This window comes from Ciconia boyciana, chromosome 2 (genome assembly GCF_034638445.1).
Source record: "Ciconia boyciana chromosome 2, ASM3463844v1, whole genome shotgun sequence".
Taxonomy (NCBI): Eukaryota; Metazoa; Chordata; class Aves; order Ciconiiformes; family Ciconiidae; genus Ciconia; species Ciconia boyciana.
This window is the reverse complement of record NC_132935.1, coordinates 126315337-126448858: the sequence shown is the minus strand read 5'-3', so window position 1 is coordinate 126448858 and position 133522 is coordinate 126315337. Positions and strand designations below refer to the sequence as shown.

Sequence of the window (133522 nt, the reverse complement as noted above, 5' to 3'; positions counted from 1 at the left end):
GAGGGAGGAGGGTCAGGTTAGGCTCTGGATAACTCAGCAAGGGATGGGATTAAATGGCATGGGCGGAGGTGCAGGGAGCAGGACCACAGCGATGAGCTGCCAGATTTCTGAGCTCCTGTCTGAACCTCACGGTCCCACCCTGCCTCAACTGAGCACTTCCACCCCTTGCTTTACACCGGCTCTCGGGTGCATCTGACCTGGTGATGAGTCACTCCAGCATGATAAATTGGTAGAAACGGACGGGTTTTGGGGTGTCGAGGGTGTGTGCCTGGCTTGCGTTCCCAAACGGCTCGGAGCAGGGTTAGGCGAGAGCTGGCGTAAGGACAGAGACAGGGAATGTGCAACCCGGGCCGGGAAGGCGGGTGGGATTGCAGCAGACAGCAATTAAATTGGTTTAAGCTGTTGTTTTGTGGCAGCCTGAGCCAATTTTAGGAGCGGCTTAAGCCCAAGTGTAAGGATACTCTACCAAATGAAAGCATTTTCCTCAGTAAGTCTAAATATGAGCATTGTGTAGCTGTTTTTCTCCATTTCACAAGTACTCACGTGAAGAATTTTTAAATGTTGTATCTATTTATAGCCAAGGAGGCAGCTCTTTAAGAACTGTATCCCATTATCTGCTAGTCACTCCTGTGACTGCGGGAGCAGTGCCTCTTGCGCAGCAGTTCCTGCTAAAAGCCCTTTGATTGCCTCCCCCTTTGGAGCAGGGTAATGCCAGAAAGGAGACCCTGTCTTCTGGAGAGCTGGCAACGGAAGCAGAGTTTTCTCTTACAAATGTGTCTCGGTAATATTTTTGGGCGCTAGCCTTGCTCTGTGTGCTGCTTTGTATGGTCACGGTTGCTGGAGAAAGGAGGGGTGGCTCCCTAACCGCATCTGGGCGCTGGGTCCATCAGCTCTGCAGAGCCTGGAGCAGGTCGACTGTGATAGCGTTTCTGGGCTGCCTGTATCAGGGGATGCTCAAAGATACAGCACCTTGCTGTGCCTCTGCACTGGCCCTCAGAGCATGCCTGGCTGCTGTAATCTCTGAAGCCCAGCATCAGGGTCCCCTCTTATCTCTCATGCCAGCGTGGATTGATCTCTGGGCAGATCTGCAAATGAATGGCCGCAGATGGGAAAAGCGACGGGGGATAAGGGCTTCTTTTGTGCCTGTAACTACCACAAGTGCCATTAAGGAACATGCCAAGACCTTAATGAAATAGTGCTGGGTACTTTCTCCCTGTCACTGAGGCAAGCCAAAGAGGATGGGAGCATGATGCCTTGTCTTGTTTCACCCAGGGTCTCCATCCAAATAACAGCCATTCTGTCCTTACACGGCGCTCCAAAACCAGTGGAAATGGCCTCAGCAGCCTGCCAGGTCATTTTGCCTAGGAATCTGCTGGCCCACAAAAGCCGCTAAACATAATTATGAAGTCCCCAAACCAAACATTGATAAAGGAAGCAGCAGTATCTGAGGCACTGCATTTAGGGGCCGATTAAAAATCAAAATCCAAAAATGTCATTGGGAATGGTTTACGGCTTTCGGTATGCTTTGCATCAGGCCATGGGCCCAGGTGTTGCCACGTGTTGTGGAAACGATGCCCGTGACTTCAGAGCTGCATGCAGCAGTAGTGCACAGGGAAGTCTGGAGTATTTGGGGCTCTTGTTACAGCAGGAGGAGAGCAGTGTTGCAGGAATGAAAGCAATCCTTTTTCTGACTACTCACAAATATATGCACATTTCTCCATTTGGTACCCTATAGCTGATCACATCAAGCTATAATGAGGAACCGAATGGACAGCCAGGTGAGTAGTGCAGTCGCATGAAATCTCACCCCGCAGCTCATTATACGGAGCTTGTGCAGAATGTGATGTGTTGGCACCACAGGGACACTTGGGTCTGGATTCACTCTTCACCCTGTCTTCCCCATGGCAGCTGCAGATAGGCTATTGATCTTTCTCCTCATTAATCAGAATAATTTTGAAGAAAAAATAAGGGGCTCATTTCCTATCCATTCTTCCCCTTAGTTCTTTAATTTATAAACAGCTTTATTTTGAGCTTTTCCTGTTTCCTGCCTCCTTTATGAGGCACCATTCAATGACTGCTACTTATTTGGTAGTGATATGTGACTCACAAAGTGTCTGGAGTTTTGCTTTGTAAAGCGTTAAGATGGGAGTAAAAAGGGAGAGAGGAGGGCCCTGTTTTTAAACAGGGCTTGCTGTGCTGTAACTTCATCAAACTCCAGGTAAATGGATTCAGTTTGGGGTGGAGGAGGGAAAAATGTACTGTTACAGTCATCTTTGGAGTTTGCATTTTTAAATGAAAATAAATGCATCTACCTAGGGAACATATACATCTCCCTTTACTCTAACCTCAGAATCTTTAATTACTTTCGCAGCCCTGCTGTGCAGCAATAAAATGCTATTATCCTCACTTCATTTCTTATCCTCAGATAAGGAAAGAAGGCAAGGGAGGCAAAGGACTAGCAGAACCCAGACCCAAGGCAAGAGGTTTATGACCCTGACAGAGCAGATGGAGGCTCGGTGTCTAAGCAAACTGCAGCAAATCGGCATGCTGAGTGGAGAATTTTCTACTTTGCCAGCAAAAAATGTGAAACAGAGAGGCCTGCCTTCTACTTAGGATTTCACTGCCTGAATCAAAGACACATGGAAGAATCCCCGTCCTCTTTGCATCAAGAGTTTGTATTTATTTCGTAAGGAGAGGAGTCATATCCAGTTATTCAACAAAATTATTTGGGCTCACGGTGACCCTGCAAAGGACCTCCACGTAGGTGGAGGAATGACTGAAGCACAGGAAGGGGTTTGGGTGTAAGGAAGACGCTGAGCCACCTGGCATAGCGAGCACTGAGGGGTTTTTAGGGGCCTGTGGAACTCTGATGTTTAAATAACTGTTTAAAGCAATTGAAATAGCAGTTAAACCCAAAGGGCTTAAAGCTCCTTTTGATTTTAAACTCGCCTAGAGCTGACACTTGAACACGTGTGCTGTGGCTTAGGCGCTGAGACCCTGGTTCTGAATACGGACTTGCATTTCAAGTCCACCACCCAAGGCTGGTGACTTCCCACTTGGGTTGGCATTATTTGGCTTGGTTTCATTTTTTCCTTACATTCTCTTTTTTTTATCCTCCCCCTCTTAATGAACCTTTATGAACTAAAAATAATTGCTTCCTTTTAATGCAAATCAAGCAAGAGATTTGAATAGATTGCTGCTTTTGATGCTGCAGTAGGCGAGGTATATGCAAGGACCAGTTACTAAACTCCATAATGTGATAGAGTGGTTTTTTTGGTTTGTTTCTTTTTTAATACACACAGCACAAAGGGAAGAGCAGTTGTACCCATTTCAGGTTTGTTTGGAGCCTTCTCTGGGTTGTTTCTTTATTAAGCAGTGACTCACAAGGTGCTAGGAGTAAGCAACCTGCACTTTGATCCTTGATGAGCAAAACATTTATCTTATTACTACATGCTTTCAACTAGATTCCCAGTATTTCTAAAATATCCAGTATGGTATTAAATGCAGAGCACAAAGCAGAGTGGGAGTGTGTTATTTATGAGGAAGTGGTTGAGCTATTTGCTGCTGTAATATCGATGAGGCTTCTTGGACAGGTTGCGTTAGGATAGCATGATAGGAAACGAAAACTCTCTTACGGCTCTGAAGCCGGCACTTGGGGAACATGATTTGAAATTGCTAAGCACCTATCCAGAGGAAAACAAAAGGCTGCTGCCAGGAAGCAGGCGTTGCATCTAGTTCTCAAACTATGTAGCAGATTTGTAAGGCACCATTGAGGTCATGGGCATTAGTAGGAGGTGGTGGGGAGCTGTGTGCTTTTGATTCCCCTTATCAAAAGGGATTTGGGTTTATTGCAGAAGTTCTGACAGCTCAGCAGTGTTCGCTGCCTTATTGTGCCTACTGCAAAAGGTCAGTCCTTTCTGGCTCAGCCAAGCGCTTTTCAGCCAGAGTCCTCCTGACAATAAACTATAAATGTTTTGTCTATCAGAAGGTGATGATAGCTTGGTATTGCACAGTTTTCCTGTGCTACTGGAAATCTTTTTGTTTATATAGACTCCTCTGTCTCCAGGATTTATCAGCCTGGCAGCAATTATAAGCAAAACCCCATGGGTTTGGGACTTTCTCCCAATGTTTTCAGAGAAATGTTAAAATGCATTGGTTTTCTTGCTGAAGAGTCACAGCTTATTATTCTGAGCTCGTGAGGAAAAAGCAGCCAGGGAATTAAAACTGAAATCTCCCTCTACCATTAAAATTGAAGGGTGTTCCCCCAGGGGTGATCCCGTGGGACGGGCGCCCGTCTCGGCAGGGCTGCTGTGTGGAGCTCTCGAGCAGGGAGGTGCCCGCGGTCCCCCCCGGAGCGGAGCCCGGGGTGACGCAGAGGGGACCGTCACACCCAGCACTTCTGCCTAGCCAACTTCTTCATCGATTTCTCCTTGGCAGCGACAGGGAGGGAGGAATATTCTATTCCCAGAGCCTTAGCCTATTTATATATGCAAGACTGAAGACTGTAAATATGGGGTCTGTTAACTGATCTAGCACTGGAGCCTTGTTAGACACTGTCGCCAGCATATCCAGTAGCTCTAGTATCTAATAAAAGGATATTTGCATTGCGTGGGAGTGAGACATTTCAGCTGTTAATATCCTGGAGCCTGTGCAAAATACTTATACCATACTGTTCAAAAAGCAGTCTCCAAGGGGCTTGAGGAGAGAGTGGTAAGTGTGCAGAGTTGCCACCTGAGGAGATGGTGTCATGGAACCAGAGTACCGTAATGATGATTTCATTGTGCAACAGGCTTGAAGTACTCTAACAAAGCCATTACTAGGTGAAATCATGCCAGTGTTAAGTGCTTTGCTAGCACCGAAGTGCTAAATGCGTGAAATCTGCGATACTCTGAAGAGGTGAGCAGATCCAGGTTTTGATCTTGGTTGTAGAAAAGAGCTGTCCTAACCAGTGACCTAGGACAGGAGAGGGGGATTAATGCTCACTTCTGCTTACTTCCAACCCTGCGAGTATTGCATTAATTGCCACACATCACTAGACTATCAAGAGGAGGATTCCCTGTCCTCGCTCCCGTCTATTCCTTAAATTTCTGGGAGGCATGGGTCTAACTCCTTTCTCAATTAGAAGGGAGCTGAGGCCAAGTCTCCACATGTCTCGAATCAATGTCTTAAATGGAAGGCTACCATGCTAAAGGCTGCAGGAGGGTTTCTATGTGCTTCAGGAGTCGGCTTGGGGGTGTGAAACTCAAACAAGCAGAATTGAACCTTCCTGCAGCCCTTGTCCACTGCTAAAGTTTGGGAGTGGGGAAGGATTGTGGAGATCACCTCTGTTGTTCATATTTTCTGTGGGATGATTCTGGCAGCTCCATGGTGTACTGGCAGGCGGCCTGGATTTCTTGAGCGGTGTTTTGGATCACATTTTAGACATGTGGCCTCCTGTTACACCTATGTAGGCTGCTGCTGGAAGAGGTGATCCAGCCCTACCCTCTATCTTGGCCATGGATTCCAGTTCATCTCTTTTTGCCTCAAACCTCACTCTTGTACAACCGCAGGCAACCTGACACAGCTTGCTAACGTGATGTCGAGGGGATTCTGAGGCATCTGTGGAAAGGGAAGTTTTCTCAGAAATTAACCTGGGCAGACTTGAAATGGAGCAGCGCTGGTTGCAGGGTCACAAAATCCAAAATGAAGTGGTGGGGACACCTCGCTGCAGACAGACAGGGTTAAAGTAGAGAGGGACTGGGGACTGACCCTTCTGGCAGTGGCCTACAGCGATGCTGGCCAGCCTCAGCAGTGCCTTTTACCCACTAGTTTCAGGCAATTCCAAAGATGGAGCATGGAAGGCTATACCTGCAAGCACAGTCTCATCATAGCCATGTAGTTCCTGACCCCATAAAGTGCAAATTATCCCATGTGTGATTCAATTCATCTTGTAGGCAGTGAAGTATTTTCAAGATCTGGCCCTGATATATTGGAGGGGTTTTGCTGCATTTTAAGTGCATTATTTCAATGAACTGGATGTTGGTGAGTGTGTTTTATGTGTTTCTAACAATTCCTTTCGTGTGCTTGTGGAGAATGATTATTCTCCTCCGTCTACTTAAATTCCAATTCTCTTTCCGTCTGTTTCTGTTTCTAGTTAAGACAAAATGATACAATTTTTTTTCCTTAACACTTTTCTCAAAAGGTAGAAAATAAAATGCTCCAGTCCTTCATAAATGCTTTGTTTCTGCCCTCCTCCCCCCAGCTCACTCAGTTGCGAGTAGAATGGCATATGTTGTCAGATACCCAGCAAAAGGAGAAGTACATAACCCAGAACCTAATAAAACAACAAATCTAGTGTGCCCTCCTGGTCTGCAATCCTTCAACAGGCTCCCTTCATTAAACATAAAGCCATGTGTTTCTTAAAACAGATCACATCCCTAGTGCCACGGTGTGGTATGTGTTGCTCTCACTGTACTTCATGAGGTTTTTTAATTTATAACAACACAGTTTTTATTCTTACAAGGATTCTTGAAAAAGCACAAAAAAACCCAACAAAAAAAATATGGGCAATACTGATATCTGTGAGAGCTGTAAACTACCTAAAATTGATCTGAGCAGCAGTACTTGCAACTAACCTTGACCGCTCAGCTTTATTCCTGGCACTGTCTGCAACAGCCCAGCTATGCCTCACTTCTTCAGCCATTTTAGTTGCCCAGGTGAAAACCCCAATTAAGTCCGGTGGCTCCGGTGGTGGTGTTCTGGATTTACACCGGGGTACCCAGGAGCAGAATCGAACCGTGGGCTTCCTGCGTGCTCCTGCTGCCTGGGCTGCGTTTCCATGGCACAAGCAGCGATGGAGGACCCAGGAGGACTGACAAGTCGCAGAAATCTTCTATTTGTATTCTGCCAGCTCGCCCCAGCTCCGGTGTTTCTATTTCACTACTCTTTTAAAGCAAAGGCTAACGAGGTTACGGCCATAAGCCTCTAGCTGGTATTCAGGCTGCTTTGGGTAACTAACAGCGCTGGCGAGTAGAGGATGCCGATGGAGTTTCTTTATATTTGATTAAAGAATGAATTGTTGCAAGCAGGGGGAGAAAACTGAGCTCTCTTGTAGAACAGGTTCGTACCTTGCCGTTTGGATATTTTTAACAATAAAAACAGCTCTTTAGAAACGAGTGTCGTGGATTGTACCTACTAAAATTGCTTTTTTTATTTTAAGGCGAAAACACCATATAAAGCCACACATGTAATTCGGGGAGGGGTGGGAGGTAAAATACATTGCACTTCGTTAGAAATGTTGCTTTTCATTTACAAGCACATGAGAATGTTTTTTCACTAGCTGAACTCTGTCTGGTTTTCTATGCACAGCTCTCCTAATAGTATCTCAGTGGGACAAAATTTCTGCTGAATTAAATGATCGCAGTCAGATTGACTCAAATGGTGTCTTGGTCTTTTACACAAATGGAACATTTGCCCTGCTGCTATAAAAATATCTACAGTGTTTATTAATCTAATATATTTTTTAATAAAGAAAGAGCCATAAACTAAAAGGGTTGCTAATTAACCACAGAGCTGAAAAGTTAAAGTAGTTACTGCAGACCAAGTCTCTGTTATGCTGACACGAGCATGAAGTAATTTTACTGAAGTCTGTGCTGTTACCTCAGACTTTCCCCGCTCTATCCACAACCAGAATTTGGTTCAGTCTGCCTAATTATCTTTTATCTGGGCTTAGTTTCAGCTCAGTGACACATCTCCACCTTGCAACCAGTCCTTTGGCTTTTGTGAAATTCTTTTTTGTGGAGAACAGTGCCATTTTGGTTTCCATTTAAAAAGAATTAAAGATCCAATTATGCAAATTAATTTTAAAAGCTTTATCGGCAACCTTCTGGGAGAAAGGTTTGTGCTTTGCAAGCACAAAGCTTGCAACAGACTTAAAACAAGGGTTCTTTGGCTTTGATATGCATCCCGGTGTGACACCCACCTCTGCCTCCCATCACGTGGCTGGCAGCTGGGCGGGAGATTTTGGGCAGTTCAGGGGCCTGACCCAGAGGAGCTCTGTGCAGCTGCCAGCCCCAGGCAGGGGACTCCTATTCTCCAGGAAAAGAGCCGGGCTTGACACAGGACAGTGGAGCAGACAGGGATGGAGGAAGGAAGGGGGATGGATTGGGGTGCGATACAGGAGCCCCCGGAGCCCCCAGACACATGGAGGTGAACATTGGACTCTGTGGTCTGGCTGCAAGACTCAGAGGTTGAACCTCTGTCCTGTTCTCCTGAGGATTTAACAAGGGGCACTGAGAGGAAGCAATTACTTTGGAACAAGGTGGAGTTTAGCTCAGGAAAAGCATGTTCAATCACAAGCTTATGTTATTTAGGCTTTAGAAATTATCCACTGCAAATATTAGGCCAAGACAGGCAAGAGCAGGGACATGCTAAAATAATATTTGCAAGTAGCGTGTGCTCTCTGTGATGAGCAGGGCTATCTACCCTTCCACTCATTTCTGTCTGACGGGGAAAAATGTTCACACGGTGATGCAAAGCTCAGAAACTGGCTAGAAGAAAGCTCAGTGGCTGTGAAAGCAGTCCCCATCCTTCCTTGTGCCCTCTCTTCCCTGTATCCAGCCTCTTCCTAACAGTATGTGAAAGCCACTCAAATGGCAGAAGAGTTGCTTCTCACTTGTTCTAGCAGGGGGTGGAAAATCATAGGTCACAGAAGACAAACGGATGTTGACAATAAGCATCTATATCATGGAAACTACAAAAATATCTCCATGTTGCTGCTGAAGCAAGGAAACCAGAGATGAGCAGACCCGGAGGTGGATTGCACACTGGGGATGTGCAGCCCCTTGCAGAGCCCCAGAGGAGTCAGTGGGGATCCCTCTGGGCAGAGCACACAGATGAGATTGCTTAGCGAGAGCTGTGCTGCGAAACTCGGAGTGGGAATTAAACTTCTGGGAGTTCAAGTGTCTTCTATACTTAGCCCGGGAGAGAGGGGGTGAGGGCAGCGATGCCTCTGTGGTGCCAGGAGCAGGAGTGGCTTCAAGCAAAATCTGGTCTCAGTATGTGCAGAAAACCTTCGCTGCACTTCGGCTCGCTGTGATCTCGGCAGTCATAAAAGGGCTTGCTTTCCTGCGTGGCATTTGGTGTCCCTGTCACACACTCGTCAGGAAACTATTCATCAGCTTTTGGACATGAACCTGAGCTGCTCAGGGCAATGGCTATCTGCAGCAGCTCAATAAAGGACTAACGTGCTGAGCTACGCGAGCGCGGAGAGGATGGTCCTGGCTGGTGTGATGAGGACCACGCTGGTAGCACCTTCACTGACTTCCTATGCCCACATGTTAACAAGCCAGTGGTCAGCAAGCGCTAGAGGAAGACGAGCTTACAGAGAGGACTGGAAAAAATTACTTGTGGGCTTGTTCTGTTCACAGAAATCTTCCCTTGTAGCTATATATATTAAAGGGTGAAAAAAGCAGCAGGATTTGGCAAATGTGCTGCTGTTGAGAACACTGCAGGGGAAATGCTTCTCAAAAATGGGCTGGCTCTTACCCTTCCCTCTCTGGATGTTGAGTGGGGTAAACCTGTGGAGTTGCTCTGGCTATTTTATGCAGATGTAAGTGAGAAGTTGTTGAGGTCACTACACCAATGTGTGCGTTTGAAGTAAGCTGAGGATTTTAGAATGGGAAGTTCCTCCCCTTGCGTTTTACCTTTTTAATTCTGTCATTTGCTATAAAGGGACTGCAAAGAAAAGAAGAAAAAGATCTATTTACATGGACCTGTAACGCTCAAGCAGAAAAGATTTAGCAGCATTTTCAGAAAGAATGACTCTGAACATCCTTTCAGTACGTTGCTTTATATACACTAGCATGCTCTGCAGAACACTGTTGCAATAGACAACTACAACTTCAACTGTTGTAATAGCCCTCAAGACCCTACAGCATCAGATAATGTCATAGTGTTTGAACAAGAGGGGTCTTAGGAGCACCTTTTGCTGGGACCACTGAATGCACTACTCCAAGGGAAAATCCATCTGGCCATGGTGGAGCAGGAAGGTTTGGGGTAGAGGCAGTATAAATATTTTGGACTTGATTCCCTTCCTTTTGGAAAGGAAAAGAGGAGTTTGCAGTAAGTGAGGGATGTTGTGGGGAGAACGGGAAGCTTTACATGACAAATTTTACTCCATCAGTCTAGTAGCAATGCCACAGGCGCTGCTGCCTCAATAAGCATCCCCACTGGATCCCTGACAAAGCTGTTTAATATACCCAGTATTCTGCTTAGCTGACTGAAGACGGGGGGGTAGGGTCTGATGGGCTGCAGCATCTCTGACAGGCAGCAGCTCTGCCGGGGTCTGGAGGTGGCACAGTCGTGCCCCCAGAGGCCTGACTGCAAAGGCAGCATTGCTTGGGCTCCTCTGTGACTTGTGTTATTTACACTCCTGAAGATGTTGTTAAATGTCTTTCCTGTTGTTCATTCAGAGATCTCAAAAATTGCCCAGATTATAATTAAATATATTCCAGCATGAATTAAGAATCAAGATTTAAGAATTTACAGTGTTATAAGGCATATGAGAAAGTCTCTTATTTGCAAATCCCTGCTCCTGTTGGTCGAGTTCATGTAGAACCCCCATTACAGTTGGTGGCAGGTAGCTCCCAGTGCAGTTCCAGTTCCATGCAGAAGTCATCCATCTGATGCCCGTACACTAGCCGCTCCCTTGGGACAGCTTGCTAAATATTTCTTACTGTGAAACAACCAAATTACCTAAAGCAGGAAGACGAACATCAACACTCTGTAAATATTGGCCTGTGCAGAGCTGGCAGCAGAGAAAAGAGACCATCCAAGACACCGCATAGGGATCTGGGCTTTCTCAGAGTTGATGGAGTCCAGAGACTGAAGTTGAAGAATTGAGAAGAAGCCTGAAAGACCTGATGCTCCTTGCTCTTGTCCTTGTTCTGACTTTGCTGAAGTTGATGCTACATTGTAATAGCCGGAGCCCTAGGGTGAGTCAGGATCCACTTTGTTCAACACAAAAGGAATAAGCAGAGAGGGTGTCTGGGCAAGCCGAAGTGGGACACCAGAAGTCCAGAAAATGAAGAGCAGGTCCAGCACAGAGGGAGTCAAGTTTCTTCCTAACATTGTTGGCTCAAGACAGTAAGGGCTTCAAACAGATGAGAGCTTTCATTTTATTGCTTTCCTTTCAGGATGAACTGTAGATGAGCAAATCAGTCTTTCACCAGTGCTTCCACTCCTGGTGTTGATGGGTTTTGTTGATCTTTTTGGGTGTTGGGTTTTGTTTTTCTTTTTTTTTTTTTTTTGCATTTGTGCCCAAACAACCCAACCACTAAAACAAACTCCATCACAGCATGTTTGGAAGTGGTTTGAATATGCTGAAGATCAAAGGGAGATGCTGCCCAGTGTTTGATGTACACTTGGTTTTAATTCAAGGTTAAAGAAACAGTGAAAACAAGGATGTACAGAATGGCCCCTATTGAGAATGCATCTGGGAGGTGAAGGGAGAGACATTCCTCCCTAGAACTCCATAAAACTATGCACATATGCTTCTGCCTATTGTTAATCCCTTTTGCTGATGGGATATGGAGGAGATTTTATACAGTGGTGCAAAATGGAAATCTATTGCAGGAGGAAAGAGTGCTGCAATCCCAGAGGGACTCTTATGTTCAAAACAAAATACAACAATGGAGTTAATTAGCATTGCATGGTTCACAAAATCCCCTCGAGGGGATCTTTCTCTGTTCTAAATCATCACTTGTATGTGAGATGGAAAAGCTCCCACTGAGCAGGCCCCTTCCACAAACTTTTAATAGATATTACCACGGTTTTTCATCATTTGCCATTGGCTTTGAGAAAGGTAACAGCTGAGCCAGGGCTATTCAGCTGCATTAACCAGCTGCATGTTAATACAGAAATACTCTCCTGCTCCTCCCTTCTGCCTGCAAACCTCCCCCGCCCCCCCAACAAATTAACCCTTTCCTGTCACACTGTCCTCTGCCACTGTGACACAGCTACACAGGCAGAGGGTTCAGTAAAGGCAGACAATTAAGCAAGGGAGGACCTCACTATGATTATTTGACCTTTACTTGTGTGCAGATGAAGGTACCCAAACCAGATCTTCGACCCACTGTGTCCACGCTCATTTGAAGGGACAGCCCCTGCTCCAAAGGACTCACCACTTCCCAGTGCCAGGGAGGAGGGCAAAAGGCCAAGAGGAAGGACCTTGCCCCAGGAACCCCACAGAAATTAAACCCATGCCTCCCAACTCCCACGCCTGCTATTAGTCTCAGAGCCTGTTGGCACAAGACTCCCAGCAAGCCCAGCTATAGTGTCACTGAAACGCCCTGCACCCACACAGCGCAATTTCCAGTGGGTATTAACGCTGGAGACAATCTGTGCTCTGCTCACTCATAGCACACACTGAGAGAACATTAACACTTCTCTGCTGGTTTGATTGGCCTCCAGTCGCCCTCCCACTCTGTTTTGTGTCATGCCAAAGCTGATCAGTACCTGCACGTCCTCCACCCATTTGCAATATGTTGGCCAGATGGCCAAGTCTGTGTTTCAGTGCAGGCTTGCACTCAAGTACAGCTCGCTCACGACTGGAAACTGCTGGAATCAGCAGCAAAGCTCCACTGTGGACATGACTGCACTGCCTGATGCACCCCCCTGCCACTGATCCTGCATCTCCTTGTCTCCTGGGGAGAGCCAGGAAGCCTTGAAGAAATACTGCAATACGGCAATCATTGCAAAAAGCCACAGCTAACGAATTGTTGGAGCAGGAACATGTCAGGGCACCTTGTAGCTCTAAATCAAAAGCTTGGAGCTGAAGTGCTTTGTAAGGAAAGAAGTCACACTCTGGCAGGGTTTGTGCTACCTGCCAAATTCTGATGGGTGAAAGGGGATTTTGTCATGGGGCATTCCTACTAAACTATGTTTTATTATGATTGCCTTAGGTTAGTCAAGACCGCTGAATACTTTGGGACTGGCGGGGTATCTGGTAAGGAAGCCCTAACCATAGAATTCTAGTATGCCAGGGGGAAGCTAGGAGGTAAGCCCCTTTCTTCTTCCGTTTCAGCACTGGATGTATTTACTGCTTTCTATCTTAGCTGAGTATATTGCACCCCTCCCCTCACCCAGCCAGGCTCCCAGGGAGCTGCCACAGTGGCTGGGCCCCAAGAGCATCTCTGCTTGTAAGCAAGGATCCCTCTGTAACACGGGAGGAAAAGACGCATGGAGAGGACAGGCTGTGCGTGAGCACGGATGCGCAGACTGCCAGTCCAGGGCAAGGGACCTCAGTAGAAAGTATCTGTCCTTCTTTACATTATGTTAGCATTTTAATTTAAATGGTGCTGAGGCAGATGTGAAAGGGACAGTGAAGGGTGGTGATCAGTTCAAACAAGCCATAGGCTAACACAAACCATCTTGCTCCAGCTGTGGCTAAACTATCACCCACCCCCAGACCCCTCTCTCCCCCCTTCCTGACTCACCTGGCACACCACAGTGGCACATCACCGTCTTCCCCTTTCACACGCTGAAAGCGAGCGACCAACCCAGGGCAAGAGGAAATGGTTAAGCACATCACTGCCTTGGGAGCCTTCTGTTGGCTTCCCACCGCCCTGCCACCACTGCTCTGACCTGCTTTTTCACCCTTTCCTTCCTTTGCACCCATTACGTTACTCCCTCACTTCTCCCACTGCACTAACCTGCACATTTTGGCCAACCACCTCCTTACTGCCCTTGGCACACTGGGTTGAAAAGTACCACCATCTAATGGTGACACAGCCCTTGAATGCTGGGTGCCGTTTAGATTCGTTACTTTCCTACTTTGGCCAATTGACTGCTCTGAGATTACAACCTTGCAGCACTCGTAGCACAGATGACATAACATTTCATGACTTTGCAGATGTACTCATAGCTCTATATAGTATGTCCCCAAGCATTTTATCACAGCACGTGAGGAGATATTTCACAGTATTCTATCTAGGCACTGCTCCTGGCCCACAGCCTAAGCGTTTGAACAGTAAACTCCTTTTAGGACTCATGTGAATGTGCACAGAGATAGGGAGGCAAGAAACAGAGGATATAATTAACCACTGAAGTCCCTCGCAATCATTGTAAAATGCCAACAGACTCTGTTCATCTCTACGGAGAATATAAAGTGGAATTTAAGCACAAGCAGGTCTCTGTTCTTGCTCTAGCAGCCTTACTCTCAGACGTTAGGGGCAGAAGCGGTTTCCTCAATCTTTCTGTGTGCCCTTTCTTTCTTACATCTTCTTTGGGAATCTGTTGTGGAGTAGCTGCTGATGCACAGCCTGCCCTAGTACAAACCAGCAGAGCCATTTGAAGATGTGATCTGCTTTGTTGGAACTCAGCCTAGTTTCTAGGAGCAATTTGTGGAAGTGGCTCAAATCTTAGGGACCTGACTGCGCAGAGGACATTCTGCTGTACGGTAGAGTGTAACTGCAACACGCTGCAGCTATCCCACAACAACGCTGCATGCAGGCTTCCTTCTTCCATGATTTTAATGCATTTTCCCCGTTCAGTGTAGCCCAGACCCGGGTTGTCCACCCAGGGAGCTTTTCACAGCTACTCTTCTTGTTGACTTGGTTTCCCTGGGGAAACCCACAGTGTAGGCAAGCCTGAAGTGACTATCTCCATTTCTGGATTTGCTTCATTATAGAATAAGCCTGGAATAAACAGCAAAGAGAAATCTGAATGTAATGACCTGCAGCAAGACCTGCCAGGAACCTGCATAGGGTCAGTCCCATGAAACGCACTGAGATGCTGAAATGTTCAGGTAGGTGCCTAACCACCTTGAATTGCTTCCAGAGGAAAGTTAAAGCCCTATTGTTTGAAATTCTTAAAACTGTCAACTGGGAAATTCCCTGTAGAAAACAGGCCTGCATTGACTAGTCCTCCAGTGGCCTTTCCCATCTTCAGCTCCTATGATTTATGTGCTCATAAATTCCTTTGTGTTCTGTGCTTACCTGGAAGACTTGCCTGTGGCTGGCATCCAAGAACACCATAGTGGAGTTGCGTTACGCTGTTCTTTCTGGTTTCCCATTGTCTCTTCCCTGCCTGAGTTTGGATCCAAGAGCAGATACAGACCAGATGCAACTTGTCCTCTTCAGACTGGAAGGCCATCTTTTCCTGTAGGGACATCCATCCAGTTCGATTCTGCCAGGTGATGATCAAGAAGTGAAATGCCCTGTCCTTGCCAGCTGCTACCAGAGTGTCTTCCCTTGCTGCACCTTGCTCCAGCTCCTTGGCTTCAATCCTGCTCTATTTTATTTAAGGTGACTGTATTGGGAGAAACAGAACTAGCCTGGGGCAGAACTGGTCTGAATTCAGAACCAGTCCCCTACCAGCACAGGCTTTTTGGAATATTTACTTCACATAATTTTTCAGGACGAAGTTTTATTTCAAAATAGCATATAAGGGAGTTGTTTGTTAACGCAACTCTGTTTCATGTAAGCGTGCCCAAAGCTCTTCTTTGCCATGTATACAGCAGTATATTTGCATATCAGAGGATTTCACATAGCTTCTCAAGTTACTGTACATGCCTAACTGCTTCCAATTGCCACAGTAACATTGCAGGGAAAAAAGCTTTTACAAATGCTTCACCAGACAAATCACATTTTTAGCAGGAGCAGAACAATTCCTTTCTCTTAGAAAGATGTTTTCAATGAGGGCAGAATCAGTACAGTACTTCGTTACAATACTGGAGTGTCAGATGTTTATTGAGTCAGCAAAGGAGATATAAAAAGAACTGGCAGGGCTCTGCAAATCACTTTGATTTTTAGTAGTGACTCTACTACGGTAAACAGTAAATAATGTAAATAGCAAAGGTGTTCTCATTCACAGAGAAATGAAATGGGAAGTCAAAATCCTTTTTTTCCTTGTGATAAGAAATCTTTTGAAACCCTCTGATGCCATTTCTTATTCCATCAGTATTGCATTAACTTGATATGTTGCTGTTAAACAGCCGCACTTAAATACATCAAATGGATTAATGCTGGCACTTTATCAGGTATAGTTTCTGTTTCTGTAAGACATCTCTAGACATATAGAAACTACTTAAAATGAGAAAGGAAGTTTCTCCTCTTCACCGATTCAGAGGACTGTGTGTAACTGGCTGATATTTCTTGAACATCCTGGTTAGTGCCAGGCTGGTCACAGCTATGACAGGGCAGATAAGTTAAGTGGGCTTTGAAAATCGCTCTAAGTGACATGACTTAGTGCAGCTTCGAAGTGCTCTCAGCTGTGCAGGGAAAAGCAAGCAGAGGCACAGTGAAGAGCCTACAGACACATTCAAGCTAGCTGCAGCCTTGCCAGGCATAACTCAACCGAAGCTGAGGTATGAACTCAGTGAGCTGTCTTGCACTGTCTTCGCTGATCTGGTATCGCTGTATGTAAATCCTCAGGCTGAAGGAAAAGGAAGGAAAGAAGCTGCTCACAAGAGAGAGTAATTTCATCACTGATAAAGGAAAGCACTAAAAGGAGTGAGTCACTGGGCACCGTTTACAGAGCAGTAAACAAATACAGTGTAGTCACTTGTTACTTATATTTTTAGTAGCAAAAGTAAGAATGAAAGCTGCTCTCTGTCCCAGGCTCGTTGCTGGTTTCTCCCTTGAGCATCCAGCAGTTCACCTCCGCAGGACCAGCTACCGCGCAGGCAGGCAGGCAGGCAGGCTCCCCTTCCCTTCCTACCGCTCTCACATGGGACTCACATGATTGCTGCCTGAATATATGACTCTGCACAAATAACCTTCAGCTCGTGGGCCAGGGCCTGCCTCCCCCTGCTCTCTAGGAACGTCACTAAATCACCGCAAGCCCTGGCGTGAAGCCTGGCTCCGATTGTGTCATCTTGGTCTTGTGTCACGAGCCGCTGGGGCCGCGGTGAGGTCGGGGACTTTCTGATGAAACAGGAAAGGTTTTTCCAAAAGGAAAACTGAACCCAAGAAAAGGAGATCCATCCTCCTCCAGCCGGATTTTCAGTGCTCTGCCTCCTTGCGCGGGACAGTTAGCAATTTCCTCCCCTTCCAGCTGCTGCTGACACATGGCTGGGTGGTTTCCAGCCTCCTCTGTGCACATTGTTCTGCAAGTGTTTGTCTTAGCAAAGTGCAGAGCCAGCCGCACCTTGCAATTAATAAATATGTGTCAACACTCGGTGCAAGCCTGATTATTATCATTACCCCAGAATTAGAGGGCTGGCACAGCCATTGAGCCGCCTGAGGGCCTGATCCTGCCAGGTGCTCCGTGCTCTGCATTTCCATTGGCAGCAAGGAGAGTAGAGGCCAGGAGGGAATTATGGGATTCAGCTATCCAAGGTGATTTTTTATTTAGTCTCAAATTCTAAAAGAGATTATTCCTGTCAAGAGAGAGGAGCAAAGCAAAATTAATAGCTAGGGGCCATCCCCTCAACTGCTGTAAAATAATTCCACTCACTTAACAGCAATGGAGCACTGCTGATTTACATCAGCTGAGAATCTGGTGCTGTGTTGGTAAACATGAAATGGAGATTATAAAACGAAATTAATAACAGTGAAAGCTAACCTAAAAGCTGAACACGTATGCAGGGATTCCTCTGTCGGTTACAGTGCAGCTATGCGGGGCTTGAGTTGAATTTCTAATCCATCTTGACCCTGACAGGTCAGAGAACTCCCCATTTTATGCTTGGAGCAGTGTCCCCCTGGAGTCAGGGTCACACTGACGTACCTGGAGGGAGGATTTGATTCCTCAGGCCTGATTATGATTTGCACTAATGCGTCTTTTCACTGGAAATGCTGCAAACATTTACCTAACGCCATGAACACTGCTAGAAGGATAAAGAAACCATGGACGCAGATCTTGAAAGGTGGTTAGTTTCCTGAAAATGCAGACAGGACATATTTTTAAGATACTCTAAAAATAGCTCTTCAGGCTAGGTCCTCAGCTCTCCTTGATTTCATCAAGAGTTCAGCATTGCTCCTGCACCGATACTTTGCAGAATTTGTAGAAGTGCCTAACTTGTCTTCAGTTACCTTCATAACTTGAGAAATCCTGCCTCCCCGGCAAGCAGGGGATCGGGCCGTCCAGCAGGATTTGGCTGCATCCTAAGGAATAGGTGGTTCTTCTCAAAGCTGCTGCGTCAGGAGGGTTGAGGATTGAGCTACTAGGATGGAAATGAGCAGGTCCTTGACAGAGAGTGGTAGCCTGGAGTACCATCAGGTGTAGTGGTGCTTCCACAAGAGCGCAGGAAAAGGTGCTCACTGACATTTATTCTTTTCCATCTCTGTTGGTCTGAGCATCTTTGCATCATTTAGAGCAAGAGAAGAGCTGGAGTGGATACTGGTGCGCTGACTTGAATGGAGAGCAATCTAAGAAATCTGCAAGCATTTCTGAAACAGCTGCCTTGAAGGAAGCCTGCTGCTGAAACCCAGTACAGCCCTAGGCCTGGGGACTGCTACTTGAATAAAACAGAAATGGCAGCTCCTCCAGGAACTACCATTAGTAGAGCAGTTGTTACCCCAACTCCCTCTGCCCCTTTCTAATCTACACTGCAGACACTGCTGTAATATCAAGGCCCATTGCTACGAGATAAACACCAAAACAGATGAACTGTGCCCCATAGTGAGTTAAAGTGAAGTGTGTTCAGGTGCAGCAGGCAATGCTGAAGGGTCATACTGTGGTTAGAAGATGGACTCTCTCTTGCATCATGTAATGCTGCAGTCCTTATCCAAACAGTTTATACAGTCCAGACCGGTCTGAGGAGCATGGAGAAGCACCAGACCTCTCTGCCAGCTGTGGACCTGACTCTTTGCCTCCATTCATATCTCCAGCTTGTTGGACATTGCTTTGGGAAAGTTAATCCGTGAGTTTGACTCACCATGGCTAACTATTACTATCATCTAAGTCCTCTGTGTCTACTGTCTTTCTTGATTATTGTGGAAATCAACTCCTGCATTAGTCATTGTTAATCCGTCTCTTCATTTTCCAAGCTCACACACATAATTTAGTATCAGTGGTCCCTTCTATGTAATAATATCAAGAAATGGCTTTTCCTAGCTGACCCCACAGTGAAAATTGTCATCATGGTCCAGGACTTTTTAAAGGCATGGACCCATGGTTTCCTAGCCCTACACCACTGTTAAAAAAAGTTCCTGAGATCCATCAGGTGGTGGATCCAATCCAGAGGTGGTGAAATAATCTGAATAATATAAAATTTCCATTTCTGATATGATCAAAGCCCACATCCTCTGTGAAAGGCATAGAGGACTACCTCATATTTTTATAACACCTCTTTGCATTTCAACACAGCAACCCAAGAACAAATCATGTGTGTACGGTTGTGTCAGACATGAGCAAGCTAGCAGATAGGTGACTTCCTGGAGAGGCTGGGTGCTGCCATGCATGGTTGTGTCCTTGTGTTCAGCTGCTATCTGCTCAGGACAGCAGAGCCCTCACTGAGCTTTGGGGCTGGCACAATTCATAGCATAGCACTGTTTAGCCCTCATCATCTACATCTTCTTATCCGTGAGCTGCCCATAAACTACTGAAAAAGCAATCTTGTTATTTTCCTCCTAAAACTTCTCCCTGAAAGGTCTCTTCTCATGACACTTTCCCAAAAACCACAGCCCAAACTCATTTATGGTTGAGCTGCTGCAGCACCGATACTGCTCCTTGCTGCTTACGACACCATCTATTCTTCTTTTAAACTTCTCCAGCCAAAAGGCACCCTTTTATTCTTCTTTTTTCTTTTGTTTTCTGTTCATATGTTACCTAGCAGAGTTATATTTTGTAGCAGAGTGGGATTGATGCGCAAGCTCTGTGGTAATGAGAATAGTGTTGTTATTTTTTAGAGGGAGCTTCTTTTTCAAGACCAGCCACAGCTATGAGTTCCTTCATATCTCTATCTTAAGTTGCTTGTGACTGAAGTTAGGTGATTTGTTGCTTGTGCCCTTTAATGGGAAGAATTATTCTCCCCAAAACTGTGTTGGCATAGCTGAAATTCTCCACGGTGCCTTCTTGCTTCTGGATCACCCGGCCTTCAGGGAGAAATCAGGTTCCTTCAGAAAATGGGAGCAGGAGGGACTGTCTTACAGGGAATGCAGAAAGCAGGTCTGCTGCAAATACTGCATGGCTCTTTTTTGATCACTACTACATCACCGGGTGCAGACACAGCGTTGGTGCCTGGGGAGCGTTGATACCTGTCTCCAGCTCAGCACTCCTTTCTGGGACTTTTCCTGACCCTTTGCCTTGGTGCCTGCATTTGTAAGGCCTGTTCTGCACTGGATCTCCGAGCCACTGGCTTTAAGACCTTGTTTGTGCATTTTAACTATAGGAGCTCATTAAATGAGCTGATTAAAGCTTAGATCCTCAAAGGTATTTAGGCACCTAAATCTGGTTAAGCCTATTTGATCCCAGTGGGGTTAGGTACCCCCATGTTTTTAAGGAGCTGGGTGTAGTGTCTTGGTTGTAGGGGAGGAGGAAGAGGAGGCAAGGAACAAGAGGCATTTTTCTGCAAAATGTGCATAAAAGGACTGAATACTGGAAATGAAGGATGTTAGACCCTAAATATCTGAAGGCTATAGAACTAATAAATAGTGGAAAGAAAATTGATGTTTCCCACATTTCTTCCAGCTTCTCAAAAAACACTGGGGCAAACCACACACTTTCCAACACTCACATGCCTTTTTCTTCTGTCTTATTTGTTCCTTTTCCTCACTGCTAGTCTGCCACTGACCATCAGCCCCTGCAGGCAAGGACTGTGCTCTCCTTCGTGTCCAGAAAGTGTTTGGCAGACCCTGGGCAATAAGAACGTGCCTTTCAAAACCGGCCAGGCAGTGCAAGGATTTACGCTGCCCTGAAGCCCCGCACAATAGGAAGAGCACAGTATGTTGACTCCTTGGTATTTGTTATTGTTGGTCTTATGTGCTGGTAAGCTGGTCTCAGCTCCTTTTCCTGACGACTGCTATGGAATAATCCAGCTTCAGTTGTGACAGGCCCTGATGAATATCTGAATTTCAGGGGGACTGCTGTGGCTGTGCCTGGGCATGACTCCTACCCCAAAGTTAATTTCTTCATGTGTGAACCAGGCTACTTCCCAGGCACAATCACATGTTAGAAAACCACTTCTCCTGTCAGGAAGGAGCTGAGCTGCTAATGGTGGCGGTTTGTCCCGGGGACCCCTTCGCTGCAGTTCGGAGGGCTGCCGGCGTGGGCTGTTGAGGGACACGGCGCCGTGCGGGATTGTGCTGGGAGCCCTCTCCCACCTGCGTGGCTGGGTACCCACACAGCCTCCCCGTGCAACCGCTCTGACAAAGCTCAGCGGTTAAGATGGTGCATATTATACCTCTGGCAGACATAAATTTGTGCTGGTGCTTATCTTTTGTGAAAACAAATGAACAGAGATATCTGTTGCTGCAGCCTCTGACTGTGCATGGAGGTGAAGTCTGCAGGCAGAAACAGCAGCTCCCAGCAGGCACGTTTCCTCCCTTTGCCAGGCCATGTCTGACCGAAAACAACCTCTCCCCCTCTGCTAGAAGGAAGGCAGTGCCCACGGAGCCCGTTGAAGAGGAGCCGGAGGAAGGACTGATTAAGACGTGAGCGAGGAAGCTCTGCTCACGAGGCATTCCCGGCAGGGGTGCCGGCGGGACGTCTGCCTGCGAACCCCGCAGCAGCAGCCGCCTTCCCTGGACCTCTGGAGACACCGGGAGAATTTCCTCTTCAGCTATTTTCAGGCGGCATCTGCGTCTCTCACCAGCCATGGATGCCACGAGGCACGGTGCCAAAAAATCAGCAGCTTGGCAGCTTCTCTACATGGACTCAAGAAATATATTCTGGATTATCTGTACCATCTGCCTCTCACAGGTGTTCATCTGGGAGGAGGGGGGGAGGAGAAGGGCACCTGAGGGCACCAGAATCGAACAGAAAGTGTTTTATAGGGCAATATGCATTGTAGCAGCTGGTGCTGACGGAGGAGGAAGAAGGAGGAGGAAGGGATACTAATTCCTACCTTGAAAACATTAATAGAGTTTACTGCGCAGTTTCACTGAAACTGGGCAAATCTCTGAGTCCTTACCCCTTGGTCTGCTGGGGTGACAGGGGAGGTTCAGGGTAAGAATCCCCAGGGTTATGTACTGGGGGGGAGGCAATTTTCTGAGTAAGTTTAGAGAGGAACTGTGTGGTGTGTGCCTTGTTTGGGGGTAAGTGGAAGTTTGGAGTAACCATCCGCAGGCCGTGGGCTTGGGTTTTTTGTCAGCTATGGCAAAATACTGCTCTCTCTCAGCAGACACCACAAAGGTCTCATCCTCCTTTACTAATTCATGTTAATCATTAATATTTTCCTGAAAGTGGAACTCTACCGGTTCTCACAGAACTACAAAGCCACATTTATAAACAAAGATCTTATTTGTGAGGAGATGAAACCCTGACGGCAGTGAATGGTTTGCTTTCCACTGCGCTACAGAAATGCCGTTTCCTGCCCCTCCCATGAAAAGAATTTGCTGCGGCAGTCCCGGCACAGACTGCACACCTACAGAAACCACGGGCTGCCCACGCCGGCAGCGCCAGCACCCGCCACCCACCTCACCTCCGGGGACCGCCGCAGGTCAGCAGAAGCTGGAGCTGCTACACCTGCATACATACCGCCTGCTGAAGGAGGGTGACTGACGTGCGTTGCATCTTTTTTTTAATCTGTCTCAAGGAATTGGCTTGTCTCCACATTGAAGCAGGGAAACTGAGGCAGGAGGGTATTTCTGCTGTTTCGAGACAACCTTGGACCAACATGAGGTAGATCTGGCCAACATCTTGCCTGGTGGGTGCTCCTGCTGTCATCCTTGCTGTGGGTCTTGGAGGAGTCATGAAAGAACTGGGGAAGACCACCACCGCTCCTTTCTCTGCCCCCTACATAACCATTGATCCAACATCTCCTTTAAGGCCTGCAGAAGGTGCAGGGATGGCTGGGCTTCCAGCAGCAACATCTCCACTCCCATTGCCTTCAGAAGTGTTCATGGGAATGGACCAACTTTGCAGCTACTTTTCAAGACATAAGGCTGTGCAAGCGATGAAAGAGTTGCACGGAGGGGAAGAAAAATAAAACCACTCTTAGCTCCTCATCTGCAAGCTGCTGGTACACAAGAAGGCAGTGCAGAGCTGCTGTGAGGAAAGAGATTGTTGTTTCATGTGGTTTCCAGATAACCACCGATAACATGTATGATTGCAGCTGACCTTGTGATACCATATTGCTACTTGTATTTTCTTTAAAAGTACAAAAAGCTGTGTTGCCTAATGCAAATGAGACTGGTGGTGGAGAAACAAGATCACCGCACCTCTGGTAGCAGGGCTGATGACTAGAGTATCACCTTTCAGCCACAGCCCTCCTTTTGTCTTCCTGTTGTGTCCATCATTGTCTGGAGCACACACTCTCTATGCCATTTGACTGTAAAATATGGCCTTTCATAATTAGCCACACAGTTTTCTAATCTCCTGGCCTGAACCACTGGGCTTTCATTTGCTTCATCTGTGGAGCTCCATACAGTACTTTGCAACACTCCTGCTACCACACAGGCTCTCGGGAGGTGTATGATGCCCACCTTTTTGCTGGTTCCCTGCCACCATGCTTCAGACCTAATTGCAAGCTAGAGCTTCTCCATCAGTGGCACTGCAAACAAAGCAGAGTCCTGATCCAAGCAATTTTAATTGGATATGCATGGTAATAAAGATAAGTAATAAGAAAAAAGGAAGCTTTGCTCTTTGAAACTAGACCAGGAAAACTCTGAGTGAGCTCAGGAAGGCTCACAATGTACTCTTGGTAGATCAGCTGTCCATATTGTATAGGGCTCCAGAGAGTTCTGGTTTTATTCAATATACTAAATGACATCAGTGTTTATTTCCTAGTGTGGATTTTCTATTTTTATCATGTGGTGGGTTGACCCAGGCTGGACGCCAGGTGCCCACCAAGCTGCTCTATCACTCCCCTCCTCAGCTGGACAGGGGAGAGAAAATACAACAAAAGGCTCGTGGGTCGAGATAAGGACAGGGAGATCACTCACCAATTACCGACACAGGCAAAACAGACTTGACTTGTGGAAAAATTAATTTAATCTATTACCAATCAAATCAGGGTAAGGTAATGAGAAAATAAAAACAAACCATAAAACACCTTCCCCCCCACCCCTCCCTTCTTCCTGGGCTTAACTCCACTCCCGAATTCTCTACCTCCTCCCCAGCAGCGCAGGGGGATGGGGAATGGGGGCCGCGGTCACTTCATCACACGTTGTTTCTGCCGCTCCTTCCTCCTCAGGGGGAGGACTCCTCACACTCTTCCCCTGCTCCAGCGTGGGGTTCTCCATGGGCTGCAGGTGGATATCTGCTCCACCGTGGACCTCCACGGGCTGCAGGTGGATATCTGCTCCACCGTGGACCTCCATGGGTTGCAGGTGGATATCTGCTTCACCGTGGACCTCCATGGGCTGCAGGGGGACAGCCTGCCTCACCGTGATCTTCACCATGGGCTGCAGGGGAATCTCTGCTCTGGCGCCTGGAGCACCTCCTCCCCTCCTTCTTCACTGACCTTGGTGTCCGCAGGGCTGTTCCTCTCACATATCTCACTCCTCTCTCCAGCTGCAGTTGCGCAGGGTTTTTTTCCCCCTTCTTAAATATGTTATCCCAGAGGCACTACCACCATTGCTGATGGGCTCAGCCTTGGCCAGCGGCAGGTCCGTCTTGGAGCTGGCTGGCATTGGCTCTGTTGGACATAGGGGAAGCTTCTAGCAGCTTCTCACAGAAGCCACCCCTGTAGCCCCCCCGCTACCAAACCCTGCCACGCAAACCCAATACATATCACTACATTTTTGCTCTCAAGCACAGAATAAAAATACCCCAGATGCTAATGGCTGTTTATTGGGAATGTAGAAAGTGGGGAAATTGAGACTCAGAAATAAAATTGCAATCATTTATAGATAGGACAGGGCAAAAGATAGTGTCAGTTGCCTATGACTACTGCTCGTATGTGTTATGTGTATAAAGTTATATAAAGGCATTAATGTCTTTGGGCACCTTGTCATTTTTAATGCTAACTTTTTGTGTCACTTGTTTTGGGGATGAAGGAGAGAGAACAAGCATCATATTCGTCCTTGTGAAAAAGTGCCAAATTGACAGCCTTGAAAACAAGTACTTAATACATCTCTCTGTCAAGCAGTACAGAGGCAGAAATACCCACCCAAGGTGTACTGAGAGGAGCTGCACAAGATTTCTTGCCTATGGGAAGAGAGAGCTACCTGAATGGTGCCCTGGTCTTGCCAGCTTCAGATGCTGGAGAGGGTCTTAGTGTAACGTAGAGGAGTCTATCTCAGTTGCAGCATGGGCCTGTGCTAGCTACTGCAAGCATCCCAAGACCATAAAAGCCACAGTCCTGCTGACTCCCCAGAGGTTTGTACCAATTCCTTGTGTCCTCAGGTATTTTATGGTTAGCTGTGCCTGATGTTCAGGAGCACCTGTAAGTTCAATTGCTACAGAGCTGAATTTTACAGAAGTTTTATGAATACATTTTAGAAAAGAGATTTGCCCTGTATTATGTTTGCACATATATCAGACAATAAATTGCATAGCTGCTGTGCTGGTCATTAGCAGATGTCTCCCCAAGGTTCCAGGGTCACCACATGATGTACCGACTGGTTGGACTGATTTCAATCCCAGGGGAAAAAGGTAGAAGAGAAAAAGAAAGTGATGACACAAGGCTCAATTAATAATGAATTGGAGGACCAAAATATAATTATTGCCAGTCAACAGATGTTGTAAAAAACAGGTCAAACAAACTGAATGTATTACATCTATGTAGTTATTTTTACCAGCTGATATGTTTGACATCATAGTACTTCATGCCGTTTTGTTTAAAAGTCAGCACTATACAATTTCCACAAAGTCTGCCTATGGTGGATTGGCAAACACACTACTAAGCTTTCAAAAAGTAGTAGTAACTGTATGACATAGTGTTGCGGAGCTTCTATCAGGGTTTTGTAAGTATCAACGTTAGGATCAAGGGCATTCAACATCTCAAATGAATGCCCTGGAAATGAATATAAAATCACTGCTAATAAAATTTGCAGACGACATAAAGACGATGATGAGGACAGAGCACTTGTACAAACTGACCAGGAGCTTAGCAATCCCGGATCATTCCAACCAAATGTGGTTTTATGCAGTGAAATGTAAAGTAATTCATTTAGCAGCATGGAATCAAGCCAAAGTTATAGACTTCATCCTGTTGAAGAATGGATCTGAAAAAGATTATAGCAGAAAAGCAATTCAATGTGGACTCCAAAGGTGATTCTGTGATAAAACATGAGCAGTCCTACATGAGCAGTCTTACCCTGGGACTTCTAAACTGATGATTAGTGCGTAGGACTAAGGAAGTGATTTTACTGGGTAGAACACTGGGGCAAGTTATGTTGGAATACAACATCTGGTTTTGGTGTCCACATGTTTAAAGGATATTTGAAACAGGAAAGAGCCTCCAAAAGGAGAGAAATCTTTGCAGCAAGAGATGCAAGAGCTTACTGCTTTAGCTTATTGAAAAGCATATTGAAGAAACTGAATTATAGCACAGAAGTACCTGTGTTGTAGGCAGATAATAGAAGGGTTCCCCAGCCTAGTGGAGAAAACTGTAATGACTAATGGCTGGAAACTAAGGCCAGGCAAATTCAAATCAGGAAATTGAGGATTTTTTTTTTTTTTTTGTGAAGGTCATCAACCAATGGAACACATGACCAAAGGAACAAGTCATTCTCCATCTCATGACATCTTCAAATCAGGCTGTGCCTTAGCCAAATGTAAATGATTGGCTTCATTACAGACATAACTGCAAGGAATTTAATGGCCTGTGATGTATGGGAGGCTATACCAGATGATCTAACAATCCCTTTTCCACTTAATCTCTGTGCATCAATGAGTAAAAGGAATGAATTATGGTGCTACAGAGAGATATTGCCAACTGGGAAAGGACAAACCGGTGCTTTTGGCATCCAGAGAGGAGTGGAGGGTGCTTCTAACAGCCAGAAGCTTGTTACTTTAGTGATAACTTTACTCTCTAGTAATAATGTTAGAGGGCAAGAAATGAATTTATTTTTGTGGGGATTCCCATTGTTAAATTATTCCCTACCAGCAGGCTTGGAAAACAAAATTTCTTTATTTTCTTCCCTCTAAATTTATGTTTTCAATACATTCATTTAAGCAAATGAATGTCTTCATTTGCTAAGCAAATGAAGCAAATCATCTGGAGGTTCCTATTATTATCTGTGATAAATAGTTAATACTAAGCCCAGCCCAAAGACAGTTGAAATTAAAGGGAGTCTCCACAAAGTTTTTCCAGTGGAACTTTTATCATGTTCATTGACATTCAGACAGTCATTATGCAGTTTTCTGGTATCCACATCCAGTCAGTAGAACAGACTTCAGCTACATTGGCGTAGATCTGGACGCACACCTGGGGAGCTCGTCTGCATTGGTTCAAACTCTGTGCTCTGTAGGCTTTTTTTTTTTTTTTTCCATAAACCACCCAGAAGCTTCTTAAGATGACATAAAAGATTCTGTTACCCATTTCTGGAGCAAATTATATTTTGCCAAGATTGAGGTTATTCTGTAGATATAGTATCTTTTCCACAACTAGGAGAGTGTTGACTTCCACCATAAGGTTCAGTTTCACAATATCAGTACCAAATAATTTGGTTTTTGAACTTCCCTGTTTCCCCCAAAAGCAAGGGACCTGCTAGAAGAACTGAAAGGGATTCATACCAATAGTTTTCATTTAGCTCCTACAATAAAAACGCCCTTTTCTGAAATGCTCATTTTTGTCTATCATACCTGCCTCTCTGCTTCATCAAACCTCCTTGAAAACTTGGCCTTTAGGTGTTATTCAAAAAAATGTGTTTAAGCAAAGTAAAGATCTTGGATGTGGAATGTTAGAGCCAGCTCTACTTCTGCTGATTTCACTGGGAACTGCAAGTCAAATTTTCCCACTATTAATAGCAGTAAGAATTTTTTTGATGTAAGTAGCAGCAATACTGAATACTATATATTAAATGAGTTAGAAAACATATAATAAGGCCCCTGTTCTTCAGCAGTGGTCTTCTATTACCTGGCTGGTTTTATTATAATGTTCTTGCCTATAGCTGATATGTAAAAAGACGTATCTACTGTTCTACGTACATTACTCCAGCATAGTGCTGGTTCATATTTACCTCTCCTAGCCAGCACAGCATCAGAAATAATAATAATAACAACAACAACGACAACAACAATAATAGTAGTAATAATAACAACAACAATAATAATAATATCACATTAATAATAATACTTGATATACTCCACAGGCAGAAGAATATGTACTAGTATTAAGATGAAGAAGGGATTTACCTAACAGGAGGTTAACTGGGTGACAAGACAAGAGAATAAGTTGGGAACAGGTGGATCCAGGGCACTTGGAGACTGTATATTATAATAAAGTCTCTAGATAAAAATGTTTTATTTATTTAACTGGTTTATCAAATAATGCATACCTATATATATATTTAATACACATGGAAACTTTGCCCATTCAGAAAGCCTGACATTACTTATTTTATTCCGCGATTAAGAAAACCCTGTAATATTGCTATGTTCAGGTCCATTCTAAGTAGACCAGCTATGCTTTTGTTCTCTCTCTCTCTCTCTCTCTCAAAAAGAAAGACCTATAGAAATGCATCACTGATGCACTAACTCCTACTGGGAATATTTTCTTAGGTGGGAATCACAGACTGTCAGTAGAGAGTAGATACCTTTTTTTTGGGTGGGGGAGATGCAGCAGGAAGAAGGAGAGCCACAAAGTGGGAAGCTCATCATGAATTAGAAAACCTGTGATGAGTTCCCTGTCCTGCCACTGATACCTCTATGCCCTGAGGCCACGCAGAGGATGTGTCTGTAGTGTCTCTGGTCCCTCTCCAGTAGTTCTTCACCACACAGCCATGTTGTGAGTCTCTCAGATCTGATTGTAATGAGGAACCATATCGAGAGCGAGCTGAGTTAGATATGAGAGACAGCAGGGTAATATCTGCCTTTATTAGGGGACAGACACTGCCTTGAAAAGCCAGGACATGGATCCCTGCCGTTAGGATATGAACACAAGGATTATTAAATGAATGGGTGTCATAATAGAAATAATAACACCGACCTCTAGTTTTCATCAGTCTTAATGTTGTTCCCTCATTATAACAAGCTATTTACCCTTTGGCCTCATTTTATGCACATGGGAATCAGATTATTGCCTCATAAAACAAAGGAGCAGTGAGATTATCACTTAAGTAATGGCCCCAAACATACTGTTAGCACAGTGTCACGGGCTGTTGCTATACAGCAGAGTAGTATAACTCCTTTCGTAAGGGCACAGTCCCAGCAACACGGGCAGTGGAGCAGGTAGAAACGTCACGGGGCGAGCGAGCACAACTTCCCATTCACCCTCGGAGCAGTCAATCCCCGAATTTTATCCCTGCAACTTGTTAAACCTCAGAAAGCTCATACCCATTTAGAAGTGATAGCTGCCACCTCCGAGCCAAATTGCTTTATCAGTTTTAGATAGCCGATTCTTTCCCCCCCTCCCCCAGTATTTGCTGATAAAATGTTTGCACACTGTTACATGGGGAAATACAGAGCACTCAGGGGAAAAAAAAAAGAAAAAAAAGAGGCCTTGATAATTTAAGAGCTGGCATTTCAGAATGAGAAGGTCAAGCAGTTTAGGTCTTGTTGACGTTGAACCCTGGGGCTCTTCCTCCCTCCTTTTTCTTCATGTTTAAAGCAGACAGAGTGATCCTATGTTAAGGGTGTGTAGTCAGATACCTCTGCTGGGGATTCTTCTGACCAGCTTCAAGCACACAGCAGTGACTGAAGTCTGGGGAGACAAGGATCTGTGCATATAATGCCGGCATTATCTATACTTTCATTTCTGCCATACGCTGGCCCCTTTCCTCCTCTGCGTTTATTGTGGCTGTTACATTTATCTTGGGAGAGAGGCCATTGCAGGCTGCATATTTATTAATCATTCTTACCTGCTTCTCTCTTTGTTCTTCGCTCCCGTTCTTTTCAGTATAGGGAGACAGAAAGGCAGCAGCATATCATAGCAGAAGTACTTACACAGCACTTTTTTATCCACAGATCTCAAAGTGCTCTACAAATGTAAGTAAGTGCTAATATAACAACTATCTTCCCTGTTTGTCAAATCAGAGAAGTGAGGCTAGGAGAGAAACCCAAGGGCATGCAACAGGCCAGCGATACAGTGTGGAAGAGATCTCACATCTTCCATACAGCATGTTGGGTTTTCTGCTATGTGCTTCTTAAGCCAAGTAGCTTGGTGGAAAGGCCTCTCTTGTCCTTAATCAGAGATATTTTGACCAGCAGAAGGCATCCTTTTAAACAGCAATTCTGAGAGCTGCAGCACTGCATGTTTTAGTGGACAAGCCAGTTCAGTGTAATATTATCTGCACTGTAGCAATAGAGTTACTTTTGTCTCAGGACTCTGCAAAACTCCTTCCCAACCACTGCTTTTCACAGAGATTACTGGCTGGCTGGGTAAGCAGGCTGCAAAGGGTGTGTAGGGATCAGGAAATTAATATATGCATCAGGAGATTTAGAAGACGTGACTAAATCCCTGATTATTAGCAACTACCTCTAAACACCCCTCCCTCCCAGATCCAGGGTCCGACCACCTGGGGTAGGCAGAGCTTTCCCCAATTACACAGACACAGCAGCAAAATTTTTATTTCCCTGAAAGCAGTGGTGTCTGCATAGTATCACACTGCTGATTTTTATATCTCGATTTTAGCTTTGTTTATCTTCTGAGAACAGTTATAAAAATAAAATCCAGATTTATTTTTTTTAAGTGCTGATGAGGATGGGAGTCTGGATGTCTCAGGGATTAGGTAATGGGAGAGAGAGTCTTTGGCTTGAAGTCACCCATTCAACTGTGGTCAGGTCAGCAGTGTGTTAGCATTTATATTGTCCACTATCCCATGTACTGAGAAGTTGGTGGTCTTATTCTGATGTGTAGCTCAAAAGGAACATTTTACTTGCAGTGTGAAGAGGATTTATTAGCAACAAGGCTGAGGAGTACATGAGCATGGAAAATTAAGCAGACCTGAAACTTCTGGACTGTGCCAGGATTTCAGTACACTGGAAGATGCTGTGGATAATGCTGACCATGCTGCACATCTCTTGCAGGTAATGGATCTAGGGAGAAGCCTTCAGTGCAATCAGTCCAGCACCTTCTTAAAGGTGGTATCATTACTTTAAAAGAGGATGAACTTTACTATTGTTTTCCTTTGATAATTGAAAGTTTCAGTAGATTCAAGATTTAACCGACCCCTTTTTGGCTCATACCAGCATATGAACTCCAGGTAATTTTGCATATTATTATCTCCACTGAAAATATTCTGTGGTTTCTTTTTCTCTCCTGGTGTAAGAACAATATCTATAACGCAGTACTTGCAGCTACTGCCCAGGCCTTGGACAGTTGTGGGAGGAAATGTGAATTAAAAGTGGATTTGGAAAAAAAACCACAAACCTTCCTTAATGGTACCTTTGTAACTGATTAGATTTGGTAATGGACTTGCAAATGAAGTTTAAACATTAATCTAAGAGCTCAATTAGGTAAGGTATTATGGTGCAGCAGAGATTTCCTCCATTCCCCAAGCAAGTGAAAAAAACCTTGGAAATTAAGACAAAATCAGCTTCTCTTCTTTCTTGTCTTTTAAGAGGTTTAGCAGAGGTTGTTACTGAATTAATGGAATACTATTGATTCATATATCCTTTCTAATAAGTGAAATGGAAGGGGATATTGCTTACGTTCCCTGCAGCAGTTTCATACTGCAACTGGCAACACCATTGAACCTGCCATAGGCCTGAAAATCCCCAAGCAAATCAGACCTCTCTGGAGGTCACCTGCTGACTGGAGGTACATTAGCAAGCCATCTGACTTTTTTGAATAAACTCTTAAGATTTCACTTTGCATTGGGAGTCATAAAGTACACTTTTTAGTATGACCAAGTTACTGGACCCCATAGTGTTTGCTCACAAAGGTTCAAACTCAAAGTCGCACTTAACCGCATGTTTAAATGGGAATTAAGCATATTATTAAAGTTAAGTGTGTGCTTAAGTACTGCTCTAAATAGAAATGCTTTCCTGAATCCGGAATAGCAGCGAAGTAATTCCTTCCACTGCAGGCCTTGCAGGGTGGAATGCCATAACCTACATTATGCAGGAGGTCAGACGGGATGGTTGGCTGTAGTCATCCGGTTTGGACCTCCAGCCTGTGAACAGGACACATCATTGATCAAATACCAACTTTCCAGCTGGACTGTGTCCAGCACAAGTGAACAGTGTTTAGAATTATAAGAAGGAAATAAAGACAGGCTGGGGTAATTAAACACAGGGGAGATTTTTTCCATTCACAAGCTCCTGCCATCAATGTTTTGGATAACTTGTTCTATTAAAAAGCTATCTTGCTACAATGTATTTGAACAGTTCTTTATTCTGCTCATTCTATTAAGGTTGCTCTAAAATTATTCCACTGAGTATTGCCAGCAGCCTTGAGACCTTTAGCACACAGCATTAAGTAGAAATGAATAAAGACTTGGCTAAAATAACACATGGCGATTCACTTAAAAGGCACTGTCAAGACATTTTATACACCTTTCCTTTTACTCTGCTTTGTTTATAATATTCCTCTGAGAAGCCTGAAAATACTTGATTCTTCCCACTAGCATTTGGTCCCTTACGCTGTGCAAATAGAGGTTGTCTTCAATGGCAATGTGAGTGAGTCTGGCTCTTTCCTCTTAAGCATCTCAGCTTGCATAGTCCACTGCTGTGCTGGACCATCTTCATTGTGCATCAGCAGCAGAGGTGTCCCAATAGTCGCTCCTATGCAGCCATGTGATGAAGGGACCATCTGAAATGCAGAATCGGTAGTCCATATAAAATAATGACTCAGAGACTTTTAAATGTAAGCTCTTGGTAAGTAATACATAATATTCACATTCGACATCACACAAACACAGGAGATGCTGAGTTGGTTAAAGAACACAGCTGTCCACTGCGGTTTCCCACCACAAGAGCCATGTTCAGTGAGAGACACTTGCCCCACATGTACCTAGTGATGCCTTACAACAAAGGACGTCCTTCAGCTACTGCAGGGAGGACAACCTGAGCGGGAGGACCATTTTGCTGGCTGTGACTTTTTGTCAGTGGGATGACAGCAGTGATGATGCCTCAGGTACACAAGCCTCACAGTGTTAGCTGGGCACATGTAGTGGGGAGAGTACTGAGCAACTCAGCATAGCCATCCAAACCGTCTCCTTCAGATGTGGGCTGACAGCCTCAGCTGCACCACTTTGTGGGAGCTAGAAGTCTTCCCTGGGTCGTGCTTTGAAGCAGGGAATTGCTTGCCTCATCCCCCATCTTCTTGCACTCTGGTGCTTTTGCAACACATTCATCACAGCTCCTCCTTCCTCCTCTCACTGTCATTTGGCTGCCTCAGGAGAAGCAGGAATGTGGAGCCAAGTGACTACGTTGCTGATTCAGTTCTCTCTGAGGTAGCACCAGGGCTCTGGCAGCTTTAATTACATGAAAAAATTTGTTTAGAAATGTGGGAGCTTTTTATAAGCCCTAAGGTCAGATCCTCTTCTCATCTATGCTGGTGTCAATCAGGAGGATGTCAACAAGAGCCCATGAGATCTGGTTTAAAGTACAGCCTTAATTCCTTTCCAAGTCTCCTAACAGAGTGCAAATGCCACTGCAGAACAGTTGCCTGTCAGTAGCCAGACAAAACCGTGCTGGAAGTTGTTGCTAGGACCAGCTATTAAAAAACTGCTTCCATTAGTCCAAAGGCTATCTCTTCTCCCACCATCCTCTTTCCTGTTTCTCCACTGCCTCCTCTCCAAGACCTGGAACCATCCAAAGTGACAGTTGTTAGTGATGGCACACATCTCTGGGAGAAAAATATTAAAATCCAGCCCAGGAACATCCCAGAGAACAAAACTGGATTTTCTTGAATTCAGGAAGAAAAAACATGCAGGGCAACTAAGATTTCACAGTATTGTGAGGTGCAGGTTAGGGGAATTTCCATCACACTTCACAGATCTACTGAGAGCCAGGCTCTCTACCAGCATTACTTCATCCATCTTTAAGGAGAAAGGCAACAGCTGTTTAATAGCACAGTGTAACACTTCCTGACAGCTTATGACAAAATGGGAAGTGGAAACCGGACTTTTTTTTCGAAGATCATTGCCACTACCTTACCCACCAGTTCTCTTTAATGAATTGTGTGATACAGCCCCAAGAGACCTTGCTTGAAGAACAGTTATCCCAAAGTAAGCTACTGTGAAAGCCCATTTTGACAGTTTTTTCCAGATTTGACAATTTCCTTGGCGCGAGACCCCTCCCCAACCCTCTCACAAACCAGGCATGAGTATTGCTCACTCTCTACTTTCCTTTCACCTGCTTTCCATGGGAAGGACTACATTCATCTATGAAAAGACCTCTCTGGAAGTTTTCTACCTCAAAGTAAGTCGCACTAAGATGAACATTCAAGGCAAGCCTTTGCTTGAAGTACTTATGCAATCTTTGTCCCTCAGTTGCATTTTGACGTGCTCATTGAATCTGACCTGTAATAGGTAACAGATATTTAAAGAGAAAAGACCTTGTATTTTGCTAAGGACTTGGGTTCTCAAAGTACATTGGCCCTCATCTTGAGCTAATGCAAATCCGTGTATTTCCACCAGCTTTGACACACTTACAGTGATTTAGCCCCACCAGGGTTTCATCCTTTATGTTTCCTTTGAATTAGCCTCGCGCCAGCTCTTTCCCTCAGAAATAGAGCTCAGACTCCTGCCTGCATTATGGGGACCAACAAATAGCCACCCATGAGATGGGAGGTTATACCCATCCCTTGGGCCATTGTAAAAGGGAGGTAGCATGACTGATGAGTCAGATACTTTAAGTGAGGTATTACAGAGCAGCTGCTGCATGGTAGCTTGCTAGCGGGGTCAAACTTGTCTGAGCACTTTTCTATTTATGGGGCACTTTTGAGACAATGTAGTTGAGATTTATTTTAGCGTATTTGATTCAGGGCATACTTACGGAGCTGAATTTTGTCTCCATACCTGTATTGTTTATGTGCGTGTGCACGTGTGTATTTTTATACGCGTATATATCTTGTAGGCACATTGCTTTGGTTGGCTGCTCTTCAGATTCAGGACACAAAAAATCAACAGTTTCATAATTCACTATTAACATTCACAGACCTTTCCAGCCTACCCTAAACCATAACTGCTCTCTCTGTTTTGTAAGATCAGACAACAAGGACCGCTGCCTCATAACGGTGCCTCATAACAGTGAGTATTGAAGTTGGACATCGCATTAGACTGCAAAATTGCAGCCAATAATCACGGCTCAGAGCGTATCTCTGACATAAGCATAAATATTGCTCATTAAATATTATGGGAGAGGAATATAAAAATCTTACTTGGTCTCTCATTGAAGCAGTAAACAGCACAACCAAAGCACCTGCTGCAAACAGCTCTGTAAATCTTTCTATAAGGTATGGCATCCAGCATTGAAGAATTAGTTTGTCATCACGTTCATCTACATTTTGAGGAAAGAAAGAGGTTCCTGGGGAACCAAGTCTAAACTTTTCCGGAGGTGCTCAGCCATGGGAACCTCAGCACCCTGTCTGAGACCTCAGTAATTCTCCATATGACTGCAAAGCACAGCTGCTTCCAGCAGCCAATGCAGTGATATAAAACATGACACCTCCATCCTTTCCAAGGCAGATCCCCTGATAAAGTCAATGAGAATTTGGCATCTGTATCAGCAGCCAGTTTGGCCCTTCAAAATAAGGTATTGGTATGCGGTTTTCAAGTCAGTTGCCAGCAGGGATTTGTTTCTGTGGGAGATGTCCCTGAATTAAGAAAAAAAAATCATGCTAGCACTTTTGTTAGTTACATCAGTACAAATCTGTGTATAGACCAAGCCAGAGGTTTGGGATTCAAAATATTCCTATTGGATGGTGTTAGTTCGCTGGAAGCAAATGAATATATTCAAAACTCTAGTCCAGGCAAGATAAACCATACTTCAGCACTCACTAAGCTGATGAAACTGAAGCCTTGCAGGCACAGCCAGGCTTCAGTTCAGTGTTCATCTCCATGAAAGAGGGCAGACAGTCATGTGCGGCTCTGCCTGCACTCCAAGCTAGCCAGATGTGAGGCAGCCAAGAAGTCCTAGTGAAGCATGTGTATTGGATCCAGTGTGTCATATGTACTCTTGATTAGTTTTCCATTTCTAGTCTTGGAAGACGTCCTTATCCATATGTGGATTAATTATGCGTCACATGCTCCTTTTGCAATCAAGAAGTAATATCAGCATTTTCCTGCAGCTACAGAAACACCTTTACATTGAAACAGTCTTGTAGGTTGGCATCTTTTCCTACAGCTAAGTTGGAAATGTGAGGGGAAGGGAGAGGAGAAATAAACTTACTAGAAATGTTTCTTAGATTTCATTTTCTTACTGTGAGCTATGGACTTATATTTAAAATAATTAAACCAAAAATATCACATAGGTAGCTCACATAGGGCTCCTAAATTTATACTGACCAGATATAAATGACCAGGTAGTAAGAAATGCTAAGTATCTACTAGAGCTTCAGTACTCAGCACTTTTGAAAATCAGGCCACTTGGTTTAGGCAGCTAAACAGGCACATTGGAAATGGTTTGCTTTAATTAGTTCCCCAAAGTTACACAGATTATTAGAAAAATAACTAAAGAAGCATTTTTATTCAGGAGGCAAAACATAATGCAGTGTTAAACTATTAAGTGTAATTTGCATGAAACATGGTGTGCACACACAACTGCCTCTGTTTGAACTTTACAGCCTTTCTATATAATATACTAGTAATAATTTCCCCCTTGTAATACTCAGTAGGTTTCTCTTGCTTTGGGGGATATTAGGTGAACTCCTTTGTAGGTAAAATGACAACTGCAAATGAATGGTAAGATTGTGTAGCTGAGTGGATAAAATACTTTAAATTATGGCACTATGATAAAGACACAACTGCAAAGGTTGCAAATCATTTTTCATTTTAAGGTCAGTGTTCATGATTCCACTAACATTTTTAGATAGGTTTAAGAACGAGGTTCATTCTGTTTAAATGTATCACAGGGCTGTATCTGTAGAAAGCTTTCTGTGCCTGCAGAGAGCCCTGCTCCTATTCCATAGCAAGGGAAGATACAGCCTTCTACCTGGGAGAGCTCCTTGGGAAATTCTTTAATTTGGCACTAAATATTTTGAATCCAATCTAGATTCTTTCTTCTCCAGCTTAGGTGGTAGGCTCTTTTTTTCTAATCATAGGCCCAGCTTGCACTAATAATGAGGCTCACAAACTTACACAGAAGGAGGAGGATATTTTACCTTAGAAAGCTATCTCGTGTGAGATTGCTGGATTTCAAATTTGGGAATTTTCATGGAATTTATACAGGAGAATTATGCAAGCACTTAGGGGACTGTAAAATAAATATCTCTCAAATGGATCACTACAGTATTAGTAGATTAGTTTTCTACAGGGCTGTCTGCACTAGGAAAAATAATGCCCATTCTAAAGACTAGCTCAACTGCAGTACTGCACCGGTAGGCTGTGCGCAAGGGTAGACAGGACTTGGTCTTATCATTCTGTCATGAAAACCTGCTCTCACTACTGCTGTGAAACCAATACAAGTTTTCCTTGTGGCTTAGCTCCATGAAACCTGATGTTAGTTTGGTCTTGACGAATGCAATCGGAAAGCTGTGATTTCCCTCTGCATCCTTAGGGAGAAATGACTTCAGGAAGGTGCTTTGACAGGTTGGGAATTTTTCCCAGATTCTGCCCTCAGCTGAATTCTCAGAGAAAAGAGTAAAAAACAGCAAAAACAAAAAGAAGCATGGTGCCTCCAAGTTCAAGAGGAATTTTTCAGGAAAGCATCCTAACTTCTGATTGTTGATGTTAACTTGGGCTGAGCCTTGCATCAGGCCTAAAGGTGTGGCAGAAAGTTTGTGCACAAGGCCAAATTCTGCCCCTACTGCTCCATGTCATTGTGATCTCAATTCTAAAGGGAGTACTTGAGGTTGTACTGGAATGAAGTTTGATCTCCTATGAGGAAATTGAGAGCAGCCCTGCAGAGAAGGACTTGGGGGTACTGGTGGATGAAAAGCCGGACGTGCGCCGGCAATGTGCGCTCCCAGCCCGGAAGGCCAACCGTATCCTGGGCTGCATCAAAAGAAGCGTGGCCAGCGGGTCAAGGGAGGTGATTCTGCCCCTCTACTCTGCTCTGGTGAGACCCCACCTGCAGTACTGCATCCAGCTCTGGGGTCCTCAGCACAGGAAAGACATAAACCTGTTGGAGCCAGTCCAGAGGAGGGCCACAAAAATGATCAGAGGGATGGAACACCTCTCCTATGAGGAAAGGCTGAGAGAGTTGGGGTTGTTTAGCCTGGAGAAGAGAAAGCTTCGGGGACACCTTATTGTGGCCTTTCAATACTTAAAGGGGGCTTATAAGAAAGATGGGGACAGACTTTTTAATAGGGCCTATAGCAATAGGACAAGGGGTAATGATTTCAAACTAAAAGAGGGTAGATTTAGACTAGATACAAGGAATAAATTTTTTACAATGGCTGTGGTGCAACACTGGCACAGGTTGCCCAGAGAGGTGGTAGATGCCCCATTCCTGGAAACATTCAAGGTCAGGTTGGATGGGGCTCTGAGCATCCTGATGTAGCTGAAGATGTGCCTCCTCATTGCAGAGGAGTTGGACTAGATGACCTTTAAAGGTCCCTTCCAACCCAAACTATTCTATGATTCTATGATTCTATGTCACAGCACAGACTTGAATATCCTTCTTCTGAATTTATACTAAAGAAGAGAGCTCGATCCTTTGGTATTGTGATTTTATGATGAGACTGGTGGGTGATGCTTTTCTGTCTCACTTTTGGAAACAAAGACTTTTCCTCTGGCATGGCATTGCTCCCTCCACGGGTCTCCTAGCAGATACACAGCTAAATTCAGTGCTGGTGTAAGCAGGCACAACCCTTTATACCTTATACCCTATATAAATATACCCTTTATACCCTATATGAATTGAGGAGCCTACACCAGCAGTGAACCTGCCCCGGTCTATCACAGCAAAGGTGTTATTTTACTGGAAGCATCTTATTCATCGTTGCTAGCGCCGTAAATACATATTAAGATCCACTTGCTCCATCACTTCCCCGGAGCCGCATCGCCTCTCAGCTCCCCTTTAATTTAGTTTAATTCTCCGCCCTAACCTCAACCCTAAAATAAAACCTCCCTTTTGCCTTTGAGGGGCGACTTGAGAAGGGCCTTATGGACACCTCAGCCGCAGTGGGGGATTTTTTGCAGCGTTGCTAAATTAAGTCCCCGATTAAAGCCGGCGCGTTGCGAGCTCCCCCTCCTGTCGCCGAGCCGGAGCCGAGCCGCGCCGAGCCGAGCCTACGGCTCGGCTCGGCGCGGCTCGGCTCCGGCTCGGCACCGGTGGTACCTGCATTAGAGCAGAAGGATGCTGGAAGAGGGCTAAATTTGAAGGAAGAAAACTCCGGAGAGGAATAAGGCACTGCCAAGGGAGGTCTGGCATTGAAAAACTGGCATGTCGGAAAGCAAAGCAGCTTTATGTTGTACACTAGAGCCTTCATGGGTTGGGATGATAAAATTGTCTGGCACGGTATAACACCAGGCTTTGCCAGGACATCACTTATTTTAAACAATTGCATCTTTAAGAAGGAAATAAATGCTAAAATTACAAGAAAATCCCTTGTTCCTTTGCTATCTCTATATCTTCCCTTGTAATGGTTTAACTCAAAGGGCTTGGGATCTAAGAAGGAGAAAACAGAATTTTTCAGAGAATGTAAGCCTGCCCCTGAGGCAGAGAGGAAAAGTGAATACCGAGTAGTGTTGAGAGAGGGCACCACATGCATCGTAGTTAGAACAATTTTGTTCAGGCTCTCCCCATCTATGTTTTATAGACCCAGCGTGTATTCATACAGCAGGAGGATGGGCAGACCCTTGCATAGTACATGCCAGGCATGAGGGATGGGAGAGCCAGACCCAGAACTGCATTTGCTGTGGATGCTACTGAAGCTTATCTTCACGCACAGCGTCTTGAGAGCATTTTAAGAAGGAATGAGGTTTTCCAGGTGAAAGCTCTGCTGAGAAATCATCACCAGCCAGTGTTGCCAGACAACATTCACGGTAGGTATACCCTTGGGTCAGACGTGGTTTAGAGCCCAATCACATGGTGAAGCTGAGCAGAACAAGTCCAGGAGTTTCCCCTCATTCTTTCTCAGAGGCAGGGTGTACTCTGTAGCAACTGTGAACCAGCAGCTCGAGGTACGTAGCTGTTCCCCTGTTTACAAACCAGAGCCAACACTCATTTGGAGGGAGGGGGAAAAAGGGGTAGTTGAATGTGGGCTGAGAGCTGCCACTAAAATGGAACAAGAGGAGCATCATTTGGAGTGTAAGTGAACCCCGGTACAGGACAATTTCGCTTGTGTCCTTCCGCCACTTCCCACCGCTGGCAGGCCCTGGAAGTGCCTGGAGGATGGTGGATGGGGAGGAGACAGGAGTGTTGACAAACAAGGAAGGAGGCTGGGGAGCGAGGCTAACCCCTGGAGATGAGATCATCCATTAAAGCTGTGCATAGGGTACAACGAGTCAAGAAGCTATTCCTTTAAGACTGGAGGTGGGAGTAAAGAATTTAGTACATTACTTGTGGGCTTTCACCAAAGCCTAAGCAAAAGTCTGAGGGAGAGCAATGTGTGTTTGCACAGTTTGCAGCCCAGCCAGGGAAATCTGGCACAGCTCAGGTACCACAGGGTAGAAGTTTTCCAAAAAATCCTACTTCCGTCCTCCCCCTCCCATCTCTAAAATCCATCAAGGCCATTCATAGGGCCCTATAGACTGTGGAGCACAATTAGACCATAGGACAAAACACATTTGTTCTTCTGAGCAGAGACTATGTATGTGTGTCTGGATGCACAGCATTGTGGCCTGGAGCTGTGAGCTGAGAGATGCGTATATGAAGCAGGGCAGGAGACCACCATACAGGCAGAGAGGAATAGAGCTTTACACCTGGTGTAAAGGCTTTAATCCTTCCCAGATCAGGGGAGTGGGTGGCACAGTTTAGAACAGCCATAACCTCCATCGGGCAGTTGTTGTGGGTGGAGGTGCTTGTGAGTATCCCATACACCTTCTCCTCCCCAGTCTTTCCACGCATGCTGCAAGCACACCCCATATGCCAGGGGCCAGGAGGGAGTGACAGATTAAAATCTCACCCTTGTGAGCTGCTTCAAAACACCTTTATGCCACAAGGCCATTGAGAAGTATTCATAGAGAGAGCCCGACCCTTCCTCTTAGTCAGAACTCTACACGAGGTAAGTTTGTTGGTTTCAGTCGGACGATCATGTTACTTATTATGGTTTCTAAAAGTAAATCGGAGTTTTAATCTTAGAAATAAGTGATGGGGAAACCTTCCAGCCGTCAAAGCGAGGTTTGACTCAAAAGGGAAGAAAGAACCTGGTTGTTCATAGGCAGCCTCAGAAATCAAAGAAGTCAGAATCTCCACTTCCCCAGTCACCACCTTCGCCAGTGCTGCCTTGGCACCAGGCTGCTCTCCTGAAAATGTGAGTGGGTGGAGTTGTATTCACAGGCTGGAGGGAGTTCCTGAGCTGACATGCTGCCAGATTTGGGCTTTGTTAACTGTTGCTCTCGCTGTCAGCTGCTGAGATTATAACGGGAGCCTTTTTAATAACAGGGGGAGCAAAAATTAAAAAAAGGCCATTAGATTAAGCAGCAACCCTGGGACGATTTGTAAGTCACAGTTAAGAGAGAGATATCTGGAAGATTTGCCAAGTTCAAAGGTCTTCATTATTAATGTTCCAGTAGCTGACTTGATGGATTGTCTCTAGTCTGTGTTCCCTTATTCCTTCCACCTTCTCTCCTAAAGACAAATGCTTAAGACAAATCTCTAGATGGAGGGATAGACTCTGTAATAGATTATTTCTTATTACTTAGAAATTGGTTAATAATTTACTAATTCAATTTCAGTGTTTCATCCCCCACTTCAATTAATCTTTAGAATATAAAGTAAATGCTGTTCTTTGTTCTTCCAATGCTAATGAAGAAAGAAACTAATGAGGAGACCTGGCCTTGATACCTTGCTAAAGATGATTTAGCTGCATAGGAGTTAATTTTCTTTTTTTCCCTCTTCTTTTATTTACTTCTACTTCTTAAACACAAAATCTACCCATAAAACTGAAAGCTGTACAAGCTGGTTATGAGCCCAGTTTCAAGCATGTTACACACATCTTACTCTAGTAAAATTCCATTTCTTGGCAGAGTGTTACAAAAATCGTGTATACCTATATTCTTCTATTCTGTAGATAAATATTTTATACAGATACTTTATACATACTCAAAAACCCCAAGATATAGGAACTTTTGTACAGCGATTCAAACTGCTGTCTACCACTCTGGAATGGTGCTTTAAGATTTAGCAGATGTAGAGAGTGATTTGTTTCTAAGAAATTGTATCTGTGGCTCTGTGTCCATAACGTGTTTCGAAGAGATGGGTTTTTTAATCACATCTGTCAGGAATTACACAAGTATAGTCAATCCAGCCTCCTGACATCCCTTCCAGCCCTGTTTCCTGTAATTCTATTACCTTTCATTTCTTACTTTTCTTCTATTGTTTTTTCTTACCCTATCCCTCCCATCAGCACTCTGAGAAATCTTTTCAGCCCAGCCTATAGCACCGTACGGGGGATGCACGGGAACCTGTGACTGATGGCTGCTTGTCTGCCAAAGCACAGGTGCAAATTAGGAAACCAGTTCAGATTCCAGCCAACAGACTTTTGCTCTTGCAGCATGTTGTGTCATCAATGGCAGGGGTTTGGACGTGAACGCTTAGGGCACTAAATGACATGTTCTAGTGTTCAGATGCTTTTTGCAAAGTGTGTTTTCACACCTTGGGGAGCACAAAAAAAATGTCAACAAACCTCCAAACAGCAACATTTCTCTATTTTTACTTACCACAAGGTCTTTTTTCTCAAAAGAAAAATTATGGTAGTAGTGTGTGGTCAAATTTGATAAGCCTACTTCATGTAATTGCCGCTGATACAGGAAGAACACAGCCTTGTTCCCCACACCAAGCTTGCTTAAGCCTGTCTTATTACAGAACAAGGGTAGTACATTAAGCCATTTAACAGCAGGACCAGAATCCTGTCCATGCAATGAAGGGGAACAAAGGTGCTGTTCAGTGTGGGCTCTGCTATGAGACATCCTATCAGTCAGGACAGGACTCCTCACAGCAGGCTGTTGGCATCCTTTTCCCCGTGAACGAGAGCACTCAGATCTGTATCTAGCTAGAGTTTGCTTTTGAGGGCTACATAAGCGATCGCCGGCTGGAAGATTATATCCAGGTGTGTGACAGGCCAGCACTCATGAGCTTTTTGTCTTTGTACAGGAGCAGGAAATTCCCTGTGCGTCTTATTCTCTACTTTGCCCTCAAGCACAAGAGAGGGTAGGGCTTGCTGTATAAGGTTTACTTTACAGATTCCTAATTCTATTAAGCAAACACATCTACGCACCACAGAGCAGACCCCCAAATATATTAGAATTGTGAATTGTCACAGATCTTTGGCAGTAGGGGAGTAAGATTTTCCAAGTGACTGAGTAAATTGATGCCTCCAAAAGCACTGTAAACTGATCCATTGGGCTTGACTCTGAACTCCCTTTATTCCAGCGTAAATCTGGAGTAAGCCTGCTGAACTCAACAGAGTTATGGCAAGGCAAAATCAGAATCCCTCTCTTTGCTTTTTTTCTTTTACTGTGTTAGTTAATCCCATAGCTGCAACAAAACTGAAAAATCTATATATACAAACTCCATTGGCCAGGCTATCTTATTGTGAAACCTACAGTATATCCCAACCTTATAAAAAATCATTCAAGTGTGACACTGTCCTCTCTCTTGCTTTTCTGATAAGCAGAGAGGAAGGGCTGCCAATAGCACAGAAACTAGAAGACGGGAAAATAATATTTCACAGCAGGGGAAAAAACATAACTGAATGGAGATCAAGGCAGCTAAATTAAAGAAACCCACAATATCTGGGTAACATGGCTACGACACAACACACGGATGCAGCAGAGACATTAAGGCAACTAAAGGATTCTCCCGATGGCAGTCTTGGAGTTGCAGAAAGCAGCAGCATCTCCACTACTGAGTTCCTTCCAAAAATCTGCTCCTATCCAATGGCTTGGTTTGAAATAGATTAAACTAGTGAAAAGAATCTTATTGACTTCATCAGTCAGTGCATGAGGCCTGATGAGTTTAAATAGAAGGTAAACTGGTGAAATACTGTTGTGATAAATGAACCCACAGTTTCCCAGCCTGCAGATGATTGTACTGCATTGTTTGTCCTGTGTGACACTGTATATTTAGAATGGTGAGTGTCATCTTTCTATGACATCAACAAAAAAATAAATGGGCATCTTTTGAGGTTAGCAGATGTTTAAAACAAAAATAATGGCAGAATTTAGAAGTGGCATTGGAAAGGTGTTAGTCCTGTCTCTGCTATTTGTAAAATCTCCAATTTCCTTGCCAACAAATTCCTAGAAAAAATGGCAATATTCCATTTCATTATTAGCTGTTTTTAAAAAATCATATTAATATACCTTTCCTATCAGCCCACCCTGTAAAGACTACCTGTAGTTTGTAGTTTCAATACATAAATTCTGAGATTTGAAATGCAAATCTCATTTTTGAGGACACAGCAATTTGTGTGCAAATCTTCAAAGAGCAAGTGAAAAGGTTTTTCTCTGTCCTCTTGACTATACCTGGTGGAGGAACATCTTCTTGACATCTGTTGTTCAGTGTCTTTTTTTTTCAACCTCAGTTTTGCAAACAAACCCTTCCAGGGTGTGATACAATTGCCACCCGAAGTGCCACAGACCTGTGCAGTTTTACTGACAGCTTGAACATCATATTCTGTATAGGAGGCATGTCCTTCTGATTTGCTTTAAGCATACGCACAACTGGATTCTTACCAGCCATGTGTCTCTAGGCTTGTAGATGTCTTATTAAATCAGGTTCTACAAAAATATTTTTTGACTTGGGGTATTGTTCAAAAAAAAGAAGTTAAAACTCTCAAAACAGGAATTAGATTTCTGATGTTATGTTATCGTGTCCTGTTCATATTGTGGTAATGCCTAAAGCTCAGTTATGCTGTAAGAAGAAAAAGTTCATGTCCAGAAAGCTCCTGTTTTTATCATGCCAACTGATGCAATAGGTAGTGGCTCTCAAACTACAGGCTGCAGACCAGTGAGGCTGTAGAGCATTTGCTATGTCACTGGTTTGTTGAGAGAAAGCTGCTTTCACGGCCATTTGCAAGGCACTTCAAGGAGCAGCCTGTAAGCCTGGAAGAAGCAGGAAATAAGGGGAAGGAACTAATGTAGTAGCATTTGCTAGAGAAGTAGGCACCATACCACCTGGAAGGAAGGGGAAGAAGGAACGAATTGTCCATTTTGTACGCTTGGAGAAGATGGGAGGAAAAAACTTGGCTGACTGGACACATGGGCCAAAATTCAGGGAATCACTTGCAGGGAGTTAAGAAAAGCCAGAAGCAAGGAGGCGTGTAAAGAAGAAAAAGTGGAGAAGGTAAAAAAGAAGCAGAGAATCATGGCCAGACAAATATGGAGAAAGACAGTGCTTCAGGCTATGGGGAGAGGGAAAGAAAAGAAAAAGCCAAAGGGGAGAAAAGGTGCAATGAATTCTTTGAGAAAGGATCACAAATGCAGTATCAAAGCAAGGTCCTCCCGTTTCAGTTCTAACTTAACGGAAATGTTGAATGAAAAGATTGGCAGAGCAACTTCGTTACGCCATGGATAAAGTTTCCCAAAGCATGTCTGTGCAACAAAAGAGGTTATTAATTATGTAATATTATATAATTATAGTGGTATAGTTCCTCGTGTGAACACTCTAGAAGTGAGTCTTTTTCCAATTTTGACTTCTATTGCTCTGGAAAGGGTTTTTGTTGAACTGAAGACAGTATTTTTATGTTGGGACAGGAGTTCACAGGTAGGGTTATGCTTGTTTAACTATATCTGTATAGTCGTATTGATGTGAAGGGTGAAATGTGCCCGTGTGGACAAAGCCTGAAATATCTAGCTGTCCTTCAGGCCATAGACATGACATTCTTTAGCTTAGCAAGAAGCCACATTTCAAAGACACCTTTTATGATTGTATGGGAACGGAGCAGAACAACACCAGGTTATTTAACAAATAAAAGTCTTTTACAGGTATTCAGAAATGTTTAGGTTTCCTAAGCTTATACTTCCATGTAAGCAATTGCTGAAGATGCTACATGGAAGTTTTGTGATCATGAATGTGAGAAGGGATAATGAGAAAATATTATGTGTGAAGTTTTAGTCCATGCTGTGAACATTTCTATAACCTTTGGCATAATCTGAGAGTTACCATGGCCTATATCAGGAAGAAAAAAATAGACGATGGTGTTTAAGAAGTCTTGAAATTATGGGCTCTCTAATGCTGGAGGTTTTAATACCATACACCTTTTTGTTTTAACTATGGACTTTAAGTGGGAAAGGAAGAATGCTTTATCCCTCAATAAATATGAAAAATATATGATTCAAGTGTTAAATATAAGCAATGGTTAACAATCAGACGCATGTTCTATTCTTTGCTTCCACGTGCTGGTCAGACAAAAAGAAGAAAAGAAGTGCTATACAGTGGTTTCTCAAGAATGCAGCATCAGGGATCTGTAAAAGTCTGAGTGATTCTATTGCTTCCTTTTGAAGGGCTCTAATAATAAGGAGGCCTAGGGAGAAAAATTGCAGTTGAAGACCATTGAAGTCTTGAACTGTAGTCAAGCCACAGAGTGAAATTACTGAGCCCTGAACACCTCTCCTGATCCTACTCTGTTGAGAAGAACCTTTGTTAGATGAGGAGGCAGAGGTTGAAAGACTCAATTGAAATCCTCACTAAATACATTTTCTGAGAAGTTAGGACATGTGGATTTTTTCCCCACGTGGATTTACAAATCCACAGAATTGAGGCAGATGGAGAATCACTCATTTTTTTTAGTAGAAAGAATAAACTAGAATAAGAATATTACCAATTCAGTGTATGAGCAAGCAAAGGAGATTTTCTTGTACTAACCCATCTGAGCCAGAGTGACACATACTGTCACACTGAGAAATATGTGAAAGGGCAGAAAGAAAGGACTGTAGGTTTTAGTATTATTTATATGGTGAGAAACCCCTTTGTTTCGGATACTAGGAAAATTACTTTGTCCATTTATTGCTGAGTTCTTAAATAGTCCATTCAGTGCAATTGACTGGCATTTCGTATGTCTTATTGTGGATCTGCATCTCCACAATGAGTGATTTTCCAGGGTATGTCTTCGGAGTCTATGGTCAACCCGTAACATTCTGGTGACCATATGAAAAATACTGTCCTTTTCATCCGAATTTATCAAAGGACCCTACAAAGGCAGAGGCATAAACTGTGAGCATACACTATTAATAAGCCATCCCCAGTGGTTCTCCTTTCTGGCTGTTCTGTTGCAAGACAGAGGCACTCTGAGGTTAAGCTTACACCAGAAAAAGATCTCTTGGGATAGCTGTGCAGGCAAGACAGTTGTACAGGCAAAACGTAACATGAGGAGGTGCCGTTTTGTGCTGGCAGAACAGTCTTTTAGACTGGCTTTTCCTGGGCTACACCTGGCATTATGCCAGCATAGGAATGTCACAACCTAGCCATTTATTACTGTAGTGGAGAGCTTCAGCTACAGATTTGGTCCAGCAGTGGCCATTACCATTGGCCGTTTAGTGGTGACAAATAAAAAGCAAACACAAGTTTAAATGTCAAGTTGGAATTTCCTGCAAGTTCACAGGAGAAGAGTGGCAAAAATAGTGCATTTGCTGCTGTTTGACCCATTGCCTCCAGGAGTCCTTTTGTCTGGGTCATGTTGGCCAACGCCTTTCACCTCTCCCAGGGCTGTTGCCAACAGGAATGCCATTGCCCTGGGAGCTCTCCTAGAGCAGGATTGATTGATGATAGTCCATCTACGGCTTAATGTAGTATAATGACTCCACTTTCTGAGTTTCTTCAGGATCTGGGTACTGCTGCCAAGAAAAAGTGGTATGTAGAAATGGAGATCTGATGACAATCAATAAAGCAACAGTTTCTGTAAACTGGAAAAGAGGCAGAAACAGGAAAAACATCTGAACTAGGGGAGCATGCAGTGGCAGGAGAGAAAAAGTCAAGGAGTCTGGAATACAGCAATGCAGGGAGCCTGCGTGCTGCAGAAACAGAAGAAAAGCAGAACCAGCTACTGCAAAGCCCAAAGGAAGCACAGAGACCACTGGGGAGACAGCATTCTGCAGAAAAGCAGATCCATCAGGCACAAAAAGGAAGCAACAGGAAAGTCTAATGAGTGGCTAGGGGTGAAGTCTGTATGTGCACCTCTGTTTATATTTTCAGTCTAACTCCTGATTAACATCATTCTCTTCTTTTACAGAAGGGAAGATGAGGATCAGAAATATGGAGTGACTGCTAGAGACACAGACAGGGAAAGCATCATGTATCTCTGAGTCCTGATCGCTACGTACTAGCTATAGACAGGGCAAACTGAGAAAGTGGTGAATCATTGTATCTTCGAGGTAAAGCAATTTTAAGGCTCAATCTCATCACCTGGAAGCAAGGCAGAAAACCCTGGAAATAAGTCTCAGGAAACTTCTTATGACGCTGTGAAACTGAATTGATCTAAGCATCTTCAGGGTTTTGGTTACAAAAATGAACCAGACCATATACCAGGAGAGGCATAAAAGAAGCACGGTAGGGGTAGAAGATACTTATAGTTATATGCAGCTATACTTCCCTGCTTAAGCTTTTGGAATTAATTGCCAGCCACTCTTCAAGTCTGTGGGAGTTCAGCCAGGACTTTAAAAAGGCCAAGACGTGTAACAGGTCTCAAGTCTTTCTGCCCACACGACAATCTCTCGGCAAGGTCTTCAGAGACCTCCAAGGACTAGTCTCAAACAAAACCAAAACCAAGTAGCAAATAGCAAGGGTCTGACAATGAGACCTAAACTTTTCCTTCCACAACTAAGTCCTCTTTGGCACTGGAATAAAAGGAGAGGAAACAAGTCTTTTTCTGTTTGTGGACCCTTTCATTCTTCTATGAGGACCTGAAAATGATGTAATTCTAAGGACTAAGAGCTGTGTTGTGTGAGAACATTACAGCAAGGGAAGTTGGACTGCATCATCAAGTTATGGCAAGATAGTTGTGAGCAGGAAACTGAAGGGTGAGCCTGTAAATTCACTACCCTTATATCACGTAAATGAGCCACTTGTGTTTTCTCTGTTACATTTTCTCTCATTTGAATGCAGTTCCTTCCTCTTTTGGCCCAATTCAGAGTTTCTGCCTAGCTTTATTCAAATAGCTGTGTCATAAATCCTGAGCTTATCGTAGCTTTTCCTTGCTACCTCACCTTGTACCACAGGGCACACGAAAAGGACAAAGTGTATCATCGCAGGACGGTGTGAGACATCAGCATGTTTCGGGCTTTCCCGCTGTCACTTGCAAGCGTGACATTAGCAGCGAGCTGACATTAGGAGAGCCAAACAGATGATCATTTCTTTTCTGCTCCCCACAAAAGGCCTGATGCAAACCTCACTGGAATCAGTGGAAATATAAGGGGCTTTGGCTCAGGCCCAAACAGACCAGCCAGGAATAATGCTGAAAATGTATCTGGAGCTGAGATGGTACAAAGGGACTAATCCTAGTCACCTTCCTTTAGCGGGAGGCTCAGAGTGATTTGAATTGGCTAGCTTCTGTTGTGAATTAAGCTCAAAGCCCCAAAGGCAACTCGGTTCTAGTCATCTAGCTTTGCAGCCTCCTCCAAACTCAATCCAGAGGGAAAAGTGACTAATCCTATTCAGTTGCTACACTGAGCTAGTGCCATCGATTAAAAAAGCTTGGGGCACAGTGAAAATGAATAAACTGGGTCAGTTTTCCTCTGAAAGTCCTTTGCACAACTTGGCCAAAAAAAAAAAAGAGAGAGAAAAAAAAGTAAGGAGACAGAGAGAGGAAGCACTGATAAGAAAGAAAGCTCGCCTGATAAAATACACACACTTCACAGAAAAGAAATAGAAGCAGATCAGTGAGGTTTTGTCAAAATTCCCAAGATGGGAAGAGATTGGATTAGAGGAGCTAGTTCTCCTGTTTGCTGGAAAAAGGATCATGTTCTGCACTCTTTTCCAGTTCTTCGGTGTCCATGCAGGGCTCAGAGGACAATCATGGGTGGGAGCAAGGCAAGCTGCAAAAATGTTTCTGGGCATAGAAGTCGGCTTCTTGGCTCCCTCTCTCTCCAGGGCTATGGGTACAGCATGGCTAGCACAGGAAAACAGCCCGATGCCTTATCCTAACCATGACCTAGGAGGTAAGTCATAAAATGGGAGTTGCCACTGTAACAGCCACTCAAGCAATGACATTAGTACGTGCTTTCAGCAAATGCATTTCTGGGCAGGCTTCAAAGTAAATAACTGCTGCTGCTGGTTATCGTATTCTTACTTTGAACAGGGTTACCAAGGATTGTGTGCTGCAGAAAAGGTTAGTCTACAGATAACCCCCTACCAAGGTTATTAACATAATAAAGGAAAAGTGCGTGTGTGATTTTGTAACAATCTTTACGTTTTCCCTGCCCCCTAGTACAGAAGTGGAGGGCTTTCATTATTAATATCCGTTGTCTCATTTGACTTTGGTGCAGGTTTCCTGTGATGACAGGAAAGGGCTGGAGGTTTGTTTGTGGTGAAAGTGAAGATTTTTTGTTTTTAAAAAGTTGATCCATAAGCAGTGAAATTTGTGAAGCCTGGTCACCTTCCTCTGTGTCCTCTCATCTCCTGTATTTGTCGCCTGGCACGTAGCACCATACTGTCAGCCCCATCCTCCACAGCCCCCCAGGTTAGTTTGGAGAATGCTGACAGAGCAGCTGGGTTGATGTTAAGTATATGGGAGGTGAATTCTGCCCCCCTTTTGTCAATGAGGGACACTAAGTGATCAGATCACCCGCCTTTATCTGGATGCCAGTTTTCATGAAATTTATTATGTGCCTTCGAGGCCGTTGTCAATGGTGGAGATGCCAAAGCTCCACAGTTGCTGGAGGGAAGGATGAACATGACTTCTCAAGTGTCATTCCCATAGGTCAAACTAGACAGGTTGGCTATGCCAGCAAGCTGCTTTTGGAGGACAATTCACCAAGGCCTAATTCACCTACCTAAGGTACACGTAGTACCACAGGTAATAAAGACTGAAGACGAAGGTTAGAAAAAACCACCCAAAGACCAGGAAGCGTGACACTGCAGTGGAATTCCTTCTTTTGCCAGGGTGACTCTCGCGATGCTGCTGGTGTACCTAATCTAACACCCTGCACTGCTCAACCACACGGAGATTGGGCAGCAAGCCTGTGGGGAGTGTAGGTAGTTTTGGGATCAATCCAGATGAAATGAGGTGCTGCTGAGATGTGGGCAGAAAACTGGGGAGATGGGAGGGGAGGATGAGGAGGCAGAAGCAGCAGATGCAGAGGTCCAAGGAAACAGAGGGAAGGGTGACAAAGGGAAACACTGTCCCTGCTTGGGTGTCCCTCCAGGGGTTCCTCTGGCTCAAGGATTACTGGATATAGATGGTGAAAGATCAGTGCCATGACAAGATCCTTGCGGTGAGTCACGAAAGTGTGAAGCTGCTGTCCCACAGAGGCTCGGCTCAGCATCCCCAGGCAGTCCTGCTGCCACCTGGCCCACACACCCCTTTTCGTCAGGTCCCAAGTGTCCCCGAAAGAAGCCACAGGCATCCATTACCCGACCCAACCTTTAGGTTTTTGTCCCCACCCAAGTCTGCGCCCCTGCTAAGGGACAGGGTCCTCCCGGAGAGGCTCGCCTCGGGGGCCAGCTTCACACCACCCGTCCCACGCGTGGGCAGAGAGCCGGGTCCCGCAGGAGCCCGAATGCAGCACCTGGGCAAGGCCGCTCGCTGCGGGAGCTCGGCAAGTCTTGCCCCGCCTGGACCCGGGCCCTCCGCCCGCCTCGCCCCTCAGCGCGCCCAAGAGCCGCCGGGGAGGCCCCGCCGCCCGCCCAGCCGCCAACCGCCGCCCGCTGGGGCCATCTTTGGCCTGCGGGGCCGGACCGGGCCCCGCCGCGGCTCCCGGGAGCGGGCAGCGCCTGGCAGCGTGGGACTGGAAGCCCGGACTTCAGGAGGAGCCAGCCTCGGCTGCCCCCCGCCCCGTCCCCAGTCGCTATGGAGCGCAGATGTCCAGCCCCGGGATGTCCCCCCGGGAGCGGGGCCGTGTCGCCCCTCCGTCCCCCGCCGCTCCGGCGGCCTCGGTTTTGTCATGGGACCCCCCGGGACTCCCAAGGCCTCCTGTCGTAGCAGCGGTCTGTCCAGGCAGCAGCCGTGTGTGCCTGCGGATCACCTCGGGGTCCTCCCGCGGGAGGAACGGTGAAAATACGAACTCCTGTTCATTGTCGTGATACGCGGTGGTGACAGTCATTGTATTTTCGGCCACTGGAGATGCCAAGTAATTCGATAGGCGATCCCTCGATAGGCTGTGGAAACTGGCGGCACCGAGCCAAATTTGCCCCGGGTGAGGTCGGTGGGAATGCTGGTCCCTATTGTCCCTTCACGAGTGGGTCCGGCACCTCCAGGCAGAGCCGCGGCAGCCCACCGGGGCGGCCCGCGGGGGCGGCGGGCTGCTCCCTGCGCCCACGCGTGGGCTGGGGGCGGCGGGTCGCTCCAGCCAAATTACTTTTCTCCGTTGGGTGGACAAGGGAGCGAGAGATCGACAGGACAGATTTCGGGGAGATGAGTACAACGCCTCGCAAATACCACACGCTAGCAGCCCGGCCGGCGGAATGCCGCTGCGCCTTTCCCGCAGACGGGCTCCCCATCAGGGGACTCGGGGGAAAGAAGGGGGAAAAAAAAAAAATCATCCCTAATACTTTTACCTTTGGAAAATTGAAGGGGGGAGTTCGTGCTGTCGCTGCCAAGCCCCGACCCCAGGATTTTGTTTTCTCCCCCAGCATGCGTTGATGACATCACGAAGTACCCCTTCTTTGTGTGTCAGTGATGTCACCAAGTGCAGTGTGGGGGACAATGGAATCCTGAACTCCGGGCGAGGGCGAGTGGGAAGCGGCTGCTCCTGCTGCTGGTTCGGGGCTGAGCCGGGGGAGGGAAGGGAAGACACAGCTGCTGCTTTAGGGCTGAAACAGGTGAGAGACGGGAAAGCTGCCGGGGATTCCGTTTGGCTTGCTTGAGGGGGGGGCCTTTGGGCTGGGCTCTTTTTTCCCTTTTTTTTTTCCCCCCCTTATTGCTTTCCAACTGAGACAGGTGAGAAGTTGCTGCTGCCGCCGGAGGGACAAAGCAGGTGAGGCAGGGGAGAAGCTTTGGGGCTTAAACAGTTGTAAGAAGAGGAGGAAAGCAAGCAGCTCCGCCGCCAAGCCTAATAACCCCTCTCAGCCTTAAAAAAGCAGCCCCGGGAGCTTGCCCCCTCTCCCAGCCACCTGCCTCGACCGCGTCCCTGTGGGGCTCCGGCACGGAAGCAGAAGCGGAGCCGGGGAGGGCGTTTATCCCACGGGTGCCCCTTGGCACCCCTGCAGATCACTTTCCAGAGGGTCTCCGTTAAAAACTCACGTCCCCCTCCGAGCGCCCCTTTCTTCCTTCCCCAGCACCCGCCGGAGCGGGGGGGCACGGGGGGACCGTGGCTGCCGGGATCCCCCCTCCAGCCCCGGAGCGGGGGCTCCGCCGCCTGCCCCCCTCCCCGGCACCCGCTCCGCGCCAGGCGGCGGCGGGGGGCGCCCCGGCCCCGGCCCCGCCGCCCCCCAGCCCCGCTCGGCGGTGCGGGCGGCAGCCAGGGAAGCCATTGCCTGTTTAATAGTTGCTGTTGCAGCACTTCCGCTTCTCTCCCAGCGAGAGAGACACGAGTGGCCAGGCCCAGCCGCACCGAGGAGGAGCAGCCAGACACAAAGGGAGAGGTAGGGGGACGGGGCACCCCCCCGCCGCCCTCCCCGCCGGCCCCGGGGGCAGGGGCGAGGGGCAGGGCCGGCCGCGGCCCGGCGATGGGGCGGGAGGCGGCGGAGCCGGCGGGGCAGGGGGATCGCGCCCGGGGCTGTCAGGTACCGCTGTCCCCCCGGCCCCTCGCCGCCCGGCCCTGCGGGCCCGCGGCCGGGGGAGCTCGGCCGGGCTCCCCTGCCCCCGGCTCTCGCCCGGCGGAGGGGCGGCAGCGGGGGCGGCCCGGCGGAGGCAGGGGAGCTCCCCCGGGGCCGGTGGCCCTGGGAGGGAGGCGGCCGTGTGCCGGCCCCCTCGGCCCGCTGCGGCCCCGCCGCCGCTCGCCCCGGGCCCGCGGCTGTCCCCCTCGCTCCCACCCTAACTCTCCCGGGGTGCCCTGCCTGCCCCCCCATCCCTCCCGACGGCTTCTCGCCCCTCTCGGGTGCGAACCTGCCCTCGGTAGCCCACCGTGCTCGCCCTCCGTCCCTATGCCCCCGAGGTGCCCGCATGAAACCGGGCTGCCTCCCCCCGGCACCCCGCTGCCCCCCTCCCTGCCAGCGGCCTCCCCGGGCCCTCCGCTCTCACCCCTTGTAGGCCCTGGCTCTTCTTTTCCTCTCGCCCCCCCCGCGCAGACCCTCTGTTCCCTTCCCTTTTTGCGGGCATGCCCCTCGGTGCAGTGGGCCTCGGTGGGTCCCCTCCATGCACCCCACTCCCTGCTTAGCTGTTCCCCTTCAGTCTCCCCCTCCCTGCCCCCCCCCCCCTCCCAGCACCCGATCCAGCAGGCAGGGGTTATCCAGCAGGCAGGGGTTTCCCCGCCGCAGGTCACAGATCCTCCTTTGGGCTCTCCCCCCTGTTGCCAGTGATGCCCCACTTCCATTTTAGTGCTGGCGACGGTCACCCCCCCAGCCCCGTCCCTTCCCGCCTCCCCCACGTGCCTCCCGGGAACCCAAGGGACCGGAGCTGTTCCATTTTTATCTCCTACACCCCTAGGCTGGATAGTGGTGGGTGGTGATGGCTCCTCTTGTATGTGCAGTTTGGGGGAGATTAGAAGGAATTGCTTTGAGCTTCCCTGATCCTTGCAGTCGTCCTCGTTCCAGTCTCCTCTCATTTCACACTGGGTTTCTGAGAGGAAGCCTTAAAAGTCCCTTTCCCCCTGCTCCTTGGTGTTACTAGTGCAGGGGAGGCTACTGCTCTTCCTGCTTTGACTCTAGGACCTGAAGAGGAGAGGGAGACACGAGGACCCTTTAAAAGGAGCATGACCCGAACACAGAGCGAGATTGTCAGCGGCCTTTCTCTGTGTGTGTTTGTGTTCACTGTTTGTTCCCCACGCCCCATGGTGTCTCCTCTCCAGGTTGGGGTGTGTGGTGGGGGGGTCGCTATGTCGGATGACGATTCGAGGGCCAGCACCAGCTCCTCCTCATCTTCATCCTCCAACCAACAGACAGAAAAAGAGACAAGCACGCCTAAGAAGAAGGAAAGCAAAGTCAGCATGAGTAAAAACTCTAAGCTGCTATCTACCAGTGCCAAGAGGTGAGGCTACAGTCAGTTTTCTCACTGATTCGCTGCATCTTCTCTCCTTCCCCATTTTAGTTTGCTCCATTCCCCCACTGCTCCCATGCTGCTCCCAGTCCTCATCTCTAGCCCTTATGCTCAGCCTTTCCACACGAAGCTGTCATTGTCTCACTTTTTTCAGTGTCTCGGTACAGCGAGTGTCTGCCCAACTTCGCTGCTCTCTGGTCTCTCTTCCTGCTTCTTCCTCTGTTCCATCCCAAATATTTTCCTGTCTTTTCTTCCTCCAGGCTGTTATTCTGTCCCTCAGTTATTTCCACTGTCTTTTCCTTTTTCCTTATTAGCATCAGTTATAGGGATGGTGTAGGATTGGCATGTAGGACCTTAATTCCTTCTCTGCTACTGGAAGCTGTATGGTCCTGAGTAAGGCATTGCATTTCAGCGTCAGTTTCCCTCTCTGTAGGTTGGGCTTGATCTAGAGTGACTTTTTTCTTTCCGGGGCTGCTTTGGGGATTGATTAATGTTTGTGGAGAGTTTAGAGTTTGCTTGTACTGGGGGAGTGCACTCCAATGCAAGTGGTTTAATACAGCCCCAAATCTTTTCTACCAAATATATGTTACTGTTGTTCTGTCTGCTCATCACTTATATTGAATTTTCTGTGTACGGTTGAATGTTGACTAGAATGAATAGTCCACAGCAGGTCCACTTGTGGACATTCTGCTCTAAAATAGTCTTTTCTTACAGCACAGAGTGGGTTGGGGTTTTTTTGAGAATTTTATTCCAGAATAATGTCTACATGGGAGAGAGATGCCTGCATAGAATAGTAATTCCAGAACAGCTACGTCAATCAGTTTTATTCACCTGGACAGACTCTTGGAGCCACTCAGTTTTTTAAAAAAATTAATTGTTACCCTTTCTTATTTATTCTGTGTTTCACCTGAATTCAGCACCATCCTGTTCCAGGGAGCTAAGCTGACAAATGGAAGTTTTCAAGCAAACTTGCAGTACTTTAGTAAGAATAATAAAACATCTCACTGAACAGCTTTGCCAAGCAGCACAGAGAGGTTGTATCTGTAGGTGTCAAAAGTGACTGGGGTTTTATGCAAATGCCCTGTTGTTGCAACTGGATTCTCTGTGGCTTTGTAGAATTTAGGCAGTTTGGTTATTCCAGACCTCCACTCAGCAGGTTTCCATGGCAAACTGACATAGATAGTGGCAAGCGGTGTTTACGTGTCGTGCCCTTAACTATTTTAAAAAGAAGATTGTAAACTGCCTAATATGAAAAGGCTGTGGTTCTCATGTATGACAAGTGGAAGAGAGGCAGAAGATGCTGGCTGAGTTTAAAGGAGAAGGGAGGCAGACTGAGTGCTGGGTGGGGAAATCTGGAGGGGAAGCCTGAGTGACAGTAATGGGACTCCAGGGAAGGGGATGATGGCTGCTTGGGCATTTTGTGGCAAAAGCAGTGAGCCCAGAATAGTCTGGGCAGGGAGGACAGGGTGTTGTCTGAATGTGGTGAAGAGAGGGGATGTGGGGATGTTGTGTGGCTCTTGAGGGTGACAAGAGGGGAGAATTGAAGGTGGCAGGAATGCGCAGGAGCCTTGGAAAGAGATAGCTTCCTTTAAGTGTCCTTGGGAATGGCGCAGTTATTCTCTCCCTTGGGGCTGGTGTTTTTTCTTAGGATGGTGATGGGAAGCTGGGGGGGAGAGGGGGAGAGCCAGTTTGGCAATGACTGTTTCTCTCAGTCCAGCAAGACAAAATTCCTTTTCAGACTGCAGTTTCCTCCTAGCACTTGCTGCATCACATTTGCAGAGGGTCTCCCTCATTTACAGGCTGGTTGGCAGAGTAACGTGGACAGTCTTTTCCACTGCCCCTGTGTGGTTGGCATCTTTATGAGAGCATACACCAGTGCACCTGTCTGGGTTCAGTGCACGGTGCCTGTCTGCTTTTCTGACCATCTCTGTAACAGGGTGCCTGTCCTGCTTAGTGTGTTTGGACTGGTGGGAGGCCGCAGCTGAGCATGCCTCTCTCTTATGTAGTGTTGCAAACTCGCGGTGACAGTATGTCTGTAAAGTGTATGTGTTAACTGCTGTCCCACACGGTGACTTACCTTTGTTCCTTCTCGCTTTTATTGCCACAGGATTCAGAAGGAATTGGCTGACATCACCTTAGATCCACCTCCCAACTGCAGGTTGGTGTCGATTCTTTCCCTGAGGAGGGTGGGGGAAGGTGAGGGGCTGAAGTGTGCCTGTGTGTGTTGTAACTGTCCACAGAGGCTCTGGATAGAGCAGAGGAATGGCTGTTTAGGTGACTGACAGTACTTTTGTGAATGCTTGAAAGACATTAAATAGTTTCCAGGTGGGGGGGCCTCTATATGTGTTTTGATACGAGTTTTCTGTTTGTTTTGGGGGTTGTTTTGGTTGTTTTTTTTTTTTTTTAACAATTGCATTTCAATCTGTTATACTGCTTTGTATGTATGTTTCCAAAACTAGCCTGTAAAGAAGAGCATGAAAACTTTCTCCTTGTTTGTTTTTTTCTGGTTTATAAATCTAATGCCTGACTGCACTAATCTTATTTATATAAGAGTCCTGCCAAAGAAGCAGAGAATAGTAAAATGATATGAGATTTTTAGCTCAGAGAGTTCTGTTGTGAACAGTAACTTAGAGTGGAAGAGAAGCGCGAATTCGTCGCTCAGTGGGCGCCCGACAGGAGCACACATGTTGGCTGATGAAATAACAAGCAGGGATATTCTGTTGCCCTTTATAGAGCAGCTTGTTTTTAAGTATGTTTTAGAAACTTGTACTGTTTGTTTAAAACATCTAGCAGGTTGACTTGGTTCATTGCATCGTGGCCTAAGCCTCTTTGCATTTGGAGAGGAGACAGGAGTGGTGTAACATCTTTGGTTGTGCTTGTTCATTTGAGAGGGAAGTGGCTTTCGGTCTGGTCAGTGTTCGCTGTCATTGCCAAAGCACAACTCTGTTCCTATTATCTTGCTGTGGCTGAGGTTTGAGGCCTTTTGACGTTGGTAATAGCAGAAATCAGAGAAAATTCTGTTTATAAATAACTATTTAAGTTGGTCTTTTTAGTATTGAGTTGCCACCCACATATGCACATGAACCATTAAAGCTTTTTCCTGCTGTTAGTCTGCAGGGAGGCATTAGCACAAGAGTTAGCCTGACAGGTCCAGAGCCACTCTTTTGGTACCAGTCCCAAGGATCATAATTAATGAAAGGAGGGGTGGGATGAGGCATGTGAGTAAAGGTCTAGGCTGATACTAAGATTTTTGTGCTGTTTGGAAGATAACCAATGAACTCTGAAATCTTTAGCTGTGACAATATTGTTTAGTGACCATAATGACTACCTGAATATTACAGGAGCTTCCAGGTCTTGGGCTGGAGGTGTCTGTCCTGTCTGCATCCTGGCTCTGTGTCAGGATGAAGTCCACATGCTTTCCCCTCCTCCTCCCACCATAACCTGATTTTCATGGGAAAGAAACCCAGAAGCACAGCTCAGAAAGGCACTGTGGCTTGCTCTCTAGATAACTGAGTCTGGATGATCAAGGTGCTGGGACTGCAGTCTGAACTTTGCAAATCTATCCAAAAGTTGTGATAGTATATGAGTATGTCAGATTGTGGGTTTCATCTGAAGGTTTGTGTAAATAATATTAGAACCCTAATTTGTCCTTGTTTCAATTGGTATCATTGACAGGTAAAGATGAGCTAGCAGACTGTCAAAATAGAGTATGGTTTTGATTTTTCTTTTTTTAATTACATAGACCACTGAGGATAATGCACTTCAAGGCCCACATAGTAAGTTTGTGTTGTTTCAGCCTTTATAAATATTTCTAATGGTAAAAATTAGTTCATAGTACAAGTAGTGATGATTAATCTTCACCCATAATGCAATTACAAGTATTCTGCATTCCTTCCAACCTTCAAATGAGTGACAGTGAAGGCTGGCAACTCTTGCAAATAATACATGAAACTGGTGTAATTGTTACTGTCTCTTAATATGTTGATAGGTAGGAGAACATGAATGGAGGGGTTTGTGTGTGTGTATGTGACCAAAGGAGTTTTGGTATTGCTCATCTTGGGGTGAAGTCATCTTACTTCAGTAAAGATAGCGCTGAGAATGAAGGAGAACAGCTCTGCTTATGGCTAACAAGGTTCCAACTGCACAGTCAAGCACTGGGAGTTTGCTTCTGTAGCAGCTGGTTTGTAAAAGGGTAGGCAGGTGCCAATTGCTACAACAGTGAGATGAGTTTCAGCTATCGCAGTTATGGGGAAAGTTCACCTCTTGTGGAAAAAGAAATAGTCAATCTGAGAGTGTGAGGAGATTAAGCAAGTGAGAGAGAGCTCTGGTTGCTGCGTGATGTTTAAGATTGCCAAAATTTGCTCTGGGGAAGCCTGCTAACAGTGTCACTGCTTTCCTTTTTTTTTTTTTTTTTTTTTTTTTTTCCCCTTTGTGTGAACGTTATTAGCATGCTGTGAGGGAGGTATTAAATACATAGTTCCAGAACTTAGTTTCAATTTCCTGCCTTCATGACTTTGCTTACCCTCACCTTTCCTCTGACCTCCAGCTCCTCATCTCTCTGCTGCCTTTGTGCCTCTACAGACTTTTTTCAGGTGTCACTGGAGGGGAGGGCAGTCCTCTCCTTTTAGGCATCTTACTCTCTCCTGCAAGACTAATCTCAAAACTTACATATTCAGGGAGCTATATACGATACTAGGTACTACCTATTCTGCTGTCAACTTTAGGGGTGCCAAAGTCTCAGAAGTCACATTTGAAAATGTGCGTCCGAAACTGTATCCTGTGTTATGTTGGAAATGTCATATTCTTTTTTTCTACTGGACGTTTGTTCTTACACCCCTCACCACCATCTTTGCATTTTCCCCTGTTCTGTGCCATGCCCAGTGTTTGATAGCAGTTCACTGTTGGCCATGCTTTAATTTTTGGCCTCGCTGCAAAGTGCTGTTCTTCTTCCAGTCTTATTGCAGTAATGGGAGTTCAAGATATTTAACACATCCCAGAGCAGCTCTGCATATTGAAAGAAAAAGCTTTAGGTTGTAAATGATTTTTAGTAAGAACTGTTTTATTTTTTTCTTATAAAACACCACATATAAGATACAATTACAAATAATGAAAACCATTTGATATTTCCAACAAAATAGCTTAAAAACAAATTAGTTTCATTTTTACTTTTGTTGATTGCAGTGACCGTATTTTCATGTCTGTAACCCACAGATCACCTGTTTAAAAAAAAAAAAACAACAAACAAACCCCAAGCACACTCAACACCCTGTGATTGAGCAGCTGTGTGGGTTTTACACATATGTGGGTAATATGAGGGGAAGTTTATCCCAGAACTTCCTCTCCCCTCAGTAGTTTCCTTGCTTCTGGTTTTCCGTAGCTTGCCTGTGTCCCCCAAATGCTTACCTGTGCTCGTCTCTCATTGACTGCTTCATCATCCCATGTAGTCCCTTTGCCCTTCATGTCTCCCTCCCCAGGCTGTGATTTTTATTTTATGCAGGCTAGTACAGTTACTTGTACAGAGGTGCAGAATATGTGCATGGAAATACAGTGTATGTTTGGCCTGCATTCAAAAAGTAGATTTTTGGACTTGAAGACATTTTCTAAGAAGATATATTTAATACACTTTACAAATTTGTGGATTCCTGATGGAGGCAATGCTGTCCTCATAAGTGTCCTGGTGTAGTATATATGTAGCATTTGGCTACTTCTCCATGGTTCTTACCCTCTTCATCGTTTTCAGTAGGCTGGTGCTCTAGAGTTCTTTAATTTTCTGTTGTCTGCAAGATGATTTGACTTCTGTTATTAATACTGAGTTATGAAAGCTAAATGTGGCTTTCAAGTTCAAAAGGTGGTTAGTGGTTAGTATGAAGTGGAGAATAACTGTTTGGACCTGAAGTATTTCAAATCTTTCAAGAGGGTTCCTGGTGATTTTTTCTCCTGCTTTGTATTATATCAGAAAGTTATAACTCTTGTTTTAGAACTCAAAGAAGGTACCTAGAGACTTTGGACTTCTGGTATTCTCTATATGTTGGTGTTAGAGGAATATGCCATGTCTGTGCATTGGGTCATGGAATTCTGCATCTGCGACTGTCTGCAGATGTTAAAATACGGTTCCATCTTGCTATGTAGGCACAGTTCCATCTTGCTGTGTAGGCAGACCTGATCTTTGTTTGTAGATAACACTTGTATTGTGCCAAAGCTTTTCTTCTGTCACTGTGACAAGGTATCTAAAGCCTTAACAGAAGTTAATTAAAGCTTTAAGTACTGTTTATTCTCTTTATGTCATTTATTTGACCTCTGTTTCTAAGCATCTCCTGATCGTAAATCTGCTAATTGCTGTGAGGTTATGAAATAAATGTGTTTTCCCCATTTTAGGGATGGGGAGTTGCAGAACACAAAAACCAAATGACTTGTCCAAGGTCACACAGGAAGCCTATGGCGAAGTGGAGAAATGAATGTAAATCTCCTTTGTTTCAGGCTAACTTGCAGCTGAGCTGTTCTGCTGGAACTGTGTGCATCGGTTGCGTTATGAGCAGGGCTTTGAATTTGTGCTTTATTGGGTGTCTGGTATTGACTGTATGTAAGCATGGTAATTTAATGTTATTTTTCCCATCTGTGTAGAGGGACCAAAATGGATATTAACTAGAATTAATGTTTTTTAATCTTTCTTACCCAAACTGAAACAAGTTTGGCTCCACATGGCTCATTTAAGTCCATATAGGCAAGACCAGCTGTTATTTAAACAAGAATAATTTTCAAATCTTTACTGAATGAGGCATTTGCCTGCAAGGCTTACCATTGCTTCAGAGTGAAATGCTATCACAAATTCATTATTTAAATAATAATAAAATACAGTTGTGTTTCCTGGCTCCTTCAGCCCAGTCTTTCTAAATTCACAGAATAAGGACCAGATCTCCCTGAGAGTCTTGTGAAAGTTAACTGTCAGCACTTAATAAATACATGTCTCAGTATAGCTGGTGAGGAGAAGTGCTCTCCACTATAATGCATGTAATATTCATAGTTTTCAAAACTTTGCAATGTGGAATTAAGATTTCTTGGCTAGAGAGAAGTCTGTAGAAAATGTGTGGCTCAAAGGCTGTTTTGAACTCAATAGTTTCATATTATAATTAATATATTTCCTCTACATACCATGAAAGTCTGGCATTTGTTTTGATTACATTTGTTTTTGTGGTGCTTGTAATTTTTTTGCAAATGTATTTTTCTCAATACCTCCAACTCCAATAATGCTTTAAGTGCTTTTGCTTGTAAATCTAGTGTATTATCTAAGGATGGACTGTCACTGTTAAACTATAATATCGGTGGTTTTATTATTTTCATGCTTGGAATAGTCCTTCCTGAACATAACCATTTTCTAGCGTAAACTTTCTGGTCTTAGATTTTGTAATTAAAAATCTTAATTTCTGTAAGATTTTTTTTTTTTTTAATGTGCACACTCAAATTATTAGAGCAAGAATGACACAAATGCTGGGGTTTACTTCCTTGTAGAAAAAAAAATGCAGATCAGGTTTAATGAAAATTATCAGCTTGCAAAAGTGGTTTTAGCACTTTTTTCTTTTTTTTCCTCCCCCCCGCCCCGTGTTGTTTCTCTGAAATGGGAGCGTTTTCTGTGAGAAGTTTCCAGCCGTAGGATAGGAAGGACCTTCGTAATTAGTACTGTGTGTAGTTGAAAAATATCTTTTGTCATATAAACTACCAGTGGTTCAGCATTCCCTCCCCCCTTTGTTTAGCACATGATCCCTGGAGAAATAACTCTTCCTTTTGAAACGGTGTATTAACTAATTTAGAGATCCTCCGCAGCTGTGTATGGTCTAGCTTGCAAACCATAAAAATAATACCATTTCTACACTCAGTGAATTTGAAGTATGTGTAGGTAGCAGCTCCTGCAGGCGAAGTCCTCTGCCTGACGTACTCAGACAATAGCTGCACAGGAGCAGCTTCTTTACTGTGGATTCATTAGTTAATATTGCGGGAATTCACCTTTCTGAAGATATTCCTGTTTTTATTGTCTCCCTTTAAAAATCAGAAACGTTTTGATGGCCAGGCTGCTCGGACACTGTGGCAGGAGCTGGCTGATGCTGTGGTAGATTTTGCTTGGCACATCCTGGCTCAGTAATTCCCAAATGAACTGCATTCTGTGCTCTTGCATGCCAAACATCGGAACGATGAATCTTGAGAGCGGCTGTGAAATTGTATCGTGGCTAAGAACAAAGAGGATTGAAATCCCTTCTGTGCACACTCTCTTGTATACCACTTAATTTTATTATTTGACTTTCAGCTTTGCTGCCCTTGGAGGGCACTGTGCAACTGTATTTATGATGCCGCGTACATGTTTTATCTGACAAATTCTAGTATTTCCTCTTGGTTATGCAGTCTTTAATTTGGTTTCGTTTCAGTTGTATTCCAGTTCTGTCTGTCTAGATTTTTATATTGGAGATGTGTATAGCAGCAGGTTATATGTCTGCTTTTGTTTTTAAGAAATATTAATTTTTAATATATATATATATGGTACTTTATAGACATAAATGGGAAACAGTGTGGAGTATTTATACTTTAAGGGCTTGAATCTATCTTGTCTTTTTATACGAAGACAAAATTATCCACGGAGAACTGGCTAGTCTAGGGGATTGAGAAAGTGATAGGGGGTGGTTTTGTGTTTGAGGATTTCAACAAGGGCAAGTTGCTAGTGACTGAGAGCTTTGTGGTTTCTGAAGAATGGGTTGGTCTTGAGAGCCGATAAGATGCCCTCTGACAAGATGATAACTTTGGCCCCGCTGTCAAAGAGGGTTGTGCTGGGTATGGAGGCAGAGCTCACCTGCACCGGTACAAGTTATGTCGACGGATTAAGGTTATTGATGAGTTAGTGCATAGCGAGACTTCTGCAGCCTCTGCCTGCGCTCTTCTGTAATTGTACGTGACAGCCCAGCCTTCCATACAGCACCTCTCTAAAAGCGTTTAATGTACTAAACAAAAAGAAGATATAACTTTATGTCAATGGGTTAAGAGATTATTGCACATCTGTGCAGACTTGCTCATCACATACAAAGTTAAGGGCTATGCTTTCTCCACCAAAGAAAGTTCTTTAAACTAAGTTAAATTAATGATGTCATTCAGTCATTATAGTAGAATCTTGCCAATCTGTACATTTATTTGAATGAAATAAGTTTATACTTATTTTTCCCTCTGAGGCTTAACAGTGGAGGTCTAAATACTGACTTCATTATTTTAGAAGATGAATTAGAGAACATGTATTGTCAAGTACTATAAATAAACTACAAATGTCAAAATAAACACTCTACACTCTGGAATTCAGAGGGGTTTTCTTGTTTCTCTTGCCAATTTGCAAATTTCAGCAACATGCAATTGGTCTTCCAAGGCATTTGTGGAAAGTGTAATGGTTACTACCGTACATTTAATACATATTTTCTGTGCATGAGGGGCTAACTGACGTTACCAGGAGAATATATCACAGATCTGTATGCTTAACTTGCAACATCCAATATGCAATGTTCTTTGCTTTATTAACCTGGACTGCCTGGGATGGGAGGTGGGGGAGAAAAGGAGAGTGTGGCATGCAGATTGGAGCTCAGGGCAGATGTAGTGTTTGATTCCCCACACTCCCTCCCGTCTCTTCCATGATTTCACAACTGAAAATATAGATCGGGTGGGATTAAGTTGAGCTGTTCTGAGAACTGGGTCCAGGCCAAGTTTTGGCCGTTCATTTGTTTAAGAGAAAATACAAAGTAATTGGATTAAAGAGGCTGTACGATTAATGATGTAGAGTCCTGCTAAATTTCTTTGCTTCTGTATTTCTGTGAATCAGTACAGAATTGAGGGCTTGATTCCTCCAAAGTCTTCACCTTTTGGAGTAAAAAATTAGTGTAAACCAAATCAGCGTGTTAGTTAGATGTATTTTGCACTTTCTTTATATCAGTGTAATGATTATTTAAGAGATTAGAGAATCACATTTCTCATCTTTCCCTGTGGAGCTGCTGGACTTGCTGGAAGCACAGGGAATCTTGAACTGGTTCTGAGAATTGTAAAGGCGGTAGTAAATGCTGTGGGCTAGAGGGGAGATGCTTCCTGAGGCAGGTGGACTGCTAATATTTAATGCTATTGCTGCTATGGGTATCTGAGCAATAGTTTTTGCCATTGAAGCTAATTCCAGTGTCTATTAAGAAGAAATCAGGAGGAGGGGGTCTTGGGGTCTTTTCTTTCTTTCTTTCTTTTGATGCCTAGGATCCTACAGAGAGTTGCACACTGGCGTGAAAAGACCCACAACATTAAAAATTAATTCTGAAGTTGAAGATGTCTTTTCATGATAAATGAATAGATGAAAAGAAGAAAAATACTTCTGGTATGGACTCAGAACTTTGTCAGAGTTTTTGGAGACAACAGCAAAGCTTCAGGGCAGTAGTGATCATTATACCAGGAATCCCGTGAGGGTAACTGTCTCAGAGTATCTGAGACAGTTTGAATATCTTCACTGAAATTTTAAGGTGCTAATATAGGTGATAACTGTTATGGATATGTCATACGTTTGAAATTTTCAAGAGGACAACTTCTAGAAAGTTTCAGTGTGTTATTTCGTATTGTGAACAAGTGTATACTGCTCTGAGAAGTGGCCTGTAAATGGTGGAGGAAGTGCAATATATTTAATTAGAGCAGCGTTTAGCTGTTGCAGATGGTTTTGAAAGATTGCTAAAATGCACGCTGGTGTAGTAACATAGTTTGAAAGCAATTATATCAATACTGTAGTATGCCACAAAAGGTCATTTCATCAGAAGTTTCTGATCAATCAAACTGATTGTTGTAATACTGTATTTGCACATTATTTCCTGTATGTCTTGGTAACCTTTTTGAAGGAGATAAATTAAGTGATGAATGCAAGCATTTATAGTTGGTGTCCTCCTTGACTTCCTTGTAGTTTATCGGTAAGAATTGTCTAGTTTTGTTTTTGATGGGGTAATTCTCAGTCTGAGAATCTCATTTTGTAGTGCTTTGGCTTCTGATAAAAGTATGCCTACTTGCACTTGGGGGTCTGTGAGAGAGAGGGAAAAGACTGAAGGCTTTAAATAGCTGCGCCAAAGAAAATCTCAAAATATCATTAATCTGACTAGAGTTCTCCATTGCATTAAAGCTGTGGCTATACTTTCCTTCCTATTTCAAATCGAACTTCAACAGCACCCTCGTGATCTAGGAAATCAGGTAAGGAGATGTATAGTAGTGACGAGAGTGACCTAGGAGATCTAGGTTTTGAATGTAACTAGTGTCAGGCTTTCAGCTGCCCTGCTGCTTGTCTTTTAGTTGCATCCCAGGATTGAAGTCTCTAGTGAAATTTTAATAGTTTTTTTAGAATAACATTTTTCCAATTTTTTCCATCCCCTCACTCCCGTTATGAGATTAATCAGATTGCAGGCATTGGTAAGACTGAGAGGATGAATGAGTTGCAGGTGAGGAATGGAGAAGGACATAAAACCACTCAAGGCAGAAGGGTGTTACATTCCTATGGACAGCAACATTGTGCAAGGCGTTAATGGTGACTGTAAGGGACAGCAGAGAGGGATGGCCCATCAGGGTGGCTGAGGCAATTTTGCACTGGTTGCTGAAACAGTTGCGGCAAAGGTGGAAGCAGAGACAAGCTGATTTTTGTCTGCTCCAGCAATTTAGCTCTGCTTTCTTATTGCCTTCTATAAGGAGCATAAGAGATGGGGCATCCTCCTCTTGAATGAATAGGGAGGGCCATCCATGGGCCAACCTCTTCTTGGGCATGAGTGAATTTTTAAAACAGGCAAGCATGCAAGCTGCAACAATAGTTTTTGCTGTGCTGCTTGCATTACACCCCACCTGGGAGGCAAAATATTCAAATAGCAATAAAGTCAATGCATTTATACAGTCTTACACTGTTTACAATGCTCTGTAAATCAAGAAGGCACAACCTACTATACCTTTAAGAATACATGTAACAGGTGCCTGACTATATCTTTGCAGGCCTCCTTGAACTGCTGCATGAGCTACATGCGGCTCTTGAGTCATGGATTGTCCTCCTATATCTTTAGAAGCACATGAGCAAGATGTCAAAAAAGAACAGTGAGGAATGGGAGGAGAACATTAGGGGAGTGTTAGCAAGAAAGGAGCAGAGGGAGAGAAAGGCAGACATAGAAATAGAGAGAGGGGACAGAAGGAGGAGAGAGAAACAAGTAAGCAAGCAAAAAAAGGTAGGAAAGTTAAAAAAAATCACTTGAAACTCAGTCAGTCCCAATCAAGTAGACAAGTACTAAAGATAGGAAGTTGCAAATTTAATTTGCTGAAGGGCCTGTGAACCTGCATCTCCCACAGGAGCACACCTTGCTTCTGTAGCAACTGGAAGAGAAGCGTGACAAGAACTGTTATTCAGTAAATTCCATAATACTAGAAACAGAGATATTCACTGAAACTGTTAAGAGATCATTTTAGAACAGATTAATTCCTTCTACCCAGTAGGCAGTGGAGTTCTGGAAGCTGTTCCTGCAGGAGGTCGTGGAGGCAGATAGTGTCAGCACACTCAAAAAAGGGCTGAACAAATTCATGGGCAACAGGTCTGTAAACAGACTGAAAGAGAAAAGTCAGGGATGTACCCTTTAGCGTCCCTAATCCAGTGGCTGCGGATGCTGCGGGAGTACAAGGCGAACGGATTGTTTCCTTGTTCCACTTGACATGGCTTTTAGCCACGTAAAATGTTCAACTTCTGCCCTGTATGGAACAGTTCTTGCCTCTCTTCTTTTTATGCGTTGCCATTTAAAGCAAGCCCTCGTTTCCCGTCACAGCCACTTCGTGCTTTTGTGAAGGGTTAACCTTCATGCATTTGCCTTGCTGAATTTAGACTGTAAAATTTTCACGGCAAAGGACTTCTTTCATTTTTGTCTGTGTTTGCAAAGTGGTATGTAAATTTCCAGCTATGTTTAAATGTTCTTTAATATTAAAGTAGGTTTAGTCCTTGGGCTTGTAGATGTTTCCCCATCCCCTCTTCCCAAAAAAAATGAAGTTCTGCTTATGTTGTGACATTGCTTTTTTTTTTTTTTTCCTTATCTGATTGAGGTAAATAAGTGAGTTGTTTTATTCAGCAGCTATTGTATTATCTTGAATATGTGATTTGGTTATTTTCCGGTTTTATGCACATCAAGGTTATCACAGCTGTTACTTTGTGATACTACTACATTGTAATAGGATAATGTGTTTTGAGATATATTAGTGTTGGGTGTTTTTTCCTGGATAGTGGCAGAGAAATAATAAAGGTGTCCAACAGCTAATCTCTTTCTTTGCTGTCTTTGTGCTCCTACTTCACCTTCCACCTCAATAAGGTGGACTGTAACTATTTGTTAGGGAAATATTAGTTAAATTGCAGAGGTCTTACATGTGCTGAGACATTCCAATTTAAAGTACTTAGTATTCAGTGTGTGTACTTAACTCCTAATGACTATAAATATTATGTTACATTTGAGGTTTTATAATGTATCAGTTATGTCTTGTACAATGTTTTTTCCACCGAAAACGCAAATTTTCTAACCCATAGATGGTGCAAGCTGTACTTTCTACATAGCTTTACAAGGATTTTTGCTTTGCTTTGCTTGTCATAGTAGAGTCTTATTTATGAGGAGATGTAAAGTTCAGACAACTAATTTAGCATTGAGATTGTTCAGGTGCAGGTTTCACTGCAGTACTAAGTAGCATGGAACAAGCTATTTAGGACATATTTAATAACTGGTACTGGATTTTGTCAGGAAAGACTGAAAAATAGCGATTGGATAGTGGAGTCTTTGTATGGTAACACACTGCAGTGGGGATGCGATGAGCTGGCAGGGTCCAGCCGTAAGCTGTAGCAGCAGAGTAAAGGGCTGGGGGTAAACGGGGATGTGCTGTGACCTCTCTCATGGCTGGCTGAAGAGCTGGATGGGATTTGTTAGTGATTCACGGCTTGCCTTAAAGAGAGATAAGGAAGGAGTGCCCATTGGGGTCTGGATCTGGGAAGGAGGCTTGTCTGTTACCTAGCGAAGTCTGTTCTATTTGCAGCGGTCTTCATCGATTCTGAACAAGTGGGGAAAAAAAGGATGGAGCTAGAGTTGATGGCTGAACTATGGCACACTAGGAAAGAGTGAAAATATAGGCTGGGGTTAGATGTGACCCTTAAAAGCAGAGAACAACAGGGAAAAAAAAATGCATTTTTGCCAGATCCCTTTCCAGTAGGAAACCTGCCAGTCTCTTGCACAGATTCTCAGCTCGCTCTCTCTCAACTTCTTTCCTAGGATCTCCATTACAATCCAATGTGTCCCAAGTCACCAGTATGGTCTAAGTTGTGCAAAAAGAGAGCTAGTGTGGCTGTTCTGGCCCATGGAGCTGGGCCTCTTTCTGCAAACCATCGTAGGCTTGGGACGAACGGTGCTAGTGTCTTCTGCCTCCTTATCCCGCTGAGCTGAGCAGGTTCTGGCCCCTTCTCTTTCCTCATGGCTGCACTGATCCTTCAGCAGTAAGACATTACATCTGTCAAAGTCTGCAGCCTGTGCCTGCAGGGAACTGAAGAGGCAAGGTTCTCCCATTGACAGAAAGAAAATGTTTATGAGGAATTAAAAAATAAACAGACAAAACCTTTCTTGTCATATTAATTTACTTGCAAATGAAGTATCAGTGATCAGCTAAACTACTGGATGTGTGTATAGATTTTTTTTTTTAATTGCTTAAATATTTGGATCACAAATTAGAGGAGCTTGATGAAAGGGAGAAAGTGTTTTTAAAGTACTGCAATGGTCAATTGGGATAATCCTGAGTGCAAAGTAACATACGAATTTACATTTGTCGTCTTTCTTTATGTGGTACTCTTTGGTCATTGGAAAAGCGTGTTTTATTATCTTGAAAAGTTTCTAGTCAAGAGGATGCATCTAAACTTCACTTTGGGGTTTTGAGGACATTTGACGTGCAGTAGGAGAGCCTGTATGAGTGTTTACACAGGAGACAGCTGTACGCCAGGCAAACACAAGGTTCCTTGGTCAGTATTTTTACTAATCTTTCTGTCACGTACACATTCAACGACACATCTGAAAAGTCACCTAGTTGAAGTTTTAGCAAATGGTTTCTTTTCAGAGGGAGAATCTCGTTTTCTAGGTATTAAAATAGTAATGGAACTGTGATGTTTGCTTAGATTGGCTTTCCTGGAAGATAATGTGTCATATCCTAATGACACACTAGGTCAAGTGCTAAATTTCATTCCTTGCTGAAGATAGTGAATGAACTGTGTCCAGAAATAAGTAGTTTTGTATGTCCCTGTTCATATTACTAGAGTCCAAGGTCACTAGAAGAGTTGTGGGTTTTAGTGTACAATATGTATTGTTTACCCATTCTTTCTTAAAAAGTGCCAAACTCTTTACTGAACTACGTGAGCACCTTAGTGTTTTATGTACAGCCAGTGATTTTCTCTTTCTCAGCTGGTTATACACAAAGAGGGTAAGCATTTTTTTTTTCTGTCTTTTTTTATTTATTAATTATGCTGAGGCAGCTGGATGGAAGAGTGCATCTTGCTTTTGGCTTCTGAAGTAAAGATCTCTCCTTTTTTGTTTAGTGTGCTGGGCTTTATATAGGGTTATTCTCTAGGAGGGATTATATAATATGATTATGAAGTTATGCTCTCTTCCAAAGGGTCATATATGTGATCTCTGGTCAGTAGGGAGAAACTCACACTTTTGACCTTTCTGTCTCGTTGGACCCATTAGCTGTTGGACATAGTGGTGCTTCTAAAATTGCTTAATTGTTCCAAAGAGATCATTTGTGCTTACTCCGTTATTGCTATTTGATGCTGTCTCTCTACACACTGCCAAAACCCCACGGTATATTACATGTTTATTGTTATGTAAAGCAGCTGTAAAACAAACAGTGTGGCTGTGTAAATGTATTTGAAATCTTTGCTATTGGCTACTTCATTTTTTCCCTTTATGTCTCTAACTTTTACATTTATAGTTTTGCCACCACAGGGAGCTAATGAAAAGCAAACATATAGACTGTTTGTTTAAAAATAATAATAATGCCATGCACAGATTCATGTTGTTTCCTTATTCATATTTATTATCCTGTTTCACAGTATAAGAAAGGCTAGGGCATGCTGTGCTGGTTTTTTTTTTTTTTTGGTGGGAGGATTGTTTTTTTATCTTCTCTGTGCATTGGTTTGACATTACAGTCCTCTGATTTTAAGAAACTTCAACAATTGTAGAGCAAGTGAACATATAGCAAACAAAGGAAAAAGATAAATGCATGTGCAGTAAGACATTGATCTAGAAGAGGGGAGGTCTGTCAAACTGTTTTGGTTTTTTTAATACTTGCATGCCTGTAGGGAATCAATCCTGTGTGCATCCTTAGGACCTCACAGGATTATGAAAGTGATTTATTTTATGTGTTCAAGTTTCTCTTTACAAGTAGTACTGAAGAAAACAAGGGCTTAAATTAGCCTATATTTTGATTCTTTCTGTACCTCTTTTGGTATGTAGTAGAACTGCATGTCTCAGGAGTAAAATTATTAAGCGCATATATTTATTAAGGGTCTGACTTTCAACGCTGGCTGTTTATAGTAAGAGTACTTGTTGAGATGATGAGTCTCTTGATCATTCTTTGCTCTAGTGGGAAAAGTATGTGAAAACATCACAACAGCCACTGGGCAGTCTCTCTCACAACTTTTCATCCACGTTGGTCGCAGCTGCTAAGACATTTTTAATAGATAGATTTTTCTTAGTTTAAGCTATTTTTCTGCTTTAATTGGAGCTTGCATAGCTTAGATCCTGCTTTCCACTCTATTTAGAAAGATACCTGAACTCAGTCGCCACTAAGCCAGAGCTGCCTTCATTCTGTAGCCTCTGCTGGGGAGACACACGTACTTGTTGGGGGTCTGCTCTACTTGGATACAGGAACAGAAACAAACTATAAAGATGAAAAGATGGTCGGGAGGGGAATGTGTACTTGGATTTTGCCAGCAGTTAAGGGTAAATCCTTTACAGTAAGGAAGGCTCTAAATAGCACCTCTCTGTGTGTTTTGCAGTAGGTGAATTGTTCAAGAAGAATGAGAATATAATATAGCTGCCAGACTCCAAGTTTGAAATAAATGAGGTAGATTTTAGCTTGGTTTTTATTTTGCCCAGTATTTCATTTTGCAAATTATGAGGTAATTAATAATAATTTACAAATTTAAAAACCGCTAGATATTATCTGTGCAACAGCTCTAAGGGAACAGTGTTGCATCAGACCTGCTTTTTGTTAGTGGTGCGTTTAGAGCATGCGTGTGTGTGCAAACACCCCTTTTGCATTCACTTACCACAGTGTAGTTGTGTTTCTGAGAAAGTAAAGGGTTATTTTCTGTTTACTTTTCCTATCGTTCCGTTCCCCCAAATGTACAAAAATAGCTGTATGGAAAAGAATTATTGTATGATCAACTTTCCCCTTCTTCAGTGTTTAACTTGACTCGCAAAAGTTGACAGAATACATATTTTCCTAAGCTCTGAACATTGCATCACCCAGGAGAAGCACACATGGGAAAGTCTCTTAAGTGCCAGCAAAACAGACTCCAAGGGTAATGCTGACTTGCCACAGTTAATCCCAGTGGTATAAAGGGTAAGGCCAAACTTCTTGTCGTGACTGAGAGCAAATGGTGTTAGCTGGGATCAGTGCAGCACTATTGTATATTCTTGTCATAATTTGTAGCAAAAATAATTTGCTACAAAATGATAATATAATTCTAGATCTGCTGTTATGGAAGACTGTATAAGAGTGTGTGTGATCTGAACAAATATCTAAGCAAAGGGGTTGAAGAGAGCTAATTCTCTTTTATCAGTCCTAGGTGGTCTTTCTGCACTTTTACAATGTTATTATGGTAGCAGTAGCTGTTCATTTTAACTGCCACTGAACTGAGTTAGTACACCTATGGAGGCGTACAGATTTTGTGTGCATGTGTGTATACACATTTGCATGTTTATACACACATGCATATATACTCAGTTTTTATATATGTAATAGTGTGGGTGTGACCAGAAGTAGATATAACTGTACCTTTATCACCCAAGTTTGTTAAAAGTTGTATAACATTTTTAGAAAACTCAATCTGAATGTCATCGCACTCAATTAGGACACCTCATTTTGTATTTCACCCACCTGGGTTTCCTTTTTCCATCCAATTCTTCTGTCAGCAAGTAAGAACTAATTGTGCTCTTGTGCCCTTGGCTAATCATAGCAGGCTGGTGGCTTTCCCCCAGTCTTTGCAGAGCTTTGACTTGGAAAAATGGACAACATAACTGTTTAAGAACACTTTATTTGTTTCATAAACGGTTTCATTGTTGAAAAAATATCTTTAAAAAATAAATCTAATCCAAATGACATTTGGATCCAAAAGAGTTTCTCTCCTCCAGAAATTTGTTTTCAAGTCCTGAAAGCTGGTCACATATAGCTGATGCCTTTTCACGTGTAACTAATGTATATTAATGATGCTGGTGTAAAGATCCAGGATCCCATGATACTGCAAAATGAAGCATTGCGATGTAAGCATATTTTTCCTCAAGTGCAGTGTCATTTCCCTTAAACATAAGAACAATCAGATTATTCAAAATGAAGATGCTGTAGTCCTCACTTAAGTAGCATAACATAAAAGGACTATGATCTTGGACTTCTCAGATCCATTAGTTTTGTATTTGTCCTTCTGAATTACTGTCTTGTCATGATTTTTGGTACCCAGCCTGGGAGAGATGTTCAGCCAAAGTCATGGAAATATCTTTCAAGTATGCTCTATGCATACTAGGCAGGTAGCTAAGATTTCATACAGAAACTGCCAGACTTCTGAAGTCAATTTTTTCCTGTGTTTTGTGGTTTTATTTGGGTGATTTGATGCTAGTTTGGATGCAGCTAACTGCACCAGTGTCTCAGTCATTGGCATGTGAGGGAAGTTGGAATTGTGCTCAGTAAGCCACGCTGCAGGCTGGTATTGGATCTGAGGGTAGGTAACCTTTGTATTTAGGTATCAGTCCTATAACCGAGGTAATACAAAAGCTCTGTAGTTTCTCTGAATTGTCCTTTTCTGTTCTGTAATAACTAAATCAAGCAAGGTTTCCACTGAAATTGTAATACCAATGTCATCAGTTTGTAATCCAGTGAAGTCCCTCTGAAATCTACTTCCACTGCTTTTATAAATTTAATGTCTCTACACAGAGATCGCTCTTTTATGAAATGTTTTGCTTGAAGTCATGCTTGTGTTTGGTGCAGCTTTCACCTAGATAACGGTAGTTATATACAAATATAGAGGTACACCCTTCCTCCAAGTGCCCGGAAATGTCATTGCAAAACTGTGGCATCGATCCCTTTTAAGCCATTCATCTGCGACCCTGATGATGGCACCTGAGAACTTGCATATGCTCACAAAGTAAGTTGGAACTGTTGACTGTAACTGCTTCTACAATGAGGTTTAAAATAGCATGCTGAATATGTGTGATATCAGAGGTTCAGGTGACATTACATGATAGGTTCTCTTCTTTTGCTTTTTTATTGTCCCTCTGCCTCACTAGCATCTTCAGCCACACATGCTATATTTCATTTGGTTAGAGTTTGTGGTTGTTTTGTTGTTGGGTTTTTTCCTTCAAATATAAGCGTACCTGTGTCGAGTAGGGGACCATTTTTTAACGCTTGTAGTATTTGTTTTCTCATGTTCTCTCATAAGCCTCTGGCTCAGAGTTCATAAAGTTTGAGTTTCTTTACTTCCTTTACTTGTTCATCTTTCTCTGATTCTCCTAGTAGACAGGCAAGTTTACTCTGTCTGGAGGAACACAGCCAGGATTAAATACTTCAGTCATTTATTTAACTGTTAGCTTCATGATGACTGAATACTAGTGCAGAAAGAAGAAAATAAATTGGAAACATCTGCTTTCTTTTTCTCATAACAGAAGAGCAAAGAGATATGTTCTATTGAAATCAAAGGTGGCAAATATTAAGAGTAATAAAAGGCAGGTATTATATGCATCTTTCACACATATAACTAGGCTATGGAACTTACTGTCACAGGAAATTATTGAGGCCAAGAACATAACAGGATTTGAAATAGCCACATGCCTGACCAACTCTATCATGAATGTTCAAAGTTAGTCTTGTTAATTATGGTGATTTTGGTCATTGGAAAAGTGTATTTTATTATGGGGCAATATTAAACTCATGCTCCTAGGCTTAAGCAAGTTTATCTTGAGATGTTGTATCAGAAGAGCGTGCTTTTTTGTGTTCCTTCAAATTAAACTTGCCTGTGGACTAAAATTTACTTGAATTCCAAGCATTGTATGGGAATCCTTTTGTCCAATCCCTGCTTGTACATATGCAAGCATTTTTCTCCCTCCCTTCTTCCACATACACATGTACACACCTGTCTTACATCTCTTTGGGACTGAATATCCTCCTCACATATTTTCTTTGTGCCTTTCTATACCCCTTTTCCACATCCCTTTCCATATCAGCTCATCCCAGGAATGACCATTACACATCATGTCTGATCAGGTCGCACAGGAATGCCTATGGAAATGACCTACAAAATGAGCAATAGAATCTGAGGACTTATGAATGATTAATACCTACACAGAGCAAGAGCCACAACGTTGATTAAACTTGAGTATGCTGTGATGAGTGAAATCACTATATTTCTGTAAAGGAAGTGATGATGGTAGCAGGCTCTTTAGCATGTCTTGGCTTTTTAATAAGTGGCACTTCAAGTTATGCAATTAATTCCACAGTGTGGAAAAATATCAGGAGCGAAGTAATAAATATGTTAAAAGGTTTGACTATTGTAGTTGACATTTATGCCTGCAAATCTCAGCAGAGCTTTAAACCACACAGTTCCTACACTTTTGGGCCAGGGAGGAGAAATATCTTCTTGATGTGCTAAAGCTGCCTTTTTTTTTTTTTTTTTTAACAAAAAACAACAAACCCACATCTATAGTATCAGGAAAAAAAAAGAAAAAAGTAGTTGAGCAAAAGCATAACAGAAACAACGATTATAAATCCTTGGGCGTTACCCAAAATATTCATTGTCTTTAGATTCTCCTATTGAGAGTTTAGGAAAGGCAACTTGAATAAATAATGTGGCTTTAAACGAAAGAACCCTAAAATGTCTCCTGTAGAGGAGTTCAGCTCTCTTTGCATAGCTGTGTGCATTCCTTTGTAAGGTTCCACTGTTCTGTAATTATCTAAAAACTACAGCCAGATTAAAGACTGAAGCAAAGCTTGTTGCTCTTTGCTAAGATGCTCAGCTGCAGCATTGGTTGATAACAAACTCTTAGAGTTATTCTTCCATAAAGAATGCAATATTCTGTCCTTCTACAGGATGCAGAAGCAACAAGGATGTTTTCAAAGTGTTCTTTGCTCACAGTAAGTGTGAAAATGAGGAATGCCATAATTACTAACTGGGCTAAGTGTGATGAAGCAAACCCCAAATCAAAATACTTTGCAGCAATCTGGCTTTTTCAAAGCCAGATTTGAAAAAGCCACTGCTGTTTTTTTCCAGGTTCCCAAAAGAGATTTTTGGGACCCCCTCTGTCCTGCATTGCATATGAATTTGTTCTGCTTAATTTGATGGGAGTTTTGTCATTGACTTCAACTAGCCCAGACTGATATGGAAGTACTGGCTTCTAGAAAGACACTTAACAAATGTATTTGCTAACAAGACAGATATTTAACAGCATATGGTCTGCTGCAAACTTCTTGCTTTGAAAGCAGGGAAGAAACTTATTCTTTACTGGCCTAGTGCTCGTTAAGGGCATACCTATGGTAATAAGTTTTCCCATCTTGAGAAAGGAAGGGCAGGAGGTATTTCTGGCATCTGAATGAGAAAAAGGCTTAATATAGATACATATGAAGTAATGTCTTGTCCATCAACTTTTGTGTCATGCTGTCCACTTTATCTCAAAAAGAATATTGGAGAAGTAGGTGGATTTTGGAGAGGAGAGAGGGAAATTATTAAAAAAGAAACTGGAGGAGTTCTCATGTGAAGATACAGGGATTGTTTCCTTCAGAAAATAGACTGAATATTTATTTTCCTTATTTTTATTCTCTAGAGAAAATAGACGGGAGGCTTATTTTCCTCTGTCTTCTAATACAAGAGCAAAGGCATATGGAATGAGATTAAAAGATAGAGAAATTTAATTTATTTAATTTTTACAGAATAAAATTAGACACAGGGATTCCATGCTGTATTACCTTGATGAAACCAGGAATTTAGCAAGCTTCAAAAAGACTCAGACTTCTGTGGAGGGCAAAACCAGACAGAAATACTGCAGCTTATTTGTAATACTGCTTTCAGAAGGGAAACATAAATGCCTGGTTTTGAGGTTCAATCAGTTACCGCTGAGGTTGTTGCTAAGGTAGGGGAAAGCAGAAGACCTGGCAGGAGCCTTCTGATGCTCATCTCTGCCCCATTTGACACTGGAAACCAGTCAGACGGGCATTGGAATAGGTGGACTTCAGATCTGATTCAGCCTGGTGATTTCCTATACTTCCTTTGATAAGCTACTAGAGGAACAAAGTTCTGTGACAAAATTTGCATTTGACCTGTGATCAAAGCCTTTCCAGTAATACTACTTTTATTACACTAATGGGTGGATAGAGCTTTATTTTAACATTGTTTTATAGGAGAAAACTATCTTTAGAAAAAGATCTTTGTAAGTCATGTTATAAAAGGTTTTGTGCATTATGATACACACGCACATATATACATATTATATATGTGACAAAAGCACCTCTAAGAGTAATTTCCAAAAGTATTTCCCGTAATGTTTTTGTCAAATTAATATCTGTCGCAGAGAATTGAGTCTTAAAGCTGAAAATTAGTGCATACATACTTTGGTGTCTTACTCCAGTACTTAAGGCTGACTTTGCCTAATCAAATTTCATGTTTGTCGTATCATTAACTCATGGCTTGAAAGTTACATGTGTGAGATGTAGTTTTGCATATATTTATACCGAGTGAATTAAAAATCATTTTAGCATTGGTTAGTTTGCTACTCTGTAAATGATACTACCATTGGGATGCTTTTTGTGTGATCTGTTTTACTCTTCTGTGACAGGCACAAGCTCAGCAGAAGAGAACTATTTTCAGTTAGTTTGCCTTAATTGGAAAAAGAGAATTGTCTCATCATAACTTTTAATTACATTTGATTAAGAACCCAATATAAAAGAAATTTATTAAAAGTTTGTTTTAATGATGGGAGTATCATCTGCCTTTGGAATTTGCCTGTTCTTTATGAAGAAAACTGTCCTCTAAGGATTTTATTTACTGACCTTTCTGAATTGAGATCTTGGCATAGAAACTTAAATGAAGAAATATCTCTTCATTATTTTATGCTGAAAGTTCAGATAGGATTGCCTAGACTGGCTGGGAATTTTCTAGCGTGAAGTAAATAGTGTAAATGCATTTACATTGTAAATGTATTGCTGTTTGAACATCTTTATTTCACTAAAAGGAATATTTGAAATGCCTTTTAGTGAGAAAATCAAAGTGAATGAAGCTGTAGTGCATGGAAACAAATAATTTTTCTTTGTTCTTACAGTGCTTTTTCCCTACCTTCATACCCCAAATCCCTGTGATTTGTAGCTAATGATAGATTTATTTCTCTTATGTTGATATGTATGTAAAATTACATCAAGCATAGGTATTAAGGCTGTCAGTTATTCTAGGTGTTTTGCCATACTATTGTATGCTATTATGCTGGTTTCATATTTGTGCCTAATTATAAGTAACATATTCAGTTTTTCTTCAGAAAATTAATAGTGTAAAATTAGGTACAAATGGTACATCTATGTGTCAGTTTTTAAGTTTTGTAGGCATGCCTCTTAATTTCTGTTGCCGTCTGTATAGAAATGGTTACAGCATAACAAAACTGATGCACAACTCTCAAAACATACTCAGGAACTCTCTCCTAATCTTGTCACTCTTGCTTTAAGGTGTTACTTTTAACAATGCTTAGGTTAAAAAGTTAGAAAATGTAAACTGCTGTCTCTGAAACAGTGCATGTGTCTGTGAGGTGTGCTTTCCTCCTGCCTCTATGAAATATAATAGAAAATCTCATGCGAGCATTACTAGAAATTAACACTGTCCAATAAAGAAATGCAAATTTTTACTAAATGCCACTAGAGATCCTTCTCTGTGAACTTCATGGGTTGTGCAGGAAGTTTATAGGGAAAATGTCTTTTTTTTTTTTATGACTAGAAAAGCCTCCAGATCATGGGAACATACCCGAAGTATTATTTAACATCAGTGTTTTCAGCTAATTACAGTGTAAACTTAGCATGATTTTTTTTTTTTTCATGACAGCAAAAGGTTGAAACTTAGTTTAAACTAAGAATGTCAGTGATCAGCTGAAGGAGAAAAGTTTCCAAGCCGTGTTGGACCAGGAGTGATGTTGAGGAGGATGCCTGGACTATTTGTGTTCCCTGGCAGTTCCCTTTTACCTGCCTGCTGCGGACCTCTGTCAGCAGAACTTAGCTGCCACCCCTGGGTGTTGTCTTTCCAGCTTATTAAATTGTCGCTAAGTCTTCTCTCTTTGGTGGAAATCAGGGAGGAGCAGACATCCACGTTGGCTTTTATGTGTGTGAATGTGGCGTGCTTTTTATAAAAGGTGTTAAGTGATGTAATGCCCTAAGTTGAAACTCTTATTCCCTGGCACTTCATTGCCTTTAATGTTTCCGTACATTCAGGAGATACTTCCAGACAAAAATGTCATGAACTGAAGGCATTGGGAAGTTTGAAAGTCAATGATGTGGGGTTTTTTTTTTTGCTTTGAGGGGGGAGTTACTTAACGTCAATTGCCAAATAGGGTTCTGGAGAAAAAAGATAATTTGTGAAGGACTGTATCTGCCTCTTCAAGTTAAGGTGTGCAAGATGGCCCCAAAACTGTATACATTATTTAAGAGCGCTGCTTAGTCCTCTTGTGGCTCCTCATGAGGGTTAAATTTAATGTTCCTAATACTTTGAAAACAAAAAAAATAAACAGAACTTTAGAAGGCCACCACAAATTCCTATTCAGGCTATCCTTATGCATGTGAAAATGCTATCAAGAAATCAAAAGCCTATTTTTGTTTTTAAATCCCTTGAAAGATTGTTGTTGGTTTTGTTTTGTGGTTGTTATTTTTCCAAGCTTTTGCCCTCCTGTCAGCTTCAGAATAATATTTATGTAAAAAAATGCTACAGTAAATGCTGATTAGCTATTGTGACTGGCTCATGTTTGCAACTGTTATTAATGAGAACAACTTGCAGTGGTATATAAACAATTTTTAGTGACTGCTATGTAGTTGGCTGGCAGCTGTGCGATATTAAAGTGTAGGTAATCTTGTTTTACTTAAAAAATAATAAACTCGCATCTCAGATCTCTCAGATAAAACTTCTAGTCTGTGCATGTTAAAGTTTCAAAACTCAAAGGCAGTGTTTTCAAATGACTTTTCTGCTAGGCAGCTGTGATAGTTTAGAATTGTGAAAACCAGTAAAGAGATGCTCTGTGTAGTGGAGCATAACTGTAATATTTTGTTGTTTTGAGTAACCAAATTTTGTTTTGGTATTGGGTGGTTTGCTCAATTTTGCTGTCATCACCTGCAGTGAAATAGGTTAATCCAAATGCAGTGATCTTGATTTGTTTAGTGCATGGCAAGGAAAGGAAGTTAATGCAAAGAGTTTAATGTAGATAAAGGAAAAGGGAAAGACATCTAGATTAGATTTTTTTTCTTTCTAGGTTTCATGTATTGTTAAGATACCTCGTTCAAATCATAATATATTAGCAGCATAATGTTATCTGTATCAGCATTGGTATGCTGATGGGAAGCAATAGAATGATGCGAAGCCAAGATAATGGGATGACCTGGTTCTCTAGTTAAGTAATGTTGACTCTACCTATCCTTGATCTAATGGGAAAGAGACTGTTGGTGTTGATTGGTTCATGGATTTGTTTTAATTTGTAGCATGTTTTTAGGGTAAGTTGGTTGGTAGGTAGGTAGGTGGTGGGACAGGAGGATGAGTTTTGGAGCATGTGGTACACGTGCAGATTTTTATCAAGAGAACCTAAGGAAAACTTAAAGTTGCATATAAACTAGCAATCTTAAAATACTGCATCATCTGTTCTGAGTACAGACTTTAAACAGAATTCCTGTAGCTCAGTGCAAGAGAGATGGTAGTATTTCTCTAGTCTGACAATGCATTGTCTGCCCTCTGAAACAGCCCTTTTCCTCCCCATGGAAGTAAGAAAGCTACTCGAGGAGACAGTTGGGTGAAGCCCCAAGAACCATGTCCTTATTAGTTTGAGGAAGTTCGAGAGTCTTGTCTGCTTTCAATTTTCAGCATAGCAGGGGCTTCTTGCCAAGTGTTACACATAATCTTTAACTTTCTGGGGCCAGTTTTTCCAAGCTGGTTTGTAGCTGCTGTTGCCCTTTCGATCTAAGTTATTTAGCGTATGCATTTCTTGATCTACAGAATTACTAGTTATAATGAAATCAATAGGGCAAACTGGTGATAATAAAGTCTAAGATAACCAGTCCACTACATTACCTCAATGCTGGATAGGTAGTCTTACGAAATAGGTGGGATCCTTTTTTTTCCTTTTTTTTTTTTTTTTTTCCTAAACAGGGCAAGTGACTTTTGAAGAAACAGAAGCCTCCAGATCATGTTAGTCCAAACTTAGCAGTTTTACAATTGATGTACTACAGGGCACCTAAATATTTATGATGTGCTGGGGTTTTTTATCTGTTTATTGAGACCACCTTTCATATTCCCACACTGATACGGACAGGACAGGAGACGGGCATGAAGGACAGAAGCACAGATGTAGGTCCCAGCTTGATTCTGGAATGGCAGGTTAATTATGGTGGATTTCCATTTTCTCTAGTGGATAAAACACGGTATTTAGGGGAGAGCCCTCTAATCATTTTAATGTAGCACAGTTAGGGCTGCTTATGGGGAGGGAATGGGCATTATTGAACTGTTTTGTTGTCAGAGGGGGCAGTTTCTTTTCCAGGTGTGAAGAACCTGCTATGTCCCAATAAGTACCAGAAGGAAGTAGAGCTTTTGTTTTCTCTTGAGGGGTATGCCACATTTGACATTAGTGACCCAAGAACTTTCATATTTATTAATAGTATTAATTCTCTTTTATTGTCTTTAATACAGGACTGTCAATTTGATGCTGGGCAACCACTTTAAGAGTATGCTTGCTTTATGAAAGCATTAAAATTACAGAAACAAATAGGTTTACTACTTATTTCTATACCAACTTCAAAAAACCTGTTGGAACATGAGGAGGCCCAGACCAAATGGTGTAGCTGCAAAAAAGCAGCATTTGTGGAACTGCCTAGTTTTGCTTACCAATTGTAAATTACACATCTGTGCCATAAATACTAAATTTGGAAATGAGGTCTGATGATGTGAAGGAATTTCTGTCCCCATGTTGGCAGCTAATAGTCCAGTTGACAAATGGCAGGAAGGAAACTGATGTAAAAATAACACAAGGTTAAATTGGCAGAGCACAGTTTCTACCATCACATCTTCTTGTCATTTTAAATAAGCTGTTGCTAATTGTTAGGCGAGTCAGATTCTCTTCTACTCTTTCCCAATTTGTTTCATTGTTTCTTGTGCAGGATATTATTTAATGGGAGATGCAAGGTCAAATATAAGCCAGTACATTTTAATTTATTCAATTTTTGGTCACAGTGTCAAGCTATAACTATGAGGAGAAAAGGAAAACAGATTTGCATACAATGAAAATAATCTCATTGACTACTTATTTTCTGTATTTGCGTACTGTATGTACTAAAGCCACAGACTTGCAGAAACAGTTGGCCTCTCTGTAGTCATGTTGGACACTGAAAATGTTCCTGCGTGTAGTGGGACAAACTTCCAGTGCTTTGAGGTGGAGAAGGCTAGGAAGAAACCACTGCAAAGAAAAACGGAAGCCCTTGAGAGCTGAGCAAGCTGGATTTATTTTCAATTTTGGAACCAATGCTAAATAGCTTAATTTCTCTTGAACCGTTTTATGAGGACTTGCTCCTAAATTGAAGTGATTATTGTTAAACTAAATAGAGCTGCAGCACACTCCTGAGAATATCATAAGTCTCCTTCTGACCTCCCCATTAACTGAGATTTTATTTTAAATCTTTGAAGCCTGGTTTAAAAATCAAACTCTGCAGTGAAATTATTCAAGAGGGTTGGCCTTTTCACCAAGTAGCTTAGTAGTAACTTCACAGTAATATTTTGCAGAGACTGAAATATTTCAGGTGAAGGTCCTAAATTTGCAAGTGTGCCTGGGCATTTCTCTTCCTGTTGTAACTGAAAAGAGTGACATCTTGGCAACAATAAGGCTCTTGGTTGTTGTGTGATCTTGTTTCCAATATTTTTTATATAAACTGGAAAACCTGGTGTCTTTTTTTTTCTTCCCACAAAGAAATCCCCCTGAAACAGTTTTCCTTGAAGTCTCATAAATCCCTGCATAACACCTTATCAGCTCCATTATCAGAGCTATTTAGTTATTTAGTTCCTTTTTTTACCTCATAAGAATGTAATTCGCTGCACTGTTTATCCTCCAGTTTAAGCTTTTTGCAATTTATGTGCAATTTTTCAAACCTCCCCTCCCCAATTTTACATTAGTCTGATACTTAAGGGAAAAGCTTTCCCAGATGCTAAAACAGAAATTTTGTGCATGCTCTTCTCTGTTAGAAATGTGGTGGGATTTGTAAGGTACTTACCCTTGTGCAATAATATTGTGACTGCCATTTTCAATTTAAGACAGAAAATACAGTACCTTCAATGAGTTACAAGAAAAATAATAATATTTACTGCTTTGTACTTGAAAACCATGCCCCTGAACATGCATTAGAAGGAGAATGAAGTTCTGTTTTCACAATTTTATAGTTTGGATTGCTGTAGCAATATAATGTTCCATCTTTGGTCACTTACCTGTCCTTGCCCTCCTTTGCTCCCTTCTTATGTTTTAATTAAAGCCAGCTGCAACTTTTTCTCTTGCTGTCTCTTCCCTGTGTAGAGACACAGGCATTGAGCTCATAGGCATTTCACCTATGGTCAATCCATCATTTTTAGCTAATGTTAACACAGCGGAACAGCTTGGCTGTGTATAATGACAGTGTGCAAAAAATATCACTGTGATTCACGTAGTGACGTAGTAATTCAGTATGTTACCTTTAACTTTCCACGGCTGCCCAGGAGGGGTTTTGTTGTGTTGTGATTTTTTTTTTTTCTTTCTTTTCCTTTCATTTCCATTCTTTGACTAAAAATGGGTGGCAAAAAAATTATATCCCACTTTTAAACTACTTGACTGAAAAATGGCAATTAAATGGATGGCCTGGGATATCCTTTTAACTACCTCTGTCTTGTCTGGTTGAATTTCTTCCTAATAACTGTGTAATGTTTTAATGCTTATTTTATAACTGAAAAACCTGTGTAAGTTGTGTACACAAGTCTTTGGACTGCATTGTAGCATGCTTAGCATAGTGGGGTCTTGTCTGTGAATGGAGTGTCTCAGTGCAATAGTAATAAAAATAATAATAATACATTTTGGTAGCTAAAGCATGTGCAGAAAGTGATAATTTATTTCTAAAATTAGAGCTATGCATTAATACGAAGTTTTTGAACTGACATTGTGGCCAAAGGATTAGCTGCTTTTTTGTTTGTTTGGTTTTAACTCTGTTCTTTGACACTGACATTTTTAACACAGCTTGCTTAAAGATCTGTAGAGCAAAATTTCTTTGAATGAGGGATTTTGTAAGTGTGTGGTTTTTTCAATGGCTAAGCTAGATGAGCTGTCCTGCTTCTTTGTAGAGCCTGCACCTGCCTCCCCCAGTGATCTAGGACTTCTGGGGTACTTTTGCAATCTCTGCACCAGATTCAGCCTAACAATGTAGGTGAGCAAGCTCAGCGTGGACCCACTTGGTGGACTACCAGAAAAGAAAGCATATTTACCCTGAGGTCAGGAATGGGGTGGATTAGGAGGGAAAATCAAGGTGCACCAGAACTTCATGTGAGAATGATATGCTGCCTCCCTGCCAGTCAAAATTTCTAATGCATTTTGGGCTTGCATCTTTAAAGAAAAGAGAAAAGAAGGGGGGGGGCGGGGAGGAGACCTTCTAGCAGTCAACTAAATATTTCCTAAAGCTGCCTAGTAAGGCGATGTGTACATGACCAAGATGCAATTCCATCTTCAGTCATTCAGTGTTCCTTCCTACAAAATAAAACAACAAAAAAATTGATGTTGCTATCAGTTTGCAACAGCGCAGCTTTGTATTGGAGATCATTAGATTCTCTGCCACCTTGGAATTCCCATGTGCCGTTAGTATGTTGTTTGCTTTCTGATTTGAGCTATGTCCCTTGGAAAAGGTCATGTCTGCAGTGTTTTTGGAAATTGTACTTATTTTCCACAAGTATGCAACTTCAAGACAACTTAGCTACTTGCATCACACTCTTCCTGTTCAGGGCAAAATAGCCTCAAAAATAGAATCTAGGGATATGGAGTAGCTGGAGTATGAGTTCATGGTTTTGTTACTTGTGGTTTTAACTGAAACATACTGTAGTTTTTCATTAGCTGTTTTTTACTTCAACATACCATGAAATTGCCGCCCTTCTCACCACCCTGGCAGATAGCCATCTCTGGCACTTTTAAACTACTCTGATAAATTAGTTAGCTTTTAAAAGGAATATATGCCTCTTTGGTATTAACCTAGTGTCTATAGCATCGACTAATTTTTGATTCACTTATCGCTACAGTGACCTGCTTTTGCATGCTTTCCCTGTCTCAAAGAAGAGGAACTGAAGTATTCACCGGGCTGTATTTTCACTAGAGGAAAAGCTTATGTTATCATTTGGTCAACTCCTAGAAAGGACTAGGTAGTTTCCAGATGTACTAGCAAGTTGACATAAACAGTGGGCTCTTTCCAAGTCATTCCCCTGGAAAGTACCAGCAGTGTGTTCCCAGGGGTTTTTGACATTAGCTATATGTGGTGAACACCAAAAAATCCTGCCTTCCCTCCATGGCATAGGCATATTTAGAGTGATTTGCCCAGGGATGCCTGGGCAGATGAGGGAGCTGAGTTTGTGCACCAAAAATATCAGAGTGGTATCATGTAATGTATGCCTGAGGTGGAGGTTGTATCTGGCTGGCTTAACATGAAAAAGCCACAGACTGGCTGTTCTTGCAGACTGTCATTTCAGCCTTTTCAATAAATGAAAAGGGGGGTGTGTGTGTGTGTGTGTGTGTGTGTTGTCCATGAACACTTAATCTCTGAGACAGTCCTGTGTTTACAATTGCTCAGTACTACAAGGCATCTGAGCATGCAGCCGATTTACCTAGGCATCATTCTGCTCCCCAGTCTCTGCTGCAGGTGTTTCTAATTTACCTGTTTGTTTTTTAAATTGAGAATGAACATGGCCCCTGCCAGAAAAGGGAGGCAGAGCAAGATGAGGTTTTTCCAAAGCGACACAAGGCTGGTTGGGACTTGGCCCAGGCAGAACTTTGAACTTGGTCTCACCTTTGCCGAAACTTTCTCTCTGCCTTGCCTTTACCAGCAGGATTCAGACTGCTGCTTCTAGACTTGGAAGGGTAGAGTCCTTGAACAAAAACTACCTTAGCACTTGGCATTATTGTCGTAACATCTGCCCAGAGGATAAGCTAGCAGCAACTTGGGAATGATCAGAAACAGTTGTTACAGCGGGTGCAGTGCGTCTTCACTGAGTATATCACTGTTTTTCCAGGGAAGAGAGATCTCAGTTGCACTGCCGTGTAACACATGCTGCCTGGTATGATAATAATGTGTTGGGATTTTTTCAGTTTTCTTTCAGATGTCATCTTTCGCTCTGCATTACCGGTCTTTGTCTCATTTCTTTCTTTGGAAATGAAGAGGATGTGGGCTATTGAGTTCAATACAGAAAGCTGTTGTTCTCATACTCTTGTCTTGCAGTGGAAACAATTTCTATTTAATTGGTTAAAATTGTCTTCCCGGTGGTCATATGTTGGACAGCTTCAAAATGTTGCGTTAGTAGATCTAGACACTTAATACGAGCGGTGGCGACACACATCAGGCAAGGTGGCAGCTGTGCCTGTGAGCCCTGTATCTATGCATCAGTGAATTTCTTTTTGAAGCAGATAATTGCAAGGATTTTTTAAAAAGAATGTAATCTTTAACCTTTGACAGTTTTTATCTCTCCAGCAAAAGTTAATGCTGCTGCACTTATGCTGTGGTCCAGTATCGTCACTTTTCTATTAAGCGCTAGATCTTCTTGAGCTGCTTGATATTACCAAATCCTAATTTAAATCCGAGCAATATTGCACTCTGAAGCTGACTTGCATCTTCCTCTTCCAGTCTTTCCTTTATAAGAAATCAGTGTTAATATGTAAAAATTGGACATCTACAGCTATTTCACTCTGTTAATTGAATTATAAAAAGCTTAAAAGGTAAGCTTAGTACATCACTTTTAAAGCCTACTGATGTCTTACAAAGATGTTGCACTCTTTCGATACGGAGGTCTAGCAGTATGTTACTTGCATGCAGTGATAGCTCTATTTGGAAACCTAATAGGATACAAGAGATTTCTAAGACTATTACAAATAATAATATATTATTTTTTTTAAGTCTGTGGGATTTTTTTATTGCCAGTCCTTTGGGCTGAAGCTGGAAATAAAATACAAAATGTTGAATTATTTCTCGTTGGTTCAGAGGGCTGTATTCAGTGCTAATCGCACATCACATTTCTTGAGTGCTGAAGTGCTCCCAGTTGGCAGTTCTCGTGATATAAATTCCAACAGTAAATCAGTGCTAACAAAGCTCGAGTGCCTGTTCCGTTCAGTAGCTCCATCTTTAGGGGAGGGAGGGGAGGATGATCGCTGGTGCAACTTGCAGTAATAACTGCGTGTCAGTAGGTTGCTCATACATACATAAAGAGGTGATTCCTTGGAGTGGTGGCTAAGGGTGCCCCAGAGAGTCCTTTTCAGTAAGTTTGCACAGTTAAGCTGGTGTCTTTCAAGAGGTAGAGCTTCCTGTTGAAATACAATGCTCTTCCAGTCTAATGCACAAGTGGTAGCCGGAGAGTACTGAGTGCCCAAATATATAGACCTGCATAGGACAGGGCTGAGTCTTTAAGGTGGAGCAGGATGCCAGGAGTGTTCAGGATGGAATGGCTTTTACTTTAATTTAGTACCGATCTTATGCTGCGTGGGGTTTTGTGTTCTGAGGAGAGAAATCTTTCCCTAGTGGCTGGTGCATCACTTTGCAGAGAACCTGTCTCCCTTTACTGCTTTCTTACATGCTTTCCTTCCCCTGGAAGCGTGCTTTTATTCATAGCTTCACTATTGTGAACTATTTAGCACCAACATATTGTGAAGTTTTATTTTTAGTTTAATCTGAAAATAAAATTTTAGGTTTGATAACAGAATTAACTCCCTTTCTCTCCTCTGATTCCCCTGCTGTCACCAATGTGTTCACCAGTACTGCAAAGAGCGGGGGAAAAAAGCATGTCTCTGATCACTGTTGTTACATTGAGAATTTATGTTTTTGTAATTGTATTTCTATTTGCAACACTGTTACTAACACCTAGCAATTACTCTGGTTCCCTTCACATTAATCAAATGCATATTGTCATGTATATATTGAATTTATTGGATTGCCTACTCTCACAACTAATACTGCTCCATGATTGTTATAATAAGAAAAGAGCCTTTTTTTATCCTTCTGTCTTATATTAGCCTTGTTAAAAGAATGGGGAAAGAAGAGCAAGGCTGGTCTTCATTATTTTAGGGATGTTAAAATCCATCCCTTTACAGAACAAGAGGAGAAGAGATTTCTGAAGTCATAGCACATCCGTGATGGATGGAAAAAGCTGTGTCAGCACCTCCCTTTATGCAAAGGGAGTTTCCAGCTCTGGCATCTTACAGCTAAAATACTACCATAGCAGCACAGAAAGAAAGAGGTAGCAATGGAGTCCTAAAACATTAATGGCTTTATAGGTTGAGCTGTACTTAGAAATACTCAGTGACATATGGCACGCTACAGAATACAAGTGTCTGAGAATCTCGGTAAAACTAATTTCCAACAAGCAGACGTTTGTGTTCTGCAACACCTTTAGTTTGTACTGCTCTTGGTGAGCTGCTGGCAGGTTAGGGAGAATCTAGAATTAGACAAAGCTGATTTGAGAAAGCACTGTTTTAATTTGACACAGTGATTTTAATTCCCCTTACAAAAGCAGTTCCACAATACAAACAGTATCAGTGGGATGGGTTCATGTGGCCTTGTTTTAGAAATCAGTGTAGCAAAATTATAAAAGTGTAAAAAAATTTTGACGTTTAAGAGTATCATCATGTATTTGGCTTCCTTCAATTATACCATGAGCCTTGGTTTAGCAATAATACAGGAATATATTTTAATTTTAAAGAACACACAAGATTAATAAAATCAACATAAGTCCTCCATTTATTTAGTATGGTCTTTGATGTGGTACAGTTTTATTAAAGCTGAGCTGGAAGAGCCATTTCTGAAATACAGTAGGAAATTGTTCTTTGAAACTTAACTTTCCTGCTGTGTTGAGATTGTGTAGCATGTTCAGGAGTAGTTCTGGGCAGTGTTGCTCTTATAAATGTCAGGAGAGAGAAGCTGAAAACCATACCCCACCTCTAGTTTCTCAGCTTTGCTAAGCAGTCTGGAACACTGATAAGTCCAGGTAAGATCTGGAAGCATTCAATCTACTTTTAATCCCTGCCTTTACTTCAGGTGGTGTATGGAGTGTAACACTGAAAACTTTCTTCCATACCGTACTTGAAGAATGTAAGAGGTCATATTGTAGAGGTGGGGGTTGGTCTCCTCTCCCAGGTAACAAGTGATAGGACGAGAGGAAATGGCCTCAAGTTGCACCAGGGGAGGTTTAGATTGGATATTAGGAAATTCTACTTCACCGAAAGGGTTATCAAGCATTGGAACAGGCTGCCCAGGGAAGTGGTTGAGTCACCATCCCTGGAGGTATTTAAAAGACGTTTGGATGAGGTGCTTAAGGACATGGTATAGTGGTGGTCTTGGTAGTGTTAGGTTTACGGTTGGACTTGATGATCTTAAAGGTCTTTTCCAACCTGTACAATTCTGTGATATTTATTTGAACTGTGGTAATATTCCTAAACCGTTTGGTTTTTTTATCTCTTAGTGCTGGCCCCAAAGGTGATAACATCTACGAATGGAGATCAACCATTCTAGGACCTCCAGGTTCAGTCTATGAGGGAGGTGTTTTCTTCCTTGACATCACATTTACACCAGAATATCCTTTCAAGCCTCCAAAGGTAAGAGACCTGTAGCTGATGTCTTAAGTCATGAACGCTCAGCAGACCATTGAGTAGCAAGCAGTGTTAATGGAATGCAGCCCATTTAAAAGCCACTCTCTTTAACAACCTTAAGCTCATCTCAGCCATTACATTGGTTTCTATTAGCTAATGTTAACAGCTTTTCCAATCCTTTTGATCACTATTTTAGAGCTTGTTTTCTTTTTCCCTGCTTCTGTTTATAAGAGGTCCTAAGCAATTAGTGCAAGCATCAGGACAGGACTGAGAAACTGAAAAGTAAATAAACTTGGGGAGAAGAGAAAGGATACAAATACTTGTTTCTCAAACCACTCAGTTACCATAAGCGTAACAGTTATGTGTGTTTTGGCCACTGAAGTAGTATTAATCTTTCAGTTTTGTTGGGTGCTTGTGTTGTTCACCTACTTGTACAGTAACAAACTTTTTCTGTAGGTGTGTTATATTTGTGAACCTCTTGTATTCCAGTGTTGTTGTGTTCTAATGCTACCACGCAAATACCAGTGCACGTGAATGTTATCTTGTGGTTCACGTATTTGGCCAGAGGAAGAGTCTTGGATTACAAGATGAGGTGGTTGTGTACACACTCCATGTTTGCCTTGTATTTGAAAGCATTTATGTGCATGTTTAACTTTCTGCTTAAAAGTAGTTGCATTGATGAGATAAATGCCAATGACTGCCCCATCTTCAGACTTCGGTCTAGTCTGCAATAGAAAGGACTTGCCATAGTTCGGGCCATCAGTCTATCTTAGCAGAGACAGTGCTAATTGGTCATACCAGACAAATTAATACAAGCTTCCCAAATTAAGGAAACTGTTTGGCTGTTCTTGCTGGCATAACTTCAGGGTTTCTGGTAGTATCTACAGGACCTTAAATTCTACCCCTAAGCTAGGGCTCCAACTCACAAGCAGCATGATCTGCCTTGGGATGTCTCTAGTGATTTCCTGCTGACGCCTGCCCATCCCTCTTTGGAGGTTCTCTGGCAGCACAGATGGTTCTCTTGTGTCTTGTGTTGGAGTTTAATTCAGTTCAGAATAGTTTTTCATTATTTTGGTTTAATTAGTTTGCATTGGATAATTTATTGTCTGACCGACTATATGCATTATCTTATGTCATAAGCCCAGTAAGCATTTAAAGAGGGAGCTTTTACCTTCCCATGTGTGCTTTGCTACACCTTTGCTTTCTATGCTACAAGTCAGAAGCATTTATTGTCCCAGGCTTATCCAGCCTGATGCCTTACAAGACCATATTATAATGACCAGTGGTATTGAGACAGCCCTATATGCCAAGTTCCCTGATGCAGAACCAAAGATACAGTTTTGTCGTTCCAGCTCAGCCCTGTTTTCTGCTCTTGCTTCTGACAGGGATCTCCTTGCCTTTATCTTTGGATCTAAACCCTCACCCAGATGAAAAGAAGGGTGGGATTAAAAAAAAAACAGGCACCACTTAGTGAGGCCTTAAAAGACTAGTTTAGTGGACATTCAGTGTATTGTAGCAGAGTTGCATTTAAATGGAGTCTTTCATCTAGCAGAGTCCAAGTTGGTTTACAAACCACATACATACATGGAAATAAAATACAGCTTCAGTCACATTGAGATGCGATATAGGAGAAAGCATAGCAGTGCTCTAATAGAATGTACTTGTCCTACTTGGGTACTTCAGGTTTAAATGAAGAACCTTTCTTTTGCTGAGAACCAAAGACTCTTATAGCGGCTCCTGTGTTAACACTTATGCTAGTGTTAATCAATGATAATGTGGAAAATATAATTATCATATTGCTCCTGCTTTATTCACACTAATTTGTTGATTTCAGATTGCCCAACTGCTTGCAGTAACTGATAAATATTGTTTGTGGGTCATCTGGAAGTTGTAGGACTAATGTAATTACCATAGTCTTCCTATATTTGTCTCTTAGGGCAAGAAATAAAGAAACAGCTAGTTGAAACAAAACCCAGTGTATCATTTTGATAAGCACTGGTAGAGCAGTAGAGTGGTTGAAGGTCATTTCAAAAGCCTTGACCTCTGAAAAGATTAAGTTCTCTAGAGTGAAAGGACTAGTTTCCCTTGAATCTTCCTTGGTAAGCCTTGCAAGACCAGTGGAAGAAAACCTCTACTGCCTCTTTGAGTCCTCGGTAATTCTTACGAGGACAGTCCTTGCTGTGGGCTGCCCTATGATGAAGTGCCTATAGTAGAACACATTTCAGAACTCGAAAATGAAACATCATTAAAGGATTTACCTTCTTAAATAAAGTGAGGTGAAACTGGTCATCCTGGCAGGCTTCCAAGCCCTTAGGAATATGTGTGAGAGAAGGTGTCGAGGCATAGCACTATTGACAAATGCTGTGTGGTTGACGAGCATCCTAGAGATGTATGATGAAGGATATACAGGTGCAGCCTTTGAGGACTGGGTCTAGGTCCAGCTGAAGGTTTGATTCAGGATGTTGGAGCAAACTTTTGGGGAGAGTATGTTGCTATAGGAGAGCCAGAGGACTGTGCTGGAAATTATATTAGCGGAATCCTGGAAGGATGTAAAGAGGGACTGCACTACTGTACTGGGCGCTGGAGAAATTAAAGGTCTTAAAATTTGACTTGGAAATGCATTGCACAGTACAAGGAACTTCAGTGGGAGAAATTTGATACAGGGACAGATAGTCGCTCTCCTGTCCTAAATATGTATAATGGAGTTCCTTTGCATTTACTGAGCATTCCATGCAACGCTTTGACGATGTTAGCATTAATCTGTTCTCTGCTTTTATGCTTTCTCATTTTGTGTGGTATTCTGGTTTTGCCTTTGTTTCAGATAGCAGTTGAGTCAGGCACATGCTGGGTGGGCCTGGATTCAGGAGAATCCAATAAACAAGTATAATTATAATTTAAGAGTTCAGTACTTAGTACAAAAGAATAGCAATCATCTTGAGGACTGTTACAATGGATGTTTTCCCAAGAGTTACATTATAGTTGGGGTAGATTTCATTTATTGAGGTGAAAACAGTAGCTTGTGTTGACCTGGTGTGTGCTTTGATCATTTGTATTAATAACCTCTAACCACTTCCTTCCCCCCAGTCCCATTTTGCTGCTTGTGTAAATTAACCTCTGCTATCACTTCAGGGTAAGGTTGAGATTAGCTTCTTTCATGTCTTTTCAAAAGCTGTGCTTAACTCTGTGTAGTTACTGCATTAATGTAATCTCAGGTGGGATGTTTCCAAAGGATTGTTCAGTTACACTATATTTTTCTGCTATTCCACATGCTGTTCTCTTGCCGCTGAATACATTGTACTACCTTCTAAGTAACTCAGTTTCTCTTAGTTTTGGTCTGAATCTGCTAGCTTTATATGATTATTTTTTTTCCCCTCTTTAAGCTGTAATGAACACTTACTTTAAATATTTTTGTTTGTTTTTAAGTGGGCCTCCAATTCTTCCCCCTCTCCCAGCTTCATTTGGGTTCCCTGCACGGCTGGCTTTTGTACCATCAGCAAAAATTGTATAATGGCAAACAGCTGGACTACATGTGTCTGACACCATCCCAGTTCTGACTTGCTGCTTAAGTGAAAACAAATTTAGATTTTTCCCACAGTGCTTTGGTTAGGTAGAGCTCCTCTAACTGGAGAAAACTGCTTTTGGTGCCATGGATATAACCCTTAAGGATTATATCTTAAGGTTTCTTAAGGAACCAGGCCGTTCTGTAAATATATGGGAGTCTTCTTTCTTTCTCTCTTTCGCCTCCTTCACGAATAATAATTAAAAAGTAAGTCTTATTCTTAAAGGCAAAGAGGATTCATGCTTTGTTATCGGTTATTAGTCAACTGGACTGAGAGACTGCCTACAGAGCATTTAGCTTTTGTGCTCAGAATCAGCATTAACAACCTTCTGTCTTTACAAATTAGAACTCTTGACCTCTCTGTTAATTTGGTCCTTATTGTATCAACTTGGAAATACTCCACACTTCCCCTTCTGGAAGTGTTTAATCTGTTAAAATTATTACCTCACCTACATTTAGAAGCCTTCTTGGAAGGAGACCAAAGCTGCAGGTCAAATAGAGAAATACTGAGCAAGCAGTGGGGCTGGGCTGAGGGCTGCTCAGGAACCCAAGGCAGAGCCATTGCCAACAACTGCAAATGCCACAAACTTCTATTTTTCCCTAAACAGCATGGGTTGGGGCAGGTACCGCAGAGTCAGATCCGCCCTCTGCTCAGGCTGATGTACATGGACTTCCACATGACTCTAGCGAGTCATTGCTGCTTTTCCTCTGAGAATTAGATGATCTGCGAAACAAAGGTCGTTTTGGTTTCTTACCTGCTGTACCTCTAAGGTTCCCTAGGTAGAAAGCAGCAGGGGTTCTTGGTTTTGGAGTTGCAGCTTGTTGCAGAAGGTATGGGAGGGAGACACATCTCTGCTCTCTTGCAGACATTTTGCTGTTCCCACCCATAATGTGCAAAAGTGTAGGGATTTGGGGGAGGTTTTTTTGTTTGTTTGCTTCCTGTTTTAATCTAAAATCCAAGCAGCTTACAAGGAACAAAGCAGAAAGTCTCCCAAAGCATGCAGCGTGGGTGTCTCCTGTGTGACAAGTAACTGCTTTTGCGAGTCCGAAAATAGCCCATATGCTCTGTGCATCGGGAGCGTTCTTGGAAACACTGCACGGATGCAGTGCAAGGGGACACGCTGGGCACTGGGGTTTTGTAGCTGTGTCACCCCACCCTGTGCCTGCTCCCTGAGCCTGCAAGAGGGAGGGTCACAGGCAAAATTTTTGCATCAGAAAGACGGTAGGAAAAATGAGGGTTGGCTGGCAAGTTTTATGTGTGGGCTGGTCTAATCTTCAGAGAAAGCACTAGTGTGTTTTTGTCAGACCACACTTACCGAGTGTGTTTTGCAAATACCCCCATGACCTATAAACAGACAGTAAAATTTGTGGGTGTGAATAGCTGACAAATTCTGAGGATTTAGGGCATGAACCTGCTAACCTTTATTCACGCAGATAATCCTAATTCATGCAAGTTCCACCGAATTTGTTGTCACTGTTCATCCAGTGAGTCAGAGTAAGGCCTTTCTGCAGGTCACATTGTATTCTCCTGAAAACGGCTTGTGGTGCTTTTGTTTCCCTTTCGGATAAATTCTGTGGCAAGCTGCGCGGCTCATTCACATCTCCCAGGTTTGAAAATAATATAATCCAACCAACTCCCCTGATTGCTGAGCTCTTAGAAGTGATGAGAGCCACAATTCCAAGTGCCTTGGCCTGTCTAGGGGATTTTACAAGTCCTTGGGAGCCCCGCAGGAAAAAAACGCTGGTGCTAAAGCCCCAGGCCCCTTTACCGGTGGGAGCAAAAATACAGAAGGTAATAAAAAATTAAAAAAAAAAAAAAAATTAAACCCCCCCACTACCTGGGTATCACGGTGACCAGAAGCACCCAAGGTTGGAAGCTTGGCCGTTGTTTTGCAGGGAGAGGATGGTACACGTGTTGCCAGCCCTGCGCCCGCGCTGAGGCCGCAGTGATTCACCCCAGGGCTCCCATAAGTCGCCCACGTTCTCCCTTTCGGTTCCCTTTCCTTCGGGTGGGAAGTCCTGTGCCGTCGCCTGTCACGGCGTGTTTAACACCGCTCAGGTGTACTCGGAGGGGCTGGAAACGGTACTGCCAGCCACGCGCTCATGAGACTTTTATTTATTTTTCATTTTAAATCAGGCTCTTTTTGATTTGCCTCCGGCCTCACAGAGGTACCCGGGCCGTGTCTGGTATTTTACCCTGGAACTACCGGCGGGAGTGGCCTTTCGGTGCAAGGCGGCTGCGGTCGGTCGAGGTGGGGTGTCGGGGACCGCCTGTGGAGCCCGGCCGTTCCCTGCCCGGGAGCGCGGCCCGGCCCGGCCCTGCGGCGGGGGCCGGCTGTGCTCCCGCCAACGGCCGCGAGAGGGCGGCGGCGGCCCGGGGAGCCCGCCCGGCCCGGCCCGGCCCGGCCCCGGAGTGGGTGCTGGCCTGCTGGCCTCGGCTGGGTCAGTCACGCCGAGCCCGGGCCGGAAGGCCGGCCTTCGTGCCCTCTTCCTCGCGAGCCTGCGTGGGCCCTTTTCCTTTCCCGTCAGTTTTGACTGCCTGTCACTTCACCACATCGTGTGTGGTAGCCCAGCACACCAGCTAATACCCGTTTCTTGCAGGTAACGTTTCGGACAAGAATCTACCACTGTAATATTAACAGCCAAGGCGTCATCTGCCTGGACATTTTAAAAGACAACTGGAGTCCAGCATTAACCATTTCTAAAGTTCTCCTCTCCATCTGCTCCCTCCTCACAGACTGCAACCCGGGTAAGTCCCCTGCACAGCCACGCAGGCCGCCTGCCACCTTGCACCCCACCCGGCACCCAAATAACGTGGCCCTCACTCGTCTCATCCTGTTGGCTTCGGCCAGCACGGCTCTGGCCTCCAGCGCAGCACGTTTCCCTCTCCAGGGCAGCCGGAGAGGGGCTGGAGGTGGTGGAGGTGATACACCCTACCTGCCTGCTGTTCACCGCTCCTCAGGCTGACCCGCGAGGAAAGCAGCGGTCCTCCTCCTGCACATGAAAACTCCTTCCCCTTCCAAACCAACTCTGGTTTTGGGTAAGGGTTAAACACTCTTCGCTGGTCTGTAGGACTGTAGTAATTCACTAACGGAGCTAGAAGAGCTGCAGACACAGTTCTGAAAACGTGGGGATTAGCCTTTTACTTTCCATCATCCATTTAAAACCAGTGACCAACTATGCCACAAGTAGTCCTTGCTGCTTCTCTAACCCACCTGTTATCCACACCCGTTAAGAGGAATACGTCTTGGTTTCCAAAGTCAGTTTTACCGGTTGTATTTCTATATGTGTCTAAAGATGAGAAACACTAGATTTCACACTACATTATGTATAATAAAAATAAACTTGTTGGAAAAATAAAACCTCTCCTTGAGATCTGATCTTTCCTAGAAGGCAGATTCATATTGATATAAGTACACTTAGCAATGAGTATGTTCCAGGCACTCTTAGAAGGGGTAAAATAAACCTGAAACGCATGAATCGGTGAAAGTCCTCAGTAATGCAAAATATTACTATTGGATTGTTGTCTTTTAAACTGCTTAAAACTTTAATTGGCATTTCATTCTTTATTAAGTAATAGATTAGTATGTCACCATAAATACACACAAATCAATGAAGATACAGACCATCAATTCAGGATATTTAGATTGTTGCAATGTACCTTACCTGTGTGATTCCCTTGTATTAAATTCACACTTCAGCTTTTTTTAAGTTTTTATTCAGTAACTTGTCTGAAATAAGTGGTTTGTTTTCTCTTCTTTTCAGCTGACCCCCTGGTTGGAAGTATTGCCACTCAGTATATGACTAACAGAGCAGAGCATGACAGAATGGCCAGACAATGGACCAAAAGATACGCTACATAAATTGGATTTTTGTCAAACTCTTACATTATTCGTCTGTGATGGAAAGAGCTGCTTATGATTTTGAAGGGGTGGGGGGAGGGAGGGTGCTGGTAAAGAGTAGGATATTTCTATAACAGATTTTATTCAGTCTTTTATTTCCTAAAATTTTGTTGTTGTAACTTAAGGTATCTTGCTACAGTAGACAGCTAGGATTGGGAATAGCATATTCTAAGACTGTAATTAGTTCAGCAATATTAGCTCACATATAGTACCGAGAAGAATGTAAACGTCTTAGACTTCTTTGGTTTTCAGTTTGCTTGCAATATGTAAAAGATTAAAACAGCTTAATTTTGTACAGGTACATATGTTGACATTTATGTAAAAGTCCTTTCAAGACTCCACACACTGTTTTTGCTTTTTGTTTTATTTTTGGTTTGAGGGGTTTATTTTGTTGTGGGTTGGGTTTCTTGAGTTTTTTTGTAAAAAGATGTCAGGATTGTTTTCCCGTACGGAGGGCACATTGGTATTTAACAAATCCTTTTTAAAGACTGTCATCTCATGATCTGTGATGCGGAGAGGTGGATATATGGCCTCATATATGAAATGAGAAGTAGTTAATGTATTATTTTATAAGCCAATCTATCTTTGTGAAAAGAATAAAGGGTTTAATCAGGACTTACGGTAACCTGTAGTGAAATACCTTAAGCTGTTTAACTGTAAGGCGTGGAATAGGAGTCACTCAGTGGATTGGTTGTATGTTGTGGGCTACTTAAGTCTGCATTTGTTACTGTGCTAATAAAAAGATGTTTAAAAAAAAGAAGAAGAAAAGATTTCTGCTTAGTGCCTTGCTTTGTCATTTTGTCAGAACAGTGTCTCCCAGTACACTTTGAGGATTACAGTGTGGATAAGGACGAGGGAGTTCTGCAGGTGAGTGCACTGACTGCTGCTATTTTGGGAAGACACTTCCAGACAAGCTACAATGAGTGACAGCTAAAACTTTTTCAACTGTTTACCGTGTAAGTGTTATGCAGGCTGGCACAGCCCATGAGGAGGCAACGTGCCGCAGAGTCCACGCTAGTTACGGTTTAGCTTGTTTTCACAGCATTGGCTTTTCAGGACTGGCACGTTATTTGAAAGTACAACTGAAAAAGTGTATTTGAAAGTACAACTGGAAAAGTGTAAGAGATCTGGAAGGGAAACAGGCAGGACGTAAAAGGAAGAAGAGAGTATCTTCATGGTTTTCTGATGGAGTGGTCTATTCCCACTTGGAAGAGGAGGAGGAATCGTGTCCTGGTAAGCTAGCAGAAGACACCTTAAAGGAGAGTAAAGGAGACTTAATCTGTAGATCCTTTAACTACCTACAAAGATTATCTCCTAGAGACATGGTGTTTACGTTGAGGTATGTAGCAACAGGGCAGTTAGTTGTGGATATGGCATTTTTGACCACTCCCTTAAGGTAAAGGCCGGAAGTACAGATTCATTTTCACACGGCAAGTACTTCACCTTGTGACATTCTTCTGAGTGCTGTGTGGTCATGTGTGCTCTCGGATTTATTTTGGTACTTTAAAATAAATTCTGTATATACTTGATTTATATACTTCTCTTCCTATCTATATATATAGACCAAATCTAACTGGTCCAAAGTAATCTGTTAATTAGAGATACCCTTCTTTTGCTGGGTGATTGTGGGTAGTAGTATGTTAGCCTCATCTGCTAAACTGCCTTCTTTGGAGACAACATATGTTTTGGTGTATGAGCTCCCTCAGCTGTTTGTCTCAGCCTAGGAAAATTATTGGTATATAGCTACATCACACCAGGAGCAGCTCTGGTAATCCTTTTCTCCTCCCCTCTACTGAGTGAGGAGGTATATGGCTTAATCTCAGTAGGTTTTTGTCGGCTCCTTGATTTGTGCTACCAGGACATGCCAAATTAACTGTTGCAGCTGGCAGGGGGGAGGGAGCTGATTTGGGGTGACTGATCTGCACAGTGTATATTCAGCAGGATAGACGTTAAGAGAAACAGAAAGATGGTTCAATTTACTAACTTTTTAATAATAATTTTTCTCCATTATCTTGTGAAGGGACTGTCTAGCTCTGTAGTAGGTAAGTGATCCCAGTGACCTAGGACAGGTTTTGAGTCAGTGGAATAGTAAGAACAAAATACGTGTCCTGCCCTTTAGCTACTACATTATACTCTGTACTTTACATAATCCTATGTGAAACTGTACTACAATGAGTTTCATTCTAACTCAGTACCAGCCACTATGTGTAACTGTTTGCAGAGGAGACATTACATTTTCCATCACTTGTCAATAAAATACTATGGTATTTAGAAAAGGCAATTGATTTGAGCGCTTAAAAAGTGTCAGAATAAGCTTATGAAAGAGAACAGTGTGTGGTCGTTGCTTATATGAATGCCCAAAATGATCTAAACTTGTTTCTAACGAATTTAACCAAATCAAAGATAACATGTTTGCCTTTACGTAACCTGTTAGGAAAAATGGCCTTAGACATTAAGAAGATCCCTTTTCCTCTTGTCTGTCTTAAAACATTGTCAAGTCCTGAGTGTCCAGGGGAGCAAGCGAGCAAGCTGATCTCACACGACACGGCTCTGGCAGCCTACGGGTGACATCAGTCTTGGCACTGGAATTGGCACTGAGTCTGCGGGGTGCAGAACTGGACAGGAACCAGTCAGCTTCATTCCTTCCATCTCCATGCATTTTAAGTTAATTCTGACTTGTCAGTCTGTACTCCCTTGGCTCAAGGGTCAGCTTCAGTGATGATGTGCGGTTAGCAGAGGTCTTCGGTTATTTTGATTGATCCAAAGCTGAATCAAGTCCCTTCTAGAAGAAGGGTGCTGCAGAGCTAAAGAGGAGGAACATAACTAATTCCTTGGTGAGAAATTGCAGCAAGGAGGTGAACTGCTGCTGCTCTGAAGTCACCCCCTCCTCCCAAGCACGCAGGCAGATGCAGAGTCTTCTGGGTAGGGAGAAGCCTTGAGTACACGTGTGTTTGGTAGGAAATGAGTGAGGAGGGAGTGTTGTTCTGCAGCATCGCTGGGGACAATGACTATTACTAGCCAGGCTGGGGGAGGTCGTGCTATAGTGCTTACTCAGCTGCAGTGTTGCAATGGAAACAATTGTATGTTTCCAGCAGGGCATTACAAGAGCTTGCTCATTCATAATTGCTCTCTTATCTTACTCCTTGGCCACAGCAATCCAAACTATATTGAGCAAAGCACATAAACAGTTTCATCTACCTTCATTATAGAGGTAGGAATACCTGCTTAATTTTTAGTGAATTGTACTGCTGCTCTGACATTAGTAATGCTGGCAGTCTTCATTTGTCGGTATTCAGGAAGAGCAATGCTATAAGCACACAGCTTAATTGTGATCATTAAGCACATTTACTATTTAGCAGTTATGATATGACAGTGCAAATACTGCTTGTGGTTTTGCTGACTCACAGTGAAATCCTCAATATTTGTTCAAAACAACATTAATTTAGTGGAAAATGAGGGAATTGGGTACTTCAGTTCACTCCCTCTCCCCACTCTTGTCTTCAAATACAAAGAAAAGCTAGTATCAATTAGTATAAGAGGTTGTTAAGAGGCCAAAAGCTGGCCACTCTCTCTGGGAATGTTTGCTCATTCTGTCCCTCTATATCCAATTTTGTTTGGTTTACTGACAGGCTGACCTAGGACACCAGATTCCTGCAGCACAGGTTTACCAGTGTGGAGATTCAAATACAGCACATACAACTGTGCTCCTGCTGCTGGACGATGTGTGGCATATTAAGACCAAGGCCATTTGTACAGGTATTTCTGGGCATTTGCCATGGGGATGTTCCCAAGAGGCAGCCTCCTACACTCCCTAGCCCCCTCTCACGAAGTAGTACAGCAGTTTGTACCGGTTGTTATCTGGCCTGTAGCTACGTACCGAGGGTGGATTACTGCAGCTTGGCTGAACGGCTGGGTAGGAGTATTATGCAATGCACTAAGCAGAGCCTGGGCAGTACCTCCTGCATACAAAATTGCTCTGTATAATTTCTCAGTAAAATTATCACCTATGTGAATGTGACTGATTTGTACTTGACATGCTGGAACAAAACCACATACAGCTATGTTGTCCTTCAGGTCGCAGTTAAATTAATGAGTGCTCTGAGAGCTTTTCTGGTTTGTACAAATAAATTCCTGAGCTGAAAGCACTACTTGCCAGACTTTGCTGACAAGCTTCATGTTGGGGTAGATCTGTTCTAGTATCTCCCACAAGATTTTTTTCCTTTTTTTTTTTTTTTTTTTTCTTCCAGACACTAGCAGAACTTCAGTGGCTAAATCTGCTGGTAGTTGTTCCTCCTGCCCCAAACCCTTCTCCTGCAACAACACACTGACCTCAGCCTCCTGCAGCAACAAAAAGCCCCGTGGCCCTGTTTAAGGTCAAGGTAAAAGGACTGTTGCCATTTCAAACATATCTTCTCTCCAAATTGAATGCTTATTGCAGCTAGTACCATTTGTGACTAGAGGCTATAGATCTGCAGGGGGATTGCTTAATGATAAGCTTGTTGATTTGTCCCTCAACATGGCTGTATCCAGGCATAGTCAAAGCCCCCTGCTAGAGAGGCGTCCACCTGTCCCTCCCTCCTCCATAACCCTTGTTGCAAGATAACTCCTCTCATGAAGCGCTTTTTAAGGCTTTTACCACCGGTGACTTTTTCAAGCCAAGTCTGTGAGAAGGAAGGATACCTCTTAGCCATAAGCTTGCTGATTTTATTGCTGAATGAGATTATTGCTTTAAGTGAAACTGAGAAGCAAATGGCACAGAAAGGACTTAGGCTGTGACCTGGCAGCAGCAGACAATGCTAAGGTGGCTTAGTTATCACAGTTATTCCCTTTGCTCTTCCTTCCAGGCAAGGGAAATGTTGATTTGTTCTGGGACTGGGAGAGTTTGCTAGCTAAGAAGGTGAAGGGCTCAAGCAGTGTTTTCCGATCTGTCACAGTCACTTCCCACAGTCTCACTTTCTCGGCCCTTGCCCATTGCTGTGCTGCTTCTGTTTCCACTTGCCTTTGGTCCAGGAGGTCAGTTTTGTTTCCCAAGACAATAACTGTTACCTACAAACAAAATGAAAGGGTGAGCTTTATACAAAAAGCATCCACCACGCACAGCGCTTTTAAACAGCAGGCAAGTAGCAACACAGTTCAGACCTGTTCTTTAACTTAGCACTGGCACGAGGTAAGCTGCATGTAGTTTGGAAGATCAGGGCCTGGGATTTGAATTATCCTCCTCTACTTGTGGGCTGGAAGCTGGTTTTAATCATAGGATATGCAGGACTTCCCCTTCTCCCCCCGATTGCTTAAAGGGAAACAATACCCAAGAGAGCCAAAGTTAAGCAGCCCTATTCTCCATTTACTTGGCAACTGAGCTGCCCTAGACAAATGATAACAGCATGACATCTGAGTTGGTCAGAGCAGCGCATGCTTGAGCGATGAAAAAATGCATGGCAGCAGAGAAAGCCTGGACCCTACAGCTGTGGATTTTGCCCAGCTTGTTTTTTCCCAAGCCCCAGCCCACAATATAACTAAAGCCAACCCTGCCACAAGGCAGCCAGTGCAAGCAGCCTGGGCACACTGAGCATAGACCCCTCTCCCAGCCCAGCTGGCTGCCCGCTCCTGCATGCAGCGTAAGCCACCAGAGGGACCTAATCCAACAGTCTTCTGTCGCTGAAAGGGCCAGGTAAGCACCAGTACCATCCTCTTGGAAGCAGTTTCAAGAGCAGCCGGTGAGCTAACCAGAGCAGCACAGCTATATCAATCAGACCTTTTAGTTGTAAGGATCAATCAAGTGACTTCTGTATCACCGAGACAGTACAGTGTGGCTGAGCTCAGTGGCCTGCCCAGTACCTCAGTTCTAGGAAGTGCTGAAGGTAGTGCTGGCCACTTAGTTATTGCTCCTGCCTATTTAAATTAACCATTTTCTAAAAATGTTTTACCAGCATCAGCTTTTAGAGGAAACCATGCCTATATTTATAGTTCAAGGTCCTTAGTCAAACTCTGGTCTCATCTCTACACTAGTGGTTTGACAAAGATCAAGTGATAAAGTCCTCTCTTGCTGATGATTTGGGGTTTTTGCTGTGGCCACACCTGCTTGGTCTTTCCTGTTCATCAGGCTAACTCCAGGATGCTTTCTGTTCCTTTCCAGCTAGAGATGTTTGTCCTGTTCCTGTGAGGTCTGAGGCTTCCTTTATTTTCTATAGCAGCCCCTCCATAGTGTTTGGAAAAAATGTTTTTTCCCTCTGCAAAGGCTTTGAAAGAAGCTATAATCTTCATATGCATTTACCGCATGCTCCAACTGAATTTTACCTATGGTTAAGCTCTGTCAGTGTGAGAGAACACAACTTCTATTTAGTATAAAACTTGGCCAGGCTTTCAGGTGCGTGCTGGAGAGCCCCCACAGCCAGCAGAGGCAAGGAACCAGCCATCAGTGCTTTCTGTCATCTGCCACACAACAGGGGACTGTGCCACTCAACAAGGTGAAGTTCTGCCAGCTCAGAAGCACCATGTGTGGAGATACATCCCTAATTCAGTTAAGGATGCATTCTAGCAGAGCCCAAACTTTAAGCCTCTTGATGCTATCTTAAAGTAGGACTCCTGATCTCACCTTCTACCTGCTTCAAAGCATAATTTATATGGACTAGAAATCACAGGAATAAAACTAATTTATCCAGTTTATTGTGGGCGCTGCTCTTTTGACTATGGTATCCTCAGTCAACATCACAACTTTAAACTCTCCCAGGGGATAAGCGAATTGGCTGTTTTCTAAAATACCTGCATGCAACGAGAGAGTTCTGGCAGGTAGCACAGAAAGAGGGACACAGATCCTGTTGGGGCTGTGACTCCCTCTCTGCATTACAGCATGCTGTAAAGTAACAAATCGGGGCCTTCACAAAACACAGCGCCTGGGAAAAATTTCCTGCTCGTCCACCTTTCCTTGCCCTGCAGGGAGCTGTGATTGACTCGCATATCCCTGATATACGTGACAGTCTGCAGCTCACACCAGCCCTACCAGCTAACATACCTCTCCTGTGACTGCACATTTGGCTGTTGTCAAACTTGAAGCCTGCCTTTCTCCACCACTCTATGTGCTGTCAGTACTAAACAAGTTACATTTTTGGGAAGTCTCTCCCTGCCATTATCCAATTAATTCTTCATGCACTTTTTTTTTTAACAGCATAAACCAGACAATTGGAAAGTTGTAGGCTAAAGACACTTAACAGGAAAAACTACTTGAGAATATAAAGATACTGTAAGAAAAGCCATAATGCTAATGCCACATGCAAGTTATATTTGTTTAGCTAAGCTGGAACACTGTCAGCTGAAAACACTAGCTGCTTTCTAAGGGAAAATAGAGCAGTCATTTCACACAATTGAATTGATTCAATATGGTTGTTAAAATACATTAAAGCCGCTTTGCCAATTGACTAATGTCTGGGAGACCCATTGTCAATTACGCTAGTTTGGAAGCCATCAAGTACATGAATACAAAACAAACAAAGATAATGCCCTTCGTTATATTTTTCTATGCACTTGACTTCCCGTGTACAATATCTAAAAAAAACATATGAACTGCACTGCTGTAGACCATATGTTTTATTAGTGATAAGTGTCCTGGCTGGTGCATTCAGCTAACTGAGTTTTAGCTGTAGTAGAGGAAGTAAGGAGGAAAAAAAACCCACATTCTTTTGCATGACCTGCATGGCATGTGAATTAGGCTTCCCCAGCACGAGAAAGCTTCCTTTTGCTGGATTGCCCAGGGCTGTGGGTACATTCCTTTTCCTTTGTATGGGAGTTTTACAGAAACAAAATCTATGCTTTGCAACCTTAACTTCCTATCACTGATATAGCGATAAGCCAAGCAGTTAAGGTGCCATGCATTTACCTCCTTTTTGTCTCTAAAGACGTCGATCTCCTTTTTGAGCAGTTCAACTCTTTGGAAAGCTTCGAGGCTGGTCACGGCATACACAAGAATGAAACCATCAGCAACAGAGAAATAGTGTTTTGGCAGTTCTACACCCTCCTGCAGACCCCTGGTGTCATAAAGCCGTAACTGTTCCTTCACACCTCGGTCTGTCTCCACTGATGCTAAATAGACATCTTCCATTGTGGCACCCTCTTCTAAGCCTGTTTTAAAACAAGCAGGAAAGTTCAACTGGTGTAAGTACAGCACCGCTATAAGAACTATTTGCAGTACAGCAGAATTTTACCCCACAATAGCTTTCAGTGCATGTTTTCCAGAGTGACTTGACCTGGACTCGACCTTGCCTGACATCCCCATGAAGGGCTGTATTCATAGATCACCGCACCAGCTATTTACAATAGTGACACTGCATAAATACAACCATCTAATATATGAGCACATGATTATGCCTGTAAAATTAATCTATACAATATGTATATTCAGGATAGGATAAGATATATGGCTCTTCCCCCAGGTTTCCCAAACTCCAGCCACCCAGTTCTGTGCCAAACATGCTGCAAACGGGCCTGCCCAAACATACCCTTTTGGAAGAACAGCCAAAGAACACCAGGTAGTCAAGTACTAACATCTTGAGCCTGCTTCTTTGCTTCATACTGAGCTGGATCGCATGGCAGAAGCAGGAGCCAAAGGAATAATTCTGGAAATGAATGTGTATTGGTGGTACAACTAACCAACAAGTGAAATCAAGCCAGAAAGGGAAGGGGATGTTTGCATGCAAGCAAAGTTGCATGCTATATTTACTCAAATACACAATGAGCTTTTTCCATCCCTTAGGGATCTAAAATGACTCAGATTTGCTAATAGGAGCAAGCTCATTTACTTCAAGGTAAGAGCATGCACAAGGTAACAAGCTTTCAAATATATATATATCACCTGCTCCATGGTAACTATCTGCATACTGGCTCTACTTCCTCTCTCCTCATGGTGAACATGAGGTAATTCAAGGCAGCTTACTTTGAACTAATTAAAACATTTTTTTCTAAGCCAAACCTGATAACGCATAGATCACTATAGCTTCATGGTCCCCTGGATGCAGATGCATAAGGTTACAGGTCCCAACAAACCAGGTATAGTGTAGCTGGGCCACTTTCAGAGTCGGTTTTAAGTATTCATATACTTAAATCCATATACTTAAATCCTCTGCAATCCACGTTTTTGCCTCCACTGCACTCCTGTATACATGAATTGTTTGCTGTTGCAGGGCTACAATAATGAGCACTGCATTATTCTTTGTCTGCCTAAAAGGGACCATATTAGTGCATTGTTTAAGAAAACATGAGGGATTATCTGGCCTGTGAAAATAAGGATTTTGCTATATTCAATGACACTATTCAAAATACTTCACATTGACAAACAAGCTAAAGCATTCCACCCACGCTGATGGTTTCCCATGATGTATGCAGCATTCCTGTGCAGGAAAGTGGCACAAGCTGTTCTTTTTGCCCCTCTCTGTGCAGTCTTCATAGATCAAACTCTTATTAGGTTTGCAATGAATTAATTTATCTTGCCTCCAAATTACCACGCTAACGTGCGACAGCAAAACTAAAAGCAGAAGGACAAAACAAAGGTTAATAAAAAGAGGAAGCACGAACGCATTCCGCATGGTTGGAGAATGTGTTACAAGGGCATTTTTAAAGACTGAAGTAGGTAATAGAGCCCTTCCTGGTATAGCACTGTATTTTTTCTTGCTCTGCTGCGTTGCATTGTACAGATAGGTCAAGGAAATATCTAGCATCACTAATACTACTTTGGCAAGAAGGACTGAACCATCAGTACCTAAGTTTTCTTTTTAGAAAGCAATGAATAATGTTGTACAGGTTTTTACCATCTAAATGCTGCACTGTAATTCAACAGTCTTTAATATATCCACATTCTCCTGTGACAGTCTCTTCCTAATGGCATTAAAAGTAGCAGTGAAAATTATGTCTTTTAACATCCTACTTGAAAATGAAGAGGAAAAATTAAGATCTGGGAGTTAAGTCAGCAGAATAGAGCAACAAATTTTGATGTGAAATGGGGGGGAGGCCCTTTGGAGGGAACTGGAATTTATGCATCAGTATCAGATTCCAGAGGTGAAATTTCACCTACGTACATTGGGGGAGGGAGTATATGCAAGTAGATTCCTAAGCAAACACAGATAATTTTTAGACATACCTGTGTCACCTTATTCTAGGCCCTGCTTCCAAAGCCCAGACCATGTGCTAGCCACATCTTGCTGGCCACGATACTTACCTTCTTGTCAGCACCATCCCCATTTATGCACTTTCCCAGTCTCCATTCAAACATGTGCCGGGCAAGTTGTTGTACAAGCGGCAGAACTAGTCAGGAAAGCCCAGTGTCCTAGGAAGGTGTCTGGCACCATCCCATCCTCCTGGTCACAAGGACCCTGGTTCTCCTTTCCTTCACTGGCATCCCCAGGAGTCCTCCCACCTTCGCCACCTGGGTGGGCAAGGGCAGCTTGTGCTGGGGAGTTACTGCCCTGCTGACTGCTGCCAGCTGGAGTAGGTTTTCCTTGGAGGACAGCATTATCATGGGCCTTTTCTCTCTCTCCTGCTATCAGTTTTTCTAAATTTACAGAAACATATTTTGAGGTATCTACTGCTGTGACACAGATGAACAGGCAGATAGAACCAGCTTTCAGGTTCAGAAGCTATGGGGGGGAAAGGGGAACTAACAAGACAGTGAATAATCTTGTGGTTTCTTTGGAAACAAAAGATGAAAAAAGTTAGGGAGGAAAGGGAGGAATAGACAGAACATTGATACCGTTCTCTAGTGCCTACTTAGCTGGTGCAAGTCTTGGGAGAGGCAGAAAGGTCTTAATCTATGTTACTGACTGCTGCCACAGAGGAACTGCAAGGAACTCAGTCATAAATTGGGTGGTGTTTCAACCCCTGGTGGTTTCCCAATGAGGAAAAGAAAAGGTTCAATATACTAATGAATACTGCACACTCAGGCTAGACAAGGCAGAGATATCGCAAATACCAAAATAAAGCAAAACTTGATGGATGGAACTTCAGAAGTTCCCAAATTACTCTTGAACATAAATGCAGTGCAAATTTTGTGTCTTCTTGAGTACTTTTGAAGATCTCCTATGTAATCTCTCCTTCCCTCTTCCCAGCAGCAATTCAGCAAATAGCTCCTAAAGCGTGCTATTCCTTGTGCTTCTACAACTCCAGGGTAAGAGGCTTTGCTTACTTCGATCTGAAATGATAGCGTATCAGAGGATCCCTGATTAGGGAGAAGAGCTGGACAGGACTCAACAGGGGCTGGTCTATTTAGATTTGGCTGCTAGTTAAGTACTGGTCCCACCAACCAGTAGCCACAGTTGTGACCCTCAGTTGCATACATTCAGCTCCATTTTCATCCATTTCTAAAATACAAAGCTGACTGCAGCTCTGCCAGGAGATAGTTTTGATTTAAGAAACAAAGATGTAAGAATGCATAATTTGGTTAATTAGCCTCCACATCTTTGGACCTGTGAAAGCTAAAACCCCAAATCCCTCCATCCGAGACCAAGCAAAGCAAAGTCTCTCTCGTTATGGGTTCTACCACAGTAATATATGGTGTTTTCATTCCCAGCTAGTAAGATGATTTGAAGTAGCTACTTATGATTAACCTGACCATACCAGCTATTCACCCAGCCAGGAGGCAGAGATAAGGAAAATCGCATTTTCTGTAGGAAAAGTTCTCATCTCCTCCTGCTTAGCTGATAAGCTTTACCATAGTTTGAGGGGCCAGAGATATTTTAAAGGCAGAAGGAAGACTCCTTACTGTGCCATCACTGAACAGGAGCACTGTTTAAGGAAAAACACCTATCCTTTTTACACTCACATGCTGTGCCAAAGTTAAGCCAGCACCTCTCCTGTTAGCTCTCTCAAGAGAGCTCAGACCAAGCAGTGCCAGGTACCACAGGTATTTAGAGGGACAAACTTCTGCTGCCAGTCAAGGACCCATTTCATGACCAAGGAGAAAAGACTGGCCCCTCTTTCTTCAGGAGTGCAACAGAAGGTGGAGGATTTGGAAAAACACAACATTGAAGCCAGAAAAAGAGAGATCGTCCCAGGTACCAGGCAACCCTACACCTACATGCAAGCCTTAACAACTATTTGGCCCGACCTATGGCAATATAGTCCCTGCATGACTCAAAGGTAAATCTGCACCCATTTCAAACATCTTTCAGGTTTTGTTTGATTCCTTGTCTCAGTTTAGCCAGAGAGGGTGCCAAGCAATACGTACGTTACTTTACGCGGCTCTGACAGCATCTCTCATCTTTTTCCCCTCTCCTTTCTCATCTGAGGGCCCAAGCCAAACAGCCTCTCTGACAGTTTTAAAGCCTAGCACAAAGCCCAGTACCACACACTGTTGCTCACATGCTCCAGGGACACAGATATTCCATTTTCAGGGGTATTCCTCCCTCCCTAGTAATTTTTCCTCTGACCTCAAGCAATCTTGGTGCCTTTGCAAGAGTGCTAGCTGCTGACCATGTAAGCAACTGCCAGCACTTAGGGACTTCATCCATGACAAGCCGAGGAGAGCTGAAGGTACACATTTTTCTAGGAAGAAAAACACAGTGCAAAAACACAGTGCAACTGAGTTTACAGCACCATCACCAAGCACACAGACAGGAGCATGGGCTCAAAGCCAAGGGCTTTATATAGCAGCATGAAACCTCCAAGGACACTAATCACTTCCCTGATAGCAGCTGTGCCACCACTCCTTTTTACAGGAAAGTCAACAGGAGGCACGTTAGTTAGCACTGACATAGACTCACGGCTGATTTACAGCCAGGAGGAGACCCCCATGTCAGTGGCTGGGACACCTCGGAGGATGGCACCAGACCTTGTGCTCTGAGCCTGCAACCACGTTTGAGGACCCCTCTTGTCACTGGGAGGAGGATGTGGATGCCATCAGGAACAGAGAGACTCCGTGCCTTGGCTCAGCAGTCCTCCCCACGGCACTCTGTCCCCTCTCCCTGGCCCTCGGACTGGCCACAGAGCTGCTCCTGACGTCAGTCAGGAAGCACAGGTTTTGAACCAGCTTGTGTCCACGTTCCTGTACCCGGTGAGCTGCCTTCCTAGTTGGCTCTGAACAGACGGGCTTTCAGCAAACACACTAGTCCTTTTTGCCTCCTGCCAAAAAGGCCAGCAGCCAAGACGTACATGTCAGCTTTCTGGTGCTCACAAGCTTTAGGAAATGAGGATTGAGATTCAGTAATCATGTTTTAAGCGTGGAGAGGCCACCCCTGCAATGGTAGCACCAGCAGCGGGTCTGCGCAGTTTAAAGCCGCTCAGCTGAGGAGCAATCAAGGACTCACGAGTCCTTAAAGTCTGTCCTTGCCCAGTGAGACCCTCACAGTGGTGTCCTGCCTCCACAGTTTGAGGGTTAAATCAACACAGATTGGAGCAGTAGCTAGAGATCTGGGAACCGTTTTTACCGTACTTCAGGCACCCTCTGCCAGTACTGCCCATGGGCTGAAGAAGAGGCAGGGAGGACGGTGGCCACTCAGTGGGACTTCCAGAAACACCAACATAGCAGCCCGTCCCCCAAAGTGTGCCTGATGGCACACGCAGGTGAGATCAAAAGTGCTGGGTTGTGGCCACTCGTCCCTTGGGGCTTCAGTGGCTCTGTACAAGCCCTCTCCTTACGCTGATCTTGACTCCACTACTTGCCCTCTTTCTCCAAATATCTTGGGAATAAGATTTGACCAAAGCCATAAAAAATGGGAGGCTACCTTCTTCCTTCTCCCCTTGCACCTCCCCTCCACTATCAGCTGCTCCCTCCCTTACTGTTAACTCCGAAAAATAAGAGCAGAGCTGCAGGAAAGGAAAACTGATCTTTTTGAGAGACGAGGGGGAAAGTCTGCATTGCGCAGGGGCTGAGCTGGAGCAGAGCGTTCGGGAGCAACAGAGGGACACCCGCAGCTAAACCCGGAGCACGAGGCCTCCCTCCGGTTATGTCAGCCAGTATCCATGACGTTGTATAATCATGTACATGGCTGGCTCCATAAATAGCTCCCACGATCAGCAACACCCGAATATCCTTCCTGCCTGGGTTGCTAATAGGAGCTTGGGGCAGGAAGTAATGCAAGGCAATACGATTTAAGCAACGTGGCCTTGCTTATGCTGCTTGGCTGTGTCTGACAATCACCAAGCGCAAAGGAGAGGCAGGTCTGTAGCAAAGGGAAAAACCTTCAGGCTGCAGGTTTTGCGGCCTTCACACTGAAAGCTATATGGGGCTACGTGCATAGGGCTCAGTAGGATGCTGGAAACAGATGTTGCTGCAACATTAGAGGAAATCCTCCCTTTAAACAAGGGTATTAGCACGCAGTTCTGTATCACGCTTTGCCAGCAAATTCCACCCATCCACACATTTTAAAGGCACAGTGCCTGCAGAGCACCGTTCTAGAAATCCTAGTGTTTATCCAATAACTTACCCCAACATTTAATTTACTGGTCCAAGGAAGAGATACAAATGGACTAGACATCTTCTGTCAAAGCCCTCAGATTCACCCCTGGTGCCACCCCTTGTTTCTGGGTGACGCAGGAATAATTCATCAGCCTGCTGATCGTTGCCCTTCCTCTCAAAGCCAAGTCATGTGGAAACAGAGGGAAACAAGCCAGCTTTGCCTTCGTTCCCTTTCTTTTGTGCACAGCAAGTCTCAGACATCCCATGCTCCTCTCTCAAGTCAGTTTTCCACAGGAGGATTTCTTTGAGCCGATAAGCTCGGCCCTTGAAGTTCAGCAAAGACTGTGGGACCTAAAGCAGAGCTGTGTTTCTTTTCAGCGCTTTGATTAAATATTAGCCAAAACTAAGCGAAATAAAGCTTTACAAAGACGGAACAAAAGTCTAAACAGTCTCTCCGCTCATCATGTGATATCTATTTATTTTTCAGGCATCTACAGCATCTTTCAGGGAACAAGATATTATGTAAATAGGCAGCAAGCACGTTGCCTGCTTTCTGTGTTTGTTTCTTTTTAAACATTCATGTCTTTTATAACTGGGAACATCACGGAAAGGGTTCTTCTCCAAGCCTCTTTTAAAAATCGGTAAGCAAGGGACTACAAATTTCAAGAACCACCCAGAGATGCAATAAAACCACGTTAATTTCCTCCTTCACCTCAGTGCAGTTTGCAGTCCTCAGTTACTCCTTTTTGGGGGCCCACACAGAACAAGATTCTGGAAAAGGAAACAATCCCCCCCCCCCAAAAAAGTAAAAATATCTCACCAACAGTATGCTTTCCATAGAGAAGCTGCTCCAAAATCGCAGTCTTTCCCACCGAGGCCATTCCACAAACCACCACCTTGTAGCCCTTTCCCATCTTTCCCGAGAGGGCAGAGTCAGCAGGCGAGCCCTGTGCAGACACAGGAGTCTGTTAGCCTGGCACGGTGGCAGAGCTCACACCAGACAGAAGCAAAGCCCCCGAAAGGCGAGAGGCAAAACGTGAAGCAGCCGGTGACTCGGAGGCACAGCTCCCTCCCAGGCGCTCACCAGCGACCGATATTTTTAGGATTAGAGTTTCCTCCCACACCATTTTTTAAGGTTTTAGGCTGCTGCCATCGGTGCCGATGCTTGCCTGCAGCCTCGACGCTCGTCCCGTCAGGCTCAGGGAGACTGTTGCGAGAGCTGAAGTCTGTAAACCCTCTGGGGCAGAGGTTGTGCTTGTTGGCGTGTGTGTACACTGCAAGACTTGCGTTATCAGGCCTCGTGTTTTTGCTGCGGGCCTGATGGTACCTGATGGTATCAGGATGGCTTCTGGAAATGCAACAAAACGGCCGTTCCTTCCCTTTTGTTCCACACACAGAAAGTTTCTAGCTTCTACAGACTAGGAGCTAGAAAATAGGAGCGTTAAAGGCAGAAGCACAGGAAAGCAAATGCAAAAGCAGGTTTTTTGGTCTGTTTTAAATCAGTTTGGATGGGCGAGGGTTGGTTTTAGTAGGAGGCCTCCAGAAGCCAGGGGCAGTTGCAAGTGAGCCATGGCAGGGCGGCAGGCCCTAACTCTCCGGTCGCTGTTTGGAGCAGTTTGCCACAGAGAGAGCCCAAGATACCTTTTTAGGACCAGGAAGGGCTGTTTCGATTCCCGTTTAACTGGGTAACGCTTCACAAGCCAGGGTGCTCTACAAAGCACACACTGAAAAACAGAAAGGTCACCCCGCAGCCGCAGGGAGGCAGAGGGGACTTTCAGGCAGGGAAAGCCTGATGCCCATTTTGATTCCCTGGCAGGGCCCGACGCCTCCACAGCAGCACGCTGGGGATGCAGCTGGGAGCCAGAGAGGGGGACAAAGGCCTCTTCAGCACCAGGCCCCTTCCCTGCTCCTGCAAATTCACCTCTGTGGGCATGGAGGAGGCGCGCAGCGGCAGGCACAGAACTGCTGGGGCACCTGTGCAGCACCGTGCGCGGGAGGGACGTGAGCGGACCGGGCTGAGGGCCCCGCCGGCACCGACAGCAAGGGGTAAAGCCAGGGCCTTGCCCCGAGCACCGGCTGCTCACGCTCACCTCGGCGGGGAGCCCCCTCCGGAGAGCACCCCAGGCCTGCGGCACCGGGGCTCCCTGGGCCAGCCCAGGGCACTGCACTGCTCCCCCCCGCGCTGAACAGGCCCTAGGCTTGTTTGCAGGGCTCTTCTTCCCCTTAGAATTTATGACTTCATTCTATGATCTTTTTTAATTATTATTTTTTAGGATTTTTTTAAGGTTCTTTTCAGGATTTCTTTTAAAGTACTCTTTCTCCATGTCACACCACCCCCCCCCCGCCCCGATCCCTACCGAGCTGGGGGCTCTTATGGGGGGGAGGGGGTGTTTCAGAGGATGCCCCAGCTTGCAAAGCCCCTGCCGCAAGGCCAGCCCCCCAGCTCCGCAGGCCCCCGGCCGGGCCGGGCCGGGCCGGGCCGTGTCCCGGGGCGCACCCCCGCCTGCAGCTCCGCGCGCCCCCGGCCCCGCGCGCCCCCGGGGCCGCCCCCCGCCCCCGCCCCAGCGCGAGCGCGCACCTGGGCCGAGCCTCCCACCGCTCCCCATTGAGCCGCGCCGGCCTGGCGCGCCGAGCCCCGCCCCCTGCCGCCCATTGGCGGGCGCGGGGGCCGGGCCGAGGCGGGGCGGGGCGGGGCCGGCGGCCCAGCTCCCCCGGGACTACATTACCCATGAGGCGCCGCTGCCGCCGCCGGAAGCGCGATGCTGCCGCAAGGGGGTGTGGGAAGCAGGCCTCTTCCTTTCCGGTGCTGGGCGCCATCAGGTGAGGGCTTGTCTCTGCTCGGCCTTTCCCGCAATCCGGCTCCATCCCGGCCCAGAGGCGGCCATCCGCTCGTCCCGCTGCCGCCCCCGCCCGCCGCCACCCTGGCGGGGTGGGACGGGCTGCTCCCGCGGCGCGGGGGCTCTGCGGGGAGCGGGGCCCGGGCGGGCCGCGGGCTCTGGGAGGCCGGTGGAGGGCCTGTGGGCTGCGCCTCGTCGGAGCAGCCTGTCTGCCCGGGGTGTGGGGTGGGGAGGTGATGGGGACACTCAGCCGGACCCAGGGTTGCCTGGTGTGAGCGGAAGGCCGCACACCGCAAGGTAGCGGGTGCACGTTGATTACAGGCCGCACGTTTTGGTTTGACGCTGGGTTTGCAGTTCGTTTGTGGTGTTGTATGCCACAATGCAATCGTAAAGAAGAGGTAGCTTGGGATGGCAAGAGCTGTGCCATGGCTGGGCAGAGGGGCATGAGGAAAATCACACGTGAACAGGTTTTTTTGGTGCAAATAAAATGAGCTGCGTTTTTCTGGTGGTGATTTCGGTGGTGGCATGGTGGAGTTCACTTACATCTGCTAATTGATACAGGTGTGTGAGAGCTCAAAAGTTTTTAGAGGTAATTAAACCACATGAAAAATAAAGACCACAGCACTCACAGTCACATACTTTTTTATAGATTATATTTACCACTTGGTTCAGATGTTGAACAGCTTGGTTCAGATATTAACTGTCGATTTTGGTAGTATCTGACATAAGCATCTGAAAAATCCTCAGCTGAGGAGTTCGACGCTTAAGAACATATCAAAAGGAAGAAAATTGCTGGGAATGGCAACTGCTGTGTGTCCTGTTGGAGGCTGTCAAGTGTGGGCCATGTTACCCGATGTGCCAGTGGTGTAAAGAAGCTTGAGAGCATCCTATGTGTCAGTGGTGTTATGTGTATGGTTTTATGCAATGTCTGTTGGAAGCTGTTCACATCTGGAATCATATTTGGCACACTTTTTTAATAGATCTTTTGATTCAGCAGGTAGACAAACATGGGTGCCTACAAGTACATCCAGGAGCTATGGAGGAAAAAGCAGTCGGATGTGATGCGATTCCTCCTCCGTGTCCGCTGTTGGCAGTATCGCCAGCTGTCTGCCTTGCACCGAGCTCCCCGGCCCACCAGACCAGACAAAGCCCGCAGGCTGGGATATAAGGCCAAGCAAGGTAATGAGAGGGAGAGGTGAAGTCCATGTGCTTCATGATGGAGTGACCAAGTTTTATGTCAGCTTCCTTCCTTCCTTAAGTGATAGTAGAATAACAAAATCTGAAACTTAAATATTCCCCGAGAACCTGAAGTGTCCTGCAGTTAAATGAACTTAATATTATAAATGTGTTAAATTAGTAGCAGTGCCCACAGCCCAAAGCCGTACTTCGTGTAGTTTTGAATTCACGCCTTCTATGGCCATTTTGGCAGATGGAGATCAAGAGGGCTTTGGCTTTAATTTTTGCTCTTGTGCTGTGTTAGTACTGCAGAGTTGACCAGTGCTTTTAGTATCCTAGGTTTGGGGAGGTGTCCTTTTTCTGCCCAGATTTTATCATGCATTACTTTGACTGTGTTACAGCTGTATGAGCTTGAGTAAGCAAGACGGCCTAGTTTGTGCTGTCGTTAGAAAAGTTACTGGTCAGTGAAAGAAACTTGGGGAAAGTGGCCGTCCATCTGCAACTTGAGCAAATCCTTGAAACAGTATGTTTGTTCACTGTGTGAAAATACAAAGCTAAGAGTCTACGCTTGTGTTACTGTTTGTGAAGTTTGTCTAGCTTCCTCATTTTTCAGTGATCAGATTTCAGTAGGGTTTATGGATGGCTTGTCCTTCAGTGCTTCATGAATGTTACTATCAGAATATGGGCTTTTAGTTTGGGGTGGTTGTTTTATTGGGTGTTTCAGGGTGGGAGGTTTTTGTGTTACAACATAGCTGGAGCCGTTCTTAGTGTATTTGGAACTGCATAGTGGAAAGGTGCCGTAAACTCTGGTTTGGAAGTAAAAAAATAATCATGACAGGACATCACTTCCTTACTCAGTTGTAATGGAAGTAGCAAAAACAGTTGTGGGTTTTGGTGAAGATTGGTATAGTGACCTAATTTTAATGTGAAGCTTTTGGGGTTGGAAATGCCGTATGGGCATCAAAATTGCCTTGCTGTGATTTGCACTTGCTACACTGCAGAATTCCTCTAGTTCCTAAGTCACAATTTCTTTTAGGTTACGTTATCTACCGTGTCCGTGTTCGCCGTGGTGGTCGTAAACGCCCAGTCCCGAAAGGTGCAACTTATGGTAAACCTGTGCATCATGGTGTTAACCAGCTGAAGTTTGCCCGGAGTCTTCAGTCTGTAGCAGAGGTGACTATTTTGGTTATTGCTCAGAAACTTGGCGGTAGGAAGGTCTTACTTAGTCTGTAAATGTTGAAAATACTTAGAGACAAAAAACCCCAAAGAACTATTTTGCTAATGAGTTGGGTAAAAGGTCTTGAATGCTGATGGCAGGAAAGCACCAAAATGTCTTGAAAAGCTGTATTGAGACAAATGAAAAAAGTATTCAGACTTTACAAATGGGGTCTGGGCAAAGTACTTCTTAGGTGGTTTATTGACGTTCGTAGTGTATACTTATTCCTAAAGTATGCCACAATATTTGTAATGAAAAATAGGCATACAACTAGTATAAACCCCAGTAAAATGACAGGTTAGGTATGAGAAATAAAAATTCAAATATGCTAAGGTGTCTGACTTCACTCATCACTAAATCCCACCTCTGTGTTCCCTGCCATGTTGTATGTATTACCAGCTTTAGGTAATGGTCCTTTCACAAAGCACAGATGAGTTCCTGTCTTATTGCGTAGTAGGAGTGCTGCACAATGTACTTAGCTGTATCATGGGATCTGACAGCAGCATGCCAGAGACCTTCTGTTTCTTTATAAAAAACTTGGGTACCTCACAAGCACAAAGATTGGTGGTTAACTTGGTTTTAGGTGAGATGTTGTTACCTGCTGAAATATTCAAAATGGAAACTTTCATTGGATGAGATCTTTAAGTTTCATAATGCCACAGCAGCAATGTTGAAGAGATGTAGCTCTCGCCTTTAGAAAAAACTTTCAATGGGTTAGAATTAATACTAGTCTGCACTCTCAAAAAAGAGACATTGTGAAAGAATGGAGACTGCTCATTGCCTTTCTGTCTTGAAGCAGACGACTTGTCTATTCCCAGGACTTCAAAAATATTCATAAGTGACTTCAGCAAGTTGAATATGGTGGAGTTTTTTAAAAGGCGGGGGGGGGAACTCAATGGCACATGCTAATTTAAAAGAAACACAGATGATGAATTTAAATTAAAAATGCAATTCTGTGTTTTCAGTGCTCATGGCATGTTCTTCATACATGCTATTACCAGATATCTGATGGCTAATGACATGTTTACCTGTGGTGACAGCTCATGGAAGAGGTTATTGGCCCTCAGTTTTAGATTGAAATTTTCTGAATCTGACATGCACTTTCCTGGAAGACTTACATTTTTCAGATAGAAATACTACAGAAATACAAAACTTGTCTGGTAGCTACATTGTAGCTACCATCCCCACATAGAAGCTGGTTGAGGGTGGTTGGTGTTTTAATGCTTAATATGTGTTGCTCTCACATGCTAGACTAAAACAAGGACTTGAAAGAATTTTATTACATATGCAGAAAATACTCAAGTGCTGTTTAGTGGAAGACCATAATAATAGGTTGGGATTGCACTGGGATAGAAAGTGGGTGGGCTCCATTGGTTCATACTTTCCCACAGTGATGGTAAAGTCCTAGGATTAAACACACCTTTAGTGTTTTAAATAAGGAGCATTCTTGACAGGAGAGGCAGATGGACTTGCATAATTGATATTTTCTGCTTTGTTTTGTTTTCTAAACTAAGACTGCTTCTTTGCAACTACAAGTGAGTATAGGAATAGCAAGCACTAATATACCAGCAGTGGAACAAAGACTTGTTACATCAGCTGTTTCTTTTCTCCTGTCAGTATGGGCTTATTCTCTGCAGAAATGTCTTTCTCCCCTGAATAGCTTTGGATGTACAAATTGATCGGTCTTTCATAACTTCCCACAAAAGATTTTTCCGGGGCCCCAAGTGCAGCTTGTGCTCTTTATCTTGATCTTCATGTTAAAGCTGTTTTTAACTCTGTGTATTTACTTATTGAGTGCTTCTGTGTACAACATGGTTTTCTTCTGTCAACCAAGCACCTTCCTCCTTACATTCTTTAAAATCTGTTTCATGTAGGAATCCAAACAGCCTTTTTTTTTTTTAAATAGAGTATTCCTTTCAGCTATTACTTTTTCTTGCATCTTTGCAACTGGAAGGGGAACATTTATTTTAGGGAGAGAGGGCAAACTGAAATTTCTAGCACCTACAAAATTTTAGGTCTGAGTTACCCATATTTTTCTGCATGAAGAGTGCCCTGCATCCATGATGTTACAGCCTTCTGCATTTATTTTTTTCCTCTAGGAACGTGCTGGCCGTCACTGTGGGGCTCTGAGAGTCTTGAACTCGTATTGGGTGGGTGAAGATTCCACTTACAAGTTTTTTGAAGTGATCCTGATTGATCCCTTCCATAAGACCATCAGGCGCAACCCTGATACCCAATGGATCACCAAGCCCGTTCACAAGCACAGAGAGATGCGTGGGCTGACATCAGCCGGGCGGAAGAGTCGTGGCCTTGGCAAGGGCCACAAATTCCACCACACCATTGGTGGCTCACGTCGTGCTGCCTGGAGAAGACGCAATACCCTGCAGCTGCACCGTTACCGTTAATTCTTGTAAACGTAACGATCTAATAAAGCTGATGCAGCTTGTTGAATTTAACAAGTGCTTCTGCTGCTTCTTGGTTTATGTGGAGAAGTGTGGAATTCTCCAGGAGTTCAGTTGTTTCCATATTTTGAAAGGTTTTTGAAAATGTAATTTGATAATTTGTGAAGATTGTAGGCCCCGAGCATAGAGTTCTGTGATGGGTTTCACTTTTGATAAGACTGAAAAGACATGTGCAGTGTGAATTGAAAGCTTAATGGCTAGTCCACTTTCTTTTTTCTTCTGTTGGTCTGAGTATACTTCACTGTGTGTAGGTCAGAGTCTCTGTCCTGTGCTTAGACTGAAGACCAGCTTTGATCTTGTGCAATGAGATGTAAACTGAAAGTGCTTAGTTTATTTTTAATAGGTGATTAAATACTAATGGCAATTTTAATTTTCAAGTTCTGTTTTTTGTATGTCTTCAGTGTGAAACCAGCTCTTGAGCCTGTGTTATCTGCAAACATAGGCTAAATCGACTAAGCACAGAATAGAAAAGGTAAGGCTTGCTCTGTTCGTTAAAGTGCGCAGTATTTTGAATATGGACACTTCACAAAGAACTATATGATGTTTTAGGTTGACTAATAAAATACTGACTGTAGAGTAGGTATTACTTCATTTGTGCAAGATTCCAGGCTGTTCATTGTACATTTTGCAGTGGAGACAGTGTTTCTTAGATCTGCCTTTTGATACTAGAACAGAGAGCACTTCTCTGGTGTTGAAGAGCTGCATTCTGATTTACTCTGCATGGTTAGGTGGTAGAAATAATCATATTTGGATGACAGATAGTTATAATCGTAGATAAATGTATTTTAGGCAACATTTTGTGAAATTACAGTGTGACCTTTCAGCATGAAGTCAACTTGCACATAAATGCTGAGAGGAGAGTAACTGCAATTTCTGGTAAATTAGCTGCACAGCTGTACTAGCTTCCACAGTATTCGTACCACATCCATTGGGTAGTGATAGGAAAAGGGATTGATAGAAGGCCCAAGAAGTAGCTGTGTCTTCCTAGAGCTTCAGCCTGGGATGTAGGAAGGTTTTTAAACAACAGAAAACTAATGCCGTGACTGAAATGTCCAAGATTTGCCCTTCAACTGAGAAATTGACTTACTTTGCTCTTGAACTTAAAGGAGGACTGTAGTCTGAAGAAGAGACTCTTGGCAGCATGTTCGTAAAGCCAGGAAGAACAGCTCAAGAGGGCAATCCTTCCATGCCATATTTTGTTCAGCTCAAACAAGCAAAAAAAAAAAAAGGATTCTTTTGTAGCTACTTTAAAAAGTGCTGTCTGCACCTCTGAAGAAGGGAGATTCTTTTTAAACTTTCCTGTGAGGGAGTAACTAGTATTAAGAGGAAGAGGATTCTTGAAAGCAGCTCCTGTGGTGGTGTAGGACAGGAAATGGAAGTTGCTAAGAGCAGACTCATAGGAGTGTCGTTAAGCTGTTTAGGACCCTTGCCATTGATGGGGGAAGGTGACTGGGCAGTTAGCACTAATGCTGTGTTGCTTGCCAGGGTTCAAAACTTCTAGCACGTGGAGGATGTCTTCAGTGAGACTTGCCTGAGGTTTCCCCTCATGGTCTTGCAGCTTTTTGAACTTTAAAATAGGGGGAAATACTATCCCCTCCAAAGTTTGTTGAAATCTGCTGATGAAAGTGGATGTAAGAGGGCATGGTATTGATCAGATTAGATAAGGAATTTGAAACAGATACTGTCTTCAGCGGGAGCTCTGGGTATGTACAGCTCATCCCAAGTCTTCAGGAAGTCAGATCGCCTTAGCATCTTCTCACACTGGAAGTGTCTTATGCTCTGTTAAACTGTTTTGGCTCGGAAGGAGGGGAAATTGCAGTGCAGTATTTGTGTGAAGAGGAAAGGCAAATGATCTTTATTAAAATCTGTGTTTAGAAAAACTGAGGAAAAACTTTGTGGTTGTTAGCTTGGGAAACCAGGCTTAGAGAGAGGTTATGTGATCTCTGCCTTTCATACTTTATGATTTTTGAACTTGTTGTGCAAGTTCAATGGAGATTGCAAGTCTGTGTTCCTTACGAGTTTGGTGAAAATCAGTCATCTGAGACAGTAGTCCTAGTGAGAGGCTGTTACTTGAGTTCAACCCTCCTTATACACCAAGAGTCTGCCTGGAACACGGACACTAAGCTGTAGCTGAAGGGGGGAGGGAAGAGGAAGCATCAGGAATTTCACTGGTGAAATTTATGAAGACATGGAGGAATCCAGTAATTGGTTTCCAAGCCATCTACTTGGCTCTGCTTGCAGGACTGCTTATTTCTCAGTCTGAACAGGCATGTTTTAGATGTAATTAAGAGCTGTCTGGTTTCTAGGCAAGACAAAATGAGTACCACAGTTAAACTGCAGAGAAATGGGGCTGTACAGTACCAGCCTATTTCAGCCTGGTATTGGGTGCTGTTGAAAACAGTTGACTGTAAGCTTTTATTAGGCTGGATTTAACTTTTGTGTAAACTGCGTAGATTAACTAATCATTTAGCCTTTGGTAGAAGGTGAGGGCCTGGCAGGTAATTCATCTCCTGTTAGAAACTAATTCTGTCCTCCTGAAGGGTGGGATGTGTAAAAACAGATTGCGTGACTTAGCGTGTTCTTTAAATAAGCAAGTAGTAAACTCTCTTCCACATGGCTAATAGAAGTGCTCATTACTTGGCAACACCAGCTAAGTTGAAAAGTACAGACCACGCTAATCAACAGCGAGTGTAATTGTTTCCTTACGTTGTCTCTGAAGCATTGGGAGCCTCAGCAAGGCAGCTGTGTGCTGCTGGGCGAGGGATGCTGGCGTGCTGCCTGCAGCAGGCACAGATGCTGGTGGAGGGGGCGGTTGGCTCCTTCCTTGCAGCAGAAGGTCATTGGATGTCACTGGTGATTTTGTGGGGGTCTTAGAATGAAGTAAATAGCGATGGAGGAGAGTAATAGCTGGACTTCCTCGCTTATCTCTGTCCTTGTAATGCAGCAGTTGTTCGCTAGCCTTGACCCGGTGAGAAAAGTGACTGCATGTGAACAGTCCTGTCCAGCTAAGGAATTAAAAAGCTAGACTTTAAAAAGAGAGCCTGATTCCTACTCTTTTATCTACCCACTCTCCAAGATGAGGAAACAATACTGTCTTTTTTGCCCTTATATGGCTCTCTTCTTTTGCAGCACACACAGGTCTAGTTCTGAGAGTATCAAGCTAAAATACCCAGACTGATGGAAACACTGCTTCAGCCACAAAAAAGAAAAGGCAATTTGGATTTGAACTGGACACTCCTTTCTGGGGCTTTGAGCAAGCACCAACTTTTTGATACAATCCTTTTCAAGTAATTGCTTGAAATGTAAAGCTGTATAAAAGGATGGAGAGCCTGTGGGTTGTTCTCTTCATGTGTCAAGGTTCTGAATTGGCCTCAATTTAATAATTACATGCAGAGTGTTTAGGTTGCAAAGTCTAGCTCCCTAAAGTTAGGAAGTCCCTGAGCTACACTGCTTACGCAACCTTTAATTTGGTGGCTATCCTGCTCTTACCTAAGTGCCAGAAGAGGCCTCTGGCAAAGCCAGGACTGGAACCCAGTTCTTCTGGGCCCCTTGTCACTGCCTGAAATTTAAGAGAGCATGCTTTTCTTCAGTATCAAATGATGTTTAATGATATCCTCTAATTAAAGGCTCTTATGTAATGAAGATGACATTTAATCTCATTAAATACTGTCAACTCTCCATCATTCAGGGAAACTGAGATCTGGGGTATCCTGGAGATCAGGGAGCTCAGTGGGAGCAGATGAGTGATTAAATTAAGCCTGGCTCTGTTAAGATCAATGCTGGCTGAGCGCGCTCTCTCAGATGGAAGGTAGCTCCCCTTCCAAGCCTGCTCAGGGCTCCCTGCATTGCCTTCCTGGTACCAGGCTTTAGAAAAACCCTTGCTAGTTAATATGCTGGACTGGGGGTGGCCCCTTGGGGGTTGTGCAGCCTGTACCTTGTCACAACAGGGCTGTAGAGGCATACCTCTGGACCCAAGCTGAATGTCCACGTGCAAGTTGAGAAGTTCCCTTGGAAACACAACAATCAAGAGGCACATTGGAGGAAAAAAAGAAAAGGAGAAGGTGGAAGAAGAGGACAAGTCAGCTGGCTTCCAGTTGGGCTTGTTAGTACCCCAACTGGTGACGGGCACGCATTGCAGAGGAGGCTACGGCTAGCCAGGGTCCAGCAGGGTTCATCAGCCAAGTTTGTGTGATGCAGTCCCTGGGGTATAAACCTGGCTGGACCCAAGTCTCAGCACAGAACTAGCTCAGGGTGCCTGTGTCTCTGGTGTTAATCTGCGACCCCGACAGACCGGGCAGCAGCTGCGCTTCACGAAACCCAGAGCAGAAGGACAGTTCTCTGTGGGTGCTGAGAACTGTAGGCTGTGAAGGGCACTACGTCCAATGCTCGAGCCCTCCATCTTCGGGCCTCATCACCAGGCTGTGTGCCAATAGCCAGAACAGCAGGCAGAAACCAAGACCCTATTACACTCTGTGTTGTGTTCACACATGTAACGAAAATGAGTCGCCATCCCCAGACAGCTCATATGCCAAGTGGAGGAAGTAGCTCATTAGTCCGGGGTTCACTCATTCATTTATTCATACATTTTTCTTCCAGCATTGTTTTTCTGTGACTAAGAAGCAATTATTTGAACCCTTTCCTCGTATGAGAATCGCGGGCCTTCAACTCATTTGCTGTTACAATCCACCTGCCTCTCTCACGGGTTTCGTGATTAGTCAGATTAGTTTAGATAGCAAGTTACGCAACCTTTATAAATAATGTGTTTTGAGCTTTGTGTTTTCAGTTAATTCAGAGCTATATATAAAAATGATGTCTTATAAGTTGCTATGTTGTTTGCAACTATTTGGAAAACAGTTTTGTCAATGCATGGTTAAACAAAGTCATAGTAAAGCTTTTAAGTAAAATAGAAAATTTCAGATTATTTTCACTTTGTTTACAAGTTATTGCTACAGGTATTGATGGAGAACATCTGCTCATGATCTTTTTTTACAGAAAAAGACACAAAGATTCAGCTACACAAGAAAAATCAAGGACAGATACAAACCAGTTAATATTTATAAATTTAGGAAAAGAGGTGGAAATAAAAGGAACTTCCTTGATTTTTTTTCTAGAATTGTATGTACATTATTCATACAAAATACATGATTCAACTGATTCTATAGAATCTGGAGAATCTAGTTCCCAGTCTGAATAGAGGTAGTTTTATTTCTGACAGGTGCCTGGTTGTCCGTTCTTAACAGATACAGACTAAAAACCTGTACAAACTGATAGTGAGATACCAAGTTTTTAATGTTAAGGCCAGTGATTTGTACTGGGAAGATGATAACTGCCCTTTACGTGTGATACACATTTTAGATTACACTTGCTGTTTGGGTTTTGGACCCTGTTTTACCCAAACAGCAATTTTAAAGCAACAGTTATGCTATATCCATGGGAAACAAAAAATGAATTAATTACTATGATGGGTTACACTGGAAACCCAGTTCTTACATTTATGATTTATGTTGCCAAGAAGGAAAAAAGGAGAAAAGAAACAACGCCCTGTGAACAACTGAATCACTGTTCTGACTCCTGAGGCTAAATGAAAAACTCCACTATAGTTATTATTTTCATTGGCTAGTTTAATAAAAATACAAGAATCGTAAAATTATGGAAAACATATGGCATACACGAGTTCTATTTTCTCCAGTGATGGTCCCATCCATTTAGGACTGAAAACTTTAAAATACCTCTCTAATAAATGATCGTGCCTTCTAGTAGGTGCCATTCTGGCAACATTCTGAAGTTTTAATTTATTTTAAGAAAAATAATTTTAAAATAAGGAAGTAACAGATTTGTTTTGAGCCTGAATAATTATTTTAGCCAAATTATGAGTGTACGGAAATGAACTGCAGAACTGGAATTTTATCCAGATCATAATGAACACGAAAACTTGATGGGTTTTGTAGATTTTGCAAATTGTCCTAAAATCATATTAATTGCATTACAGTTTGAATATTGAATTGTATGATCCTTTCATAGGAACTTTGTAACAGCAGTAAAGGTTGAAGCAATTTCATCATATGCAGAGGAGTGAGATGGAGAACCGGGGAAGCGATTATCTTCCATCTTTTCCCCCTTTGGTCCCTGAAGTGGTAATCCTGGGCCAGCTCTTTTGGCACCTACCAGCCAACCCAACCTGACCCATCTCGTTTCTCCTGGCTTTATTACAGCCCTGTGCAACAGGGTACTGCCTGCTGCTGACTCGATTATTTTTGTTGTCATCGTTGTTGTTCAGTATCAGTGAGATTGCTGAAGTTGTATTCGTTTGGGTTTGTAAAAAATGAGCTTCTCAGCCTTGTGTGCCAACACTGGTATCAGAAGAGCTGACTCCAGCTGTCTGTCAGGCACAGCGGGGAGGAGAAGAGGTAGGAGAGCAGTAGGTCTAAGCTGGCCAGTTCTGAGGCGGGAGACTTCCTAATTCAAAGATAGACCCAGTGTAATGTGTCCCGCTGAGATCCGTGACCCAGGACCAGATTAAGACTTGGCGTTGCCTCAAAGGGGAAAAAAAAAAAAGTGTGAGCTAATCAAGCCCATGGCGCTGGTGACAGGAGCGGGGATACAGCGTTGGGCAGCGCCTGGCCTCCCACCGTGCAGATGGCCGTGCAGGGCTAGTCCAGAGGTCTAGGCACGGTGTCTGCTGCTGACAGAGGCCAGTGATGGGTGTTTGGATAAAGGTTGGTAAGCACGGAGCAAGTCCAGCACCACATGTAGCATCTCGGGTTCTCTGAAGAGCAGGGTAAGGGTTTCCTCACACCGTGGTTGCCCTTGGACTGTCCTGCTCAGTAAGTGCAGCGGGACCTGTGTGCCAATAGCCACCCAGGGCAGCTGCACGCTGCGACATCCAGAGCTAACTGGGAACTCCCACGGGGCTCCTGGCTCAGCACGAACGCAGGCTGGATCCGTATGCGGGATGGCATCTGAAGGCAGGTAAAGAGAAAATTATTGCCTTGACTCATAGGTGCCTCCTGTAATTTGAAATGGGAAGTGGAAATATAACCTGTTGTGATGGTCTGTGCCTGGAAGCTCACTGAACCAGAGACTTTCCAGATGACTCAGAGCAAGACAGTCATTTGCCGAGAACTGCTGTATCAAGGATTTGGCAGGATTATATAACAAGCAGTTGTCCTTCACTGCTGATAATGTGCCTTCTCTGCGAGATTTATTCTTACAATTGACCAGTTTTGAGGAACTGCAATAAAACAAAATGGCAAGTGCCTGGTGGCATTTTCAGGATGCTCCGAGCTCCTGCCCAGAACAGACCTATTATTTGTTTCAGGACATTGTGCTACAGCTGTTCAGGAAGAGAAGATAAAATTTCACTGCTAGTCTCATGATGCCACCCATTCCTTTGTAGTGGTCCCGTTTAACTTGTGTTTAGCATGGTGTACCTCGCTCTTTAGCAAAAGCACTAAAACTAGTTGTGGAGAATGTACCTGTTTCTTTGCAGTTAAAATGGCTAAGGTTCGGAGAGTGATCTCATTGCTTTTTGGGAGCTGGGGCAAAGCTGGCTTTTGTGTGCTTGAATTTTCCTATGTCTCTTTCAGTGCCCCTCCTGGAAAAGTTTGTACTGGATTGAGCGTTGGTGAAAATTGTCAGTGTTTGTAGCTGGAGATGAAGAAGATTCCTTTCTATCCTCAAAGAAAGTGTTTGCATTCTCCCAGTTCAGAAAAAAACCCAGAAGAAACAGGAATGCTCCTTTTTGTTAATGTCTGATATCACCTTTTGGAGAAGGTAATTGATTGTGGCAGGGAGTTCCAAGAATATTTTCAGCCCTTGGAGCTGTGTTTGAGACCCTAGCTGGGAATCACATGTATTCAATGATGTTCACGTAACAATAGATGAAGTGACCATGATGATTTTATTAAAACTGTAAGTGCCTCACCAGGAGGTTTTGTTGGTGTGCCCATGATCACTAGAAGGAATGAGAGAATTTGCTTCATTCCTTCTTATTCGTAATGGTTTAGAGCAGAAAGTTCTTACTCTGACTTACTGTAGAGAGCCAGTTTTGCCGCACGTGAAGCTGGTAGCTGAATCTGACTAAATGCCTGTCTGTCTTTATTCGTGAGGCTGATAATATCCAGCTCTGTTTCCATCCCATCAAATACAAATGGTCCCTCAATAGGAATATCATTGTGTCAGGAGTAATCTGGGCAAGTTGCTGAGGCATAACACAGGCCAAGATTCAGGACAGCCAGAGAGGTCAGTATTTCCACTGCTTGTACAAGTGCCAAAATTACAAGTGTAGATTAGTTTGGATCCACAGCAATGTTTGTATCCAGAGATATCCCACAAACAGATTTCTAAGACCCTATGAAAATAATTTAGATCTTACACTGGCGTTACATGATTATAACCTTTTTGCTTTCAATAGAGTTATTCCAGATTTATCTGGAATCTGAGTTATTTTAAGAAGCATTGTGTATTTGCAAAATAGTTTGAATACCTCAGGTGTGTTTCTAGTAGGCTTTCACTCTTGCTAGCAGTGCTTTGCATAGAATTTTATGAGAGAAACTACATTTGTTTTAACAGTTAAGTTTTTATAGCTGGAAGCAATTTTCTTTAGTGTAACATTTCAGAAGCCCTTTATGGCTAGCGATATTTCATTGAATGCCTGAAGATTGAGACCTACTGCATGACTTTATCATGTATAAAGCTTATTATCTGACATAATTTGGTGTATAGCAGGCTTATTTATTTAAAAGGTCACACAATCATATTTCACCACTGGTAATGGCATTTTTATCCATTTAATAGGTTTATCCTAAAGCATATTTATTCCTAATGCATTTTATTCTGAAACCAGTTAATAACTTTTAACTCTTCAGGCTCTCAGCAGAATAGAGAAGCCAGCATTTCGGAAGAAGAATTTCACCAGTTGGGCCTAATCCAGGAGGACACAAGGTCTGATACAATGTTCCATTTGTCATCTCCTGATAACAACTCAGCACCTTGAAGCATTAGGCCTTAAATCATCTTTTGACCTTCAAGTTAGCCAGGGTGAGACACTGATTAGGAAAAAACCACTGTGCTATATAGAGCCACTGAAAGTCTGAAGCTGTCCTGGCCCTTAAACTGCCAGCTATCCTTCGGGTAGTGACAGGTAATAATTCTTGGGGGCAAAATCTGTTTTGGTTTATTCCCCAGAGAAATTTTACTGATTTGCATACAGTTGCCTTTGTTTTGCATGGATGTAAAAAGGCAGTCCTCTCTCTCAGGGCCAATGCACGGGGACCAATGGCACCTGTAATGAATGGCTGTTAATTTTCTACAATCTTGGGCTATTTAGGGCCCAGCTACAGGTAGCATTTGCCTCTGTTCATGACTGAGCTGAGTTTTCTCTGGGATTTTCCTTGTAAAATATGCCAGTACTCACAATAAGCTTGTGCTGCTCCAGAGGAGAGAAGCAAGGGTGATACACAAAACCTTGCAGGAGCTGTGGGTGACATTTCTGACTTTGTGTCCCCTCCATACGGCCTGCATAGTTTTCCCAAGACAAGGAGAAGGCGTCATTTGCATCTCTGCTCTGCCCAGGACTGAGCTTTGTGTTTATGTTACACTACATCCTCCAAGGATTAACATAGTTTACAAAGAGAAAAAGCAAACTGGATTTATGTTTTGGTGGCCCAGAGGGTTCAGAAGGGAAATGCTGGAGCTGAGCTACATGACTTCTGCAGCAATGGTTTAGAGCCAGTGACAGCAATGCCGCCACACTGGGGATGTCCTGGCCAGCACCGTGCCAGCATCATGCAATGCCAACGTGATCGCTGGCAGCGTGCAGCTTAGGTAACTTCCTAGTGAGCATCGGTGCTTTGAAATAAGATGCTCTGCAGAACACTGTGATACAAGAGAGTTGGAAAAAGGCAGAAGAAAATCCAGTCTTAAAAAGATTTTTATTACAAAAGACACCAGAGGGAGAAATGCAGTTGCCCCTGGAAGGGATTGGGTGGTGGGGAGAAGGGACTGGCATCTGTCAGAGCGAAAGGCAGCAGTTGTCTGCTGACTGTGCCTTCAATACAACACTGCTGATGCCTTCTCCGAGGCAGTACAACGCGTCCTTAGAAATCACCTGTAGTTAAGTCATGTAAGTCTCGGTGTTTCAGTGAAAGTAAAGGGTAGCTCTTTGTGCATCCTTTGCACAATCCATTCTGCTTCTCTGCCAAAGATCACGATTGGCCTGATCAAGCAATAAATATTCTCATCTTTGTTTCCTTTGCTGATGATTTTATTTATGGATAAATAGATGATGTACCAGCAGATTAAGTACTTATAGCACAAAAAGGAAAAGGTGGGCAGTGATATTACTGCCATATAATGTAGGCTTAATTAATGCAAAATTAATGCTTTGTCTTTCTGGACTAAAGGTCCAAGTCCTCACCTTCCATTAAAATCTGTAGGGGCAGCTGAGGCTAGTTGTAATATGTCACTGTTGCATGAGGTTATTTCCCATCATTTTGACCAGTCTAGAAGGCGATTTGTGTTATCAATTTGTGTGAATAAAAAGCACCCCTGCAATAACACTAGGTAAGAGAGAAAAGCAGAAGTGTTACATGCTTCAGGCCATAAACCAACTGCTAAAAAGCTGAATCAGGAAGAAAGTTACCCTATGGGCGAGTTAGTATATAACTGTCTATTAGGAGCTTTTATACCTTCCTCCAAGGCTCTGATACTTGGCACTGAGAGACAGGATGTGAGTGCGGGGGAACGGTTTGTGAGCCAGTTCCTCTCTTTCGGTTATACTTAGCCCCGTGACTACACCGCTCCCGGTACCTAAGCTAGTTGCATTCGTGTCATGTAGGCATGCCCTTAATGGGTAGGCTTTAAATGATTCTATATTTAGCTTTTGCTTCTTCCTAAAGCGTTCTGCACACATTCAGCCTATGAAGGGATCCGATGACAAGCTGAAGACCTCTGGGACCTCCTTATCAGGATTTCTCTTCAATAGAGAGAAAAAAAAAAGTGCAACAATGTGAAGAGTTAGATACATACGTGAAATAGAAATGGAGAATAAGTAGGGCAAGGGGTCAGAAAACACTGTGTAGGGCTTGACCCAAGCTGACTCTAATCGATAGAAAAATTTCCACTGGCTTCCAGAGGCTGAGATTAGTTAGATGAGTTATTGCTATTTATATCATTTAAAGTAGGAAAGAAGTCACGGTTATAGCTATCATTATAATGACTTTTAGAGGGCAATATTTAAGCTAGTAGTTGAAGATAGCAAGTAAATCTTTGCTTTAAAGAAGCTGGAAATGCAAGAATAGGTTTGGTATCAGTTGCCTCACCTAAGAGAAGTGTCCCTGTATGAACTAGTTCCACCTGCAGTTGTGGAGCACAAATTATTCAGGACAGACAGATTACTGAGGGTTTCAGAAGGATCCTGTCAAACAGACTGAGCGGACAGAAAAATAGTGACAAAGTATTTTATATGGGGGAAAATAACTTTCATTATATGCAAACCATTGTAAGCTGTAAATGACCAGGGAAGAGAACTTGGACTCACTGTAGATCTGTGCAAATGTCAGCGTTGTTCTGAGCATCAGTCAAAAAGACAAATAAGAGGTTAGGAATTTTTTCCTGAGGTAATAAGGAACAAAGAAACAGAAAATATCAGGAGCTGTTGGGGCTTGAAAAGATGCTGCTCCTTGGCACTCTTCATGTAAACAAATTTTTTTGTCTTTGCAAAGTATATGTTTGGGGATCAAATTAATATTATTGTAAATGTGCCAGGCACTGAAGAAATCCAACTCGTCCAAAAGCAGACAAATGCCTGCTGATGGAAACTCCTACGTTCCTGGCTGGTGTGTGGATGTTACTGGGATTAGGAGGGCCTCTCCACAGGGACAGAAAGGTGCAGGCATTCTGTCCCAACCTGAGCAACCACCAGCATTTCAGGCCTGAGGAAAAAGAGTCATCAGCCTCCACATACCTCTGGTGAGGTGGCCAAAGTGCATCCTGTCCCACTATCCAGCTATCAACTGCACTAACAGTTAAGTCAGCATTAGTTGCTGTAACGCTGTTGTGCTGTCTCCCATCCAGAGGTAGGAGAGTCTGTAGCACAGGTGGGAGTCACTCTGCAACCTCTAGAATTTAAACATGCATTTTTAGCTGCTCCACGTGTGAGGGGAGTGGGGGGCAAGAGGAGGAAATGTTTGTGTTCCTTCCCAGGGGTGGGAAGGGGGTTGTAGAAGCTTTCTGTCCCACTTTCTGTGGTTCTTCCCCTCTTCTGCCCCTTCATGTGTCAATCCCTCACTTCAGTCTCTTCCCAGAACCACAAGACTTCTGCAGAGAGCAGCACCTTCAGCAAATGGAGGCTGAAGGATTCAGAGGACTGACCAAACACAAGGACTCCCAATCACTCTTCAAGTGGTCATCCTAGTGCCCACCCATCCTTCGGGTTGAAGAGGTGCCACGCCACTGTGAATGCCAGCAATACGCCGCCTCTCCATAATGCCAGGATTTGTTTTGCCCTTCATGGAGGCGTGAACAACATGGAGGGAATCACGTCTCCTCGTGGGGATCAGGGAATATCCACTGAGCATCACATCTTGAAGGGAAGTGGCAGCTCAGCAAGTAACACTAGAGCTTTAGGGGCCAAGCTAGGGTCAAAGAGAAGTGTTGTGGTTTAACCCCAGCCAGCAACTAAGCACCACACAGCCGCTCGCTCACTCCCCCAGGTGGGATGGGGGAGAGAATCAGAAGAGTAAATGTGAGAAAACTCATGGGTTGAGATAAAGACAGTTTAATAGGGAAAGCAAAAGCCGCGCACAGAAGCGAAGCAAAACAAGGAATTCATTCACTACTTCCCATGGGCAGGCAGGTGCTCAGCCATCTCCAGGAAAGCAGGGCTCCATCACGTGTAACAGTTACTTGGGAAGACAAACACCATCACTCTGAATGTCCCCCCCTTACTTCTTCTTCCCCCAGCTGTATA

At 43.7% G+C, this 133522-nt stretch overlaps 3 protein-coding genes across 9 annotated transcripts; 2 read left to right on the top strand and 1 right to left on the bottom strand.

Annotated features, from left to right (window-relative positions):
• Positions 1 to 53271: 53271 nt before the first annotated feature.
• On the top strand, positions 53272 to 99257 carry UBE2E1 (ubiquitin conjugating enzyme E2 E1). 6 transcript variants are annotated; one of them, XM_072853986.1, is made up of 8 exons: positions 53273 to 53373; positions 54051 to 54135; positions 55360 to 55499; positions 55590 to 55678; positions 57795 to 57845; positions 90900 to 91032; positions 97187 to 97334; positions 98351 to 99257. In XM_072853986.1, exons 3-8 carry the CDS (start codon positions 55404 to 55406, stop codon positions 98446 to 98448), a joined length of 615 nt encoding a protein of 204 aa, XP_072710087.1. In that variant the 5' UTR covers positions 53273 to 53373; positions 54051 to 54135; positions 55360 to 55403; the 3' UTR covers positions 98449 to 99257. The 6 variants fall into 6 exon arrangements, with proteins under 6 accessions (XP_072710091.1, XP_072710087.1, XP_072710089.1 ...); XM_072853990.1 differs by lacking the exons at positions 54051 to 54135; positions 55360 to 55499 and having other exon boundaries at positions 53272 to 53373; XM_072853988.1 differs by lacking the exons at positions 53273 to 53373; positions 55360 to 55499.
• A 3929-nt stretch (positions 99258 to 103186) lies between these two features.
• On the bottom strand, positions 103187 to 115495 carry NKIRAS1 (NFKB inhibitor interacting Ras like 1). Its single transcript, XM_072853994.1, has 4 exons — positions 115440 to 115495; positions 113682 to 113808; positions 106358 to 106599; positions 103187 to 103533 (listed from the first exon to the last, which is right to left on the bottom strand). The coding sequence occupies exons 2-4, from the start codon at positions 113773 to 113775 to the stop codon at positions 103294 to 103296; spliced, it is 576 nt and encodes a 191-aa protein (XP_072710095.1). The 5' UTR covers positions 113776 to 113808; positions 115440 to 115495; the 3' UTR covers positions 103187 to 103293.
• A 101-nt stretch (positions 115496 to 115596) lies between these two features.
• RPL15 (ribosomal protein L15) lies at positions 115597 to 120549 on the top strand. Of its 2 annotated transcripts, none has more exons than XM_072853985.1 (4): positions 115597 to 115681; positions 116696 to 116877; positions 117911 to 118047; positions 120190 to 120549. In XM_072853985.1, exons 2-4 carry the CDS (start codon positions 116706 to 116708, stop codon positions 120493 to 120495), a joined length of 615 nt encoding a protein of 204 aa, XP_072710086.1. In that variant the 5' UTR covers positions 115597 to 115681; positions 116696 to 116705; the 3' UTR covers positions 120496 to 120549. The 2 variants fall into 2 exon arrangements, with proteins under 2 accessions (XP_072710086.1, XP_072710085.1); XM_072853984.1 differs by having other exon boundaries at positions 115603 to 115681; positions 116693 to 116877.
• The last annotated feature ends 12973 nt before the right edge of the window (positions 120550 to 133522 follow it).

Coding starts and splice junctions, on each gene's coding strand:
- NKIRAS1 (XM_072853994.1), bottom strand. CDS start 113,775: ATGGGAAAGGGCTACAAGGTGGTGGTTTGTGGAATGGCCTCGGTGGGA. Junction 106,600..113,681: donor CTATGGAAAGCATACTGTTG/GTGAGATATTTT, acceptor GTTTTAAAACAG/GCTTAGAAGAGGGTGCCACA. Junction 103,534..106,357: donor TCTTTAGAGACAAAAAGGAG/GTAAATGCATGG, acceptor TTTTGTTTGTAG/GTAACAGTTATTGTCTTGGG.
- UBE2E1 (XM_072853986.1), top strand. CDS start 55,404: ATGACCCGAACACAGAGCGAGATTGTCAGCGGCCTTTCTCTGTGTGTG. Junction 55,679..57,794: donor CTATCTACCAGTGCCAAGAG/GTGAGGCTACAG, acceptor TTATTGCCACAG/GATTCAGAAGGAATTGGCTG. Junction 91,033..97,186: donor ATCCTTTCAAGCCTCCAAAG/GTAAGAGACCTG, acceptor CGTTTCTTGCAG/GTAACGTTTCGGACAAGAAT.
- RPL15 (XM_072853985.1), top strand. CDS start 116,706: ATGGGTGCCTACAAGTACATCCAGGAGCTATGGAGGAAAAAGCAGTCG. Junction 116,878..117,910: donor GGGATATAAGGCCAAGCAAG/GTAATGAGAGGG, acceptor AATTTCTTTTAG/GTTACGTTATCTACCGTGTC. Junction 118,048..120,189: donor GTCTTCAGTCTGTAGCAGAG/GTGACTATTTTG, acceptor TTTTTCCTCTAG/GAACGTGCTGGCCGTCACTG.